Source organism: Garra rufa, chromosome 15, assembly GCF_049309525.1.
Source record: "Garra rufa chromosome 15, GarRuf1.0, whole genome shotgun sequence".
Lineage (NCBI taxonomy): Eukaryota > Metazoa > Chordata > Actinopteri > Cypriniformes > Cyprinidae > Garra > Garra rufa.
The window spans coordinates 7,804,052-7,948,230 of NC_133375.1; the positions used below are offsets into that span (position 1 = coordinate 7,804,052).

General features: G+C 36.9%; 1 protein-coding gene across 1 annotated transcript; it reads right to left on the reverse strand.

Annotated features, from left to right (window-relative positions):
- Positions 1 to 6,979: 6,979 nt before the first annotated feature.
- On the reverse strand, positions 6,980 to 92,469 carry plch2a (phospholipase C, eta 2a). Its single transcript, XM_073818739.1, has 22 exons — positions 92,059 to 92,469; positions 66,148 to 66,294; positions 61,045 to 61,288; positions 57,011 to 57,140; positions 46,108 to 46,278; positions 41,187 to 41,280; positions 39,848 to 40,051; positions 39,462 to 39,582; positions 36,883 to 37,054; positions 32,285 to 32,392; positions 30,217 to 30,369; positions 27,004 to 27,102; positions 24,890 to 24,990; positions 24,718 to 24,803; positions 24,323 to 24,508; positions 23,928 to 24,035; positions 22,834 to 22,958; positions 21,786 to 21,870; positions 20,424 to 20,570; positions 19,481 to 19,560; positions 15,400 to 15,730; positions 6,980 to 9,684 (listed from the first exon to the last, which is right to left on the reverse strand). Exons 1-22 carry the CDS (start codon positions 92,099 to 92,101, stop codon positions 8,072 to 8,074), a joined length of 4,548 nt encoding a protein of 1,515 aa, XP_073674840.1. The 5' UTR covers positions 92,102 to 92,469; the 3' UTR covers positions 6,980 to 8,071.
- Positions 92,470 to 144,179: the final 51,710 nt, after the last annotated feature.

Consider the following 144,179-nt stretch of genomic DNA (forward strand, 5'->3'; position numbering starts at 1 on the left):
GATGTTTTAATGTTTCATTTGATGTTAATCAAATGCATTGTGGAGATAAGTGGTATATTTAGTTGGGCTCTTTAACCTTGACTTAAGAATTATTTTTTTTTGATTACTATAACTTTGTCTTTAAGATGCTTTTATAATGACACAATTGTTATGACCGGGCACAACCATCACCATCAACTGGCCTGGTTCACTGATTTCTTTTTAAGTTTAATTGTATTAGTGCTCAGTGATTATGACAACCAAGTAACATCAGTGTTTATTCGAAAATATGAAAGATGCGCAAACAAATTATACTTAAAACATTTTGAACTGAAGCAAAGAGAGACATCAAGAATCAGCATTTGAATCTTAACAATGGTGACAATCAAAAGCTTCATGCTGCAACTTATCCATGATCCCCAGCATGCATTGTGGCATGGAAAAATGATGCAGTAGAATTGTTATTTTCTTTAATTCTTTTATTTTGCTTTTGTTTACGTGTTGAGTTTTAGTAGCATGTTTCGTGATTTTTTGAGATTCTTCAGAGTGATGTGTTTAACAGCTTTTTATAAGAAATTGTGCAGCATTGCTTGCTTTTTTCATGCTTTAGTTTCACTTCAGTGTAAAGTAAGAAACACTGGATGAAAACAGCTAAATAAGCATTACATAATGTCTATTTCATTATTATAACATAACCAACAATAGATGATTTTCTTTCCTTGGCTCTGTTTTGCCATAATAAAACATAATTTACCAGGGTGTCCGCAGGGTCTTAAAAAGTATTAAAAGTTGATAAATCAATTATGAGAAAATTAAGGCCCTTAAAAGGTATTAATACATTTTGTTCAAGCGTTGTCCAAAGTGTTTGACTCCAAAAAAGCATAAATATATTTATTTTCCTCCTAATAGACCTTTTTCACAGAAACCGGAAATACGCAATCGCAGGGTATGCAGACTTCCTGTGTAATGTCAACACAGCAGAAAGCCGGGTAATTTAAAACTAAAATGGAGAGCGTCTACACAACTTCCCTCGCTGGTTTGCCAAAGATAACTTTTGCCGACCTCATAAGAGTCGTGTAGGAAAACTCCGTCACAAAGAGGAACAAATTGGATAAAGGATATACATTTTTCCACTAAGAGTTTATCCGCGTTTATACACGCTTAACGTGGCTTAACGTACGTAAAAAACGACCAGGAAACCCCAAATTTCTGTCATACCTTACTTGGAACAAACACTAACTACTATCAAAAGAACGAGCCCTTATTCCACAGACAAAGTGCATAATATCACGTTAAGCGTTTTCTCCCCCATAGAAGCCCATTATAAGGAAACAGCTTGGTTTAACTTACCTTAACAGCGACCAGGGAAGACCAAACTTCTGTTAAATTTCACTTATAATAAACACTTTCTGCTGTCAAAAGAATGAGCTCTTATTGAGCATATAAAGTGAATAATATCACGCTTTTCTCCCTATAGAACTCCATTAAGGAAAAAGCTTAACATGGTTTGTTATAATGGACTTCTATGGGGGGCGATCACTTTATATGCTGAATGAGAGCTCGTTCTTTTGACAGCAGCAAGTATTTATTATAAGGGAAATTTAACATAAGTTTGGTTTTCCCTGGTCGCTGTTGAGGTACGTAAACCACGTTACGCTGTTTCCTTATAATGGGCTTCTATGGGGGAGAAAACGCTTAACGTGATATTATTCACTTTATCTGTGGAATAAGGGCTCGTTCTTTTGATAGTAGTTAATGTTTGTTCCACGTAAGGTTTGACAGAAACTTGGGGTTTCCTGGTCGTTTTTTACATACATTAAGCCACGATAAGCGTTTTTCACATTGTTTAACTGGTTACCGGCATACCGGGGCGGAAATAGGTTTACACAGCAATTACGTATTTCCGGCGCAAAATACGGAAGTTGTGAGAAAGGTCTATATAAACAACGGCGTGCTCGATCCACGTGATTGGTTCGGGCCGGGGCGTGTCCGGGTGATGTCACGTAATTTGCGACAAACGCGGGAAGGTGATGTGACACTCTCCACATGTAGCGAAACCATAGAGCGAAATAGACAGCAAAATGGGAAAATGTAAGTTTTCGTACTCCTGGTTGGAGAAAAACGAGTTTAAACAGTGGCTGAAGCCTGTCGCTGAAAACAACCGCGAGGCCTACTGTACGTATTGTAAAAAGAAAATTAGTATATCGTCGATGGGCATAAACGCTGTAAAGTCCCACATGCAGCGTGCTAGCCACAAGGCTGCAACATATACCTCTGTAATTCTCTATGAGATCTTCTGTAGATGTCTGACAGAAATAAAGTCAATTCAGCTAGTAATGTGAAGCTGGCAATTCTGTTTTAGAAGTTGTTTAATTAGATCTTGAGATATGTAATGTCTTCTTTTATTTCAGTTTATTCAATCTAAAGTTGTGGCTGGAAGTCAGTTGTAGTTCTTGTGTTTCTCTTCTCATTAACAGCAGGTGTTCATCACTAATGCACAATCACTTAATTAATCAAATAAGTATCTCATTAACTTCAGCACTGCTTTAGTGTTCATCTAACCCTGCTTCCCAATATGCATGCTATCCACCCCATTTGCCCTAAATAGTATTGAAAATGACTAGTAGAATGGTATGCACTTTGGGATGCAGGCTAACACTCTTGTGTGGACACATATGTGTTCATTTAAAAGTGAGATATTTGTTGTGGGTTTTAAAGATGTAAGCTAAAAATAACAGCATGAAACATGATGTAACAGTAATCTGTAATTAATTTACAGTTGTGCTGCCAGTAGATCACCGTTAATTCAAGAAAAACAGTAATATACTGTAAAACGTAACAGTCAGATTTGCCTTGTTATAGTCATTGACTGATTTATTTCACTAATTCCATTCAAGAAGTGAAACTAGTATAATGTATACATTCATTCCACACAGACTGATATATTTCAAGTGTTTATTTCTTTTAATTTTGATGATTATAACTGACAACTAATGAAAACCCCAATTCAGTATCTCAGAAAATTAGAATATTACTTAAGACCAATACAAAGAAAGGATTTTTAGAAATCTTGGCCAACTGAAAAGTATGAGCATGAAAAGTATGAGCATGTACAGCACTCAATACTTAGTTGGGGCTCCTTTTGCCTGAATTACTTCAGCAATGCGGCATGGCATGGAGTCGATCAGTCTGTGGCACTGTTCAGGTGTTATGATAGTGGCCTTCAGCTCTTCTGCATTGTTGGGTCTGGCATATCACATCTTCCTCTTCACAATACCCCATAGATTTTCTTCTTCTTGTGCAATGGTCGTCTTTTGGACAACTGTCAAATCAGCAGTCTTCCCCATGATTGTGTAGCCTACAGAACTAGACTGAGAGACAATTTAAAGTCCTTTGCAGGTGTTTTGAGTTAATTAGCTGATTAGAGTGTGGCACCAGGTGTCTTCAATACTGAACCTTTTCACAGTATTCTAATTTTCTGAGATACTGAATTGGGGTTTTCATTAGTTGTCAGTTATAATCATCAAAATTAAAAGAAATAAACACTTGAAATATATCAGTCTGTGTGGAATGAATGTATACATTATACAAGTTTCACTTCTTGAATGGAATTAGTGAAATAAATCAACTTTTTGAAGATATTCTAATTATATGACCAGCACCTGTATTAAAATGAACTGCATTCATGTGTTTTTGCACAAGAGATATCTGTTCATTTAATATAGTTTTGTGGGTTACCTCTCTGCTGTTAAGTAGAGCATGTGCTTCAGTCAACGAATAGCCACAAACACTGAAGTTCTGCTTTATTTAAAGACAATAACTGCAAATTAGGACAGCTGTAAATGAACAGCACAATGCTGGGAACCACAGCTGCCAGTAATTTATTGTTATTTTATAGCACATTTTTACAGTGGATCTAAAATAGCTAATTTATAACTGTTTTCATCAAATACATACAGTATGATAGGGTTGAGACAACAGTGACTAAAGGTAATGATTCCACACATTGCTCAGATTCAAAATATCATGCCACTTAAAAATCTGCAGGTAGCCTTGGGTCTGCAAGAAAACAAGCAAATGAGCAGTGCTGGTGTCCAGAAGATGAAATAAGTCACCATTATAACCAGCATGAGTGTGATGACTTTGTGCCTTCTCTGTGCTGTGATGTAATGTTAAGTAGTGGGGAGGAACCAAGCAAAACACCATTATAATCAGAGACTGACCTCCAAGCTAAACTTGGAAAATCATTTATTTTGTCTTATGGGTAAAAACACAATTAGGGGAAGATGGCAACAGTCTGAGCGAGAACGAGGATGAACTTTTTGTGAAACCTATTTGTCTATTTACTTACTGCATTGCCATTACAGTTTCAGTAAGAAATATATTAACAACTAGGCTAACAATGCAGTTTTAATTTCAATGATGGATCATTAATGCTGTAAGGAAATTAATAAAATAATTAGGATTAGAAATAATTAGAAAACATTACTTAAAATGTAGATTAACAATGAATGACAGTGTTTAGAAGTCACCTATACCAAACTTAGTCCCTCTGCTGTCATGTGTTTTGGTGTTTTCTATATCTTTGAGAAGTACTAAAATAATGGACTGCTCTTAACATACAAGCCTGGTCTGCTTTGCACTTCTTTTACAGGTTTGTAGTTGAATAAATATAGAAACTTTGATTAAAACATTATCCATACTTCCAACGTAAGTTTTATGTCTCTGAACTTAGTAGACCCTTGAAAACGACCCATAATTACTTAAAAGTAGCGACAACTGTAATGCAGATCTAAATACCTAGCAATGTCATAATGTAGACACTCATCAATGAGCTTGACTTCTGCTAGTTTTACTGCAATCTCTACCTCAATCACTACCTTAACGTGGCCCATGTCGGTCTCCAAGCAAAAGGAGATGCAGAAATGCCATCAGTTTTCAAAAACAACAAATTTTGCTGTAACTTGAAATCATCAATCATGCTCAGATACTGCAACTGTCAATTTTGACTGCGCTCATTAATTTAAAAAAAAAAAAGACCTGCTCTTATCATTCGATTGGGGTTGTATGTCTCTATTAGTGCTGCTGGATCTTAGCACTATGTTTGACACTATTGATCACAACATTCTTTTGAAAATTATGTTGGCATTAGTGGAAGTGCATCGTTGATATAAAAAAACTAGATGACGAGTAACTTCTTACTACTACATTCTGGACCTAAAACCTCCACATGTAATAACCTAAAACACCATCTAATACTCGATGGCTGCTCTGTCAATTCTTTGTCATCAGTTAGGAACCTAGGTGTCCTATTCAATAGCAATCTTACATTCAAAAGCCACATTTCTAGCATTTGCAAAACTGCATTTTTCCATCTTAAAAACATATAGAAATTACGACCTATGCTTTCGATGTCAAATGCAGAAACGTTAATCCATGCGTTCATGACCTCAAGGATAGATTATTGTAATGCTTTATTGGGTGGTTGTTCTGCACGCTTAATAAACAAACTCCAGCTGGTCCAAAATGCAGCAGCTAGAGTTCTTACTAGAACCAGAACTGTCAACACTGCACTGACTCCCTATTAAACATTGTGTAGATTTTAAAATCTTGCTAATTACTTATAAAGCCCTCAATTATTGAGAGGGTGCTCACTGCAGAGCCATATGGGAGTAGCTGGAGCTCCAGCTCCCCCTCGCTGGAGGTAATGGGTGGAGATAGACACCTAACCACACCCTAACCCTACCCCTTACCCTATCCCTAAACATAACTCCACCCATTTGTCCACACAGAGGTGGAGCTGGACATCCAGAGAGGTGGAGCTGGAGGCCATTTGGCTCTGCAGTGAGCAGTACTTGCAATTATTCAGCTCCTCAGTACTTGAGCGAGCTATTATAGTCCCTCACGTCCGCTGCGTTCTCAAAACTCTGGCAATTTGATAATACCTAGAATATCAAAATCAACTGCAGGCGGCAGATCATTTTCTTATTTAGCGCCTAAACTCAATCTACCTAACACTGTTCGGGAGGCAGACACACTCTCAGTTTAAATCTACATTAATGACCCATCTCTTTAACCTGGCCTACACTTAACACATTACCACATTTCTATCATCCAAATCCATTAAAGGATTGTTAGGCTGCATAATTAGGTCAACCGTACACCTGATGCACTTGTTGCATCGTAAGAAGAATGGCATCTACACTAATATTAGTCTGTTTTGTTCTTATTCCATGTCACCGTAGCCACCAGATCCAGTCTGTGTCCAGATCAGATGGTCACTGCAGTCCTCCGGATCCAGTCTGTACCCAACCCAGATGGTGGATCAGCACCTAGAGACGACCTCAACAGCCCTGAATGTCAGCGGAGACCATATTAAGATGAGCCCCAGAGACGGATCATCAGTAAAGAACTCCAGCGGAACCAGATGAGTCCTTTGCAAACCTGACTTTGCTGCAACATTTTAGTGTTTGCAACTTTTGCACTATTGCCACTATTGTCCTATTTGATACTGTTGCTTTGTTAAAAACACTGTATAAATAAAGGTGATTGATTGATTGATTGATTGACTGATTAAAATTAATAATTTTAGCTAATCTTGACACTATCGAATGAGGTCAAAGAGTAATTGACCTGAACTGAAAAAAAAGCTACATTATCTTTAGTAGAGCTGCTTTATACTTAATAAAAATAAAAATGACTGATTTCTGGAAATTTGAATACAATAAAGCGCTATATATACTTGAAACTTGAATTTGATAGGGTGATTGTAAAGTCATGATTACCTTTGATATATCCAGTCATCCATAGAATTATGACCATATAAGCAGCTGACATTTGACCATACAGTCTCAAAGATAAAGCTGTTAACAGACTTATAATAGGCAAATAAGCTAACAAATAGAAGAATAGTAAGAAAAGTGATATATCGTCACTACTTGAAAAGTGAAACTTTTGTTTGTTAACTTCAGATACAAGAATACAGTAAAAAAGAAGAATGTAATTGGTAAAAATTTATTTCCCTGTTACTGAGTAGCATTCTTTAAAAAAAGTAATAAATGTTTTAGTGTACTTAGGACAATGACATTGAATAACACCTACATAACTGCATACCTAGACTCTAATAGACTGTACACTTTTAAATCATAAAATCTTTGAAACATAAAAATACAGTAGACCATTGGAGAAATAATAAAATCAAGTGACATACAATAAAATTTCAAAAGGTAAACTACTGTACATAAAGTGAAGATATGCAATTTTTATATGAATTACTGTATTTTTTGAGCTACACTTCATTAGTAACTAACTCAACTAAAGAACATACTGTAAGTTATAATTTTGCTAAATTAAAAACTAGAACAACAGAATATAGCAGTCATAATATCACCACATCTAAAACTATTTTAAAAATAGTTTCAAGGGACAATAAATTATTGTGACAAATACATCCCATGCTTGGTTACAAAATTTGTTCTCATACCATTAACAACAACACAAACAAATGCATTTGATTTTGGCTGCAGACTAATAAACATCTGAATCCAGGGAATAATTGTGGTGAATCAGTAGTGCTTACATTATCTATTGCTGCACTAAGCTGCATTAAAAAAAATACAGTACCACAGATGCCACAGGCATAATCTAATTTTAGAATGTTTGTAATAATTTTTTATATGCAATCTTATATATTTGTATATACCATTTTTAAAAAAATCCTCTGGTTTTGCACCTTTGGCTTTTTTTCAACACATGCATGCACATTTACAAATAATTTGTACAAACTAGCAAACCATTGCATCCAATTTAAAGTTTAAAGCTTAGCATCTCATCCCATTTAACGGCTCATTATTCAGGGCTAGGAGTAGGTCAACAGTGGACATTAAATTAAAAAAAAAAAGATTGTGTGCTTTTCAACTTTTTTCATCAAGCCAAAATGTAAGGTGTATTACAGTAGGTGCACATAAGAAATGTTTGACTGCTCAACATGTTCTTAATGTATCTTAATGAGTGATAGGTGGTGGTCAGCCACCTTGTGTCCATTTGCTTCCCACAAAAAGAAAAAAAAAAATTAAAAAACACTCTCGTCCTTTTACAGCCTGAGCATAAAGAAGACCTCATTGTCCGGGCTCAGAGGGTTTTGTTGGGGCGGTCCTGGTGGAAGCTGGCTCAAGAGATCCAAGCTAGCACAGGGACTGTGGGGTACACTACAAGCTCCTTCAGGATTGCCACGCTCTTCGATGGGGCTCCCAGACGTCCTAGTCAAGCTTTGTAGCCGCTGCCTCTCTTGGGCCTGCCTGGCACGGTTAGCGATGTATCTCACCCTGCTCTGGCTGCGTGAAGAAGTCCTCCTCAAAGTAGGCGTCTCCTCCTCTTCCTGTCCCGCTTCGGAATCGTTCCTGCACTGAGCGAAGTCTTTGCTAGTGAGGGGTTCCACATCAGTGAGCCTCTTGAGCTGCTCCGTTAGGTCATTCTGGGGTTTTCTGAAAGCTCTGCCTTGTTGGCGGCTTGGCCTCACGATGAAACTGCGGCTAATGCTGCGATACTTGCTCTCAAAATTACAAGCGATGTCGTCGGAAGTGAGATCTCCAAGACTCTTGGATTTCGAGCTGCTGTCCATGTCTTTTGCTGAGGGGGTGGTTGGCCTTCTGGAGCCAGCAGAAGCAGCGAGTGTGGATGACTGCTTCAAGCCCTCCATGTACAACCTGCTCCACGTGTGGCGCCTCTGCATGGGCCGGACGGGGTCTTTCTCGGCCACCAGAGGCCTGGGCTGTAACTCGTCCTCTGGCTCGCACATCTCACCGTCCCGCAGGTTGGGATTTGACTTGCTCTTGCTGACGAGCGAGACGTTGCACGCGGAAGCAGTCGACCGAGGCTGGCTGGTCCGGTTGGCCAACGATACTTGGTTGTCCGAGTAGTCCCGGGCAGCACTAAGACAGGTAAGGCTTTTTCTGGAAAGGTTGGGCAAGGACAAATCAATCACAGTGTCATTGGACGAAATGCTGGAAGACGATGACACGCTGTCCCGGTGGCTGCCGGGGTCGAGTTTGCTCCAAAGCCTGTCGTTTAAAGTGGCGTCAGTAGAGACTTCGGGGACCACTGATGGGCCGTCTGCTTTTATCGCTGCCTTCATTTGTCCTTCACTTTTGGTCCTTCTGACAGGGGTCCTCAGTCCAGTTTGCATGCTTCGTCCAATGTCTCTGTCAAACACCACCTTTAACGCCTGAATCCTTTGAGAGCCCTGAATGGTGGTTGTTTCCTTTATGGCGTCTATCTCTAGAGTCTGTCCTGTTTTTATTTCAGCGATATTGGGATCAGTAACTGCTTTTTGCACAACCTCGCCATCTTTCTGGTCTGGCAATGGGGGCGTATCACATCCAATGTCAAGGTAATTGGTGGAAAGTGAAGAGTTGATGTGGCTGTTCCCAGAATCCTTGCCACTGGTGCTATATGGGCCGATACACTGGGTTAGTGCAAATGATTTCAGGATGTCCTCATTAATTTTCACAGGGCTGAGACTTTCCCCATTGGAAGATGTTGTTATTGCTGTGGATGGTGAAGACAGTGCAGTGGAGGGACAATGTGGTGAGGTATCCACAGGACTTTGTGTGGAGGTCAAAGGACTGTTCTCCTGAAATTCCTCAGTAATGGATTCCAGACATGAGGCGTTCAGAGATGGAGTTGGACTCTGCACTTCAGAATTTTCTGGAAGCACATGGAAAGCAGAAGAAAACAGGTGTAAATAGGGAGCAATACAATCAAGTATAGTATAATGACAATTAAAATGCTGTTAGAGATAACAAAACACACACATGCACAATGAGACATAAAATGTATCATGAATGCCAAAAATATATGAAGTCCATGAATGCATGCACATGAATGAAATAATGCATTTTTGCATAGCAAAAAAATGAAAAATGGTGAAGGTGAAGTGTATATTTTATGTACCGCTTGTGTCGCTAATTATTGGTAAGCACATTAAAACCATCCCTCAGACTCTAAATAATATTTTGTCATGGTATTCAAACTTTTGGGGGAAATCAACCTACAAATATCGGATAGTTTTATGATGAAAAAACACACACTTCAGCTTTAAGCGCAATGCAACAAAACCAAATATTTAAACACAAATGTATTGCAAACATCCAACATGCTTTGTTTAAATATTAACAAAATATAATACAGTTATATACAAAGAACAGACAAAACAATACATGAATAAATGAAAGATATTAATTATATATGGTATACACAGTATGATCCATCAAACTGCATGGTGCAAAAGTAAATGCAAAAGTAAACAAAACATAATGTGAACACATAGGCTGGGGATTCAGGAAAATTATGTTCGTATCTTTTCAAAATTACATTTTTGCGGTTCTTATATTACTTACACCGTTCTGCTGTTCTGTACGGTGCGTTGTGTAAACTGAAATGGTTTAAGGCTTTATATTAAGCCTTTTTTCTTGTCATAAAAATCCCTCTCTCATTGATAAAAGATTACTGTTTGAGCATAATACAATGAAATTCAAATGCAAACACACACACACACACACACACACACACACACACACACACACACACACACACACACACACACACACACATATATATATAGGGTGCAACGGGGCTAAAGGCACACCTTCATAAAAAAATGGAGCACAAATTTTCGTGTGAAAATAAATAATACAAGTTGTTTATTTTGTTTAAAAATCTGGCAAGTGGGGTCTTTTTCCCCACACACAGGGTAAAAGGCTCACCAACATAGGGTAAAAGGCACACAGTATTGATACGAATACTTTAGCAAAAATAATGTTTTTTTTATTTTTTATTAATACTTAATACTCAAAACAGTCACTTTGGCAAAGCTTGTACTCTTTTCTGCTTATTTTGATAAAAAAAAATAATAAATTTTTGGTCAATATACTGTCATTAAAATATGTTAAAATAAACATATACTTTAAAACACAGAAAAATATATAAGACTTAATATAGATTTACAGTAGTCACAACAAATTATAGTTTATTATATAATATGATTAATAGCATGTTTTTAAATATGATGGTTTCATTCTAAACACTGTGATTATCTTTAGCATAACATATGCTATTTACCATCTGAATCTAACAATGTCATGTCAACAAATGGAAAAGTCAGTCTTTTATTAATTATCATGTTAATTATTGTGCCTTTTAGCCCCAAAAGCAGGGGTGTTTTTTACCCCAAATACCATACGCTTTAATTCTCTTAAACAAAACTGAAAATCAGGAAGACCTTTGTCTTATATTCATATATTCAAAAAGTTTTTTAAGTAGAAATATTCATTTGCTACTTAAATCTACAATATTTTTCAAAACATCAAATATTAGATCAAGTCAGCACAGAGTTGAGTTTGTGCTGCTGTCCGTGATCGCGTCAAACATCAGCCAAAATTGCATGTGTATCTTAAAAAGCGGATGTTTTGGAAAATGCTACGGCACATCTACTGGTTTAGAGGAAAATAATATCAAAGGCGCCTTTATCCCCAACATACTCTTTATATATTCTGCCAAACAAATATCGCAAGTCAGACAATAACATGCCTTTCCTCAAGCAGCAAGATTTGATCATGTCAATAGTGTAAACGGTCAAACTTTAGTTTTTGCACCTATTCTCAATTTGAACTATTAACAATGATAGCTGCCTCAATAAAAAAAACGAATTTGCTGCTTATTAACAGTTAGTAAGGTAATATGTGCTTTATATGTACTAATAAACAGCCAATATGCTAGTAATATGCATGCTAATAAGCAACTAGTTAATAGTGGAAACTGGTCCCCAGACTAAAGTGTTACCAAAGCAATAGAAATATTGATGCTTTAGACCAACAAATGCTGTTTCTTTGCACATTTTTTTAGTAAAGTGTATGATGTTGAATATTACACACACCATGATGAAAAAGTGTAAATAATTTCAAAGAATAAGAAAAGACAAACTTGCTTAAAATTAAATGGTGAAAAATATTTTTACCTGGAAATTGGTCAGCCCCTCAGTTTTGCACTAAGGATAGAAAGCATGCAAGAAGGAAGGAACAAATAGGCATTTTAACAGGATGAGTGCAGAGTGAAACAGAAGGACAGTGTAAAAAGGAGGGAGACTGGGACACCAGGAAATTGCTCTGACAAAACATATTTGCTTTGTTCCAACATGGACTTAGAGATACACAATAAAACAGTGGGCATGGGAAGGTTAATGTTTAGAGGTCTAAATAGTTGTGAGTACTAAAAGGGTTTAGCATCACGAGGAGCTGAGAACCGACGATATGGATGGTACCTTTAGGAATAGGAAAATGCAGCTGCATACATTCATAAGTCATGCGATAATCCCCCAACCCCCACATTAACATGCAAGAGCATAGTTAGCCAATATTCCCTATGCAGAAAACCCGTGATTTTCAGACCTGCCCCAGTGGTAAAAACCAAGCATCTGGTTTGTGTTTGCTCAAGTGCGTGGGACAGAAATACATCCTCACTCCTTACACAAGAGTCTTGTGACTCTCACAGTCTTGTGACAGCACTAAATCAGTTACATTGCTGTATTAAAACATATAAAAACATGCATAGTTGTGCTAGGAGTGGCCCCACACCCACAGTTGACGTCAAAAGTTTATGCACAATTTGCATAATCTGCAAAATGTTAATTATTTTACCAAAATAAGAGGGATCATACAAAATGCATTGTGTTTTTTTAATTTAGTACTGACCTGAATAAGATGTTTACATATTGTACACAGGAGAAAATAATAGTTATATAAAAATTTATAAAAATCACCCCGTTCAAAAGTTTACATCCTCTTGATTCCCCCTACTGTGTTGTTAAGTGAATGATCCACAGCTGTGTTTTTTGTTTAGTGATAGTTGTTTATGCAGTTAAACTGCACGCTGTTCTTCAGAAAAATCCTTTAGATAAAACAAATTCTTTGTTTTTTTCAGCATTTTCGTGTATTTGAACTTTTTCCAACAATGGCTGTATGATTTTGAGATCCATCTTTTCAAACTGAGGACAACTGAGGGACTCACATGCAACTATTACAGAAGATTCAAACACTTGCACTGATACCTCAGAAGGAAACTCAATACATTTGGAACTTTTTGAATTTCATGGTAAATCAGGGTAAATCTAACTTATTTTGTCTTCTGGGAAACATTTTCAGTAATAATTTTCTGTTGCTTCTGAAGGGCAGAACTAAATGAAAAACATATTTAGGCAAAATAAGAAAAATGTACAAATTCTGTTTAAAAGCTTTTGAACCTTCTGTAATAGTTGCATAGTTGCCTCAGTTGTCCTCAGTGTGAAAAGATGGATTTTAAAATCATACAGTCATTGTTGGAAAGGGTTGAACACACAAAACTACACAAAAATGCTGGAAAAGAATTTGTGGGATCTGAAGGATTTTTCTGAAGAACAGAGGGCAGTTTAACTGTTCAGGACAAACAAGGGACTCATAAACAACTATCACAAAAAAAAAAAAGGTGTATGTAAACTTTTTACAATCGTGAATAAATTTGTATATTATGTACATTTTATTTTATTTTATTTTCCATGACTTCTCCATGCCTTGAAATTACAATTTTACAATCCTGGAAACCCAGTAATATTTCCAGTCATTTACCTATCAAAGTATCTTCAAATCTCAAATGTTTCTCCTATTCTATCTGACTTCAGACTTCAGTCAGATCTTGATAAATATCTGCACAGCAATTTGAGAAATTTTGTAATCTCCAACAGTAATTGCTCTCCATTTAAGAGACAAACATTTCTTTCTAATGGAAGGATGTTTTTCTTCAGCACTCTTAAAAGTTTCTGTAAGGAAATTACAGATCATTTATCATAGTAAATTATATAAGTGTTGGCAAAACCTCCCTCTACAATCATTTCCCAAACCAATTACTTCAAAATCACAAAGAAACATTGATAGAATGCCCTCATTGTGTCAGCTACTGATGCCCCTGCTGTCACCATGCAGCTACATTTGCATTTAAATCCGGTTTCAGGATATTGATATAAGGACACAGAAACTGAGGAAATGGTGGGGAAATGCACATTAAAACCAGTCAATATCCAACAGTAATTTTTAATATTTAGTATCCTTGTTACTGTGACAAGATATAATTGATGACATCCCTGTTGAAAAAACTGCATATGCTGGTTAGGAATGTTTTGAAGCATAGTAGCTGGTTTGAGCTGGTGTAAGATGACCCTTAGCTGGTAAAGAGCTGGGTTAAGTTGATCCTTAGCTGGTTATTAGCTGAATATGAGCTGGTCCTAAGCAACTAGCTCCTGCTCAGGACCAATTTAAACCAGCTCATGACCAACTAAGGACCAGCTTAAACCAGCTCAAACCAGCTGCAATGCTTCAAAACATATCTAACCAACATATGCTTTTATTTTCAAAAGGGATTGCCCAGTTTTAGCAGGGATCAGCTTTCATTGAGATCCACAAGGTCTTTGGTGGGTATTTGTAGGGTTTCATCACAACCTACTGAAATCTATCCTACTGAGGCTCTGGGACGTACTAACAACTGACATCCATCTAACTACAAACACCTTACCAGTGAAGAACAAGGGGGATTTACTGCGGATCTCCTCCATTTTCTGAGCAAACAGAGCATTCATCTCACGCTGCAGTGTCCCTGCGGCCCGCTTTCGGTTCTCCATTCCCCGTGTCGGGAATATGGTGGGTAGATCAATACTGGACAGACTGTCACAACTGCTAGAGTCGCTGTCAGACAATCTTTTGACATCATTCACAGATCTAGTCTCATTGCAGTTGCTGCCATAGTTGGGTGGGGCAGGGCATTGCCGACAAAGGCTAGTTCTGCTGTCTGGAATTGGAGGAGGTGGGGTGGATGGGGACTGAAAGAGTCGGCGTGGTACGCTACATGAGCGATCATTTCTGATAGTGGGGTCCTCAGCGGGGTTAACGGGTTGTGCAGCCAGTGTTTGTCGGACATTTGCCCTCGATCTAGGTAAGGGTACAGGCTTGGGTATAGCCTGAGGGTCTGATTTTAGCTTTAAGTCAGTTTGGGCCAAGGCTTGTGGTTTGAGAATGGGCTCTGGCTGAACTTGTCTGGAAAGCGTCGGAGACCGAGACACCCTTTCAGGTCTGAGGGGAGCAGGTGTGCGCTGAGTAAAGGTGCTTGTAACCTTCCTCTCCATGATTGGACTCTCCTTGGAGCCAATTACACACTTTATGCAATTGGAAGTTATCCCAACTCGCCCAGAGCTGTTAATAGCAACACGGGCAAATACACCCGGCTTCTCATCCAGTGGATCCTGGAGTCGCAGCTTGTTGGCTCGCTTCAGCGGTTCGCTCATTGCGCCCCTGTTTCGAGAAGGTTTAGCACCGTGCTCGGGATAAAAGAAAGCACTCTTACCTTTACTGTCATCAGGGTGAAGTTGCCCATTGGTGCCATGACCCCATGATTTTGCAGACGCAGTATCTCCATTGTGGTGGACAGGTGGCCCCTCTTCTGATTCCCGCTCCTCACTGGCGCCCTCCGAGCTGCAATCTTTTGTGTCAATGGAGATCTCAGGGAAGCCCCTTTTGACTTTGGGTTGGCCCTTAGTGGGGGCACTGGCTGTACGACGCAGAAGGTGAGCCCCGAAGGTGCTCTTACGGTTGAGCAGAGCAGCAGCATGGCTGTCGAGAGATGCCTGCTTTGGGTTTCTGTGAAAGAGTCCTTTTATACCACTGACCGCTCGAACCTGCAATGGGAAATCAGAAAAAGTGGTAGGCAATATGGCAAAGAGATGACTTATCGAATCATCTAAACAAAATGTTGTATAGAAGCCTAACTAATAACTAGGCTGTCACTGACATGTTTACAATTTCAGTCTTTAGAAGAGCTACTCATTCCTTCTTTCCTTCATGATTAATGATGTTACATTCTCTTTAAATTAGTAACTAGGGCTGCCCTCAACTAAAGATTTTTCTGGTTGACTAGTAGTCGTTCATTTTAAGCATTAGTCAACTATTAGTCGCACATTTATTAATAAACCAATAATGAGCATTTAATTGCCTACATAGCCCAATAAGCGTTCAAGCGCACGCAAAAAAAGCTTGCCACAGTGCACCAGCAGATATAATAATAATGAATGTGTCAGGGAATTCATTATGAATTTTAATGATTTATTAAACTAGTGCTTTCTTTGTTTTTAGCTTATTAGATGAAGTCGGTGACCTGTATGCATGTTTCATTCGGATTACATAATCTGAGAATAAACTGGTTCATTTGAAAGTAGACATGTCAGTAAGACAAGTATACACAGAGTTTCGGAGTTTTGCTCAAGTTCACAGAGACCGAAATGGCAGAAATAGCATCCTATTTGGTTTCATTATTTTACAAAAGCACAACGTTTTGTTGTTATTCTAAGTGCACACAAATAAATGTAGAGTCTTCACAGATTCGAAAGATCTATTACATTTATGACAGAGTATTTGAAGAGCAAGGGACCGCACCAGCGCCTCCATCTGTCATGCAGTGAGTGTGCTACTGTTCAGATTCCACACTCCACACAAACACTTCAATAGCGCACATTTTCTAGGTTAACATTAGATTGAGCGGCCATGTAAAGTTGCTACTACATACATCTTTCAAATGAAAAGCCATATTTGAGGTTGATGAATTATAGGTGAGTGTTTAGATGTCCTGCCCGATGCACTGTATTACCAGAAAGACCAGCCGTTAACCATCTGTCTATCATGGACTATGTGACTTTGCCAATTCCTGGGGAATTTTTTTTTTCTGCGACTAATACAATTTTGGTCGACTAACAGTTAGGGGGCAGCCCTACTAATAACCAAACAAAAACTGCTGACGAAACCATTCTGATAACTTATGCCCATCTGGAAATAATAACTCTTAAAGTGTCCCTGTAAAATCTAGCCCAGCCTGACAAGTGGAAACAAGAACTTTGTTTCAATACCAAAGGTATTGTAAGCCAGTGACTTATACAATCTATAAAACCTTATGATGCTTTTGGAAAATACAGCTAAGCTTAGTGGCCAACGAATCACCCTGGGCTGGTTTAAGATTTTCAGCATAGTATAAAGACAACTTAACATTTGTTCTTTCATACCAGCTAGAAGATCGACATGATTTGAAGAGAACTCTATTATGATCATTTGCCAAGTAGTATTTATACACAAACACTTGTTACCATTCGAAAACAGTGACATTTTAAATAACAAATGTTATCACAGATGTAGCAGAGTTAAAAATCAACAGACAAAATGTGGGTGATCAACACAGACCTTTAACATGAAGATGCAGACAATGTTGGGAATTGGTGGTGGTGGTGTTAAAAATGTGAAATGTGAATGAATGTCAAGTGAAAGGTGACAGGACATTCATGTTCAACCATCTCTGATTTAAAAAATGACACTGGGTTATTCATTTTAATTCATGCCAAAACAATATAGGGAATGCCTAGCTTTGAAATGGAGAAGAAATGTATTGAAATCTTAACTATGCAATTTAGTAATAAATATATTTAAGGCATATTTACGCAAATAAATTAACAGCATTTTTTTTTTTTTGCTGTTTCTCTGCACAACACCAGTGTCATTTCATGAACCATGTTCAAGTAGATCCATGTGAGACTTCAAAGTGCTGTCAGCCATCTGATCTCCTCATTAATTATGAGTCAAATAAGTTCATGCATTTGTTTGTAATACTAAAGCATTTATGCCAATCTCAATAACATAAGACATTTCATTTGGCTCAAAAGAGGATGTAAAAAGTACCTGCTAAACCCCAGCTCTCATAGTAGACCCTCATAATCATTGATAGGAATAGAGAGGACGTAACACACTTCACAAAATAAGATCAACGCTTCTCTCTCACGGACTGTACGGCTTGAGTGCTGTGTTACTGTGAACAAAGCAGCCAAAACCCTATCATGGCCCTTAAATGCCCTGAGTTAAGTGAAATAGGAGTGAACGCTGTCGCCTGCTATTGGGACATTGACACTGGATCTGCTTTAGGGGTCAATGAGAATGCAGCCAAGGAAGGAAGTCACAATTATGTCACAACTCATTTTGTATGAGTTGGCATGGTGAAGGCTAGCAAATGAATCAGGGCTTAGCCGTTCACTGTAGGGGGAGGGCGGGGTTTGCGGGGAGCATGCAGGGTGCTGATTGGGTCTCACTACACCTGAGTTTTGAACGAGGATCCTAACAATTTCCTGCCTCTATAGACAGCTTTTGGACTAAGATGGGTGCACTGAAATCACAAACATAAGAGAAAGAGAAGTAAGAAAAAAGAGAAAGAGGGAGAAGGGGAAAAACAGACTACACAAATAACATTTGTTGTTGACGCCGAATGTTTTGGGCACAAATTATGGATAAAAGCATGACATAATTAAGCAGCGAGCATGTGGCACTTTGTACAAGCGCGGTACAAAATGTACTATTACTTTTTTTATAGCATTAGTGGCACAAATAAAAAAAATGTTTTTATTAGATATTTTAGAAAAATTGATAACACAAAACTAAAGTAGCTTGAAAAATAGGTAGATGCAGGTCTTTATCACTTCCATTAAAATGTTTAAAAATGAATATGATTATTAACAATTACAATCATACATAAAAAACATAATTATGTTTGATTTATATTTTTACTACAACTAAATTAAAATGATTACACATATTTTAAGGGGGCAAGAAAACAACCTTTTTATGCAAATTTATGGAAAATAGACATTTACAAAACAAATTTAGTCCCAAATTAGCCAGCTCCTACACTGCAAAAAATGCTTTTCTTACTTAGACTTTTTGTCTTGTTTCCAGTCAAAATGTCTAAAAATTCTTAAATCAAGAAGTATTTTCTAGACAAGTTAAAATTATTTTCTTGTTTTCAGAAAAAAAAAAAAAGTCAAAATTAAGTGCATTTTTGCTAGAAACAAGCAAAATAATCTGCCAATGGGTTAATAAAAATAATCTTGTTTTCTGTTTGAAATAAGATTTTGGCTGGAAAGAAGACAAAAAATCTAAGTAAGAAAATCATGTTTTGCAGTGTATTGACTGAAATCAAAACTTCGTTTGAATCTTATTTACCTTTCGAAATGTATCTTTTAAGTTTTACACATTTAAAAGTTTGATGTATGTGCCGTTTATTTAATATTCAATGCTAAAACAGAATAAAATCATATAAATCAGGATTTTATGCAGACCTGTATCAAATTTGAGTTACAGAATTGCAAACTACTACTATCTTCATATACAATATCATTTAAGAGCCTACTGTGACAGTTTACAACAAATAAACATCATGTCTTTTACTGTAAGCAGTGTAATGCCTAATTGCTAGAATATCAGGAATTTCAAGACTTTTTTCCTACAGTCTTTTAACACTTTCTTTTTGACTTGAAGATAACCAATGCTCTCATGGATACAGCTCTCAGCACACAATAGCACCAACCGTTTTTTGTCTGTAATCCACATGAAGTGCTCACCTTACTGGTGATGTCATTCACAGCAACATGAACAAAGATGGAAGCTTCTTCCATGCCTTCCAAATACACATGCCGATAACCTGACAATCAAATATAGACAGATATTGATTAAAGATGCACTCAATTTTGGCAAACACACAGTGGTGGCCAAAATTATTAGAACACTAGTATTTTCACCAGCTAAAAAATGGTTTTAAGTGAGTTATTTCCATCTTTTGCTGTACTTCTGTTATAGTGTGTGAGTAGGAAATATCAGTTTGCATTTCCAAACATTCATTTTGCCATTAATTGCAATAATACAGTTAGATTTTTCGTCAGAATCCAGACGAACTGTGGCAATGTCTCCAAGATGCTTCAAGAAACCTACCTGAAAAGCTACAGTACTGTAAAACGTTTTAGGCATTTTGTAAAAATGCTGTAAAATGAGGATGCTTTCAAAAATAATGTCATAAATAGATTTTCTTTATCAATGAACTTCTATTAACTAAATTAAATCAACATTTGGTGTGGCCATCCTTTGCGTTTAAAGCAGTTTTTGCCCTAAGTGCACATAGTTTCTGAGTTAGCTTTACAGGTAGGTCTCTTGTAACATCTTGGAGATGTTGCCACAGTTCTCCTGGATTTAGTCTGTCTCAGTTTGTTCTGCTTCTTCATGTCATTCCAGAAAAACTGGATGATGATGAGATCAGATCTCTGTGTGGAGCACTGGCTGTTGTCAGACTCCTTGTGCAAATAAAAATCTCACCGACATTACAATTAATAGCAAAATGATGTTTGGAAATGTAAACTGATATTTCCTTCTGAGACACTACAGCAAAAGATAGAAATAACAGACTAGAAATAACCATTTTAGCTTGTGAAAATACTAGTGTTCTAATAATTTTAGTCACAAAATACTTTTGTTATATAAAGAAGAGTGTGATATGTAAATGAAAGTTGGTACCAGGAATCATGCTGTTAAAGGCAATGGTCCTCTGGCCAATAAAATCTTGGCCAATCGGGTCATGGTCCCAAACCAGGAAGCGTATAAGAGCAATCTCCGGCATGTGAAGAGTGAAGACGAGTGTCTCCTCCCACATAGGATTGAATCCTGAGAGAGAAAGATAGAAGAGGTGGAATACAAAATAGTGCAAATTTATGCAGAAATAGTAGAAAGGACTGAAGGTGTCAAAATGTCCATGTCCACCTGCCTTTTTCACTCCAACAAAATTGACCCTCACAAATGAGACAAAATAGGCCACTTAACTGAAATTGCTTGCCTCAGAGTGACTGAATTACTTAAACCTGCCAGAGCACCTTTACACTCAAATAATATTCCCTTGGACTTGTCCACTGTGTTTGACAGCTAGCAGAGTCTATCTTGGACATGTAAGTTGAGAAAGATCCGTTTCAATATCCTGTACTCCTTAGCAAATGAGATCCCACAGGACTCTGTCCTTGGGCCAAAGCTGTTCTCTTTTCAGCTGGTGTCATTATGAAATCAACCCATACAAGAGTGAGCGTTCCTCACAAATTCTCAAATCTATCGCCATTACAGCCACTTCATGTTTCTAAACATACAGAAAATGAGCCCATTTCCAAACCTCTACACTCTTAAAAATAAAGGTGCTTTTAAAAGCGCTTCCATAGAAGATCAATTTTTGGATCTTTAAAAAATCATCTCTTTCTTACCTTATAATCTGAAGAACCTTCTTTCGCCACAAAGAACCTTTTGTGAAACAGAAAGGTTCTTCAGATGTCAAAGGTTCTTTATGGAACCATTTAGACAAAAAAGGTACTTCTATGGCATTGTGCAGCACATTTATTTTTAAGAGTCATTTTCTCAGGGTTATCTCTACGACATTGCATCTACACATTCCTCAATAGTCTGCATTTGACAGTATCCAACAATGATGGTACCCTAAATGTTTCCTACACTTTTGAAATACATTTGATGACACTTCAAATCTCAATGTCACTTTCTTTCTTTTAATCTTTAGTTATCTCAATCCCACACCTGTGAGTTGCTTTAGTAAGAAAATGTCTGCAAAGAAAATAAATGCAAATGCAAATCGAGTTCATGAATTATTGAATTGCTTAGTGGTTTGGAGATGCAGGTTGAGATTAGATCTGGTGGAAGTACCATGCATAAATTTACTGCACCACTTCCAAACAAACACACATGACAGTGAACGCTCCAAATAATGGACTCAGAGTTTAATGATACTTTAATGACCAATCCCCCAACAATTACAGGTTAAATGGCAAGCCTTGTTGCTGTTTGTGTGTGTAATATAAAATCTGTCATGGGATATTGCTCTCTCACCATTGTCATCAACCACCCTGGTTTGCTCTTTGCAGCAATCCACCGGTAGACCGATAATCTCCACTTCCACAAACGGGTCGATTATCTAAAGGAAAAAAAAAAAACAGCTTTAAAAAGCATTTCAGATCAATCTATGCTGGCCACAATACATGTTTCAACATCTCAAGATAATATTCCTGAAAGGAATGCAATGCTTCATTTATAATTAAGATGTATAATTTAAAGTGTAAGGGACTGTTACAAAAACTTTTCATAGGTAGTGATTTGAATGCTGTTATTACTTTGGTATTATTCTGATTTGCAATGGTTCAATTATAGTAGAATTTTCAGGAAATTATTTCATGCTTATTATAAGAATCTGAAAAGGTCTGATTACATACAGGCTGCTTAAAAATTCACTGCATTTATTTTCTTAATAAATGTCACTAGTCTGTGTATGAATCATCAGGTCACATTATTCTAATGAGAAAAAAAGACAAGCTTTAATCAAAACTTTTTTGGATAGCATAGCTTACTTTTCAAAATCAAACCCTAAAATAAAATGAATACAATTTATAAAGTGAAGTCAGCCTCATTATTCCTCACTGAATATTCAGCTTCACTCAGAAATACTTCACATTATGGAAGTTAAATGCAATTTAGCTAATCACAAATAATTCCATTGTGTGCGTGATTTGCAGGGATGAATCAAAGACATTTAAATTTGCCCTATCAGTAAAATAGCCCTAGTCATAATGAGAAAAGTTTAAGGAATCTGATGCTTTAGAACTAAAATGAAAGGCAGCGTGATACAGAATTATTCTGGATTTGAGACGTGTTTCTCGCTTGCAATGTAGATAGATGTGTTAGATTGAAATTGTGGTGGAAATCCACAATTTCCAGTGGAATGCAGGCTGATCTGATCCACAGGCTCAATGAAATCCCATGTGAACCCGCAGTGTGTGACAGCTTTAGTGATTATAATGGGATCAGAAATGTTGTACTATTGTCATGCTGCTCATTTTCGATGTACACTTTGAAAACCAGTTTTGCTGTTGCTTTGATTTACCTCTCCTCGGTCACCCAGCATGGAGTCTTTAGGCTTGGGTAATTGCTGGCCGCTGATGATTTTAAGAACCAATTGTTTTTTCAACCTGCCTGGTAAAGGATCCTCAGCCACTGGATTAAAGGAACCTGCAAGAACAAAGAACTCTGTACTTAAAATCCATTATCGTATCTTAACATCATAACATCAACAACTCTTTTGCGGAATTCCTAGCTTGGCTCACTAATTCTTATATTTACAGACATTGACTTTGATTTTGATTTATTCTATTAATTGTTCTAGAAATTCATTGTTGTCTGTATTTTGTTTTAATATACACTACCAGACAAAAATTTTTGAACAGTAAGATTTTTTATTTTTTTCTTCTCTGCTAACCAAGTCTGCATTTACTTGATCCGAAGTACAGCAAAAACAGATTTTTTTTTTTTTTTTTTTTTTTTACTATTTAAAATAACTTCAATAAAGAATATTTTCAGGTTTCTTTGATGAATAAAACGTTTAGAAGAACAACATTTATCTGAAATATATGAAAGTTTATTCCTAACAAACAAAACTAAAATGAAATGAAATGCATAAAAAGATCAAATAATAAATCAAACTCTTAAAATGGCTTCTCAAATGAGAAATCAAATGCTCAAATGTGATTTCATTTCCTCATTTGGGAAGCATAAACTGTATCAAAAATCTAATTAAAAATCTTTTGTATTTTATATTAAATTTTCATTATCAACCCAGTACAAACCAGTATAATTCTATATTTCAGTGCTCAAAAGACTGGAGTAATGATGCTAAGCTTTGATTTAGCTTTAATCACAGGAATAAATCAAATTAAAAAAATATACACAGCCATAGAACACAGTTATTTTAAATAGTAAAACTATTTCAAAATTTTTGCTGTACTTTGGATCAAATAAATCCAGGCTTGGTGAGCAGAAGAGACCCATTTAAAAAAATATTAAAAATCTTACTGTTCAAAAACTTTTGACTGGTAGTGTATATTGTTAATTTCTTTGATAAATTGCATTGTTTTGTACTGGAATTTCTATTATAATGCATGTGACATTAACATAGAAAAAAATAGCAATGTAGATACGTACCTTCACACATACAGCCAGGTTTCAGGATGTAACCACAATTGCCGTTGCAATAAAACTTGGCTTTGTTGAGCTGCAGCACTCTGCCCTCTGTCTGGTAGTTTAAAGCCACTGCATAAAAAAGCCATCAAAATTCAATGACCATTATGATTACATTTTACAAGAATATCTCTGGTGTTAGGGCCCATTTCAGCAATTGAAATCATAACAAAAAGTACCCTTTTTATTAGTAGTAATTCCTGTAAATCCAGTAGGGTCTTTCAAGAATTGAACCATTTTCATATTAAATTAAAATAGTGCAGCAGTAAGCAGCAGGTTCCCAGTATGTTTCAGACATACTGTTTATTCTTGGTTTCTCCGTTAAACATAAATATTTGTTTGTGGGTGGACTGGCATACCCAGATGGCAGCCGGTATTCCAGAAGGGCTGTGGGTTGAAGTTGCTGGAGTCGACGCGGTAAGGGGAGGGGTAGATACGCGAGAGCTGGCGCTGGTTGAATCGCATGAAATGCACCGGCTTCTGCTGCATTAACTGATGGGCCTTGGTCTCGCTCATCGATGAAACCTGCCAACTGCTGCTGCCCACTGAAATGCAACCCAACACACATGCATCAGATGTGATAACATACACTGACATACAGTATATTCACTAGACTGCAACTATTTGAACTGATCAGAATGGATCAGTTAGAGCCATATAGAAGATGACTGCCATTTAAAAAACAATGAAGGAATCGTATAACAGTTTTCCAGGAATTACTCTGCATGCATTTTTTTTTTTCTGTTCTTCTCACCTTGTGCCTCAAAGTCTGGCATGCCAACAGACTTTGTGTATACCAGATCTGAAAGTGCTCTTGACAACTTCATCGTTTTTTTCTTTCTGTTAAAACAGATTGCAGTTACAGACATGAAATACTTATCCACATTAATTACTTTATATTAACACCACAGAAATTCTAATAGTACCTGCTGTGATGCACTGGTGCTTTAGACGCCCCGCTCGAACTTTCCTGATCAGTGTCTGTATCCTCAAAACTAGAGGACTTCCTCACTTTGCTCGTCTTTTTCTAGAGTTAACAGATGGAGTTGAGGTGATGCAGTGTTAATAAAGTCAGCATGCAACATATCCCTTACCAAAAAGAAGTATACTTCAAGTTTATTTTGTTAAGTATACTTAAGTAAAGTTTAAGTCTATTTTTAAGTATACTTTATGTAGTAAGCATACTAATATCAGTGTACTATTAGTATACTTTTAAGTGTACTATTTCAATACTCATTGGGACTAAACTGGCTGACTTTCTAGTATATAAAAGTATACTTTTAAGTATACTTTAAGTATAACAGTAGTAAACTTTGAGTACACAACTAGTTTACATCTATGTTTTCAGTTTTTACTGCAAGTGAACTAATAGGTGTACTGAAAGTTTACTAATTAAATACTTTTTTATGCATTTTTAGTGCACTTTGAAGTATAGTCACAGTAAACTACTAGTTTAGTAGTTTTATACTGCAAGTATACTCATAAGATTTTTTTAAGTGAACTTTACATCATACTTTAAGTATACTACTATGTCCCTATTTAGGTATAAATTTGATTTGGTTATATAAGAAAGAACAGGGTATCTCCTTGTAAACAAAAAACATTTTATTCTAGCTTCATGCATTCTTTTTTATATAAACACTTGAATGTGGGTTCGTTTCATAAATAAATAAATAAATAAACAACATTTTGAACAAAAAGCTAAAAAAAAAAAAAAAAAAAACACTATTCATGATAATCAAAACATAGATAGAGTTGATTAACACCCAAAAGCTTGACAGCCACTATTACCTTTTCATGGGTCGACATTTTATTTCATAACGCTGCGCAGTTTTTATGTCTGACGATTGTGTTTTATTTACATTACATGTGGAAGCATCTGATGTTTCGGTTTCTTCTTCACTTGTGTTTTGGAAATTCTGTACAGAAGATGAACAATAGCGCCCCTACCGTATAATAATGAAAACACAAATACTCAGAGCACAAGTATAGCTCAAATATACTTAGACTTTTAAGTATACTTAAATGTCATTCAGTGTTGTTTTTGACAACCATCTTAGATTTAGTCTTAGTCTTAGTCTTTTGGACTAAAATGCTTCTTAGTTTTAGTCAAATTTTAGTCACTTCTATATGTGATAGTTTTAGTCCAATTTTAGTCGACGAAAAGTCAAAAAGGTTTTAGTCTAGTTTTAGTCAAAAAAAAGGGAAAAAAGTAGTCTTTTAACAAATTAATGTAGGTCAGTAAGTATTTTGCTGTTGGGTAGTGTCACTTATAAGTTCTGAAAATAGCAGATCTATAGTTCAACACAATGTGAGCTTCCGGATCGACTATTTTCACCAATAATTACAATAATGAAGGAATGTTTTAGAACATAAAAGACAAACAAGGATAGAATGCTAAAACGGCTTGCCATAGCGTCAGATACTTTTTAAGTTTTAATTGGCATGCACAATAAGCGGAAATGTCATGCATTTTAAACGTCTGACGGATTACCCACTAACATTTTCGTCTATTCTCGTCTCGTCAACGAAAACTCACACACGTCTCGTCATGTTTTAGTCATCAACGAGCCATTTTTATCTCGTCATCGTCTCGTTATCGTCATGAAAAAAAGTGGCGTCAACGAAATGATTTTGTCATCGTCATCGTTGACGAAAACAACACTGATGTCATTTTAAGTATATTCTGAGAAGAATATAAAGCACATTTCTGAAAAGTACATAAAAATTAGTCTGAAAGTATACATTCCTATTTTTTAGTTTAAAAGACGTACACTAATAGCACACTTGAATAAACTTCTTTTTCGTAAGGGATAACATACAGTCAGTCGGTCGTTATCAGAAAATAAACCTAAATAGAATTCCAGAGAGCTGTATACACATTTTATTATTTCTATTAATCATTCATTCAGTATGAATAATTGATGTATGCAGAAGACAGATGTATTTTTCATTGTGTGTGTGCAGTATGTTGTTATGGAGGAAATGTTGTTTTGTTGAGTATGGGTGCGTATGCACAATAATCTATATGTAAAACTACCTTGCGTTTGGAGAAGCTCCCCATGAACGATCTTCCCAGACGTTTGTTGCCACCAACGTTGGCCTCATCTCCGGTGTCAGTGCTGTCTTCTGCTTTTCCCTGAATTAAAAAAAAAAGGCACTGCATGAAAATAGGAACAGGAGTATGTACATGAAATATAACAAATTGTTATGTCTGGCTTTTATGGCTCATATTAGCAGAATATGGAGCCCAAACTGAAAAAATATGCAATTTCACTGCAAAAAAAAAAAAAAAAAAGGCTTATCCTACTTAGTATTTATATCTAAAAACTCTTAAATTAAGATGCATTTACTAGATAATCAAAATGACCTCAGATATTTAGTCTTGTTTCCAAGAGAGAGAAAAAAAACTAATTTAAGTGCATTTTGCTTAAAACAAGTCAAATTATCTAAGTAAAAATACTTCTGTTTTAAGAATATTTTACTTACTCCACTGGCAGATAATTTTATATGTTTTAAGAAAAATGTACTTACTTTAGTTTAATTTCCCCTGGAAACAAGACTTAATATCTTACATTATTTTGCTTATCTAGTAAACGCATCTCAATGTAAGAATTGTTAGATATTTTGATTAGAAACAAGAAAAAAATACAAAAGTAAGACAAGCCTATTTTTTGCAGTGTTGGTGCAGATGATGATACACTGCAAAAAATGCTTTTCTTATTTAGATTTTTTGTCTTGTTTCCAGCCAAAATATCAAACAAAATTTAAACCAAGAAGGATTTTCTAGACGAGTAAAAATAATTTTCTTGTTTTCCGAAAAAGCAAGTCAAAGTTAAGTTAATTTTTTCTTAGAAAAAGAAAAATAATCTGCCAGTGGGGTAAGAAAAAAAATCTTATTTCAAACAGAAAACAAGCAAAAACACACTTAATTTTGACTTTTTTTTTTTTTTTTTTTTCTGAAAACAAGGCAATAATTTTTACTCATCTAAAAATCCTTCTTTTTACATATTTTGGCTGGAAACAAGACAAAATATCTAAGTAAGAAAAGCATTTTTTGCAGTAAAATTCTGAATTCTGAATTTATTCTGAATTTATAACAGTATAACTAGTATAACTACTTACATAACATGGGCACAAATAATAAATAATCTCTAAATAATAAAGTACATCTAGTAAGATGATATACAAAGCTCTGTAGTTTTTATTGTGGTGTAATGCCATGCAATGCAATCATAATAGAGAGATCATCAAAAGCTTGGTGTATCATATTTTCATATTTATTTATCCATACATGTATTTATTTATTTAAATTATGTATGTATAATCAAGTAAAAAAAAGTCAGTAAATGTTTAGTCCAGTAAATGTTTCTTTTGAAATATTACTAACAATATAAAAGTTTATCTTACATCTACTTCAGTAATCAGTAAAGATTTCACATAAGAAAGACACATGATTTATGACTTTAAGGACATTTTTGAAATTATACTAAAAGATTTTACTTGTTAAAAAAAGTATAACCTATCAATCAGATGACAGTGCAACTGGTTTTCAGCAAAGTTTTGAACACGTTGATAATATAACCTTTAGAAACATGCGTATCAAACATGACACAGTAGATTTTACAGATACAGCTGTGCTGCAAAAAAATGCTTTTCTTGCTTAGATTTTTTTAATCATGTTTCCAGCCAAAATATCAAAAAAATCCTAAATCAAGAAGGATTTTCTAGACAAGTAAAATTATCATTTTGTTTAAATTTTTTTTTAATTAAACTGAGTTTTTGCTTAGAGCAAGCAAAATAATCAGCCAATGGAGTAAGCAAAAAAAAAAAATAAAAAAAAAATCTTATTTCAAACAGAAAACAATATTTTTTTTTGCTTACCCCATTGGCAGATTGTTTTGCTTTCAAGCAAAAATGCAATTAATTTTGACTTTGAATTTTTTTGATATTTTGCTGGAAACCACAAACAATTTAAGTGAGAAAAGCATTTTGTCAGCAGATGGACAACAGGCTTATTCTTTGACATAACGATCACTAGGTGGCGGTAGCAGCCTATTCATACAAACTACTTGGAAATGGGATTTATGGAGAATAGGATATTTCTATCTGGAATTAAGATTAGCTATAACATGGACCATTTAGATTGAGAAGTTTTAAAGGTACATTAAAAAGACTAATTCTAGGTGTCAAGGAGAGGGTGGACTTCAGGGGGGAAATGCTATAAATGTATGGCATATGGCCCCTTTAAGCATGTTCGCCTGTTTCTCTGTGGGCCGTCAAGGACGGCGGTGTGGCACCTGCTGCGAAAATAATGTGCGCAGTTCTGTGTCTTATTTGAATAAGCCTCGAGTCAGTCCTTAAATAAGCACACAACACACATCTGTACAAGGACAAAGCTAACCTAATTAGAGCACTCGCTGAACAGTTGAAACAGTGAAATGTAGACTGTTTTGTACTATGATTATCATGGTAAATTACTGTGAAGATTAGTGTAAAAAATCATAAGCTTGTTAAAGGTCTATTTAGGTTTTGATCACTTTCTGTCTGTCTATCTAAATAATAAGTGTATAAAATAGTGATTAATTCAACAGTAAACAAAGTACAATGATCTAAATTCTTTAAGGGGGGACACTGTTTTTTCATGCACCTGTCAAGTTTGAGATGTTGGGCCTTTTGGTTTTTCATAAAGTGTTTTTTCAGACTAGTGGAAAGAAAACATCCAAAAAACACTGTTAAGTGTCTTTTTTTATAGCACTTTATCTATTTGTGTCAATAGTTTTAAATTACAGTACATATTTTTAAAGGCTGTTTTCTCAAAAGGAGTTTCTTTTCTTACACTGAGCCATATTGACTCTAATGTGTCAAAAATATTAAACAAGAATTTTGAAAACTGACTTCATCTAGTGTGATTTTTGTACTAGAAATGTATGCAAATTAGCGCATATTTCATTAAACAATGCCTAATTTGCGTATTTAAACCTAACATTTTAGAAAACTTGTAATACAAAAAATGTTTGCAATTATTAATGTAATCAATCAACTGGGGTTAGTAAATTGATAACTATTAGTTTTTTTTTTTTACCCTATTCACCTGCAGTGTCTCGCCTTAACATAGAAGAGAAACTAGAACCCAATGCAAGCAAAAGTGAATGTTGTAAATTTGTCTGTAAATGTGGGAACATTTAATCCTCTGGAAAGGAAGGAGTGACACGTATGTACATGCACTGTGGGTGAAGTACAGCATATTAACCTTCAGCGGTGATTTGTCATGTTTTCCCGTGGGTGGCAGAGCTGCGATGGTAAAACTGTCTGGATCTTCCCGGTCACGAATCTTTGACTCCTTCATGAGGTTATCTAATTTCTTCTTTGCAACATTTTCAGCCTGCTTTCTGTTCATAGATGTCTGGAAAGGGAGACAGAGGGCAAAGTGAATTCGAATGCATCTCATGGGTGGACTTATGGTCTTAAAATTAGCATTGTAATAGCATCTGCAGAGAACATGAAGGTCGAAACCATTCATCAAAATATCTAGGTTAGTTCAATTTAAGTCCTTGACCTAATTTTACACGCAGAGAAAAAATCCTGACAAATATTCACTTGCCAAAATGACATCTTTTATTTTCACATTAAAGCACTTAAGAGAGAGGAGCTTTCATCCAAAATGCATGAGTCTTTGAGGTTTCACTAAGAGCCTTGTGCATACAGTACAACTGAAAAGTGCTGCTAAAAGAACATGACAGATGTAGAACGACTTGAAGAATTGAATATTAAGGATCTCATTAAACTTTCAATAACACGGCCAGGTGATATTTCAGCCACAAATTAAAAAAAGAAAAGAAAAAGTAAACAACAACAATAAAACAATATATGTTGCATTAAGAAAATGAAGACCATTAAGGTATTTGCATTACAACATTATTTTCATAACAATTCAATTGATTAAATCTCTCCTCCATTAACAGTTTGAGCTGTTCAGTATACTAGTGTGATGGATTATCTTGCCAACATGTGCAGTATACAACAGAACGGACTGTATGTAATAGTGTATCCCATAATGCAATGCACTCAATTTCATCTTTTATTCATCAACTCTTATGAATTGCTTTTTTATTTTTTTATGCAAAACCAATGATCAATGTCATATTAATGGCTATAACTGATTATCGCCTATAACTGATTATTGGCATGTAGATGTGTTTAGGCCAGCACTTTTATCAAACATATGAAGTTTGGTGCAGATTGAACTTGGTATGTTCAGGCCAGGACTCTTACCAAACCTGTGAAGTTCGTTACAAATCAAACACTGCATGTTTAAGTTAGCGTAAAACAAGTCATTTCATGTTGCCAGCAGGTGGCACTGTAATAATGAGAGAATATTGGCCTTCAGATGTGTTCAGGTAAGGGCTCTTATCGAACATGTGAAGTTTGAAGCAGATCGGACATTTTATGGCATTTTATGGCTGAGTTATATCTTCTATTTCCATGGCGAAACATCAAACATTGTCACGGCGCCACAGACGCGCCCTTTAACGAAAATTCGAGATCTTCGCAATTTAACATCGCAAAGGCCTTTAGATTAGACTGACTAAATATACTGTTGATATCATTAAATCTCTAGGAGGAGTTTGTTACAGCGTAAAACATGTCACCTCCTGTTGCCTGCAGGTGGCGCTATGACTATAACTGAATATGGGCATGTAGATGTCTTCAGGTCAGGAGTGTTATCAAACATGTGAAGTTTGGGGCAGATCAGACATTGTATGCCTGAGTTATAACAGCTTCCTGTTTCATGGCGAAACATCGAAATCTGTCAGGCCGCCACGGACCAACCTCCAACGAAAACTCTAGATCTTCGCAATTTAACGTCACATGGGCCTTTAGATTAGACAAATTTGGTGTTGATCTGAATAAATCTCTAGGAGGAGTTCGTTCAAGTACGATGCCTGAAAATGGCAAAAATGACACAAAATTTGCTGAGAAAATTAAAAATAACTGACTCCCTGTTGGGTTTTGGATTTTGCTCCAAGAGACTTTTTTGTAGGTATTGGTGTGTTACATGTGTGTACCAATTTTCGTGCAGGTATGTGAAGCGTTGCTCAAACCGCACTCCGCTGAACGTGTATAGGTGGCTCTATTGAGCCATTTTGCCACACCCAATTCTGAAACCCATATCAGACGTAATTTTTTTTTTTTTGAGCATGTTTAAGCCCACAAATATGTGATACATTTTGGATAATAATAATAATAATTATTTTTATTATAACCACCGGTTCTTGGACCCTATTGATAAATGCACCACACCATCTAACAATACTTACATCTCCATTCATCAGCTTACAGTCGTCCTCCATCTCATCAGCACTGTCTTCATCAGACACGTCCCCCTCTTCTGCATTCTCGTCTATATTTGGGGGCAGTTTTTTACCCTATGAACAAACATACACAAAACATGTCAATGAAGATTTGTGTTATGTGTTTTCATTTATATTCAACACTAGTACAGTGTTAACACTGTTTTTGCTTGTAACTATAAATTATATTCATAGCATTGCTTGTTCAATGATCTCAACCAGCCCCATTCAGCAACACGGTTTAACCAGTTGCACGAGTTTGGGAAGGGAAGATCTGTTTTTCATACCAGTGGCAGATGGAGCAGTGTTTTTGAGAAAATCTGTTTGGAAAAAGTCTACAAGTATGTTCAACTGAGGTGAGCTTTAACATTCAGCAAGGGAGGAGTTGAAAACAGAGCTGTCAAGTCAAACACTTTCGGCTGCCAGTAGTAATGCTTGAACAGTGTTTGCTTTCTTTATCGCAGTTGATTAAATGCAATATTTGTAAAATAAGATGATATTTTCTTGAAGCAACAGAAACTCTTTTTAGTCACACTTTATTTTAAGGTCCAATTCTCACTATTAACTATTAACTATGGATTTTGCCTCAGTAAACTCCTAATTTGCAGTTTTTTAATAGTTAATAAGGTTGTTAAGCATTAACAAAGCATTAATATGTGCTTTATAAACAGCTAATATGCTAGTGATATGCATGCTACTTAATAGTGAGAATTGGGTCTTAAAATAAAATGTTATTATTAATACTATTCAAATAACAATACAGTAAGGTATATATTTTGATATATATATTATCTTTGGTTCTTTTTTTAAATGAGCAATCACTTATTACTAATCATAAACTATAATATGATGACACAAACAAAACTACTTTGTCCTAACAGTGAAAGAACTGGATTTCTCTCCATGTACTTCTATGGTCCCCCGAGTTTGAACGTCCAAAATGCAGTTTAAATTCCGCTTCAAAGGGCTTTAAATGATCCCAGCCGAGGAAGAAGGGTCTTATCTAGCAAAACGATTTATTTTAAACGGTTATTTTCTAGAAAAATGTACAATTTATATACTTTTTAACCTCAAATGCTGTGTATTCCTGTTCAAGACAGTTAGAGTATGTCAAAAAAACTCCCATCACATTTTCTCCTCCAACTTCAAAATCGCTGTGCATCGCTGCAGAAGTACCGACCCAGTGTTTACAAAGTGAACGTTTAAAGAAGATCAAACAACCTCTACAAAAAAAGGTAAAACTGCGATGTAGGACGATTTTGAAGTTGGAGAAAATGAAAATGAGATGGGAGTTTACCCAATTTTCTTTTTCAGGTCAACTACTGTCACACCAAAACAACAGTTTCAAAAAAATCTTGCTGAGCAAGTTAGTTTATATAAACATATGGCAGCTACCTGAACAAGAACATGTCTGATCTACTGGCATAGACATTTGAATTAAACTTTATCATGTCCAAAACTACTAAGATTTCCTACTGCCAAAATGCTCAATGCATCTGTGTCTGTATTTGCATACTTGAATAGAGAAGATTTCTTGCCAAAGGGTCTTCTAGTTGTAACAACATCTTACAAGACAATTACAACCCAGGGGACTCATTGCCTCTTAAGCTGCTTTATCAGTAAATGCGATGATTGACTGGCATAGAACAGCACTCTACTGCCAACACAAATACAGCACTGATATTGACAGGGACATTATTAACAGAAAGAGGCCAGCTATAGATGACAGAAATGGGTTAATCAATAGCGGCTAATCAATCAAACAATGTCTAACCCTAAAGAGTAATTTGTTTTAGCATGTGCATGTTGTTTTCTGTCATTACTGGCTTTGATATTGCACATGCCTTACTGTAAAAAGACAACTTTCTAACAAATTGTTTTTGGTTTTTGAGTTTCTTTATCTGTGATTAAAATCTAAGTATTTTAAAAAGTATATAGAACCTGCAACGACAGGTTTTTTGTTTAGGTAAACAAAAAATTTAAGACAGAAATAAAACTTAAGCTTTCAGATTTGTGACCCTGGACCACAAAACCAGTCCTAAGGGTCAAATTTAGTGATTTATACCTGAAAGCTGAAAAAAGCTTTCCATTGATGTATGGTTTGTGCATACTAATTACTACTAAAAATGCAGTTTTGATATTTACGGTAGGAAATTTACAAAATATCTTCATGGAACATTATCTTTAATTAATATCCTATTGATTTTGTCATAAAAGAAAAATGTATCATTTTGACCCAGAGTATTTTACCCATAGTACCAAGTATTTTTGGCTATTGCTATACCCGTGCTACTTTTTAGTGAGGAATTATAGTCTTGTTCAATGGTAACAAAGCAACATTCCAGTCAAATTCAGAGATTGAGCTGTTTTTTTCAAACACACGTCTGTTCGTTGGGCTCCCGGAAGCCACGTGCTCCATGATCCACAGCCAGTGCCGAGCAATTTGTCAATACCACCGGCTGGCCCAGTTTGCAGTTCAGGATTCACTCTCTGGTGGGAACGCCAGTCTGTCTTCCAATTATAGCGCCAACTCGCTTGCAGAGCTGCTCCATCTACGGCCCAATTTTCAACCCTCACACTTTATTAAAAGCATAGGAGATGGCTGCACTTCAGCAAATAGATTTTATATCATTAAGACTCTACTGTTTTGTGGCTCTAAAAGGTTTTCTGATTGAAAAAAAAAACAGCAACTGTGCAAAAAAAGTACAAAACTCAAAATGTGACATTACTAAATCATCAACAAATTGCACGCATTATGATATTATTAATAAAATATTTTGCAAGGTTAATCTTATTACAAGATGTCCTAATAATTTGTGTTTTTCGCATGTTCAGTTGGATCCTCATTAGTGCATTTCACTCACCTTTTGTTAAAAGTTAAAAATTACACAATTCTTTCAGAGAAAAATTCAAATCAATGAAATAAAACTACAACCAAACCAAAAACAAAACTAATTTCTAATTTAATAAACTAAAAGCATATATATATATAAAAATCTGTTCTTGTAGTTTATCAATGTTTTTAGTTAATTAGTATGTTTATAATTAAATGTATAATTACAAGGATCCCAGCATACAATTTTATATTATAGAAACGCTCCTGTAATGTTCTTGTGAAAACGTTATTTTTGAATGTTCTCTGAACTCTGAACAGTTTTTTAGACGTTGTATTAACGTTCTTGGTTGGTTATAAGAATGTTATTCAAAGCGTTTTTAGAAAGTTTCAGTCTCTTGTTATATTAATGTTCATAATTTAAAATTCCACTCCCTATTATATTAATGTTCTAAAATGTTCTAAGAATGTTTCTAATGTTCTCAGTAAGTTATAAAAACATTATTGTTGAAGGTTCTTAGAACATTTAAAACGTCCAGTTTTTTATGCGTTGTATTAACATTCTTGTTTGGTTATAAGAACTTTATTCAAAACATTTTTAGAACGTTTCAGTCTCTTGTTATATTAATGTTCTAAGAACATTATTTAAAACATTATTAGAACATTCCACTCCCTATTATATTAATGTTCTAAGAACGTTTCCCTAATGTTCCGAGTAAGTTGTAAAAATGTTACTGCTGAAGGTTCTTAGAACATTCAAAACATGCAGTTTTTTATACGTACTATTAACATTCTTGTTTGGTTATAAAAACGCTATTCAAAACGTTTTTAGATTGTTTCAGTCTCTTGTTAAATTAATGTTATGAGAATGTTATTTAAAATGTTATTAGAACGTTCCACTCCCCATTATAACGTTCCCAGTAAGTTATAAAAACTTTATTGTTTAAAGTTCTTAGAACGTTCAAAACTTTTTTTTTTTTTTGTATTAACTCTCTCGTTTGGCTATAAGAATGTTATTCGAAATATTTTTAGAACGTTTTAGTCTCTTGTTATATTAATGTTCTAAGAACATTAATTATAATGTGACATAACATGTGAATGTTATTTAAAATGTTATTATAATGTTCCACTCCCAATTCTATTAAAGTTCTAAGAACGTTTTTTTTATGTTGTTTTTTTACGTCTTGACGTTGTATTAATGTTTTTGTTTGGTTATAAGAATGTTATTCAAAACATTTTTAGAATGTTTCAGTCTCTCACTATATTAATGTTCTAAGAACGTAATTTAAGTATTTTTTTCCTTATTCTATTAATGTTCTAAGGAAATTCCCCTAATGTTAGTTTTTGGTTCCTGTTTGGTTATTGTTTTGGTAACTAAATATTAATGATATTAATGTTAAGGAAATGTTTGAAGAATGTTAGAATAACGTTCTACAAACTAAGGGAATGTAAAGAAAACATTCCTGGCTAACCAGACTTTGCATTCCAGTGTATTTTCTCTTTAATGTTATTGCATTTTAAAACATTCCACTAACAATGAAAAAAAAAAAAAATGTTAGGGAATGTTAGGAGAACGTTTTCTGTTAGCTGGGATAAATTTAGCCCAAATCTTAATGTACAATTTACATCAGGCAAGTAAATTAATTCATAAGTCATAAGTGTGTCTGCCATTCATCAACTGAAAATGACAACGGATTTGCTGGTGTTCATGTAAAGATGTTTAGACAGTTACCTTGATCAGTATTTTGCCTTTTAGGACTTCAGGTGAAGGCAGAACTCCAGCCGGGTCGGTAGGGATGGAGGACACGTCCAGTTTATCTCCCAGCACTTCAGTCAGATACTGAGCCATTTTCTTCTGCTGAGGGACACTGCAGTGATTCTCAATGGACAGAATCAGTGGATACCTGAGGAAAAGTCAAAAAGATGCTTTTACAGATCTTTGATAATTGTGAGTCTGAAACACCTGTTAAAATGCCATTAAATTGTGAGACAGACAGAAAATTGCAGCTTGTTCAAAAATCATTAGCATTCTATCTAATATAAAATAAAACAACCCATATTATATTTAGATGTTCCCTGTCTGAGGTGGGCAAACCATATTTTTCAAGGTTACGGCATAATTATATTCAGTGATTTGAGGTCTTATTTCGTACTCTATCTGTGGAAAGTACAGACTATTTTTGGTACAAGAAACCTTGATACATAATCCATCAGTGAAAACAAATCGCTCCGGATACTGACAGATACTGCTGTAAATGTGCACTTTTGCTGTCACTGCAGTTTATAAACCTAAACAAGCTGAAGTGGCAAGCCAAACAGACATGATAGACATATATCACATCCTTTGTGTGAGATATCATCTAAAAATAGTTTTTTTGTTTACTGCGACCCTCACAAACCCTTGACAGCGTGCAGCTTTATTGGTTTATCACCTTTAGCAACAACAACACCTGAAAGTCATAGCAATGGAGGAAATCATGTGGAAACATGCTGTCAGTGTGAAATGTTCATGCGGACACAAATGTTCACACACTCCTGGACCTCAACTGCTCAACAGTGCTGTCTTCAAGCTCAGAGAATTAGGTATGTGACGGTGGGCTAGAATTGACTGTCCTTCACTGCCAGCAGTCAGACACATAAACCTTCAGGACTGAAACTTGAAGAAATGCTCAGATAGACTGCTGAGTAATACATGTCTTTAAAAGACTACTCAAAAAAAAAGAAAAGAAAAAAAAAAAGAAATAAACTTTAAATTACTATGACATTTCATGTATGATTCTCTGTAATATCATACTATCCATTGATATAGATCAATTTGAAAATTATATCTTAAAAGCATGGTGTCAAAGCTTAATATAATGTCATATAGTGGAGAAATTCACTAAAAAAGTGTCAATATATTGTGTTAGCATCATTGTTATCTGGCACTGCCTTAATCATCCTGGACATGGAATTGACCAGAGCTGCACAGGGTTCAGGTCTGGAGACATACTTGGCCACCCCATCAACTTCAGCTTCAGCTTCCTCAGCAAGGCAGTTGTCATCTTAGTGATGTGTTTGGGATCATTATCATGTTGGAAAACTGCTGTTCGGAATAGTTTCTGGAGGGAAGGCATCATGTTTTGCTTCAGAATGTACAGTACATAATAGAATCCATATTTCCCTCAATGAACTGCAGCTCCCAGAACCAGCAGCACTCATGCAGCCCCAGACCATGAGCTACCACTACCATGCTTGACTGTAGGCAAGACAATTTTCTTGGTACTCCTCGGTAGAGCATCGCCACACGTGCTGGACACCATCTGAGCCAAACAAGTTTATCTCATAGTCTCATCAGACCACAGGACATGGTTCCAGTAATTCATGCTCTTAGACAGGTTGTCTTCAGCAAACTGTTTTCAGGCTTTCTTGTGAGCCAGCTTCAGATGAAGCTTCCTTCTAGGATGATGCCTATGCAAACTGACTTGTTGCAGTGTGCCGCATATGGTCTGAGCACTGACAAGCTGACCTTCTACTTATGTAACCTTTAAAGCAATGCTGACAGCACTCAAGCATTTGTTTTTTGAAGCCAGGTTCTACTTCGATTCTTGCTAGGCCTGTTCTGAATGGAACCCATCTGGGAAACCTCTGTCTGACCCTGATCAATGTAGTGTAACTTGGTTTCAGGGTGTTACTGAACCTCTAATAGCCTTGGCCATCTTTGTGGAGAGCAACAATTCTAATTCTCAAATCCTCAGAGAGTTCTTTGTCATGAGATGCCATGTTGAACATCCAGTGGTCAGTATGAGAGAATTGTACTTAAAGCACCTTATTTTAACTGCTCTAATACAAGATACACAACTTTCTATGGTCATGTCAAGCAGACAAAAACATAAACATAATGAACAGGACTTTATGAAATGTGGCTTTGTATGGTTAAACAACATACTGGTGTTATCACTTAGGGTGTACTCACTTTTGTTGCCAGCTATTTTGACAATAATGGCTGTATGTTGAGTTATTTTCAGAGGACAGTAAATCTGTACTGCTATACAAGCTGCACACTGACTAATCTAAAACATATCCAAGTTTACTTTCTATAGTATTGTCCCTTGAGAAGATATACTAAAATGGTTGCTGAAATGTGAGGGGTGTACTCATTTTTTGAGATACTATACATATAGTGCAGATTGATAGCCTCTTCTTGAGCTTGAAAAAAGTCAGACGTCTGGCTTGTGACACTCATTAGCTGTTTATATCTCAGTCGATCAATATGTACTGTCTAATAACCTTGTAAATCGTTTAGTATCCAATACAGCCAATGTCTCTTACTGGTTTTTGATGAATGCATATTTGTTGATGGTCTCGATAACATCTTTGAAGAGGATTTTGGAAGTCAGGGTGTAGCCATGATGTACGATTGGTTCTCCATCCTGTCCATCCCAGCAGTCCACTGAAAAATAATAATAAAGAGAAAAAGTTTCTTTTTAAAAATCATGCAAACAACTTTTTTCATTAATTATTTGGAATGTGGAAATCCACACACACACACACACACACACACACACACACACACACACACACACACACACGCACATACACACGCACACACGCACGCACGCACGCACGCGCACGCACGCACGCACGCACACACACACACACTGATTCACTTATAGGAAGAAGCACTAAAAGGCACTAGAAAATTGGGTCAATCTCACCTTCCACACATCTGCAGCCGGCCTGCAGCACCCAGGCGTACATGTCCACGCGAGACTGGGACATGAGCTGGTCACCCATTAGGTAGGTGTTGTGGGAGGAAGCAATGAAGTAGTTACTGAGGGGCTGCGTCATGTCCTGGTTCACCTCGTAATGCTCAGGGTTGAAGATGTCACCAGCAGGACTGCGCATGTAATTTGTAAAACCTGTGTGATACAGTTAAAGGTTATTGTGAATTTCTGTCATAGATATTTCCCAGAATTTGATTATCACTTCGCTGATATTAGGATTATAATAGGAATTGGACCCTGCCTATATCTATGCACATTTTACAGCTCCATATTATAACTTAGTAACACCTTTACAAAGAGGTTCCATCAGTTAACGTTTGTTCATTTTTTAACTAACATAAACAAACAATGAACAATACATTTATTACAGCATTTATTGATCTTTGTCAATGTTAATTAATAAAAATACAGTTGTTTATTGTTTGTTCATGTTAGTTCACAAAGTTTTAACTAATGCACAACAAGCACAGCTTTTGATTTTGAGAATGCATTAGTAAATATTGAGAGTAGCATGAACTAAGATTAATAAATGCTATAGAAGTATTGTTCATTCTTAATTCATGTTAAGGTATAGAGGTGCAGTGCATTCAATGAATTGTACTGTTGTTAACAAGATACTGATCCTGAAAAAAAAGAAAACATTCAATAGACAAGAACTCCATAAAACAGTTTTGAGAGTTAAGAGTGATCTAGGACCTTTATACAGTACATGACATTGTAAAGTCTGTAATTCTAGTCCTTACAGCCTCATTTTCTTCTTTGTTCAATTCAATAAGCCATCTAACTTAACTAAGGTCTATTCTCGATGGATCTTTTTCACATTTCTCAGAAGCGGAAGTCATCATAATTGGGTAAACTTCTATAGTGGTGAACGAAAACTACAACAAATATTATTTTTGTGTTCCCATTTGCTCTAATAGCAAAATAAAAAATCCATAATAGTGAAAAAATCCCTGACGTTGGTCAGAGGAGAGAAAAATATCAAATTTTCAGTCACTCCCTCAGCTATTGTATTAGAAACACTCACGCAGTGTTAACAAGTTTTCTGTCGCACAATGCCAAGGTAATAAAAAACAATATATAGCGTTATAAATGTGCATTAATGATTTAAAAACTAGATTTACAATGTTAATATCTGTGGAAATACACCATCACAGACTGTAAACAGGTCAGCTGCATGCATTTCTATTGAAAGGACTGGTAGTTCATGCAATTGCACCTTGAAAAGTATCCTTTCTGCAATTAAATTTCAGAAATAAAAAGTGCGTACCATCAATACCCAGGACACCCAGTGTCTGGTTTTCTGGACAAGGCTCAAACTTGGACACAATTTCGAGGCAGTGCTCTTTTGAGACATTTGTCATCTGAAAAACAAACAAACAGAAAAGAAAGATTAACACGTGAGCAATTTAATTCTTACAATGCATTTAAAACAGCTACTATACAGCCATCTAATGAAATCAAAGTTACATTTTTGTTCATATTACATGTGAAATACGTGATAAATAAGCCCACAGGGAGCCCTGCTCACACAACTAACCCATCTCCGCTCTGGAGTCCGATTGTGACGCCCGACAGCTGGCATTTAAATGGACTGATTAGTCAATGAGATTCCCATCCACGCCAATCAGTGTCAGATCTTTCCTCCAGCTAATGCAGCGGGGGATGACGGGATCCTGCCAGCTGCGGATACCGAACCGCAGTAAACCACGCAGTACATCAACACTCTTGTTGATGATTAGCTGCTGGTGGAACTTAAATGCATTGGTCTACTTTGTTCTCGCCTCTATTTTTCTCTGTCCATAAAGAACTAATGATGCCGTTTGATGAGGGACACTTTTTTCTGCTTTTAACTACTTGAGACAAATGAGACTGAAGTGTTATTCTTAAGAAAAGGTCACTCTGAGTGGTACCATTTACTTGAAATGCTAATTTTCTCATTCTACATAATTCATGGTGGGCTTTTTGTGTTTTTAATTTCAATTTGACTGCATCCTAGTGCTTTATAATGCAGTACGTGAGTGCATTTAAACTTTTAAAAGGGGGATCCAATGCTGTTTCATGCACGTTAAGTTATTTACACTGTTAAAAAGTTGGATTCTCATGCTAAACATGGTCAAAGTTTAAAAAAAACTATTTGGACGTATATTAGAGTATTTCTGTGCCGAACACACACTTCCGGGTTTCTTACAAGTTTCAGCAAGTTTTTTTGATCATGGCTCTTTATGACATCCTAAAAGGTGGAACTCCTTGTATGGGCATTTCTCCCAAAAGAGCGTGCCCATCCATCTGTACTTACTTGGGAAGAATGTCTCTAAAGAATTGTGGTTTTGATTGAAGGCAAAGATAACCTTACTTCACCTTATGTGAACAGTGGATGATGCAGTTTGTTTTTTTCCGGGGCGGAAACTGAGTTTTGCAAGTGTATTTGTTTCAGAATTGCATGATATAATCTTGTAATTTTGAGTTATAAAGTCAGAATTCCCTAATTCTGAGAAATTAAGTCAGAATTTGTGATATAAACTTGTACTTGTGAGTTATCATGTTAGAATTGCATGATATAAACTTGAAATTGTAAGTTATAAAGTTCAAATTAGGGAATTCGAACTTTATAACTTACAATTTCGAGTCCGCATTCCCTAATTCTGAGAAATTAATTCAGAATTGTGTGGTATCAACTCGTGATTGTGAGTTATAAAGTCCGAATTCCCTAATTCTGGGAACATTTTATAAACAAGGCCCAGTTCCACGCTGGATTTGCACATCGTTTGATACTGAAATATATAAAAGATACTGGTCATGACTCAGAACTGCAAATGTCTGTGTGTTTTGTTGGCAATCGGCGAGCAAATAGCTGTAACTTTCTTTTGGAAATATGATAAAACTAAAGACTTTTTGGAGATACAAAAGATGCAGTACTACTCTATAGGTACTTAAGATTAACATGAGATTGGGTGAAACTGTGTGTTATGCCCCCTTTAATGAGATTTTAATGATTGCCTGAAACATTATATTAGCGTTCTGACTTGAAACACCACTTTAATCAAACATCATGTGGATTTTTGATTTGCCAGTCGAAAGTAATATGATAATTTACCACTAGAGGTGATTTTGCAAATGAGGTTACATAGGTTAACGAGCATCAGAATAACACTCATACTTGTTAACATATCATTTCACTTGAGACGACTGTAAGTTCTATGCGATTTCATTTTAAATCACAAATCAGATCAGTCCAGAGGCATCTTTAAAAATATGTGCATATGATTATAATGAATGTCAACATACAATAATTTCCTGAATGTTTTCATAAATAAATTTATAAAATTTAAAAATGTAAATGGGTAGTTGATGGATAGCATTTCATGGATTGTGGTGTGAATTTCTAAAAGTACAAATTTTCCAATGTAGTGTCTCAATGTCAACAAATATGGAGGAGCTGAGAACGAATATGAAGCATGCAGTATGTGAAAAAAAAATTACTCATGCATATTGTGTGGTTGGTGAGGTAAACTCTTTTCTCATTAACCAGTGTGTATATATATATATATATATATATATATATATATATATATATATATATATATTGTGGCGAGGCGTCTGCCCGCCCCCCTGGTTTTCATCACCACCCCGTCCCGTATTCGCCGCCCTTCTCCAGGCTCCCGACGGGAGTGGGTGTGTAGGGGAGAGGAGGGGCGTGTAATCGGCTCGGGCTGGCGGCGTGTGATGGGGACACCTGATGTAAATGAAGCCTCATCACCGCCGCTGTTTAAATCCCGAGCGCGCCTCTCCTCGGGAGACCGGTCTCTTTCCCCCGTGCATGCACGCTGGTGTCCTCGCGGGTCCAGGAGGGGGTGAAGAGGGAATCCCGCGCCACAAGAGTTTGGAGAGCCGCCGGACCCGCGGTCCGGTTGAGGCCGCCAGAAGCCGCCGCCCCAGCGCCGGACAGCTCGAGAGGGATGAGCCTGCCGGAGATGCCGCCACCCTAGCACCCCGGCGCTAGTATGGAAAGCGCCCGCGGCCGCCGGACTCCGCCCCTCTCCTGGACCCTTCCCCTCTGAACACTTCCCTTCCGTCACGGCGTCTCAGCACCCGAGGACACCAGATCCCCCTTTTATTTTGGACACTGTTTTCCTTTATGGACACTTTTTCCCTTATTTTCTGTTTAATAAAAGCCTCTCCGAGGCCTGACGCCACACCCACTGTGTCTGTCGTGTGCCCCTCCCGCCACAGTGGTGGAGAATGCGGGCAAGGCGGGGCTTAGACAGCGCAGTGGGCAACACCTGATGACGTCATCCCCTCTCGCTCGCCAAAGCTCGTGAAGACCCGGACGGGGACGGAGAACGACGGAGACGGCCTCCCAACCGCAAAAGGGGTAAGTGAGGTTTCTTTTAGTCACTTATCCTGCGGTTGGTTGAGGCTGTCGACTAATACCGGTTTTTCTGTCCCTGTTCCGGTGCGCGGCGAGAGGGAGCGTTGCCTTGGAGAGGAATCCCCGCCCACTCCGACCGCTGGAGCCTGGATGAGGAAGGTAGCACTCCTGCGTGGGCGGCGACCTTAGGACGGGGATGTCGCTTGGGGGGGGGAATGTGGCGAGGCGTCTGCCCGCCCCCCTGGTTTTCATCACCACCCCGTCCCGTATTCGCCGCCCTTCTCCAGGCTCCCGACGGGAGTGGGTGTGTAGGGGAGAGGAGGGGCGTGTAATCGGCTCGGGCTGGCGGCGTGTGATGGGGACACCTGATGTAAATGAAGCCTCATCACCGCCGCTGTTTAAATCCCGAGCGCGCCTCTCCTCGGGAGACCGGTCTCTTTCCCCCGTGCATGCACGCTGGTGTCCTCGCGGGTCCAGGAGGGGGTGAAGAGGGAATCCCGCGCCACAAGAGTTTGGAGAGCCGCCGGACCCGCGGTCCGGTTGAGGCCGCCAGAAGCCGCCGCCCCAGCGCCGGACAGCTCGAGAGGGATGAGCCTGCCGGAGATGCCGCCGCCCTAGCACCCCGGCGCTAGTATGGAAAGCGCCCGCGGCCGCCGGACTCCGCCCCTCTCCTGGACCCTTCCCCTCTGAACACTTCCCTTCCGTCACGGCGTCTCAGCACCCGAGGACACCAGATCCCCCTTTTATTTTGGACACTGTTTTCCTTTATGGACACTTTTTCCCTTATTTTCTGTTTAATAAAAGCCTCTCCGAGGCCTGACGCCACACCCACTGTGTCTGTCGTGTGCCCCTCCCGCCACAATATATATATATATATATATATATATATGAACCTGGACCACAAAACCAGTCATAAGGTTAAATTTGACAAAACTGAGATGTATACATCATATGAAAGTTCAATAAATAAGCTTTCTATTGATGTATGGTTTGTTAGGATAGGACAATATTTGACTGAGATACATCTATTTGAAATCAGAAATCTGAGGATGCAAAAAAATCAAAAAGACTGAGAAAATCACCTTTAAAGTTGTCCAAATTAAGTTCTTAACAATGCATATTACTAATCAAAAATTACATTTTGATATGTTTACAGTAGGAATTTTACAAAAAATCTTCATGGAACATGAACTTTACTTAATTTCTTAATGATTTTTGGCATAAAAGAAAAATCAAAAATTTTGACCCATGCAATGTATTTTTGGCTATTGCTACAAATATACCCCAGCGACTTAAGACTGGTTTTGTGGTACAGGGTCACATATCATATCACCATTTTATAATCAATTGATTCCTCAGTTGACAACAGGTAGATGCACACCATTTCCTGAAGGTTCCATTTTCCCTCGTGTCTAAATATTTATGTGTAAACAAGGTCACTCATATGTGAAATTCATATCAACTGCAAGTGTATATTTTATTTTTCAGTGTGAATGACCAGTTAATGTAGTCGTAGTGTTTCAGGCAACTAATAAAAATTCATATAAAGCTCAAGCCGCCGCCCTTAGCAAAGCTTTAAGGGCGAATTCTGTTCTTCAAGACCATGAAAGAGGAGATCTGAGAGTGTGTGAGGACAGTCTTACCGAAAACGTTGAGGAAAGCGCCTATGGTCACATTAACATGAAAAAGACACATTGTATCTTCATCAAGTTTATCAAATTATGTGCCCGAGTTAAAAAGCGGGACATGAAAACAACAGATGCTTTACCTGCTGCCTCTTTTACCTTATCACGTATTTAACCCACCAACCTCGCCTCACCTTTTGTTCAGTCTCGAGGAAGCGTTTGAGGTCATCTGCGTCCAGGTGGTCTTTATGGTTGCTGTAGGTGAGCATCAGCAGGTACAGATCGCGTCGAGTTGACATCATCTTATAGAAAGAGCAGAACTCCTCAAATCCCAAAGTGCCCTGGTTGTCATCAGTGTCTGCCTCCTAAAAATCAGTGATGGAGAAAGACTTAGATTGAGATCAGTGAGACGGAAAAGAATGTTATTAAGTCCTTGAATTGCCAATTAAGAATTTAAGGAAAATTAAGGTGAAGCAAATGGTTTGCCTTTATATGAAAGTTTGGACTGGGATATTACACTTTTCATTAATAAGGTGATGTGGTATTGTTTTATTGTAAGGTAAGCGGGTCAAGGCCTTTTCTATTATGGAAGACACAAAATGAGAAGTTTAGTAGAATGTTCCTGCTGCTCTTTTCTATACAACAAAAGCATAAAGAGTCCAGGAGCTGGTAGTTACAAAAAACACGTAAAATCACCAAAAAGAAACCATAAAAGTAGTCGATATGACTGTGATATGTGTAATATTCAGATAATCCACAGTCCATATGCTATGAGGAGTTTGGGTGAGGAAGATTCACAGCTGTCCTTTCTCATTCACTTTCACATATATTCAAATATTAAGATTTTTTATGTTATTGATGCCAAACGGGCAGCTTTTGCATGCTTTGTAACTCTGGTAAAGGGGAAGATTTTCAGGTAATAAGGACTAAAAATTATGGTTTGTTTCTGACATAAAGCTATTGTAAAACTTAAGAAGATTCAGGATTTAGTTCAAAAGTTGAACTGCATTTCTGAACCACTATTATGGTGCCATTTTGTCCTTTTTCACTGTAAGAATCCTAATTTACTTTCACTATGGAAAAGAGCAATGTAATAAAAGAAACACAATTTTTGGATGAAAATCCCCTAGTTTCTCCAGGGGATTACTGTAAACATTGGTCTATGATATGTACGATATACTTTGGATGACTATTTTAGTTAGATTTGAAATATTTACAGTAGTGGCCAAAATTATTATAATACTAGTATTTTCACCAGTTATAATGGTTTTAAGTCAGTTATTTCTATCTTTTGCTGTAGTGTGTCAGTAGAAAATGTCAGTTTTAATTTGCAAACATTCATTTTGCTATTAATTGTAATAATCCAGTGTGATTTTTGTTTGCACAAGGAGTCTGACAACAGATGTTGTCAAAAATAATGTCATAAATAGATTTTCTTAATCAGTTAACTTCTATTAAAGGGGTGGTCCAGTGCTGTTTCATGCATGTTATTTACAGTACACTGTTAAAGAGTTGGATTCTCATGCTAAACATGGCCAAAGTTTCAAAAAACGAGAATAACAGAGTATTCATGTGCCACACACACTTTCGGGTTTCTTGCAAGTTTCAGCAAGTTTTTTTTTTGATCATGGCTCTTCATGACATCCTGAAGAGTGGAATTCCTTGTATGGGCATTTCTCCCGGAAGGCGCGCCCATCAACGTGCTTTATTCGGCTGCACTGCTGCATGGGACTCACTTGGGAAAAATGTCTCTAAAGAAGTGTGGTTTTGGTTGTAAGGCAAAGATAAACTTACTCAGCTTCCTGAAGAACCCAGCGTAACATGAATAGTGTATGCAATTTGTTTTTTCTGGTGCAGAAACTGACAAGTGTGTTTGTTGACGAACGTTTCATGAACAAGGCCTAGTTCAACGCAGGATTTGCACATCAATTGATACTGAAAGATGGAGCGATCCCTGCCATAAAAGATCCCGGTCATGACTCAGAACTGCAGATGTTAAGGGAAACGCCATCAAATGTCTGTGTTTTGTCGCTAATCGGCGCGCGAGTGCTCGTCAATCTTTAGCTCCACCCATGGTGCACCTCCAGGAGCTCAGCTGTTTTCGGAGATAATCGTAAAGCTGTATATTTCTTTTGTAAATATGTTAAAACTAAAGACTTTTTAAATATATGAAGGATGTAGTACTACTCTATATGTACTTAAGATTAACATAAGATTGGGTGAAACAGTGTGTGTTATGCCCCCTTTAACTAAATTAAATCAACATTTAGCGTGACCATCCTTTGCGTTCAAAGCAGCATTTGCTCTAGGTGCATTTACGCATTGTTTCTCAGGTAGCTTTACAGGTAGGTCTCTTGAAGCATCTTGCAGACGTTGCCACAGTTCTTCTGGATTTAATCTGTCTCATTTTGTTCTGTTTCTTCATGTCATTTCAGACAGACTGGATGATGGTTAGATTAGATCTCTGTTTGGAGAACTGTGTGGTTGTCAGACTCCTTTACCAAACAAAAACCTCACTGGATTATTACAACTAATGCACTGAAAAAAAAAAACTATTTGTTGAATCAACTTAAAATAATTTGTTACCTGCCTAAAAACTCAAAAAAGTTTAGTCAACTTAAAATGTTAAGTTGTACTAAGTTTAAAATGTTGATGCAGTCAGGTAACTTACCCAGCTTTTAAGTTTAACAAACCAAATTTTTTGTTAAGTCAACACAAATATCTAAGTTGTCTCTTAGTACAACGTACCATTTCAAGTTGACTAAACTTATTTGAGTTGACTGAACTTAAAATGTAAGGTTACTCAACAAATTGTGTTCTTTTTTTTTTTTTTTTTACAATGTGGCACAATGAATGTTTGGAAATGTAAACTGATATTTTTTTTTCCTGAAACACTACAGCAAAAGATAGAAATAACTGACTTAACCCCTTAATTGTCGCCCCCCATTTTTTAAAATAGGCATGAAAGTGCACTATCCAAACTTCAATTGTTGTAATTCATGAACACTTTGAAATAAAGATCTAAGGTTGATCTCTTTTTAAAGAAGACAATCAGCAGATTATTGCAGAAGTGAAAAACATAAAGTGTTAACAAATTATAGAAGTTTAAATTTACTGTAAATAAAATGCACTGTACACTTTTTATTATATTTTATACAAAATACATATTTTACATAACAGGTTTTATCCTAAATTTGATATCAAATTGAAGCCTCACATCTAAATAAGTTATGTTCCAAATTTGAAGTTGATATGAAAAAAAATAAGGTTCCTGTGAAAGTTTGTTTAGGGCGTTATACCACAAACAGCCACCGGGTGCCATCCAAATGCCATACTGTATATATTTTTTATGCATTTTTCTGTCACAAAAGTCTAAATTGTCACAATATAACCACCAAATATGAAATCCTGAGACCTTTCCAATGATATGTCTTTTGTCAAGATTGTAAAAAGTTGTGATTCTAAAAGACCGTAATGCATTTTGTAATATGACACCGCTAAGGGGGAGGAGACCGCCAAACGATTTTAAAGTACCATTTCCATGAAAATTTCAAAATGGTTTTCACAGGATGATTCTTGAGCTTCTAAGCTTTCAAATGGTATATAATTTATGTTGGTTACTAAAAAAATTGATAGAGAAAAAGGACAGCAGAAAAAAGAGTGCCAAGCAGCCCACAGGTGGGATGGTGACAGTTCCATTTTACTTGTGTTCTGATAATTTTGGCCACCACTGAAGTTGAACTTCTGTAAAACAGCAATGCACAGTTGTGGGTAGATTTGCTTGTTAATGTCTGACTTCAGTCGCTGATTATTGGTTATGATGGAGGATAAACCACCAGCTCTTGAATCAACTGGAGAAACAACTCATTCAACAGCAGCAGCCCACTGTCACAATTAAACCCCCGCCACGCCGAGAACAACAGCGCCTCCACATCTCCAACAGCTCTCAGCTCATAAGAGCCCAAAAGTGTTTTCTCAGCTCAGTGAATCCCAGGCTCAGACGCCAGTGCTGATCCAGAGAGCTGCTGAGTCAAACGCACACATAAAGGCTTGCGGTGAGCCGAGGCGTGGAGGATGTAATAAACCCTGAGCTAAGCGCCTGAGAATTTCTGCTTTATGGAGAGAAGCATGAAAACAGGTCACATACACTGAAGATGCTCAGAAGAGCAGCATTCACACCGCTCCCTCCGAAGAGCTGATATCACTTCCTCTGAGTGGAACTGGACTGAGGTATCTAAATTATACTCCTTTTAATTATATGTAATCAAATACATAACAAAATCAAAAATGTATTTGTAATAATAAAAAAAGGTGCTGTTGGTGGATCAGGTCAGGGTTTTGCCAAGTCCAGTTGTTTTAAAATAGTCAGCACTTTACATTAACAGCACAAACTCTGCGGGTAATACGCAGGGTTAGGGATTTGTTCAAATCACTATACATGAATAAAATAATTGCAATACCTGACTTTGTTAGTAATCAGAGCTGGGTAGTAAATGATTGTTCAAATGTAATTTGAACTACATAATCAGATTCCAAAAATTAAGTACTTTTAATTACATTAAATTACATTTTAAAATACTCGTAATCAGACTACAGTTATTTTTATTTGATCATGATTACATATTATTTCAACAATAGCAATAAATCATTCCTAATTTATGCATTCTCCCTAATTTCTCTTTTTCATCTTTAAATGCTTTTCTAAAATAGCCTACTGCTTATATACACTCTGAAAGTCTTCCAGTTTTGTGGACATACAAAGACCAAGTGTTTAATATTACATCAACTACACATGAATGCATTAATTTTAATTTTAATTATCACACTATATTACACTGTATCTGATCTGTACATACTTGGTTATTTTACCATGTATTTCTGTCTTTAGAATGATTTTTGTATTTTAAAATGTACAAATTCACAAACATTTTTGTCACCTGATCCTCTTTCATCTAATATATTTACTTGGTCACGTGACATGGGGATAAACAAATAAAATATTTCATTTCTTTTAGTAAGTGTTTTATTTTGACAGATTTTATATTTACATGTTTTAACATTTTTATGATTTAATTAACTATTAGCTTTTTTTTATTAAACTCATAAACCCCTTGCAGTTCATTCACAAACCCTAGTTTAAAGGAACACTCCACTTTTTTTTTTTTTAAATAGGCTCATTCTCCAACTCCCCCCGAGTTAATATGTTGAGTTTTACCGTTTTCAAATCCATTCAGCCGTTCTCCTGTTCTGGCGAAATCACTTTTAGCATAGCTTAGCATAGATCATTGAATCCTATTAGACCAATAGCATCGCATTCAAAAATGACCAACGAGTTTCGATAATTGTCCTATTTAAAACTTGATTCTTCTGTAGTCTGTACTCCACGTGCTTCGTCCATATTACGGCAGCAAACTTCCTTGACTATTATGCCGCAATGGGAGTGTAGTTCCTAATCTTATCAGCCTAGAAAATCGCAGCTTTAAATTTCCGCCGGTATTAGTACACGATATAACTACAGAGTCAAGTTTTTTATTGGTCTAATAGGATTCAATGATCTATGCTAAGCTATGCTAAAAGTGATATCGACAGAACAGGAAAACGGCTGAATGGATTTCAAAACGGTAAAACTTAATTTTTTAATTCGGGGGGAGTTGGAGAATGAGCCTATTTCCAAAAAAAGTGGAGTGTTCCTTTAACGTAATATAATGTTTAATGCACTTCATGTTATTACAAATTAATGGAATATATTTTCTTTTTAGTAATCTTATATCAATATGGTACAAGATTATCCTCTTTAACTCAATACAATAAATGAGATCAAAAGCTCAAAAGTAATCTAAAAGTAGTCTGATTATATTACCTCAAATGTGTAATGTAATGGATTACAACTGTTGTCATTTAATTTGGAATCAGTAACAGATTACAATTTGTAATTAATCTACCCAGCTCTGTAAAACTACTATTACTAAAATTAAAATTAATTTTTGAAATAAAATTATTTAATTACAAATATAGTAAAAACACTAATATTGTGAAATATTATTACAATTAATTACTGAAACTTTTGATAAATTTAATGCATCCTTATACTGAGTACAAGTATATTGTATTCTTCAAAAAAAGTTTGACTTTTAGTGACAAAATTAATAAACGCTATGGTGTTGTTTAAAAATACTAAAGAATAATAAAAAAAAAAAACTTGAAACAATAAAAATACTATATTTTTTAAATAAAGTCTTTCATAGGTATTAAGAAACAAAGAAAATTCCAGTGCACAGTGTGCTGACAATCACACAGGTTGTTTGTGAGGTTAAGCCAAAGAAATCAGGGCCAAAGTCTTCAGGTGAAAATCACACTCACATCACACTCAGTTGTTGGATAGCAGAGCCAGATTGCCCCCCTGTGGTTTACTGTGTCTTACACTAAAGGCCATCTGTGTCCATTTACAGCAGATGGGGTGGACGCTGATGAAGTGTGAAGCTTAGTGACCTGCAAACAGCTGATGTGAGGTCTCAACCACATACTCACACACACTAATCCAGACGGCCTGGAAAAATGGAGCACAGTGGAGCCATAGACACTATCAGAAGGCCATGATTTGGCCCAGAAAAGAAAGGGGAAAAAAACCCCCACAATGCTGACCAATCACCTGGTCAAACAGAAGTATATTCATATTCAAAATAGAATAATTGTAGATGATGCAGGACAACTGTCTAATGCACAGGGATGGGCAGTATTTTAAATAAATGTATTTAAAATACGTATTTGAAATACAAAATACTATTTTGTATTTTTTATTTTAAAGCCTTTGGGAAAAATCTAATGTAATTTGTATTTAAATACATTTAAGACGAGTATTTTGTATTTTCAAAATACATAAAATACTTTGTGCCAATCAACCTCTTTATCAGGGTGCTGATTTAGTTCAGACCTATGGTTCAGACACACCCCTCCCCCAACCTTAACACTCATGCATGTGAGCTGCCTGCAGCAGAGTCAGCTTTGGATCAGCCACTTTTCTCAGTTTTCTGCATTAAGGCAAGGGTGTCATCATAATCAATTCATTGTTGATTAAAGTTAAATTGGTGCATCATTCAGATTTGCCTTCAGTAAACATGAAATAATAAACAAGCACCGACACGTGTAGGAGAAAAATAGCGTTAGCTGCCTGTTAGCCAATCAGTTTTGATTGTTGTTTTTTTTAATGTATCAACTAGCTAGACAAATGTGTTTAAAACATTACTGCATGTTAAGGCTGGGTGAAATGACAGAACTTTATATATCTTCAGGCAGCGATGCTATAAAGTGTGAATCTATTCAACTTTTCAAAATCGTTTACATTTAGTTTTGCATTCAGAATATGTCTAGATATATTTCAGCCTAAAGGGATAGTTCACCCAAAAATGAAAATTTGATGTTTATCTGGTTACCCCCAGGGCATCCAAGATGTAGGCGACTTTATTTCTTCAGCAGAACACAAACGAAGATTTTTAACAAAAAACAGTGCAGTCTGCCAGCCATAAAATGGCAATGGATGGGGACCAGACCTTTAAAAGTAAACAAAAACATGCACAGACAAATCCAAATTACACCCTGCGGCTCGTGATGATACACTGATGTCCTAAGACACGAAACTGAACTGTATTTATATAATTTTTTACCCTTGATACACAGCCACGTCCAACTGTCCTGAGAACAAGCTTTTCCTCCGGCAAATTACATGTGTACGCGCTCTGGCGTATTTTACGCAAACGCCAGAAGCGATCTGTCGCGTGTGTGTATACGACACTCATTTGTTCACACAGTGCACAGAGATTGTGTGTATAGCGGCTATTCAAAACGGTAATTACTTGCTATATCCTGATTCAAACCGATTGAAAGCTAAAAGATTACGTTTGCTTGCGCAAACTCATCTGGAACTTTTACAGATTTTCCCTTCTGGCGTTTGCGTACACATCTAACGTGCCAGATGAAAAGCTCGTGCTCATGATAGATGGATATGGCTGTGTATCAAAGGTAAAAAATTATATAAATACTGTACCCTGGAAATCCAGAGGTCTTGCGAGAGCACAACTTAAATTGTCTCTGCAAGACTCTCTGGCATCGAGCAATGATGCATGTTACTGCATTACGTAAGCAGTTGTGGGAACCAATCGAATCGGTGTATCTGATGTAGGCGGGCCAGAAGGGAGCTAAGCTGATGACGACAACGCTGCAACGTCCGGAATCATTTCACAAGTTCACACTTACATATAATAAACTGGGAATGGGTTATGCGTATTTGGCGAGCTGTCCGATGGAAGGGCTCCGAGCTCGGAATTTTGGCCCGAACTCAGAATACCTCCGTTAGGACAGAAAATAGTTGTAAGTGTGGAGTAGGGGTGGAGGAGGGATGCTAAAAATCTGTCAAGGAACAGAGGTGAGGTTGTGGTATAAATACACGTCTGTTAATTAGGTTGATTACTAATTGCGCTCCTCATGATCATCGTTAATTTTCTGAACATGCTCCTCCCGAACTTTGTTAATAAAACATCATTTAGTAAACATTGAATGATGGCTACAGATGAACACCAGTTGTTTGAAACGGCTTTGGCTGCTACAGTGAACGAGTTAGACTTGGCTTTTCATATAAAAGAGGAACAGAAAACCACGCTCGAATCGTTCCTTTGCAAGAAGGACGTTTTTGCTGTTTTGCCGACTGGATACGGCAAGAGTTTAATTTATCAGTTAGCTCCGCTGGTAGTTAAGCGTATGGTGCGACCACGAAGAGGAACAGATCCGAAGCGGGCAATGCCAGATAGCATTCGGCAGTCCCGAGTCCTGGCTGATAAAAAAGAAGTGGCGATAAATGTTATCGAACAAGGTCTACCAGGAAACCTGATTGTGGTGGATGAGGTCCATCTCATTTACAAATGGTAAGAGTCACTTGGTAAACTTACTGTAACGAAAAACTGAACTATTCAATAGTAATACAGTAGCCTAACTTGAACAGGACGATATGTCTTGCTGCTGAATGAAACGCTAGCATCCATCCACATATTAGTTGATAGTTAATGAATAGTTTGATGGGCCCTAATTTTTTATGAGGTTGTCGTAATTAATAGTTATTAATCTTGTCACATTGTTTATGTTATAACATTGAAATCCAGTCGCTCAGGATATGTCACATCGTGTATTGTTGTGATTGGTCTTGGCGTTATCCAATTGTGTGCAGTGAGAGTTTCAAATTCATCGGCCATCGAGTTAGGCCCTTTTCATTGCTCGATGCCAGACCCTTAATCTTAATAGATTAGGGTCTGGATTTTTCCAGGCTATAAATACTGTTCAGTTTCTTGCAAGAACCGATCGTTTCTTGTCTTAGGACATTAATGTATTGTCACGAGCCGCAGGGTGTAATTTGGATTTGTCTGTGCATGTTTTTTGGCTGGCAGACTGCGCTGGTTTTTGTTAAAAATCTTTGTTTGTGTTCTACTGAGGAAACAAAGTCACCTACATATTGGATGCCCTGGGGGTAAGCAGATAAACAAATTTTCATTTTTGGGTAAACTATCCCTTAAAGGGATGCCTGCACTTGATGGCCAATTTCACATGTATTTTGTGTATTTTAAAAATACAAAATACTGTATTTGTATTTTAAATAAATTTTTTACACAGTATTTTGTATTTGTATTTAAATACATTTTCCCACTCAGTATTTTGTATTTTTATTTTAAATACATTTCAATGTATTTATGCCCATCTCTGCTCATGCATATGCATGCAAAAAGGGCTTTTTAAAAATGCCAAGCTCTAATCGGATTACAGGTGTTAGGATGCATAGGTTGTTAATGGTTCTGGTGAAGAGAAGGGGTCTGATACCCTGGAAATCCAGAGGTCTCGCGAGAGCACAATTTGAATTGTCTCTGCAAGACACTCTGGCATCGAGCAATGATGCAGGTTACTGCAATACGCAAGCAATTGTGGGAACCAATCAAATCGGTGTATCTGATGTAGGCGGGCCAGAGGCGAGCTAAGCTAATGATGACAGCACTGCGACGTTCAAATCATATAGTAAACTTTGAAAGATCGCTGTCGCTACGGATGAACAACAAGTTTTTTGAAACGGATTTGGTCGCTACAATGAACGAGGTAGACTTGGCTTTCCATATAAAAGAGGAACAGAAAACCAAAAACTCGAATCGTTCCTCTGCAAGAAGGACGTTTTTGCTGTTTTGCCGACTGGATACGGCAAGAGTTTAATCTATCAGTTCACGAGTTCACGCTTACAAATAATTAGCCGGAGAATAGTAGTGCATGTTTGGCGTGCTGTCCGGTGAAGGGCTCCGAGCTCGGGAATGGCCCGAACCCAGAGTACCCCCCAATAGGAGTAGCGAGAACTCGGAGTGATGAGATGGTTTGGTGGAGGTTTACTGATAAACCATCGAGTGAATTGAGGTGAGTCAGCTGTATTTAAACCTATGGCGCTGATTGACTTGTGATGTTTACGCTAAGCATCTGACGCGCTTCTCCCGAACTTTGTTAATGAAACATCATTTAGCTCTGCTGGTAGCTAAGCGTGTATTGTTGTGATTGGTCGTGGCGTTATCCAATTGCGTGCAGTTAGAGTTTCAAATGCATGCTTGGTGCCGCCCCTCGAGTTAGGCAGTTTTAATTGCTCGATCCCAGACCCTTAATCTTAATAGATTAGGGTCTGTATTTTTCCAGGCTAGGGGTCTGATATTCTTGGTGTTACACGTGGTACACAGTTTTGGTGTAGTCCGGGTCAAATATTTCAGGATCAAACCTTTCTGCTGTATGTGACAGGATCTAACAACGTAAAAAGTAAACTGGTTGGTCATTTTGCATGTCAGTCACACTAAGTGGGCAGTTTTTGACCAGAACAAGCCACAATGTGACCAGTCTTTTGTCGAAAGTCTAGGAAAAGTCACAAAATATACTGACGGTTCAAGCGTGTATAAGGTAAAAACACTCTTTAAGCTGTCAGTCATCAAATAGCTTGTGGAAACTTTCCAATTTCCAACATTTTGAAGTTGATTTGGCAATATTTATCAGCCAATACCAATGTTCCTGAGACAGCAGCTTATCAAAATGGCTCACCTTAAACATCTGTTTGACTTTCTGTCTGGGCAGGTTGACATTGAGCTTGTGCAGGAGCTGTAGGACTTCACTGATACTGAGGCAGCCGTCTCCATTCTTATCAGCCTCCGCGAAGGTGTGCTTCAGCCATGTGATGGGTAGAGTTAAGGGTCTGAGAGCACAGCTAACAACTAACATATCAGATATCACCATGACAAGCATTTAAACTGTGAAGTGAAGTTGCAAGTTTGCTAAAAACTAAGTATATAAAAAGCCAGTTATATCGTAAATGACTACTGTGTAACTACAAGCAAGTAGCTTTTTGTTTAGCAATTTTAAAGTAGGTTCCCAAACAGGAAATTGGGGGTGTGCAATATTTATTTTCTATGATAATATCACTAATGTTGTTTTAATTATATGCGACCTGACATTATCAAGTGCATCACTCCGTTTGCAAAAAACAAACAAAAACATGTCCAAAAGCATTCAATTGGGGATGAAGCCTATTAGAATAGAATGTTGTTAGAATGCCACTATAATTTCATGCAATTCCATGTTGGGGGTAACGCATTAAAAGTAATGCAAGTTACGTAATCAGATTACTTTTTTCAAGTAACACATTACTTTTTGATTTACATGAAAATATCTGAGTTACTTTTTCAAATAAGTAATGGCTAACTTTTTCCCATTTATTGACTAAAGTCTTCTGGCCACATTTTCAGAGAAAACTGAAGTACAGAGGCATTGTAGTTCTAGACTAAATGTGAACATGCATTACTTTATCCCACAGATTCAGTATTTCTCAAAATGAATAAAAACAGTATCATGCAAGCTCGGAATATGACACAAATCTGCATGTTAAATAATAAATATTCTTTACATATTTAACCGCATTTTTTAACGTCTTTGCTGCTGACCTTTGATCCGGTTCAACCATATAATAAGCAAAAATGACTTTAGATAAACTAACATTTGTGCTTCATTGTTTTTTTATTGCTGAAGAGTGTTGAGTCTCCTGCATTCTACTGTATTTACTGAATTTACTTTTTCTTCATCCTGAGGCTTATTCATTTCACTTTTTGGTATAAAGGGCTTTTACATTTGCTAAAAACAGAACTTTTTATATATATATACTTTTTATATTTTCAGAATAAAAAGTAACACGAAAGGTAACACAAAAGTAATGTAACACATTACTTTCCATTAAAAGTAACTAAGTAATGTAATTAGTTACCTTTTTAGGGAGTTACGCAATATTGTAATGCATTACTTTTAAAAGTAACTTTCCCCAACACTGATTCCAGCTATGAAAAAATATCCCTGTATGGGTTTTAGTTTTTTTATATTCAAAAGATATCATAAAGTTAAGTAATATCACACAAGAAGGCTGTTTCCTGAATATTATCCTGTGAGAGAATGTGATATTAGTTTTATACAACCATTCAAAAAACATACATTTAAAATCGAGTGACTTCCATTTTAGACAAAATATTGTGTTTTTTCTGTTTTGTCAATAAAAATAGCTCCAAATAAAGACAGAGCAGAACATTAGTATTTTGTTTCTGAATGAATCTGTTTTTGAATTAATCATTTGATTCCATGATTTAATAATCCATTCATAAACACCCTTTTGAACAAATCATTTGAATGAATGATACAATGAGTCACTCATAAAGACAGGAACTTGCTGCCACCTACTAGCAGTTTTAGTGTCACATTTATTTATCCATGACAGGCCTAAACCACCCAAGGTACTGGCATAAAAACACACTAAGTAAAATATTGTTTAATTATTGATCATTTTTTTTATTTGATTCCTCAGTGTTTGCTAAATGTTCTGTAATTTATTTGTCGGTATAGAATACAGCATGCCTCATATTGTTTGTTTTTGTTAATAAATGTTATGTAAGTGTAGGATTTCAGCGCGAATCAGACAATTCAGGAGATTCGATTAGAAGTAAAAACACTTCTACAGCCTCAAACTCCACAAATTCCAGCAACTCCAGCATGACCAGCATGTCGTAAAATTTGTCATTTGACACCTTGGCTCAAGCCAGTCTGAAGCAAACCTAACTAACTAAGAACTCGCGACATTAAAACAAAAGGACCCTTGTTGATAATCCCAAATTTGGGGCAAGTAACCAAGATTAATTGTCAAAGAGATGCACATCTTGAACATCACATGACGATCATTAGAGTTTGGTTGGTGGACTCCCCCACCCGGAGGACAAAAGACTGAGATCCTTTCCCTAAACTTTTGACCTCCCAGCTTAGAGAACAGACCCTCACATTCCCAGAAAACTGCCCATTGATATATATATATGCACCTAAAATTATGCTAAAAGAACTTATGAGCAACTCGTCATTTCTATGCAGAACTTATGTTTTAATCACTTATTGTGTATGTCCCTTTTGATAACTATTGAATAGTTTAATGGTTTATATTGGTGTTTGATATGCACGGTCTTGAAATTGCATTCTTGAAATGTTTCTATAATTCAATCCTTTGTAAAATGTATTTTAGTCTTGTTATCGAAATCATGTCCAAATTTAACTTTGCCAAGAGCGGGAAAATGGGGACCATGGGACGGATCACATGACATTGTGATTTATGGTTGGGGAGGAGAAACTAACTGTACCCCGACTTAGGACATTGTTCTAATTGGTCAAGACATCATTTGGGATGTGTCCAAAAGCTGACTTTAAATACTCAGGACACCATTCAAATCGCTCTCTTACGCTCCTCTCTTACACCTCTCTTACTCCTACTCCACGTTCCGATGCTGTTAGCGTTCTTCTTGAACGCTCCCTGGCCTGCATGCCAGCATGCCAAGTGCTCCTCTAAAGGAAACATGAGGAGATCATTACACTTCTGTCTTTTACTTTAATTCTTTTATTTCTTTCCGTTGAGAGTTTCGTGTCCTAGTTAAGTTTTGTGCAAGCCGCGACCGACCCAAACGTCTTCGCTGACCTGAACTGTAACAGCGCACAACACGCATCCTCAAGCCAACGCCCAAGACTTCACGTCCAACGACCACCGAACTCCCATCCAATCAGCAACCCTGGGAAACCCCCTTTTGGAACGACGCACAAAAGGAATCCCCTCGATACAAAGGCAACGCAAGTACAACCTCCAGATTCTCACTGAACTGGTGCATTTGATATAAAGTCTAATAACCTCTTTGAGAGACTCAATACGTTAATTAAGTGATTGATGGTTGTTCAGGTCTAAGCAATTACACATATTGCTATAAACTTGGGACTTCATATTTTCATTCCTTTAAACTCATTCTTTCCTCACTTTCTCTTTTTGCAACCTGTGTGAATGCGTGTGTTTATGTTAGATTAGTTTGTATGTGTTAGGTTTATCCAATAAAATCATATTTTTATTAGAAAAGATAAGTATCTTGTGTTTTGTGCTTACAAGTTAATGTCTTAAACTGCCGATTTTGCTACTGTGCTAATATATAGTGTTTTCACTATATTCTGGATATTAATATCCATTGCAGAGTTACGTTGTACGGCTAGTTCAATGAATCGCGGGTCGACTCTGAACAGCCGTAAAACAGCGACTCTGTTCAAATTCCCTATTGAATCATTCGATTCCCTTTGAGCTAAAAATTAAATGTATTTAATCCCTTACATAAGCTAGTTTGTCATTAGGCTACTGTTTTATTGTTGTTGTGCTTTTAAATAAAAAATAACAATGAATCCATCTTTTAAGCATTTGTTTTGGTCTAAAATTCATCAGCATGCATTAATTAATCCCATGTTTTAGCAAAAAAAAAAACAAAAAAACAATTGCGACCAAATTATGAGCCCCCATGACTAACTGAGATAGTTTGTCACAAAAGAGCAACCAGTGGGTGGAATGAGTCTAGAGCCCTGTTGAACTATAATTTTTTTTGTCAATATTGCACACCCCTGCAGACATTCTCTTTTGGCAATCCCAATGTGCTCATGTTTCCTAATCTACTAAAAATCTGAATAATAGTAAGACACATTGCGTCAACTTTATTGAGTTTCCAGAATGGGAGCTCCATCAGGAAGGATATTGGTCACGAGTGCGCTGTCGTTTGGCCAGACTGTCTTCATCGCTGATGCCAGCCATAAGGTACTTAAGGCCAGTAATCCAGGTGCGTGCTTCTTCTCCTGTACCGGACACCAGGTCAAGGGACTCCATGTGCTCGCCATAGTAGATGCTGAAGCAGCAGTTGGGATCAAAGCTGCCGTCGGCATACCGCTGGAAGATCTCTGACTGCTTGCCCTCACACACCTCCCGAATGGAGTCGATTGAGACTGTGAGGAAAAGAAAAAAAGAAAAACAAAACAAAACATTGCAATAGTGACTGAGAAGTTAAAGAAAGAGTTGACATTTACACTGTAATCCTGAGGTGTTCATTAACATTCTGCTTTCCTCCAAGCTGCAGAATTCTTAAAGAAACATCATCTTGCATCAACATCCTAATGCTACGAATGTGTGTAATGAAGTCTCTCAAGAACATATTATGCAAATGAGAAGAGCAGATGGCTACCTCAAATTTAAACAATCTCAATTGCCAATGTAGACCATCTAGAAACATTTAATTCATCAATTTGGGCTCATTTTAACCCGTCTGCCAAGAGTAGCCACACCTGAACAGCCCGCTATTGTAACACTTTCCTCAAAGAAAAAACAAGAAATCCAAATAACTACTGGAGTGACATCTGATTCAACACATGCATGTTGTCTAACACCCATTGTTGAAATGTATCACCACATCAAGATGGGATTTTAAACAAATAAACACAACATATCTGTTAATTACTCTCTATAATACTTGATTCTGATTGGTCTATTGTGCTATTGTACTGCACTAAACTGTACTATACAAATAGTCAACAATGCAGTTAGAAAAGAAAGATCAACAAGAAAGTTTATTTAAGAAAGATAAATTAGAAGAACTACCCTATGGAATCATTATATAAGCATAGATTTTTGTGTTCACATATTTCCTTTTGAAACAGGAAGTTGAAGCAGGACAAGCTGGTGCTTTTTAAAAGTAACCAAAAGCTTTTAGTATACATGGCCACAAGGAAAAAACACACTTGAGAGCTTGTGGGTAATCTATTGTTGACATTACATTTTTCAGTGGCGTTTTTTTTATTACCAAAATATTAAATGCTGCTGCTCATTAGTTTGTATATTGTTACGCAGCTATTTTTCAAAAATATAGCTTGATTGTGGTTTAAACACCTTAATTTAAAGCAATACTATTCTATCTATATTGCAGCAGGTTAACACATGAATACAAAAAGCATAAAAATTGCCATCTGCATGCGATTTTCAGTAGGAGACCTCTAGGCTGCTAAATAATGCAGATCGAGGAGGCAGCAAACACTCTTAAGATGATCTTATTGTTGCACGCTGTCAACAATTTGGAGTCTCTATGAATCCTTATAGACTCAAAGTTCTCTAATGAATCTCACATGCAGTTTTTCAAGCACGAATCAACTGGTGCATGCGTGCACTCAATGAGGCGACTGCAATCTTTCCGGTTAAGGCTGGTGAATAATTGAGTCAACTTAAGAAGCTGATTAATTCCCTGGGCTGCATTGGAATGTCGGGACTCTGAACTTTATCCCTCCTCACGAGAGACAATGAGCGCTGTCATTTAGACATGAATCATCGGCTGTGCTACTGAAGTAACGTTCCCCTGTGAGGCGTGATGTCAATAACTCATGCGAGTTGAGGACACCCTTAGGAAATAGAAAAAGCAAGTGAGGCAGGTCAAGATACAGACGCTGTAATCTATTCTAGTCATGCATGACAGTTTGAGCCATCAAATTACATTTAAACAACAACTAAAACAGACATAAATATGAACGATGAACAGTCTTCCTTTTTTGAATGCTCCTACTATGCTCAGCTTATATCACCTCTGCACTCATTGGGGATCTCAAACAGTTCTGATTCAATTAAAGCTGGCACTTAAATGAGATATGACGGATATTTGCTTTATTTTAGCATTGATGAAGGCATTAGTGGTTCTTTGAAAATAGGTGTCTAATCCTGCTCCAGGAAGGCCACTTTCCAGCAGGTTAGAGTTTATTACCAACCCCAAATTAAACACACTGATCACTAGAAACTTCCAGGCAGATGTGTTTGAGCTAAACTCTGCAAAAAAAGATGTCCCTCCAGGAGCAGAAGTTGATACGCCTGTCTTACACTCTCAAAAATAAAGGTTCATTAGTGGCATGTGGTTCCATGGATAAACTTTACTATCTATGGAAACTTTCCATTGCACAAAATGTTCTTTATATTGTTCTTCACATTATTAAAATGTTCTTCACATCATAAAAAAAAAAGTTATTTTAAGCAGTGGTTCTCAAAACTGTCCTGGGGACCCTACACCACTACACATTTTCATTTTCTCCCTAATCTAAAAGGTTCTTTGGGGAACCCAAAACTGTTCTTTTATACCTTATTGAAAAAAACAGCGTACGTTTTAAAGCATGGCAGCTGGTTCAAGATGGTACTGAGTTGGTTATGGGCCAGCATTTATCCATCTTAAACCATCTTATAACTAGCCCAGGACAAGCTTAAACCAGATCAAACCAGCTGTCATGCTTCATAACATACCAAACCAGCATATGCATATGTCTTTTCAACAGGGTAGCAGGGCTGGACAACTTCTAATCAAACTAAGCAAACACACCTGCCAGTAGCTTTCCAGTGATCTTGAAGACATTGGCTGTATCTGAAATCGCCCCCTATACCCTTAAATACGGCACTATTTGAGGGGACAGCCATTTTAAGTGGTGTCCGAAACCATTGTTGACGTACTTGCGTGCACTCATTCAATCCCACAATGCACCGCAAAAACGAGTGTATAACCGGTGTACATGGCTACAGATAACCCATAATGCACTGTGATAGTCGCGCCTAACCCTAACCCTGATCAAACACACCTGAACCAACTAATTAGGATCTGAGCACTTGATAATTACAGACAGGTGTGTTTGATCAGGGTTGGAACTAAACTCCGCAGGAAGGTAGATCTCCAGGAACAGGGTCGGGCACCCCTGCTTTATAGCATCACTGCAAGAACATCCTATTGGAACCTTTATTTTCAAAAGTGTACAAAAAAGGCTGGACTACACTACACAACTTTTAAAATCAGACTGCAACACTAGGCATCATACACTTTGTAATAGTTATAAAGGAAAAACTGGCCATCAAATTTCCAATCCTGGTCCTGGAGAACCCCCAAGACTGCACATTTTAGATGTCTCTCTAATCAAACACACCTGATTCAACTCATTATTAAAGACTCCAAGACGGGCATTCAAACTTGTTCCTGGAAAGCCACTGTCCTGCAAAGTTTGGCTCCAACCCTAATTAAACACACCTGAATCAACTGATCAAGACTCACTAGAAACTTCCAGCAAATCCATTAGAAGGCAAGCCTGCAACCTTTAGCCAAAAAAGCTTAACAGCTAAAGCTAACATTGTGGTGCAGGGAAGGAGACTAGACGTTGTTTTTTAAATGGCTGTCAATGGAGGAGAGGCTTCACTACGCAGAATAAACAACTTTTTTGAGGAAATAGTTTAATTCAATATCATTTATTGAATTGACAGCCAACTGGACAATCTTCAACATGTTTTACAATAAACAATATTTTTGGATTTAACTATTTACGAGTTTACACCGAAAAAAACAATGGTTTTATAGGAGAAGTCAAGGACCTTTTGTGACAGGAATTCAGCTAATGGCTCATTCTTATGGTATCCGTAAACGGCACAACTCTGATTGAAATTCAATGACGTCAAATTCAATGACGTTATATTTTTAACCCAAATGCTGGTTTGAGCCTTTTGGGTAGTTTTTGTGTTACCCAGCTCCTAGGTCGCAACCCAGCGGTTGAGTTATTTATCGTGGGGATTTTGCGTTGAGAGAGCAGTTCTAAGTGCCATCGAATTGATGCATTTCTTCGGTAAAACGGGTTTGTGTACATTTTATTTTATATATAAAATAATTACTGTGCTGTATATCATTCCATTTCATGCAGAGCAACAGGCACACGGTTTAAATCGCCTAAACGTAAAATAAAGGAAAATAAAAAGAAAGTTATCATGCAAACCAGTGGTTGTGTGACGTTTACAACAAAAGTTTAGATGACTAAAGTCCATTTGTAAACATTATTTCATGTATAAAGTAAAAACAAATAAGCTATATTATAATAAAAAACAACAACCTGTTAGCTGAGTTAAATAACCCAATTTGCTAGATAAAATTAACCCCAAATGTGTTCTGCCCTATATTTACCCAACCCTTGGGTTAAAAACAACCCAAATTGGTCACACATGATCCAAGTCGACCGTTATGCTTTATCCAATAGTAATACAGACCCTCTTATCTCCCAATAATAAGACAATCTCTGTTTCCATGCTAGTGTATTGGAGCTGGTTGAGGCTAAACTCTTCTGGACACTGGCCCTCCAGAAGCTGCACTGGACACCCCTGCTCCAAGATCTTAAATGTATGTGTCAGATAAAAGAAACATCAAAAATGTGCATTGTTGGGGGTTCTCCAGGATCAGGATTGGGAACCATTTACATCATTTACACCACAGGTGTCAAACTCCTGGAGGGCCGCAGCCCTGCCGAGTTTAGCTTCAATTTAAATTGAACACACCTGATCCAACTTATCAAGTCCTTCAGGCTTATTTGAAAACTACATGATTTGTGTGTTAGAGCAGGTGTGCCTTTCAAGTTGTTCCAACCACAACAAACTTGAAAAGTGCATCGTGTTGCTAGGAGATACGTGACAAATTAAAACAATAGGTGTTCTAAAATCGACTCAAAGTATCAAAGGTGTTTGATATCTTCTGACTGGATGGAATCAAAGTCTGAAACTAAAAGATCAGAGTCTGTGACAATGATAAACTGCTTGATTTTCTATTTATCTGTCAACTCAAATCTGCAGACTGACTTTCTAAATTTCAGCAACTAGTGTCAATTTGTCCTGACAGTAGGCTAAATTATGTAGTGTATTCCAGCCTTAACCCCTCATAAAAGCGCAACATTTAAGAAATGTGGTTTCCATCAAGGTCAGAATAAATCGTGGTCAGTAGTGACAGAGAAAGTTAATAAAAACAGGACAATATGACACTTACTTTTGGCTTTCTCATTCTTCCTAGAGGGCCGCCAGCGGATACAGGACTTGTGCTCGTCCAAGTAGAAAAAGCGCACCAGGCCTTTGGATCCTCCACGCAGTTTCACCATCTGAGTGCCCGTCTGCATGGAGCTCATGCATTTCTCCACTAAAAGAACAGAGACACAAATTATCAGAAGGCTGAATATCACACACACTCTCCACACCAAATTATAAATAAAACATGATAATGCTCTATTATTTGTTGTGTGCCTAGTTCCAACTCTCACTGAGAGCGAAAATACCCCAGTTAAAAATACACAATACACAAGTTATTTTTATCATTTCAGATAGCCAAGGTTAAGTTGTCTGCTCCATTTGTCACGATTCTGACTCCGCAGAACACTAGAAAAAGACCCAAACGCAGAATGAGCGGAAATGGAACATTTATTGAATGGACAGGAGTGCAAACAGGGAGGTGATGATCGTGGACGTTCTTGACTGTGAGGCGGGACAGATGACAGGGGAGACAGGTGACAGCAGAGACGGACCCAGGCAAGGCAGGGCAGCAGGGTCAGGGAGATGGAGCATCACAGATAGGGCCTGGTCCAGAGCTGTAGCCACCAGTCCAGTAAGCCAGGTCCAAAGAGCTGCCGCCAGAGGGAAAAGACAAGACACTGAACAGGACAAACACAAAGACTTTGAACAAGACCACAAGAAGAACACACAGGGAAAAAACTAAAACTGTAAAAACAAAGTAAAAGAAAAGAAACCAAGAGAATAGAACCGAAAAGAGAACAAAAAGCTAGAAACAAAAACCCAAAAAACTAGACTGACTAATCTAAATAAAACAACTAAACTAAATGCTTGAAAAAGCTAAAACAAAATAAAGGCGGTCACAAGATGGGATCAAATAAAAAACAAAAGAAAATCCAATATGCTACAAAAGAACTAAATGAAAAACTAGACTGACAAGGAGGGAAAAAAAATGAAGATACTATTAATACAACTAGGAGAAGACTTTTAAAGAAGCTTGTGCGCAGAGAGCAAACGTAACGAACCAGCAGTGACAATAGAGAAGACAGCACAATATAAAGGAACAGGACACATGAGGATCAGGTGCAGACAATCAAGACCAACGAGGACCAGACAAGGAAAACAGGTGAAGACACTCCGGCAATGAGGGCTAAACAAGGGGGCGTGGTGACAGAAAACGAGGAGGCAGGACAAGGGGAGCACATGGCCAACATAAACAAAGACACAGCCATGTGCTCAGGCACAAGACAAACATGGAGACATAAAACAATGACAACCCAGACAGGGCTGTCAGGGCAGAACCCTGACACCATTATTGGTAAACCCCACTCAGGTATTTTTCGACATTTTTCTGTGTTTGTGTGCATTACCCAAAGGACTAACCATCCATCAAAATATCTGACATGCTCCTGAATCAGCCCTGAGCTCAAAGCGGCCAGCGATCATTACTCTGACCTTTATGAACCTGATCGAAATCCAATATGTTTCATTTTCAAACGTCCCTCTCCCCTCACAACACAACTATTGTTTGGCAAGATTGAGTGTTTCTCTGTTCACACTGTATTTATGAAAGCAAATGCTTGTCAAAAACAATCATAGATTTTAAATAACTGGCACATTCACTCTTAAATTTCCTCCAAATGGTTCAATTGACATGTAGTTGTAAAATGTCGAACCTGTCCAGACTAATGTTTCAACACTTAGAGGAAAATGACTATGAAAATGGAATTATCTAAATTTATCAAGCAATGTTCTAACATTAACAACATTTTACTCTTTTAAAAAAGACTGTAGCAAGAGCATGGCATGTGATGCTTTGATATATGCATGGCATTACCGAGGTAAACATCCAGAAACATGGCACTTTAAGTGTCATAACAGTGCACGGACAAAAACAAATAACAAGAACAAAATCCCAGCAGACTTTACTCCACCAAATTGCCTGCAAGATTTTGGTTTTTCATTATTCATGCACTTATGAACACAAAGAGGGTGAAGTAACACATAAGAAAACAGTGGCTTTGGTAAAGAAGTTTCTTCGGAGAACAGACCGCTGTTACATAAACAGCAGATGAGCTGAGAGACAATTATATAATAATCAGTGATGAGTTCACAATAGTGTGCCATTGCTCTGCGTCCTCCGTTTCCATCTCTTAGCATTAATGTGGTATTAATATTGGCAGAGCTCATCTGAGGTGGCTCTTTATTTGATAATTATGCAGGGAGCATCGACAGACAGGATGTAATATAAGAAGATTTTAGCGGATCACTAAATCCAGGTTTGAGTGATTGGTGTATACTGTATGCTTATGTGTTATTCAAAATGACAGCACACTGATTGCATGACTAAAGTACCTCATTCAAGGCCAAGCGGTGATGGAATAGTGATCCCAGGATCATCAGTACTTGTAAATTCTAAAAATACACCATTTAAAGTTCCAGTTACAACCAAAAAGGAGTTTACAGTTCTAGTCTTGTAGAAGACCATCTATGTACAGATGATTGTTCAACCTCCTAAAATTTTCTTCTGTGTTCCAAAGACAAAAATGCATACAAGTATGGAACAACATGGAGGTGAGACATGATAATGACAGACATTTTGGGGTAGTTATGTCTTTATATGTTTTTTTTTTATTTTTAAGTCCAAGGTATTTTCTTTTCAATTTCCTGAGACTTTGAAGTAAGTATCACAGAAAACAAGCAGTTTGGAAAATGGATAGATAAAATGGCATGTTCAGCCCATTTTACTTTGTAATGACATGTTTCTGAGTAAAAAAGGATATTTATAAAGCAAAAATAAAGAGTGAGACTTGTTTTTTTTCCCGTTTGGGGATACTGGATTATGAAAAGTGTGCATTCCATACCTGAACTGACCTTAATGCATTTTAGTTAAACTAAAACTATAAAAAAAATATATATAAAAATAAAAATAAATACTTTCACGCTACTGAAAAAAAAAACAACAAAAAAAACCCCGAATGTATAAAAAAGGCCGCACAAATGACTTCACTACTTAAAATAAAATAAAATGAAAGTTAACTGAAATGCAATAACATGTACAAAAAATGTCAAAAAGCCTATTTTTCATTTTCATTTAGTTTAAGATGAAGCACTACAATAATTTAAAATAAACTAAAATATAAAAAAAATCTAAACTAATTATTAAAACTTTAATTAAAAATTTAAATCGAACACAGTTAACAAAAGTTATAATAGTATATTACAGTACTATACAATAATATTACTATATTCAACAATACTAAAATAATAGCCTGTTGCCATTTGCATTAATGTTAACCTGCTGTGTTGAGCAAGTTATTACATTTTGATGAAAGATTACAAAGACAAAATTTCTTTCCTTTGTAATATCGTGCACTGATTTATCATAAAATTAAGACCAGGTATGTACATTAAGAATGTGAATGTGGTCAGTTTGGATTTCATGTTGACTTTAAAGCACTCCCTACACCATAATGGCAAAGCAAACAATAGGTTTTTATCATTTGTACAAATTTATAAAAAATAAAAAACTGAAAAGATCCCGTTGCATAAGTATTCATACCCTTTTCTGGGACACTCGAAATTTAGCTCAGGAGCATTCATATTACTTCTAGATGTTACTACACTTCGAGTGGAGTTAAACTGCGGCAAATTCATTTGAATAAGTATGATTTAGAAAGGCACACACCTCTCAGAAAAGGTTGAACAGCTGAAAATGCATATCAGAGCAAAAGCCAAGTCCTGAGGTCAAGATAACTGCCTGTAGAGCTCAGTGACAGACTTGCGTTTAGACAATGATCTAGGGAAGAGTTCAGAAAAAAAATCTCCCGCTTTGAAGGTTCACAGAAGCATTATCCATAATGGAAGAAGATTGGAACAACTAGGACTCTACAAAATGTCTGCCCACCCCCATCCAAGCTGACAGAGCTTGAGCGGTGAAAAGGTGAGGCAAAGAATGGCAGATAATTGCCAAATGCAGATGTGCAAAGCTTGTCACAACATACACAAAAAGACTTTAAAGGCTGTAAAGGTTCTTCAACTATGTACTGAGTTAAGGGTATGAATACTTATGCAATGTACTTATTTCAGTGTTTTATTTTAAATAAATCTGTAAAATTTGCAAATCTGGTTTTTGCTTTGTCATTATTATGGTGTATGGAGTGTAAATTGATGTGGGGAAAAACTAATTTAAAGCAGTAATGCTGCAACAAAACAAAATGTGAAAAAAATCAAGGGGTATGAATACTTTTGCAAGGCACTGTACGCTCAAGAAAAGCAGAAAGTATTTCTTGATATGAAGAGAACATAAGTTGCTGAACATAAGTTTGCTGAACATAAGTTGATACAAAGAACTGCTGAAAACATTTATCTTAAGAATATGGAATGGAACTTGCGACCTTTGTTCTTGATTTGCCAGTCAAACCTTTAAACAGAATGTAGCCGGGTTTAACAAAAGTTCTGCATCCCAAAGAAAGTGCCAGCTTAATGCGCCGTATATTCAGCCAGCATTTTTCCCTTGATATGCTCGCAAGAGCAGTGGTCTTTTAAATTGATCTGATCCCTATTGCTGAATGCACAGCAGGACGTTCAGAATCAATAGGGGTTAAGCCAAACCGCTTTTTGATTGCTTGAACAGTAGATGCCAAAAAAAGAATGCTTTAGTGAATGTGTCCCATGTTGTGCAAAAGCAGTCTAACGCAAGCGTTTCCCATGTGGTACCTCATCAAAAACACTCGTCTAGTGGGTCTGAAACGGTTGCTATGGAAACCAGGTTTATGGTTGAAGCATTCGAGAAACCTGAATGGAAATCTAAAAACAAAATGACTAGTCGTGTTGCTCATTGACCAGCTTGAATACTCGCATAATCTAGTTGGCTCAAGAGCGTTGTTGACAACAAGATGCTACAACTGTTATCAGTTAATCAGGTCAACGTCACTGAAGAGTCAAAAGGAGCTGCAGCGATTGGTGGCGTTTAAGCCTGTTTAACAGAGGTGATCTTCTAACGCTGCCACATAGCAGGTCAAAGGGGCTCGTCTGCAGGATGTGTGCCAGATAGAAGTAAGGTAAACCTCTCACGCAGCATCCATCAGGGAATTAAAGCTTAAAGGGATTGCCCATATGTCAGCTCTTGTACAAACAGGTGCCTTTCAACCATGACAAACAAAAGACGTCTTGACGTCTCAATGCATTGATGAAGCCAAATGTCACACCGGTATGCTGTAAACAGCAGTTCTTAACAGCGAGTAAAAATATATACTGAGTAAATATTTTATGACAGCAATGACATTATTGTCAAGCATCTGTCAATTTTACAAGCCTCACAGTTGACTTATACTGTAGATTTGGAGACTGCATGGTGTTTAACACAAATTATGTAAAGCTTTATTTTATTTTGTGGTGTGCTGGTTTATTGGGTGCAACAAGCAATGTAACATGACAAAACCTACAGATGTACTTCATTACACTGTATGTTAAAACTGGCTAGTCTGGCAGGAGAACATTTGATTAAGCAAGGACACACAGGTACAAATTTTAACCTAATATAACATATTACATTTAATTGAAAATGTTTACAGATCATTACTTTATTGTGTTCAGAAGAAACTAGAAAATACTCAGGTAAGTTTTTTAACAAAATGAGGATGCTTCTGTGAAATGTGTGACTCCATCAGACTGATCCAATTTAGACATGAATGGGTAATTTTAGATGAAAACTCAAATGGGCCTGTCCCAATACTAGGGGCTCAACAGTTTGTAGTTGGTCTGATCCATGTTTCGGCACGCATGCGATTTTGTTTAACTGTTATAGACTGATGCTCGTGTTATGTCTAAGTCTTGCCAAAATTAAATATTCAAGGCAAAATAAAACTTAATCAAAACTTTTGCACAGAGAGCCACATTTCAGAAAGCATGCAAACACAGAATTCTCTTTCGCTTCACCTTGCACTTGAATGAACACATGAACAGTTATTTTAAAATACCTGTTTTGTCAATTTCTCTCATAAACATATTCAACTATATCTTAAGTGAAGTAAATTTAAACAGAAAGAAATAGTGATAGTAGCCAATAAATACCTGTTGCCCTCAGGATTATTTTACACCAAATTATTACATTTCTGTGATAATTATAAATAATCTGTAGACCTTATTTTATTTTAAACTTTGATCTTTTTTATTTACTTATGCTTGCATTTTGTTTTTAAACTTATAATATTGATCTAAAAAGTGATCAAATCATGACTCAGAATTCTGAACCATGAGTGTTGTGATCTATCTAACCCCTACCCAACACCCATATTATAGTCTTACATAGTATATCATAGTCTTGGTTACGTGAGAGCAAGTACACGAGACAGGTATTAAGTGTGCAAGACTCATTCAAGCACAATACGATGCAAAATAAAACTTAATCAAAACTTTTGCACAGAGAGCCACGTTTCAGAAAGCATGCAAATGCAGAATTCTCTTTCGCTTCTCCTTGCACTTGAATGGACACATGAACAGTTATTTTAAAATACCTGTTTTGTCAATTTCTCTCATAAACACATTCGACTATGTCTTAAGTGAAATAAATTTAAACAGAAAGAAATTGTGTATCATTATAATGGATCCATGCATTTGGTCATTAGCCAATAAATACCTGCTACTGTCTGAGTCATTTATTATTTTACACCTAATTATTACATTTCTGTTTATAATTATGAAAATTTCTGTAGACTGTAGATTTACAGTTTATTAAGTGAAGCAAAATTAAAATCTTGCGAAATACGCTCTTAAAAATAAAGGTGCGTAAAGGGTTCTTCACATCTCTTTCTCACCTTTTTATAATCTGAAGAACCTTCTTTCACCACAAAGAACCTTTTGTGAAACAGAAAGGTTCTTTAGATGTTAAAGGTTCTTTATGGAACCATTTAGACAAAAAAAGATTCTTCTATGGAATCGTAAAGCACCTTTATTTTTAAGAGTGTACTCTCTGGAATCTTTCAAAGACATGCCAATTTTCTAAATGACCTCGCAGTCCACTAAAATGAAATTATTCAATAAGTTTATTTAAAAACAAAGATGGTAAGAATGAATAGATTTATCCAGATTTTTACTCTTACCAAATAAGCCTAGCTTCCATTTGGATCCGTACACGGAACTATCCCCTGTCCAGAAGAATCCCGCCATGAGTCGTGACAGGGTCAGCTTGTGAAGAGCTTTAGAGTAGGCAGCTGCCACCACTGGGGTCGGTACTCGGGCTGGAGGTGTTGCTTGCTTAGTAGCAGGCACAGGCTTCATTTGAGGCGCTAACGTTGGGGGCATCACGACAGAAGTCACCGAACTGGCAGGCAGGACGGCGGCACACATTGCTCTGTTGTTGCCGACTTGATTTATTTCTTGCACTTTGCTTCCTGTGATTCCTCCTTTCTATCCTTACAATCGCTCTGTCAAACAAAGCTCTAGGCAAACTTCCTTCCAACAACGTTTCACGAGAAAATCTAACAACAATACAATACGTCCAAACCCGCAGGATTTGAAGGATAGACTTGCAGACATCAGAACAGTTTTAGCATCTTCAGTCCAGGCTGGAGCTGTCTTTCTGATGGCATGCTGTGAGACGCCGTACTAGTAAAGATGCTAACTTATTGACTGTGTAACACCTGTCAAGCCGACACTTAAATCCCCTCAGAACTGTAATCCAGGTCTGGGGATTTAGGTAGCTTATTGTGTACAGAACCACAGCACAGACACAGAGAAAGAGAGAGAGTGAATTCATTCCATTTATCAGCTCTTCCTATAATCATAAAAGCATCTACATTATTGTTTTCTAACTGCTCGACTTCAAAGTAATGGTGTAATGCAATTGCATTTGCTCATACACAGGAATATCATTCAGGTTTTTAGTGTCTCTCTCTAAAGCAAGCATCACTATTACTATTACTCATACTATATAAATACATTTTTAACCCTTACTATTAAGATTTGATGTGCAACTCTTCCTGCACTACTTGCGCCACAGGCATGAGTGATACATCAAATAATACAGCCTTTCGAGGAGAGGTGTGCTACTACCTTTCAAAGGGATCTGACTAAGGGAGGATAAAACAGGCACAAAAACTGTGTATGTGAATGAAAAAATGATTATTAAAAACAATCAATACAATTGTTTTAACCCCCTGGGGTCGACAAACGCGTATACGCGTTTTGTGGCAGTTTCCCAAAAGGAACTTCAATTACTCTGTCATTTCTGATTGTACAGATAAAAGCAGTACATCAATCGAATCTGTAAAGGGTCTACTTTTATTTGTATATACTCACAAAAAAAAAAAAAAAAAAAACATTGTGATTTTCCAAAATAAAGAAAACAAAAAGGGTGTGCTGTCTGCCGCGTTGATCTCCGTGATCTTCATTCAGAAACGCGTCATTAAAATAGACTATAACTCAGCCAACATACGACACAGAGACATGAGCAATATGTCTAGAGAAAGCTTGATATGAATGCTTTTAAACGAAGTAAGTTTTATCGAAAACAAATATTCTGTGATAAAGTAATCTATATAAAACCAACACAATGTCCAGTCTCTCCTGTCTGCTTCATTATTTTATAATTAGATCACGCCCACGAGCTATTCGCGTTTCATATTAAAATCGTCCACGTTAGGGCGCCGCGCCAAAAGTAGACGCCCACATCACGGTAAACAGAGGAGAAAGACGTTTCTTTCAAGTTCATCCAGGCTACTTATGCTGCGTTCCAGGCAGGTTTTTTAGCTGGTAAATCACGACTTCAAATCACGACTCACGACTTTGTAGCGTTCCAGGCAAGTCACCCCAAACTGCCTGAGCGCATTTATTATTATTACATTATTATTCATTTGTTTGCAACGTTATATTGTCCTAAAGGCTATTTTTTCAGTGTGTACCACTTGCATAAACACCGCACCCGTAGGTGCTGACAGAGTGGTTTCGCGGGCTATGTCACGTCAGAACTCGGAACTGGAAGTACATCGATCTAGTACGACAACACCCTCAGACCCCAGAGGGTTAAAGTTTACATTAAAAGTGCATTTGTGACCCTGGACCACAAAACCAGTCTTAAGTCGCGAGGGTATATTTGTAGCGATAGCCAACAATACATTGTATGGGTCAAAATTATAGATTTTTCTTTTATGCCAAAAATCATTAGGATATTAAGTAAAGAACATGTTCCATGAAGATATTTGGAAAAAATTTCTATCATAAATATATCAAAAGTTAAACTTTGATTCATAATATGCATTGCTAAGAACTTTATTTAGACAACTTTAAATGCAATTTTCTCAGTATATTGATTTTTTACACCCTCGGATTCCAGATTGTTGTATCTCAAATATTGTCCTATCATAACAAACCATATATTAATGAAAAGCTTATTTATTTAGCTTTCAGATTATGTATAAATCTTATGACTTGTTTTGTGGTCCAGGGTCACATAATTTACAATTTAGATCATTAATTTCAGCAGTCACGCTTTATTTTAAGGTCCAATTCTCACTATTAACTAACTTTTAACTACTTTTTGTCCCAGTAAACTCATAATTTGCTGCCTGTTAATTGTTAGGGGAGTTGTTAAGTTTCAGTGTTTGATTAGAGGATCTAAAATAATGTCAAAGTACAATATTATTAAGCATGTGTCAGTGAGGTGTTGACATAAAGACCATGCGTTGATACCAATAGAGTAAACTACCTTCTAAAGTGAGTGATAGACAACAAAGAATAAATTTTGCCATAACCTGTAACCTTGTAGCTGCATTACATCAAATTTATACTAAAATTGTTTAGGGTAAATGAGCTGTAGCATGTTGTTGTTGTTGTTGTTGTTCATTATATATTCAGTCTGCTTTTAAAGGATAACTTTAATATCTATTTAATGTCTTTTTGTGATATATGTGATGCATGAATCTGTAATAAAGTGATAAATAATAACAGTACCAACTGTATGTGTCGACGTACCGTCCCATACTGATCCTAATGGAAAGTGCTCAAGCTGAGTGCTGTTGCTATGGTTACCTCCTCAGTCTAACACAACTTTACATCACAAGCATTGATTTAGAGCCAGGTAGTGTAGGTAGCTCAGGTAACGCTTGTGTTAGCGAGATGGGTTGTTTTGTTTTTCCTGGCTCCGTGTTTGGAACAACAGTACAGGATGCAAGTGTGCTCCATCACCTAAAGGTTAATTAGTGTCTTTGTTTTTTTTTTAAAGGATCTGCACTTTTTGACTACAATGAAAGCACAGGACACATTAAGGAAACAACCTACAGTAGGCTTCTCTTGATGCTAAAAGGTCTTACTGTCCAAAAAATTTCCTCAGGCGAAGGAAATTATACCGGAGCACTGATTGTTTTGTACTTGAAAAAAAAAAAAAAAAAGCTTGAAAGAAAATTATTTGAATTCATTATGTGTGCCAGGGCAAATGCTAAAAGATAATTAGAAAATATATTTTAGGATGAAAATTGCTTGTTGAAAAGTCACTGCATAATGACTAAATGGTCATGCATGTACAAATGTTCTTTGACAGGTTGCTGGCCAAAGGAAAGGCAGAGGTCATGCTGAGAAAGCAAATGCCCAGTGTAAAGTACAGTGTCAGTGCTCTGTCTGCCTGAATTTCCTGCTATGTGTTAAAAGTTCGGCCCCAGACTGCACCTGAGAAACCTTTACACCCACGAGCAAGCGGCTGCCTACTGCGGTCAATATGAAGGGCAGGATGGGGTCAGCAGAAGCACTGTTTCTATAAAAGCAAGACTTCAGAATTCATTGTTTGTACTTGAACACACTTCCACCAGACCACTTTTTATGCTTTAGTTATTCAAAAAAAAAAAAAAAAATCTTAAACCCCAAAAAAAGTACAAACATTCAACATTTACGAATATATGCTGAAACTTGCTAGCAGTATAAGTTTTGTTGATAAATAATTTTAGTCATAGTCTCGTTGACATTTTTTTTTCACATATCTGAATAAAACCAGACATGAATGACAAAAAGTATGGTGAAAATCTATTGACCTTTTTATAAATGAATTAAAACAAGACTAAAATGTTAAGGAATGATTATTTGGTTCTAAAGAGATCTAATCAGAACAAATCTCCTGCATGGTAGAAAGGTTAAATACACAATCTAGACCAGACTAATCAATTCAGACTCAGTTTTACAGCTAAATATGTTGTTTTATTATTTATTAATTTTGCAACATTAACATTATTTTCTGGTTTATTACTGTAAAGCTGCTTTGAAACTGTATTGTATTAAGTGTTACATTAATAAATGTGGCCCTGGATCAAAACCAGTCTTAATCAGCATGGTTTCTTTCTAGCAATAGCCAAAAATACATTGTATGGGGCAAAATTACAATTTTTTCTTTTATGCCAAAAATCATCAGGATATTAAGTAAAGATCATGTTCCATAAAGATATTTTGTAAATTTCCTATCATAAATATATACAAACTTAGATTAGTAATATAATTAATAATTAATCATTTGATTAGTAATATGCATTGCTAAGAACTACATTTGAACAACTTTAAAATGCGATTTTCTCAATGTGTCTGTGGAGATTCATTCATCCAGGTAGAAGTTTCTTCTAAAAAAAAGTTTTATTTAAAAATCACTGGACTTACAAACATACTTAAAAACACAAGACGTTTCAGTGTTCATCCAAACACCTTCATCAGTTGTTTGGTGCGCAGGAAGTAGCTCGGGCAATTGTAGACACAAAGGAGTCACATGATCTAGATCACATGACAGGTGTTAGTCCAATTGTGTGCCAGAGAGGAACTGATGCACCAAACAACTGATGAAGGTGTTTGGATGAACACTGAAACATCTTGTGTTTTTAAATAAAACTTTTTTTAGAAGATTTTCTCAATATTTAGATTTTTTTGCACCATCAGATTCCAGATTTTCAAATGTTTATATCTCGTCTAAATATGGTCCTATCCTAATAAACCATGCATCAATGGAAAGCTTATTTAGTCAGATTATGTATAAATCTCAATAAAAAAGACCCTTATGGCATGGTTTTGTGGTCCAGGGTCACAAATGTGACTTGAAAGGACTTAAACTGCTAGTTTCATCTGGCCAGAGGAGAACAGGCCCCCCGACTGAGCCTGGGTTCTCCCAAGGTTTTTTTCTCCATTTCTGTCACAGATGAGGTTTGGTTCCTTGCCGCTGTCACCTCTGGCTTGCTTAGTTGGGGACACTTAATCAATATTGCATAGTATTTAAATTGAACTAAGCTGGATAATGATATCACTGAATTTAATGATGAATTGCCTTAAATTCGCCTAAATTTGCCTTAATACTGCAAAGTTGCTTTGACACACCTGTATTGTTAAAAGCGCTATATAAATAAAGATGACTTGACTTGACAACCTTTACCTTAGAATGTTTTTATGATGTCTTAAATAACAGGGGCTTTCATCAGTGATTTTTCAAAGGCACTTAAGGAGTTTTAACATGTCAGTCCTGCTTTTTACAGTAGTCTAAACAAGTGGCTCAACATAGACCTCTGATAGCTACGGTAGCTTAAGCAATCTACTGAACTGCTGTTAGGTAGCTTTAGCTGACCTGTCTCCCATGGTTGGGCTTTTGTATCCTTTCTGCAGAATCCCCAATGTGAATGCCACGCTTCATTGGATGCATCTATCCAACATCCCTTTTAGCAAAGTTGCTTTTAAATTCCATCAGGAGATCCCACAACTCAATCCTTGATCCAACTTTCCAGTTCCTTTGCTAGATTTTCCTGTCCCCCAATGAGAAGAGAAGTTTCTTGCTGACATGTACACAGGTACTTGATTTTGAACAGGTTGTCATTCAACATGTAAGGGACGTTCAACACAGAGGTGGTGTGGTGTAGTGGTAAAGCCCAGGGCTGGTAGCCTTGAGGTTCCTTGTTTGATTCCACAAGAAGGAAGCTATGAGCCAGCTCCAGCAAAACACTCAACTCTAGGAAGCTTCAGGGGATTTTTACCCTAATACAAGTCTGTCATTCTGTGGTGACAACTCGTGAAAGTTGTGGAAACAAGTTCTTCTAACAAAAAGAAAATGTTTAGCTATGAAACTGAGACTGACAGAGCTGAGAGGTTAGAGGAGTAGCTCAAATGCCTCTGCAGATTTGAACTTTTGAATCAGGAAGGTGAACAGATGTGAAGGGGCAATGGTGACAGCAAGGCCACCCTCATAGAAGCATGCTGGCCATATGAGCTCAATGGAAAGTCCAGACTCAGAATACGGGGTTCTGCAGGATTATTGAAAGAATTCGTTTTTTTGGAAGCTCACCTTCAACAAATTGGGCATATGGCTGTCTGGTTAAACAATCAGTGTTGTTTGCCAACATATGCCGTGGCTAGTGCCATGCCGCCTTCGCCCATTACTCTATTCTGAGTGTAAGATCCAACTGCACACATTGTCTAAAATGAACAAGACTAAAGTGTGAAAAAGAGAAGAAAGCCCTCATCAGCGACCATCTGGCTTAGGTGGGTCTTGTATTCTTCACCAGCAATATTCACTCACCAGCAAGCTAATTAGACATTGTGTCAGCTTCTGTCTTATCCCTTTGAGTCATCCTGAGAGAAACTATTAAGTTTAGAAATAGTAATTACAAAGTGAGGTGTTTGTAAGGGTTCGGTAACAGTTAGGGGTAAAGTGCTACAAATATGAATTAAATGCAAGTACCTTAAATGTACCGTAATCACAATGTACCAACATGTATAAGTGAATGGTATCATATAGTTACATACAGTTAAGACCGCCTAATATAACGTGTGAACAGAATCACACACAATATGTATTTTATTCTTGTTGTACCACCAGAAATTGATGGAAACTCTTGGCATGCAACAGTACAAAAAAATAATCCAAACTATTCCTATCACATACTGTATAAATATTATGGCATGAATCTCTAATCGGCACATTCCCAATTTAAACAGTTGCCGCTTGTAAACAATTCTGTTTTTCCCACTGGTTATTATGACATTGTGGTTTATGTGACATTTACATGCATTCATCTCATAAATGTGACCGTTCTGACATGACTTTATTTTTATCATTGCGTGTTTTAGTGCAGTATTTCACAATCCTGCTCCAGGGTCCCCCCGCAGCACAGCACATCCCTGTCTCACACACCTATTTCAACTCATGAGCTCATTAGAGTTTTTAATGGCCTGAATGGGCCATGTCAGATTAGTAAAACACCTCAAATGAGCAGTGCTGAGACACCCCCAGGAGCAGAATTGAGAAACACTGTTCTATGGCTCAGACGGAGGACTTTTATTAGCCTACCCAACTGAGCAACTTTCTTTTTATTGTCAAATGTTGGATATTAACACAAGATGTGGGACAGGTTAGGGTAAGGGTTTCTGAATATGTGGTTACAATCTTTGGCAAATGTATAACCAGGGGTGTGCATGTCTGCTCCTGGAGGGCCACTGTCCTGCAGAGTTTCTAGCCAACTCCAACCAGCTCCAAAAAACTTGTCTGAAAGTTTCTGGTGACTCTGAAGACCTTAATTATCTGGTTCAGGTGTGGTTAATAAGGGTTGGAGCTAAACTCTGCAGGACAGTGGCCCTTCAGGAGCAGTATTGGACACCCTTGATATAACCATTACCCATGCCAAATAAAGTCACTAGAGATGCCAAAGTTGCACACTGCCCTAGAAACTCTTAAGCACCAAATTGTGAGTGTCTTATTTACATACAAATAACTTTATCATTGTTGCACTGAAATGAATCACTTAGGTCATTCTGTATTATAGTCATTCTGTTTACTTTAAATGAAATATGGATAACATTGTGAATCCATTGACAGTCTATTAAATTGCTTCAGACTTGGAATATAGTACAAGTCTACCTTGAGCTACTTTTATGATTCATTCATTGTACTTTTTGGTGATATTTTGTCCTTTGACAGACGTGATCACAATTAACTATTGTTGCATGAAAGAGCTGCATGAAGATTCTTCCAAAATGCTATTAATAACATAATTTCCTTTTTTTTGGGAGCATTAACCCTTTAAGTTTATTGTGCATGCTTTTATTTTACAATAACCTACTGAGATCAGGAATAGTAGCAGTTTATCGATACAAACTTTATAATGATGACACAACTAGCAACTGAATAAACCATTAGTAGTCATCTTAATATCACACAGTAAATCCATACAGCCATTCATCTTACTTGTGGTCTCAAGACAACTAATTAGCTTTTGTCTAGAACTTCTTACTTAAACATAATGATTCAAAATCTCTTAATGATGAAATAATCAAATGGTAGTGTCAATCATAATGTGTTCAGCAATTACAACTATGTTGACGATTTACTCGCCTGAATTAGCCACCGAGACGCTGGATAATTGCTCTGTGTTGATTATGTTGTTAACAAGCTACTGGAAACAACATTTTTAAGTTTTTTTTTTTTTAATTAATTAATTCACGTAAAAGTTTAAGGGATAGTTCACTCAAAAAATTTACTTTTTGGCTTTAATTATGCACCCTCATGTCATTCCAAACCTGTAAGACCTTTGTTGATCTTTGGAACACAAATTAAGATATTTTTGATGAAATCTGAGAGCTTTCTGAGCTCTCTGGGCAAAAAATTGGAAACTGTAATGTGATATTCTAAGTCTTTGAGCTTTTATCATGGCTCGTGTTTCATGGAAATCATATCCAAGCACTCCTCAACAAAGTGCAATGCTGTAACGGGTGTGCTACAGAGCAAATTTACCATGTCAGGAAAGCTATACATGTGGAGCTGGCTATGTGATGCAAACATCAAAATGTATTTGTTTACAAATCATGCACCATAATACAAGTGTTTTGAGTTCATAACATAGTATTATGCTTGTATAATATAAAATAATTCCTAAAAAAAAAAAAAAAATTGTGTATGTATCGGTAAAACGGTAGGTAAATATAGGTACGTTTTTGGAACTTTGCAAAAATGTATGTCAAGGCACCTTTTTCCAATGAGTCTATGTTGAATAGACTCTCTCTAGAGTAATGAAACAGTGTGTGATGCCCAGGAAATTGATTTCTTGAGTACTTGAGTTTTGGAAAGAAAGCCCATTGCTAATGGATTACATAATTACCCATTACCAGCCATGCACATTTGAACAATGTAATTCACATACATTAAAGTTTCATAATATTGAAACACAAATGTTTCTATATCAGGTTGAAATACAGCGTCAACATCTATAGAATCTAAGTTGTTGTTCAACTTCCCTGTGTGACAATTAGCCCCGGTTTTCTTAATATATATATGTGCTTTGTTAAAAGATTAACTCTTCTTTAATTTGCAAAAGCAAGCAGGCCTGTTTTGATTATCACTAATTGTATCTCAGATGAAAGTGTAATCACATAGCTCTTCCCCTTACACACACACACTCACACACCCCTCACAGGAAACGCTCCTGTTGGATCACAAGCGTCAAAAGCGGTGCAGAGAGGGCAGCCTCCAGTGTGGAGAGAAAGGGAGTCTGAATGAACAGATGGCGACACAGGGGAAAGGATACGGTGCCCTGCTGGTAAACTTTCCCCAGGCGAAGGCTTGGGTAGGGAGGGGGCTCAAATGTTCTGGCTTAGCTAATCCTGTGCCTATGGACGACACTGACTGCTCTTACTCAAATGAAGATCTAACCCTGTCATTTGTATTTTGTGTTTACCGCTAACCCCTGTTGCATTTATTCTGCTTATGAACAGAACAGGACAGGTTTGTTGTTAGAGGTAGCAAATATGAGCTAAACATACATATATAAGCATAAGCATAGAATCAATCTTTAAACTATAACCTATATGTTGGTTTGGTACAGTGAAGGATGACCATGATTTTGCCAAGTGTCTGTGTCCAAAAACTAACCTTGCTATTAAAACAAATTGGGCTGAAAGAATGTTATACTAATAGACATTATTCAGGGTAGAGCCATATTTATTTTTTGACAGAAATGAATTCTGCATTTAAAACTAAAATGTAAATAAATAAATAAATGCACAAACATTTCCCTAGAGAACTCTGGTTAAGTCCCATGACTCAACATGTGCCATGACTCACTCTCACCCATTAAAGTGCCCCTATTATGCCATTTTAAAGGTAGTTAATATTGTTGTAATAGTCTCTTAAAACAGGTTTACATGTATGCAAGTTCAAAAAACACTTTAGTTTTCTCCAAAATTAGATTTATTTTTACCCCGTTTCTAAATGATTCGTAAACGACTCGTTTGAAGCAGTTTGAAGAATCAGTCTCTCTAAACCCCTCCTTTCAGTGAGCCCTCACTGCTGTGATTGGTCAGATGGTGCAGTCATTTTGGATTGGTCTACCGCTACAGCGCAAAACGAAACGCCCATTGGCATAACTGAATGACAGCTGCGGAGACCTGTTAATGCATAGAAAAGATAGCCTCGATTTTACCCTATCAATTCGAGCCGGAGTCTGACGATGAAACTGTTGAAGTGTCACAGTCACATCCACAAGAAACTGTATTGCAAGCAAGACTGGAGCAGGACGTTTCTCAGTGGGTGTAATATGTTAACTGTGGAAAGTGCTTGCAATTTGCTTTTGAAAGCGAACCGGACACACCTCTACGTTGTGAACTTCAACACTGTACAATCCATAACACTGCGTTAAGCCATCGTTTATCATTATCATTACTTAAACTAATAAGGCAGACAGACAGTCAAGCTGCATCAATCACAAGACTTTTTAGACTACATTGCACTCACAGCTGAACAACAGAACTACAGAAACGCAAGTTCGCCGGTTACCAAGACATGTGCGGGGTTGTTACACACCATAACGTACACAAAGACGTATTTTGAACGATCGCTAGAAAATACAATTATTAATCATACTTACAGGTAGAAGTTCAGAGAAGCAAGCCGGTCCAAATAAACTGGGCACTGATCCATTTTTTAAAACCAAGCGTTTGGTGAATCCCGCGTTGTAACGTTACTCCCCAAGATTGGAAAAGCAGTCATCAGTAAAATGACGCGAACACAACACAAGATTGGCATTGGACTGCTGAGGCGTTGAAAAAATTAATGTTAACCACTCATTCTTGATAGTTTCTCTCAGGCTGTCACAGCACAGGGCGTCTTCTTGACATGATGTAATCCACGTGAAAATGGTAGGCCTACTGTTTGTGGGCGGGCAAGTTTGTTCGCGAAATTGAACGTGGGCGGACATTACGCAAATGTGTAGCTCGTGACGTGTGGCCGTTACAGAAAAAAGATTCGAATTGCTGACGACTCGTTTAGGCGAATGTGAGCCGACTCTTTTTTTTGTTAGACAAAAACTTTATTTATAGTGCACTGTCGGCGTCACAACTTTGCAGATAGTTTATGTTCACATACAGCTACATGACACACTACATGAAATATCATATTTGAAAAGGCATAATAGGGGCACTTTAAGCAGCTCTGGGATTTGATGTGTAATCTATGAATGGTATCATTCTAGGTAAATAATAATAAATGTATTATTTCCTAAAGAACTTGCAGTATGAAATTTGGAAGGACTATTTAAGTAGAACATTCATGTCCTGTCTGGCAAATTTATGATTGGCTTTCTTTAGAGGTCTCTTTAGGGAAGAAAAAAAAATGCTAAACTTCAGAGAACAAACAAAAACCCACACATGATGGCTTAGCTATTTTAAACACATCCCTGTAGTTAATTATATATGCTGGTATGGCCCATGAAGAAAAGCAGGCAAATATTAAGTTATTACATCTCAGGGAACAATACTGAATGCATAGGCATCTCATCGCAATGCTCACTTTCATATAGATATTTGGACAATGAATTCAGTCTATATAGCTCCTGATCTTCCTGAAGGTGTGCAGGCCTGTGTTTGTGAGAGTGTGAGTTTGGGTTGTCACATTAAACCAAGATGCCACGCTTTACATGTCTACCTGTGACTACAGCTCACAGTACTAACACAGTAAAAAACACGTACAAACACCAGCATGTTTCACTGTCTTCAACATAAAAGCACACCTCCCACATACAGCTAGCTTTGTCTCTGCAAGAGCAATCTTTTCTGCCATATTTTAGAAAAAGCACAAATCGAATCTTACCATATCAACACAGTACAAAAACCTTTTAGTATTCATTATGAGCCAAAATTTCATACTGTTATTTCAACATATAATACGGGGCTACATTTCTCTTCAAATCTCTTGTATGATTTCATGTATCTTTGTTTCAAAGACACCTAGTGGCACCTGCGATATTGCTATATTTGTGACCCCAGACCGCAAAACCAGTCATAAGGGTCAAATTTCTTTAATTGAGATTTATAACAGAAAGCTGAATAAATAAACCTTTGTTAGGATGGGACAGTATTTGGGTGAGATACACCTATTTGGAAATCTGGATCAAAAATCAGGGAGCAAAAAATAAATAAATTAATTAATTAAAAAAAAAATATTGAGAAAATCGCCTTTAAAGTCATCCAGAAATGAAGTTCTTAGCAATGGCTATTACTAATCAAAAAATATCTATTTATTATCAAAAGAGCTTCATGGAACATGATCTTTACTTAATATCCTATTGATTTTTGGCATGAAAGAACAATCTATCATTTTGACCCATACAGTGTGTTTTTTGGCCATTGCTACAAATATACCCATGCGTCTTAAAGGAACACTCCACTTTTTTTGGAAATAGGCTCATTCTCCAACTCCCCCTGAGTTAATAAGTTGATTTTTACCATTTTGAAATCCATTTAACTGTTCTCCTGTTCTGGCGATATTACTTTTAGCATAGCTTAGCATAGATCATTGAATCCTATGAGACCAATAGCATCACGTTCAAAAATGACCAATGAGTTTCCATATTTGTCCTATTTAAAACTCGATTCTTCTTCTAGTTATATCGTGTACTAATACCGGCGGAAAATGTTAAGATGCGATTTTCTAGTCCGATAAGATTAGGAACTACATTCCTATTCCGGCGTAATAGTCAAGGAAGTTTGCTGCTGTAATATGACCGAACCAGACGCAGTAATATCACGCAGCACATGTGGAAAAGCTGGGAACTAATTTCAGGCGCTGTGTGATATTACTGCGCCTGCTGCGGCCATATTACAGCAGCAAACTTCCTTGACTATTACGCCGGAATAGGAATGTAGTTCCTAATCTTATCGGACTAGAAAATCGCATCTTTACATTTTCCACCGGTCTTAGTACACGATGTAACTGCAGAAGAGTCAAGTTTTAAATAGAACAAATATGTAAACTCGTTGGTCATTTTTGAATGCAATGCTATTGGTCTAATAGGATTCAATGATCTATGCTAAGCTATGCTAAAAGTGATATCGCCAGAACAGGAGAACGGCTGAATAGATTTCAAAACAGTAAAACTCAACTTATTAACTCGGGCGGAGTTGGAGAATGAGCCTATTTCCAAAAAAAGTGGAGTGTTCCTTTAACACTGGTTTTGTGGTCCAGGGTCACATTTAAAACAACTAATGAATACACATTTCAAGGTGAACTTAAGTTTGAGCTGAGGAATCACATAGCCTTTCAAATAAAATAACAGAACCTCTACATTTTGAAATAATAATTATAATAACAAAATTAACAATAATAGCAGCCCAGGAGCTTCAAATACAATTGAAGAAGATGAACTTTTTCGTTGACTATAAAACATTCAAAAGAATTTGAAGGCCTCTGTTCTCTACTGTCAAATTTAATGACACCATTGCTCAGGTACAAAACAGCCCCTTCTTCATCTTCACTACCAGAGAGAGACGTCATGTTAGGCAGGATACACTGAATAGAGCTTGATCTCCTCAAAGCACAACAGAAGAGGCAGTTCAGCGTGAAGTAATCAAGGAAAAGGCTCAAAGTACCATCGAAGAAAGTGCTAGAGTTCTCAAAAGTTGAGCAATCTTTTGGTTAAGTGATGCCTCTCACCTCTAACATCTTTTCAGCTGGGTATTTGCAGTCTATAGAATGCCTGAAGTGGGATACATATGCCAGTGCTTGACATCCTCTCCACTGAGGAATTTCTCTCAGAGACATTCTAATGAAATACTTGTGTGAGGTCTTCAAAAGCTGTGTCTCAGGATAGGCAAACAAACAAATGGAAGCAACATGCTTTGTCAGAGTTGTGTCTAGACTAAATGTGTGGAAGCAGCTCTGGATCTAATTTAAACCTTGTTGTCATCATGGTTTTGACTTTGGATTTGACTTTGACCTTTTACATATTTGCTCCAATCCTATTTGTTCCAGCCTTGCTCCAACACAGCTGTCTGTAATTATCAAAAAAAATAACAGGGTTGGGCACCCCTGCACTAAGGAATACACAATATTAGGTGTGGGCTCAATCTCTATAGCCAAATTTAACCAAAATGATATTTAACTGCTGACAAAAACTGTTAAATTAACTTTTAGTAGAAGAACCACATCTGTCATCTCTACAATTTCCGTTGTAGACATTAGGTCTATAATTTTGAGCATAGAGTATTTCTTCACAGTGTCCTATCCTTGTACATGCTAAATCATTCATGTTACAGCTCTGTTAGTCTTTCTTAGGCAGACTCTGGGTAAAAACCTTGTCTACACAGCTAACTCTAGCCAAGACCTTTCCACTTTGACAGCAACACTTAAGGGAAAGTATAAAGAAGTGTGTCCAAAGAAAGCTTGTTTACCTACTATTACAGTAAGTGTCCCAAACAAAACTATTGGACATCTTTCAGAGATTCAACACCATGGACTTATTATTGCAAAAAATGGCAAACACAGTGAAAAGTTCTTATTCAGAAGCAGCCGTGAAACGTGAAAATACAACTTTGTATCCTGGCAAGCTGATAAAAACATTTCAAGTTTGATCCTTAAATTGTGATAGGCCACCCAATCAAGTTTTATCTTGCCACCTAGAAAATGTATTTGCCATTTTTGAGTGCAGTATGCATCAGGCAGTCTGTAGATGGTCCGTGGGCGAACCGTAGAAATGGCATCTAAAGCTGAGACTAGTACCCTTGAGAGATGAAAGTTAAGCATCACAGTTTTTTTATCGAACCTCAAAATTAAATACAGTGCCCAAATGATTCTCACGGTGATGATACTCTCAACAAGTGAGACAATACATCAACAATTACTCATAAGTATCATCTCACAATATGTCTAATGAGCGATAAGACTAATATCAATATTACCTCTGGATATTTAAAAAAATAATTATCGGTAACACTTTATAATAACTATCCATTATAACTAGTTAATAGATCATCAATAAACTGTTAGTTAATGAGTTATAAATGACTTGTTAAATAACAGTTTATAGTTTGTTATATATTTATAACTGTGCCTTATAGATAGCCAATAGATAACTTACAAACTGTTCGTTAACAAGTTATAAATGACTAGTTAAGTTTAATAGTTAATAGTTAATAGTTTATATATGTTATTGGTACGTTATTCTAAAGTTGCAACTATTCTTCATTTATTAATTGTTAGTAAATGAGGAATAGTTGCAACTTTAGAATAACGTCCCACTAACATACATAAGCTAATAACTAACACTTAACTAAAATATTAACTCACACTTTACAGATCAGTTGTTCATAGTTTCACCATCTACTAATACCAGTGAAACTTTGTAGAACAGCAAATGGATGGAACAAGTTCAAGCTACAGAACTTTGATGTGATATTTAAAATATAAAATTTTTGTACCTCAACCTTGTTCCACCCATAGGCTTTTCTGTGTACTGTATTTTACCAAAGAAGTACCTGGATTTATCTCAGTATTTTGCACATCACTGCTGGTTCACTCAGTATAGAGGGTCCAAGGTGTGATAAAACATGTTCATATCAATAATACCAATGGCTAGATTTTTATTTATTTTGTTTTCATGTTTAGCACAAAAAAGTGCCCAAACCTCATGGGTTTGTATTCTGTTGTATACTGCTGTTCTGCCATGTGATGGCTCAGTATGTGTGTTTCTATTCATGAAACACAATGTTCAACATTTAATCTGTGGAGTTTCTTTGGTGTTAGTTATTAGCTTATCTATGTTATTGGGATGTTATTCTAAAGTTGCAACTATTCCTCATTTACTAACAGTTAATAAATTAAGAATAGTTGCAACTTTAGAATAACGTCCCAATAACATATATAAACTATTAACTGATACTTAACAAGTCTTTAGTAAGTAATTTACTAACAGCTTGTTCATGATCTATTAATATTTTATTAGGTATAGTTATAAATCATTAAAATACAGTTAACAAGTCAGTTATAACTTGTTAACTAACAGCTTGTAAGTTATCTATTGGCTATCTATAAGGCACAGTTATAAATAATTAGCAAACTATAAACTGTTATTTGACAAGTCATTTATAACTCATTAACTAACAGTTTATTAATGGTTTATTAACTAGTTATAACAGATAGTTATAAATCATTAACAAACTATTAACTGTTATTTAACAAGTCATTTATAACCCATTAACTAACAGTTTATTAATGATCTATTAACTAGTTATAACGGATAGTTATTATAAAGTGTTACCTAATTATCTTTAGGGGATACAAAGTATTAACGTGTGATATCAGTTTAGAGAAAAGGAAGATTTTAATGAGATATGTTCAATTGCTTGGTTTGAACTCAAGTTCAATTCCACCCACTGAACCTCACAAACCTTAACACACCCTGACTTGCACTTGTTTTCTGTGGATTCAGGAATCAAGCTGCTCTCTAAAGGTAGTTTCTGCTTAGACAAGCAACAAAGAAAAACATATTATATTAAAACAGACAAAATGTATGTCATCAGTAGAAGTTAACTTCTGCTTGCTAGGTTACATTACTTTTGCACCAATAGAGAACTGCGAAAAGTGTCCGTGTGAAAGCACAATCTTTCCAAGGAGAAAATGATTCCATGGAAATGATTCAGTGGTGCTTAACCAAGTTTCAAAAACAGCTTTCACATCAACCAGCTTTCACACCAACCAAACGAACCACGCTTTGACATCAAACTGACCCGGGTGTGCAACAAAAGCTATAGTGTGGAAACACCATGACAGTCCTATAATCCCATGTGATCAATTATTTGAAAAAAGATGTCTACAGATTTCAAATGAAAACATAAATGCAAGAAAGTGAATACTGCATGTGCTGCCACAGTGAGATGTACTTTAAATGATCTCTACAGCAAGTTTTGCATGTCAAAGTTTTATGTTTTACAGTTTGAAAAGCTGTAAGTGATGAAAGCATAATCAGAGAAACCTGGAGACCATAAGCAGCTTCTGTTTTTCGGACTGGAGTCACGCCATGACCACAGTGTGCAGATGCAGCTGACAGGAAGCTGGCAAGGGCCGCAGGTACACGCTAAGGAATCTTGAGAAAGCGTGACAGGAGGATATGAAGCAGTGGGTATGCGCTGACAAGATGAAGGGTGCTCAAAACTTCAGGATGTCAGAGAAATTCTATTTTGGATTGGTTTTGTGGAAAGCGATGATGCTTGCAGTATTCTTTAAGCTAGTGTTCATAGCGTGCACCATTAGAGCATCACAGGTAGGCACCCATGAAACACCGCAATCGCAAGTGCAGTAAAAACAAGACAAATCCAATAGTATCAAGATTTTACTCAATTTGGCTAGTTCTTTCTGCAGTTTTCTCACATTGGTCCTGAAAGTAGTTTGTTCTTAAGGTAACTTACAACAGAAGAGGTCTAATTATTTAAGTTATAATTACATTTATGGTTGCACTACATTGATTAATTCAGATAATTTTGTATAGTTACATTTTATTACACAATTACACTGATTACTTTAATAAGTATTACGTTTTTTTACTAAGTTTTTACTATGATGTTAACAATTACACTTACAATTTCTGTTACTATTACACTAGTTATTACAGTAACAATTACACTTAGATTTACGGTTATTTCAATTCTGTCCATTCTTATTATATTTGCAATTATGCTTTTGATTAGTATTATGTTAATAATTTCGCTTACGCTTATAATTGCTATTATGTTTATGACGACACTATTCAATTATACTCTAATTATGTTTCCAATTAACAATCAAGACCTCATAGAGCCTGCTGAGGTGTCATTAGGTGACCATTGTTGCAAACAGATGTCTGTGACATAACTGCAAATTCAGCTTGTCTATGAAACTGCATGCTTTGTTAAACTTATCTCCGAAAAGCCCTGAATAAATCAGTTCCTTTATTTCTCCCAAACTGATTTTTCCTTGCTTTGCAGATGCTTTTGTATTTCATATTCCTACAGTGTTGTAATTAAACTGATATTGCAGCACGCTTTGCACTCACATCTTTTGGCAAAAGCAACACATCTCATTCTTTAACCAGTCATCAGATCTCTAGCCAATATAAAACCACTTTCATTCAGATAAAGTAACTTTGGGAGTTGGGAGAAAATTACATAATCTCAGACACTGGTGCTGTAAATAAGGTTTTTTCAGTTGACCTAGAAATGTGCTTTATGTGGTAATATCTAACTGGTTTATTTCACGTCAGAAATATTTAATATGCCTTCAATCAAGTTTCAATAATACAAGCATTTAAAGGGCCACATCAGGTGAAAATGGCTCTTTAAGGGCTTTTTACAAGATTGAGAACTACAAAATGTTATTTTTCTGTTTTTGGCAATTAAATAGTACAAATAAAATCACACACACAAAGTTATATCATATTTACAGAGGCTTAATGGTGTGAACCACAGGGACATCATGAGATAAAAAGAGAAACTACACTGAAAACAGAAATCCTCCCATGAGAAAGAGAGTGGTGTACACAAGAACTCCTACTTAAAAACATCCACCATTTTTTATTTAAAATCTTTTGCCTTATTTAATTAAAATTGCTCTTTTTGTTTTCAGAAGAAATGACAGAGTGTGAAAGCTTACCTTTCTCCGGACTAAGACTCCTAATATTGCTAGAATCCTCCATAATTCAAACTGAGAAGCCTCCATGTGCTAACAATAGGTGGCGAGATGTGTGTCGCTCTTCAGGAGAACAATCCCATGAGCTGCTTTTCCAGATGAGAATGGCTGAATACTCAGATTCTTGTGTTTCATCCTAAAGATGGGGAACCAAAGCACCTGCTCCTGTCTCTCTGCTTTGATTCTTTTCTTTGCTTCTCCCTCCCTTCCTTTATCTCTCCCTGCCTCCTCCTCCCTCTCATCCAGCGCTCTTTCCCTCCACTCGCGGCTGAGAGTACGAGAAGAGCCCGCTCAGAGAGCAGAGCCACGTGTGTGGCCGCTTCAGTGGTGCCTTATCACCTTAAAAAAGGATGCTAGGAAACAAGTGAGTAATTTAAGATAGAAGACCAAGGAAGGGCCAGTAAACTTAAATGGCAATGAAAAGAAAGACAAAGAGAGACGGAGTAGCATGAGGTGATGGTGATTTGCAGAAGCGGAGCGTCTCTGTCTTCATCTCATGTTTTATTCAGCAGTACTCTGCTCAGGGAGAGTGAATGGGTGCGTCTGCGAAGCAAAGAAAGCTTCGGAAACACTGAGGTGAAGGGAAACCAGGGACACGGAAGAATGTGAAGAGCGAGGGAAGACGGGAAGGGAATTTTAGGACAATTCTGTTATTATTAGCTTATCTACATGTTGTTGTTTTTTCTGTTGAACACAAAACAGGGCTATCATAGTTTGCTAAAACTAAAATTTCATAAAACCATTTTTGTTACTTGCAATAAATAAAACATTGACTAAAATAAAAAGTACTCTGATATCTCAAGCTAAATTCGGGTGCACCAGTTTAGAAAGATTATCAGTGAAAAACAATTTAAATTTCATATGGATTCAAAAGTCTTGGAATTTAGTGCTACTTTGATACTTTTACTGGAACCTGACAGACACGGAGAACTGTCATAGGAAAAAAAAAGAAGTGCAAACAGTTATACAGGTTTAAAATGACAAGTACCTCATGACAGAATAATAATTTTTGCTTTAAGTAATGAAACACAACTGCTTACAAACTAGGTAAAAGTACATGGAATGATAAAAGTGTGTAAAGAAAGAGTTCCTTAAAGCACATCAAAGAAGTTTTCCCTGAATGGCATGACAATGAGACTCATTGCCACTTAAGAACTTTAGGAGTTGATAATGCTTTTTGTCTGCTAAACATGGACTGGAAGCAACATATAAAAGCTTTCCAGACAATGGAGAAAAAACTCACTTTCAGAATTTGAAACATCAGTGCACTCATGATGCAAAGATGTGTGATATGCAAGGCACCAAGAAACAAATCACTTGTACAGTTTTGCATAATCCATCACATTTGATTGAACAACACAATAAAAGCTGACAGTTGTTTGTCTCTCCCTTACAGAAGATGGAGACAAACTGATTTTTAATGCAACTGTATGTCATTATTAAAGTGGTTTAGAGCATGAATCTTTTTTGGGAGGTGACATTTATTGCATTGTATGTCATAAGCTTTTTTTAAATGTCAGAAACAAAAGTAGATCTGTATTCTGTATTTAAACTAACTTCTTAGTGGAACCATATTTTCTGCAGCTTAAAAGTTAAGAATGAATTAACGCTTTTTAAACACTTGAAGCATTTTAAATGCATTACAGAGAAATACACTCTATGCATTATGATGCATGTGTAATTCTTTATAAAACATATTATTAAGCTGTTAGTTACCTATTCATAATTATAAATTAATAATTATAAAACACACTATCAACACCAATTTAAAATTTGCAATAAATACAAATTCATTATGGGATATATTATGTGTTGGATGAATTTATCGGTGTACCCATGACTAGGTAAGCAGTATAATGCACTATAATTATGAATATAATTATTTCTGATTATATATTATATGCATTACAAAGTGCAGTTTAAGGCATATAGTTCTAGAATGCACTGTCTATACTGATATTAATTACAGTGTTGACAGATGTAGCTTTTGTTCTTTCCAATTATTGAATACAATTGTGTTTTTATAAAACATGTAATTATCTACATGCCATAGAAACATGGCATGACAGCAAAGAAATAGCACTGACACCTTTTGTCCTGTCATGACAACCATATAGTGAAAAAGACCTCCTAACAAACAGCACTTAGGTCTTGTCAAAGGCAATCGTTTTGCCTCTATCTGAGATGCTATCACCAAAGCTTTATCCACCATGAACCAGAAACAGATGACTGATCCCATATGTTACATGTATGGCTGGTTAACTAGAACAGGGCAGGACACAAAAAGGACTCATTGGCATTGGATGGTGTCAGGAAAAAGGCATTGACTCAGACGCTCCCAGGTTGCAATTAATCACAAGAACAGAAATAATGTACTTTTGACTGCTGCTACTTTTAAACGAACCCAGAATGCTTGGATGCGTTTACTCTAAAGATGGAAAGCAAAGCCCAGGAGAAGTGCAGTAAGAGCGTGTGGCTGCGTTTAGGAGCTGTCCGTGGTTCTGACAGCTCCAGCAGTCCGCCTATGGGAATCACCCTTAGCTCAAAGAAAGTAGGTCAGAAGAGACCAACAGAAAGAAACAGGCACGCTGTACTGAACTGGACCATCTGTGCTTTGAAGACACCACTTTGCATGGCTCTTAGTTAACTCAGCTGATGACAAACAGTTTCACACCGGATAAAATTCTTGTATTACACTTCATTTTCAATTACACATAATCTGAAAAGGCACTTGAAATACCCAGGCTCACTGAAAATACATGACTCTACTTACATTTCTGCAAAACTAAAAAAGGCAGTAAAACTACTCGGCCAGAGTTTCGATTAAGGAAGCCTAATTTCATACAATTTCCTGCACAATATTATGTTATGACTTCAGAACAATTTTAACATGCTGTGAGATTTGAAAACTGATACTTCTGAACACATCACATATACAGCTTTACAGTGAGGGAAAGAATCATTTGATCCCCTGCTAAATTTGTATGTTTGCCCACTGACAAAGAAATAATCAGTGTATAATTTGAATGGTAGGTTTCTTTGAACAGTGAGAGACAGAATAACAAAAAAAAAAAAAAAAAAAAAAAATCCAGAAAAATAAACTTCAGAAAAAGTTGTAGCTTTATTTGCATTTTAATGAGTGAAATAAGTATTTGGCCTCTACACAAAACATGATTTAGTACTTGGTGGCAAAACCCTTTCTGGCAATCACAGAGGTCAGACATTTCTTGTAGTTGGCCACCAGGTTTGCACACATCTCAGGAGGGATTTTGTCCCACTCCTCTTTGCAGATCCTCTCCAAGTCATTAAGGTTTCGAGGCTGACGTTTGGCAGCTTGAACCTTCAGCTCCCTCCACAGATTTTCTATGGGGTTAAGGTCTGGAGACTGGCTAGGCCACTCCAGGACCTTAATGTGCTTCTTTTTGAGCCACTCCTTTGTTGCCTTGGCCATGTGTTTTGGGTCATTGTCATGCTGGAATACCCATCCACGACTCATTTTCAGTGCCCTGGTTCTCACCCAAGATTTGATGGTACATGCCCCCGTCTATCGTCCCTTTGATGCGGTGCAGTTGTCCTGTCACCTTAGCAGAAAAACACCCCAAAGCATAATGTTTCCACCTCCATGTTTGACAGTGGGGATGGTGTTCTTGGGGTGATAGGCAGCATTCCTTCTCCTCTAAACACGGCGAGTTGAGTTGATGCCAAAGAGCTCGATGTTGGTCTCTTCTGACCACAACACTTTAACCCAGTTCTGGGAAATACCCATTCAGATATTCATTGGCAAACTTCCGAGGGGCATGTACATGTGTTTTCTTGAGCAGTGGGAGCTTGCGGGCACTGCAGGATTTCAGTCTTTCACGACGTAGTGTGTTACCAATTGTTTTCTTGGTGACTATGGTCCTAGCTGCCTTAAGATCATTGACAAGATCCTCCTGTGTAGTTCTGGGCTGATTCCCTTACCGTTCTCATGATCATTCAAACTCCACGAGGTGAGATCTTGCATTGAGCCCCAGACCGAGGAAGATTGACAGTTATTTTGTGTTTCTTCCATTTGCGAATAATCACACCAACTGTTGTCACCTTCTCACCAAGCTGCTTGGCGATGGTTTTGTAGCCCATTCCAGCCTTCAATCTTCAATCTTGTCCCTGACATCCTTGGACAGCTCATTGGTCTTGGCCATGGTGGAGAGTTTGCAATCTGATTGATTGCTTCTGTGGACAGGTGTCTTTTATACAGGTACAAACTGAGATTAGGAGCACTTTCTTAAAGGGAGTGCTCCTAATCTCAGCCTGTTACCTCTATAAAAGACACCTGGGAGTCAGAAATCTCGGTGGTTGATGGGGATCAAACACTTATTTCACTCATTAAACTGCAAATTAATTTATAACTTTTTTGAAATACATTTTTCTGGATTTTTTTGTTGTTCTGTCTCCTACTGTTAAAATAAACCTATCATTAAAATTATAGACTGATCATTTCTTTGTCAGTGGGCAAATGTACAAAATAAGACGGGGATCAAAAATAAATTGTACACTGTTTTTACATGGGTTTTTACATGATATGGTATTGCAGTTGTGTTGTGTGCTGTGTTGAAAAGAAGTGTGATATTACTTTTCCAAGTGATTGGACTTATTAAAAATATCCCATAGACTTAGGGCCACTGTGCAAACCCTTTACTGCCACAGTGACACACAGTGAAAAATTAGCAATGAAAACGCTTGGACACCGCTATTATTGCATATGTATTTAGAGGAGTTTCCCTTCCAGACACAAAATTTATGGGAGTAGATTATTTTAATGAATCACACAACAAGGTTTCGAATTTACTGGTATTTACGCCATTTGTAACACCCCAAAAAAGCATATTTTAACCCATTTTGCGTCTGTGTTGTAAGTAGATTACAAACACGTTTATCATCAGCTCTGCTTGTTTGCACCCCTACGCTAATTTGCACTGCTCTTGGTGAATTGCGTTGGCTATTATGGAAATAAGCTGACAGCGCCAGTGTTCTTTAATTTACGCATTGTCAGTAGATCAACCACAGAACTTTCCACTTCCACCGGTGTTTTTATGGGATTGCACTCTCACGCAAATTTGCTTAGTTTGGTAAATAAAAACATCATTGAGGCTTGGGGGTGAGATTAGATAGCATAAAAAATCTAGTTTCCTAAAATATTACCCATCAAAAAACTGTTCAAATGTTGTTAAGTTCCCTTAATCCTCATCTCATTTCAGAGGCCATTTCTAAATCCTTTGAATCTGAATTGGGTATTACCTCCTCCGTGCAGTTTGAATCAATCTATGATGGACCTGAGTGCGTGCTAAAGTCGTCACTGTTGGATCCTATGGGTCCACAGCCTCTGCTACAGGAAGATAAGGAATGAAGAAAAGTGAAAAGAACAGATGGAAAGAGAACAATGACGTCTTTCACCAGGTCGATTTTATCTTAAGCTTAGATTCAGTTTCTGTAAGAACGGGGTCAACCCATTTCTCATCCAGAACCACTAAAATGAGACACATTTGCTGACCTGTATTTCCCCCAATGCAGAAAAGCTGGGTGTTGTTTTTTCAAAGGTGCATTATCATATAATGAGCAGTTAAAGTGCCTCTGGCTGGCTATGTTGTAATATTTATAGGAGTTCCACGGAAGCTGATACAGCTGATAAACTACAGACGAAGACAAAATACGCTCACCGTTCGGGATAAATAAAAATGATCCAATATAACCCAGTCCTTATCCCCAGGCACTCGGGTTAAATTAAACTGGTTCTTTACATTCATATCCATCTCAATTCCTTTTATAAGCTTGTCATGCATATAGACTGCACAACAAAGGAAACAAGATATGAATAATGGATATATGAACCTGTTTAACAATTATTGATTTACTTCTCACTTCATTTTTATGTAGTCTTGGAGTCTTAGCAGTTGGAAAAATGCCTTTCGATTAATAGAAAACAACTTTAATGCACATAATTTACGTATTTAATATTATTTATTTATTCATTTATTTACATATTAATACTTACTTTAATAAATATAATACAATTCAGTTAATTCAATTAGATGCTATTTACACTAAGTAAAAATAGCTTTTTTAGCAAAAGACGCTGTTTACACTAAGTGCAAATAGTAATGGATGGAAGTTCTTAGCAATATGGTATTTACAATAAGTTTAAATAGCTATGGATTCTTACATTATGTTAAAATAACAGGATTTTCTGCTATTTATACTACTTTTTTAATTCAAATTAATAAACGGATACCACCTTATTGGGAAAATGTAAAGTGCTCCTACACCTCACCCTACCCGATATTTTATTTTCAAGGTTTTGATTATTTCCTTCATTTTTTATAAAAAAAAAAAAAAAAAAAAAAAAAAGCCTTTCCGATGTAATATGAGATTTGAAAAGGGAGAAAAAAAAGTTTGGTAAAAGCGAGATTCAAACCTAGGTTGATCGCGTCAAAAATGACTATGGCAAGCACTTTAGAGTTAGTGTCAATAGCCTACAAGGTGGACTGAAATAAATAAATAAAATAAAATAAAAATTGTAATTTCAATTTTAAATATTTTATATATGCATACATGAATACAAATGAACCCTATATAGAAAGATGGATAGATGGATGGATGCATGGATGGATGGATGATCAGAGAGGCCAGTCACACACTATGGGGCAAGGGTCTAGTCTTGTGACTGCATTACATGTAAGAAAATGAGGCTCGGCACTTCCTTTGATGGACAAGAGCTCAGAGAGAAATGTCCTCTGGGGCTTGAATAGTTACGGCCACAGAGCTGAGAACAGCTAGCAGACCTGTGAAGATCTCCACTGACAGAATAAGGTAATATTCCTGTGAGCAAAGGCCGAAAACAAGAAAGACGTGGAGGATCAAAAGAGGAAGATGGAAATATGGACAGAGAAAGATGAGAAAGTGAAACGGTGGAGATGAACGGGCATGACACTGGATGCATCTGAAATTTGAGCTATAGTCATAAATTAACTGGTTTCCCTGTTGCAACAATTTGTGATCCAATGGTGATTTCTAAGTCAAGCATCACTGTTATTATTGTCCATATAGGAATACTCTAGCAGCCGTATATAGCAATGTCCTGGCAATCATTCACAACACCCTACCAATGTGGCAATGGGTTTGGCATGGGCAAGCATTACTAAGATTCTCTTCATGAAATGTAATCTAGTTAAAATCTTATTTTTTTCACCTTCACACCACAGATGTGCAACAACTCTCTGTTGAGAATTGAGTATTCACAGCATTACAACATTAACACATCCAAGAGAGATCCACATAATAAGCCTCTTTAAAACATGAATAAATCAACAACAAAAAAATGTATGTATGTACTTGTCTGTAGACAGACTACATGGATGTCAAGGATATTGTTATCTCCAACATGATGTTAATATGTAATACTGAGCTGTTATGGGTTGTGCTGATAACTCATAGTCTCAAGTCATATTTGCTTGCATACAGCAGCCAGTTTGGTCTCGCCACCATCATCAGTTTTGTTAAACCCCTGGGTACCTGTTTCACCAATATTAATGCTAATTGGAACTCAGGGGAAAACCTGGGCAATTACAAAACACACACAAACACACAAGTGACACTGCCAGTGCAACAACACTTTTCAGGGGAGAAAGAAGATAGATGTAGAGAGAAGAAGATAGATAGAGAGAAGATATACTGTAGAAGAAGCAATGATTTTGTTCATAACCAGTGATAATTTCTGTGATCTCTACTTCAAAAAGCGTGTATGTTATACTGAAAAAAACCCTAAATTAATTAGAGCTGGGGTCAAAAATTTTTGCGTTTTCATGACCATTTTACGCCTTTTCTCTGATTTTAAAATGTGAAACAGTTTTTGCTACTGTATCTGTATGCATATTACCTCTGTTAAAATTGGTCACAATGTGCATTTCTATAATCATAGTTTTAGCGTTATAGTATATCTAGTATATCTCTTCTATAACAGTAGTCAATATAAATGCAAGAGAATCCTTAGGTTTTCTCGAAAAGAGCAATAACAATCCACCAACTTTAGAAAAAACTAAGGAGGTATAATCATTTAGTAAAAGCAGTGTGAACATTCGCCTAACATCTACTGTTGAGAAAAGATGGTTCATATTGTCACATGTCTCCTTATGTTTCTTGTCTTCTGCCTTGTGTTTGCACTGTTGTGATTTGGTTTCTCCCTCAGTCTTCCCCCGTCTGTTTGTATTCATTTGGTTTAGTCCTTGTTTAGTCATTATCTGTATCACCTGTGTGTCTTGATTAGTTTGCCTTTATAAGTCTGTCTTTGAGTTTCAGTCCTTTGTTGGTCATTTGATGTGTTACGTGGTTGGTAATCTCCTGTTTCTCCTTTTTGAAATTCACAATTAAAAGTATCTATTATTTGAATACGACTCCCGTCTCGTCGAACCAGCACTGGCCGTTACACATATTGGTTTGGGCAACTAGACTCATTAGAAATCTGTGACTCTGCCTGCATTTACTGCACTTCTCAGATGACAGATCCACAAGAGGCAATATCATTTTTTCCCAATTACAGATGCAGGGTTTATCATGAAAACACATGCCTGTGGATACAAAATGGTTGCAAAATGATATTGCATTGCTTGTAACAAACTTCTCTGTGGTTTTAAAATGAACTGTCCAGTGTCTGTTGCTAAAACAGTGTGTTTAATTTTCACCAAAATGTGATTTGACGATTTATTACTTTTAGATTGTTGTTTGTATCACATACTTCAGAAATGAAATATCCAGTGTGTGGCACTAAAAGGTTAATGCTTGCGTATAAAATTAATTTATCACGAACATTAAACATAGCCTAAACCTAACTGAGCATGTTAACATAAAGCAAATGTGAGATTACAATGTACAGTGCCTTGCGAAAGTATTCATACTCCTTTTTTTGGTAAGTTTTGTTATGTTGCAGCCTTATGTTAAACTGGTTTAAATTGCTTTTTTTTCCCCACATCAATCTACATCTCATATACAAAGCACAAAACAGGTTTGTAACAACTTGCAAATGTATTAGAAATAAAAAACTGAAAATATCCCATTGCATAAGTATTCATACCCTTTTCTGGGACACTCGAAATTTAGCTCAGGAGCATTCATATTGCTTCCAGATGTTACTGCACTTCGAGTGGAGTTAAACTGTGGCAAATTCATTTGCATGAGTCTGATTTAGTAAGGCACACACCTCTCAGAAAAGGTCTAACAGCTGAAAATGCATATCAGAGCAAAAACCAAGTCCTGAGGTCAAGATAACTGCCTGTAGAGCTCAGTGAAAGACTTGCGTTAAGGCAATGATCTAGGGAAGAGTTCAGAAAAAAATCTGCTGCATTGAAGGTTCACAGAAGCATGTAGCCTCCATTATCCAAAATGGAAGACTATTGGAACAACTAGGACTAGAAAATGTCTGCCAGCCCCCATCCAAGCTGACAGAGCTTGAGAGGTGAAAAGGTGAGTCAAAGAATGGCAGATAATTGCCAAATGCAGATGTGCAAAGCTTGTCACAACATACCCAAAAAGACTTGAGGCTGTAAAGGTGCTTCAACTATGTACTGAGTTAAGGGTATGAATACTTCATACCCTTTGCAAATCTGTTTTTTTCTTTGTCATTATTATGGTGTATGGAGTGTAAATTGATGTGGGGAAAAACAAATTTAAAGCAGTTTAACATTATGCTGCAACAAAACAAAATGTGAAAAATATGTCAACATTTTTTGAACATTAAGATTATTAATGTTTTTTTAAAGAAATCTCTACTGCTCACCAAGCCAGCATTTATTTGTTCCAAAGTACAGCAAAACAGTATTTTTTAAAAATAATTTTACTAATTCAAATAACTGTTTTCTATTTGAATATATTTTAATATTAATTTTAATGTAATTTATTCCTGTGATTTTAAAGCTGAATTTTTAGCATCATTACACAATCCTTCAGAATCTTTTTAATTAACATTATGTTGAAAAGAGCTGACTTTAATTTTTTCAGGTTTCTTTAATTAAATCAGAAGAACTGCATTTATCTTTTGTAACACTATACATGTCTTTATCATCACTTTTGTTAAATTTAAAGCATCCTTGCTAAATAAAAGTGTTAATTTCTATACGTTCTCCTCTACCCCTGTTACAAAAGCTTTTTTTTTCAGATAAATGCAGATTTTTGGATCTTTCTATTCATCAAAGAATCCTGAAAAAATGTACTCAGCTGTTTTAAATATTGATAATAATAATAATAATAATAATAGTAATAATAATGAATGTTTCTTAAACAGCAAATCAGCATCTTAGAATAATTTCTGAAGGATCATGTGATACTGAAGACTGGAGTAATTGCAGAAATAAATTAAATTTTAAAATATATTCAAATAGAAAACAGGTATTTTAAATAGTAAAAATATTTTACAATTTTACTGTTTTACTGTACTTTGGATCAAATAAGGCTTGGTGAGCAGAAGAGACTTCTTTAAAAAAAAACATTAAAAATCTTACTGTTCAAAAACTTTTGACTGGTAGTGTATATTTTGCAGCTTTTGAGAAATGTAGGCAGAGTAATGTATTTCACAACCTGACATTTTTTTCCAGCTACACACTCATTAAAAAGAGCAGTGTGACCTAGAAGCCGTCTCAATTCTCCATTTCAAGAGATTGTGATCTTAACCCTGAATCTGAACATGAGACAATGGTCCTGGTCTCATTTTTCACAGAAACAACATGTGTGCTCATTCTATTCCACATGGTGCACAAATACAAGAAATGGAACATGTTCTTCCTGCTTTAATTTAATCTGTGGCCTGTTTTCTCAGTGGAAACATGGAAGGAGGCAATAAAATAAGAGGAAGCGTTAGTCTAAGTGCCCCAAGAATCTATGTCTTTAACTATTAAAGACAAAATGAAATTTGAATCCTAATGCGCATTTCCGATCTCATTATGAATGATTCATTGATGCACATTTTTTCCAAGAAACAGTGTACGTCTTTATAGCCTTTAATCAAAATTTAACTTAACTTCCTTCATGATCCAATCAATTTCTGATGCATAAAATAAAGCTGTCCTTATATCATGTTAATGTAAAATAGACTAGGGGCTTTGCTGACCTGAGAGTAAGTGAGCCCATGGCTTTGGTCTTAATCGCTTTTAATATTTCCAGCCGTTTATCAGTAATGCTATTTACAGTGATGACAAGTGCAAATGCAAAGACTGGCTAGGTGAAGAGTGCAATAGTGCTTCAGGTTTGAATTGGGTCCCTTTGGCCTTCCTCTAGCGCAAGTCCTTTGGGTGTTTACTGTAATTGCTCGCTCTCAGAGAGAACAGGCTAATTTAGGATGGTGCCACACACAGCGAGTCTGTCAGGGTAATAGGGTTTGCACACATCCCCAGCGTGTGGATCAGCCTGCGGCTCCAGCGAGTCTCAAAGTGATGTGATGCTGTTATGTTCAGCAGATAAGAGCTCAATGCTCAATGCTACGGCTCATCAGATTGATTGTGTTCTGCCGAGTCGCAGTTTCATGCTCATTAGTTCTCTAATTCATATAATCAATATTATGGATTACAAAGACATTTAAGTGTTTGCTTGCCTGGTTGAACTAATTCGGTGAGGAACGGCAATAGCTTGACAGTGGCTCTATCACAGTCACTTAAGGTAAGTCAGTTACTCGACCAGAGATGAATTTACAGTGCCCAGAACAAAATTGTAGTCCCAACACCGTAAATAATGAAAAATAAAAATAGGATGATTTTTAAATAACATTTGTCAGATTTCACCTTTTTTTTTTTTTTCTTCATTTTTTGACTTGAGTATAGGCAGGGTGTGATTTGTGAAAGAAGCATAGGCGGAGGTTGACCAAAATGTTAGTGTAACCTGTTTACAACACACATTATATACCCATATTTTAAGGCAACTACCAGATAATGAGTGTCACGTCATGAACTGTTTTTAATATGACGGAAACTGTCTAATGTGTTCACAATTTAATCAAAACATTGTAAGTTAGGCCTAACAATTATAATGATTTCATTTTAAACAACAAATAAATGATATTAGAGAAAGTGAGCAAAGTATCAACGAATCAGTAAACCACTGCACTGCAAAATGATTCACTGTTTCGAGGCGCTCTAATTGCATTGCAAATCACTTGATTCAGAACGGGACTTCAATGTTTGTATGGTGAATCATTTGATTCAATACGGGACTTTAATGTGTGTATGGTGAATCATTTGATTCAATACGGGACTTCATTGTGCATATGGCGAATCATTTGATTTAGAACAGGACTTCAATGCGTGTATGGTGAATCATTTGATTCAATACGGGACTTCATTGTGCATATGGCGAATCATTTGATTCAGAACAGGACTTCAATGCGTGTATGGTGAATCATTTGATTCAATACGGGACTTCATTGTGCATATGGCGAATCATTTGATTCAGAACAGGACTTCAATGCGTGTATGGTGAATCATTTGATTCAATACGGGACTTCACTGTGCATATGGCGAATCATTTGATTCATAATGGGACTTCAATGCGCATGTGGCAAATCAGTTGATTCATTACGGGACTTCAATGTGCGTATGGCGAATCATTTGATTCAGAAAGGGACTTTAATGTGTATATGGTGAATCATTTGATTCAGAAAAGGACTTCAATGTGTGTATGGCGAATCATTTGATTCATTACGGGACTTCAATGCTTGTATGGCGAATCATTTAATTCATTACGGGACTTCAATGTGCGTATGGCGAATCATTTGATTCATTACGGGACTTCAATACTTGTATGGCGAATCATTTAATTCATTACGGGACTTCAATGTGCGTATGGCGAATCATTTGATTCATTATGGGACTTCAATGCTTGTATGGCGAATCATTTAATTCATTACGGGACTTCAATGTGCGTATGGTGAATCATTTGATTCATTACAGGACTTAAATGTGTGTATGGCGAATCATTTGATTCAGAACGGGACTTCAATGTGCGTATGGCGAATCTTTTGATTCAGAATGGGACTTCAATGCTTGTAAGGCCAATCATTTGATTCATTATGGGACTTCAATCCAAGTATGGCGAATCATTTGATTCAGAACGGGACTTCAATCCGAGCATGGCGAATCATTTGATTCAGAACGGGACTTCAATTCAAGTATGGCGAATCATTTGATTCAGAACGGGACTTCAATCCGAGCATGGCGAATCATTTGATTCAGAACGGGACTTCAATCCAAGTATGGCGAATCATAATCCAAGTATGGCAAATCATTTGATTCAGAACGGGACTTAAATCCAAGTATGGCGAATCATTTGATTTAGAACGGGACTTCAATCTAAGTATGGCGAATCATTTGATTCAGAATGGGACTTCAATCCGAGCATGGCGAATCATTTGATTCAGAACGGGACTTCAATCCAAGTATGGCGAATCATTTGATTCAGAACGGGACTTCAATCCGAGTATGGCGAATCATTTGATTCAGAACGGGACTTCAATCCGAGTATGGCGAATCATAATCCAAGTATGGCGAATCATTTGATTCAGAACGGGACATCAATCCAAGTATGGCGAATCATAATCCAAGTATGGCGAATCATTTGATTCAGAACGGGACTTAAATCCAAGTATGGCGAATCATTTGATTCAGAACGGGACTTCAATCTAAGTATGGCGAATCATTTGATTCAGAATGGGACTTCAATCTAAGTATGGCGAATCATTTGATTCAGAACGGGACTTCAATCTAAGTATGGCGAATCATTTGATTCAGAACGGGACTTCAATCCAAGTATGGCGAATCATTTGATTCAGAACGGGACTTCAATCCGAGTATGCCGAATCATTTGATTCAGAACGGGACTTTAATGTGTGTATATTGAATCATTTGATTCAATACGGGACTTCATTGTGCATATGGCGAATCATTTGATTCATTACAGGACTTAAATGTGCGTATGGCGAATCATTTGATTCAGAACGGGACTTCAATGCGCATATGGCGAATCATTTGATTCATTACAGGACTTCAATGTGCGTATGGCGAATCTTTTGATTCAGAATGGGACTTCAATACTTGTAAGGCCAATCATTTGATTCATTATGGGACTTCAATCCAAGTATGGCGAATCATTTGATTCAGAACGGGACTTCAATCCGAGCATGGCGAATAATTTGATTCAGAACGGGACTTCAATCCAAGTATGGCGAATCATAATCCAAGTATGGCGAATCATTTGATTCAGAACGGGACTTAAATCCAAGTATGGCGAATCATTTGATTTAGAACGGGACTTCAATCTAAGTATGGCGAATCATTTGATTCAGAATGGGACTTCAATCCGAGCATGGCGAATCATTTGATTCAGAACGGGACTTCAATCCAAGTATGGCGAATCATTTGATTCAGAACGGGACTTCAATCCGAGTATGGCGAATCATTTGATTCAGAACGGGACTTCAATCCGAGTATGGCGAATCATAATCCAAGTATGGCGAATCATTTGATTCAGAACGGGACTTCAATCCAAGTATGGCAAATCATAATCCAAGTATGGCGAATCATTTGATTCAAAACGGGACTTAAATCCAAGTATGGCGAATCATTTGATTCAGAACGGGACTTCAATCTAAGTATGGCGAATCATTTGATTCAGAATGGGACTTCAATCTAAGTATGGCGAATCATTTGATTCAGAACGGGACTTCAATCTAAGTATGGTGAATCATTTGATTCAGAACGGGACTTCAATCCAAGTATGGCGAATCATTTGATTCAGAACGGGACTTCAATCCGAGTATGGCGAATCATTTGATTCAGAACGGGACTTCAATCCGAGTATGGCGAATCATTTGATTCAGAATGGGACTTCAATCCAAGTATGGCGAATCATAATCCAAGTATGGCGAATCATTTGATTCAGAACGGGACTTCAATCCAAGTATGGCGAATCATTTGATTCAGAACGGGACTTCAATCCAAGTATGGTGAATCATAATCCAAGTATGGCGAATCATTTGATTCAGAACGGGACTTCAATCCGAGTATGGCGAATCATTTGATTCAGAACGGCACTCCAATCCAAGTATGGCGAATCATTTGATTCAGAACGGGACTTCAATCCGAGTATTGCGAATCATTTGATTCAGAACGGGACTTCAATCCAAGTATGGCGAATCATTTGATTCAGAACGGAACTTCAATCCGAGTATGGCGAATCATTTGATTCAGAACGGGACTCCAATCCAAGTATGGCGAATCATTTGATTCAGAACGGGACTCCAATCCAAGTATGGCGAATCATTTGATTCAGAACGGGACTCCAATCCAAGTATGGCGAATCATTTGATTCAGAACGGGACTCCAATCCAAGTATGGCGAATCATTTGATTCAGAACGGGACTCCAATCCAAGTATGGCGAATCATTTGATTCAGAACGGGACTCCAATCCAAGTATGGCGAATCATTTGATTCAGAACGGGACTTCAATCCAAGTATGGCGAATCATTTGATTCAGAACGGGACTTCAATCCAAGTATGGCGAATCATTTGATTCAGAACAGGACTTCAATGCGTGTATGGTGAATCATTTGATTCAATACGGGACTTCATTGTGCATATGGCGAATCATTTGATTCATTATGGGACTTCAATGCGCATGTGGCGAATAAGTTGATTCATTATGGGACTTCAATGTGCGTATGGCGAATCATTTGATTCAGAAAGGGACTTTAATGTGCACTTCAGTACGCGTATTCACTTGATTTAGATTCCCCACCGGGAATAAAAATAATTCAGTAGAGGCAGGGATGCATAGTACACCCTGAGTATAGGTAATATACACTCTTAAAAATATCAGTGGTTCCACAAAGAACCTTGAACATCCATGGAACCTTTCAAATGCAGAAAAGGTTCTATATAGTAAAATATTTCTTCAAAATGGTTCTGTTCACTGAAAGATTCTTTGAGGAACCAAAAATGGTTCTTCTATGGTATCACTGCAAAAACACCCCTTTGGAGCCTTTATTTTTTAAGAGTGTACTACAGTGACTGTAGCTGCACTAGCCATGCCAAGGTCACTGATTTGATTTTCCTGGAACTCACATGATAAAATATACCTTGGTTGTAGTTGCTTTGGAAGTGTCTGCAAAATCAATAAATGTAATTATCGCCTTTAAAAAGTATAGCACCTTCAGAGACATCTACAGAATCTACTCATTTATTGACTACTTATATTTATCACAGACCTTGAATCAAAAGCAAGGTATTTGTGAATTGTTTTCCCAGAATGGTAACAAAGATGTGGAGAATTTGAAACAATCTCTTGAAACAGCAGGATTCAGACTGTGTATTGAAAGGCCAGCAGTGACTATTCAAAGGCACACACATTTCAAGGCTATGAGTTTTGAGTTCATGTTGAATTCAGTATGAAAAAGCTTGCAGTCACATGGATGAGAAAATGACGTAGCTTGATTTACACGTTTCCTTGAATATCTTCAAAATCACAATCCCATTATGACTTCAATTTATCCTTCAATCACAACTTTTCCCTCTCTATGTGACCTTGATGGAGAATTTACTGGAGTTACTGCAGTCTATCCATTTAGTTTCAATATGAGGCGTAAATATTTGTTCTGACAACGATGTCATGCGATTATGATTGTGAACTCAATTATTTTTGAGTTTAAACTATGCAAAATATGAAAGAACTGCATAAAATGCATGGTCAATAATTTAATTTTGAAAATAATGGATATTTTATAGCAACACAGTGTGAGCAGACAAGAGTCCAGATACTATAAAACCCTCAAGGGCAAATCCCAAATCCCATAAACATCCACAAAATAAAGAAATAAATTAATAGAAATGAGAATTTGATATGAATAACAAGGTCAATTCTGTTATGCACTGTTCAGACTGTAAAACTAAAGCAAACTAAACTAAACTAAAATGTGTTGTAATTAAAGCAAAATAAATATGGTCTGGTCAAGTTCATTACAGCTGTTGCTTAAAAAAATGAACAGTTATGGTAACACTTTAGATTAGGAAACACCTATTTACTATTAACTATTAAGAATATTCCCTCAATAAACTTGCTGCTTATAAATAGTTAGTAAGGTAGTTGTTAAGTTTAGGTGTTGGATTGGGTTAAGAGATCTAAAATATGATCATGCAGAATAAGGCATTAATACGTGCCTAATAAGTACTAAAAACATTTGTGATTACCATCTTTCAAAAAATTGTGATTTTAATTTTTTTATCTAATACACGTATGTACAAGCATAACAGAATTGCAGTGTGAATATACTGAATATATTTAATAAAAACTAGCCCTCCTATTCCTATTCTTCTGATGTAATGCAGTTCTTAACACAGAGGATGTTTAGGGAACCCAGCTGTGTTCTGTTCAGCCATTATTCAGAATCACACTGTGTATGAGCATTTACATACAGCCGGAATAATAAAACAGCACAGAAAAGTGTCCAGCAATCATACAGAGTCATTATAGCCTTATTATATTCAACAAACACTGAAAGTAAGCAATAAAATAATGTTATTTTTATGCTATGCTATATTACCCTGCTTTTAATGCCCTCATTTTTAACAGTGACATTTCTGTAAGACATTTCATTTACAGTTGTATCGTGTATTTAGTATATATTATAAAGCATGTTATGCACTCAATTTTATGTAGAGAAATATTTGTTTATCTAGGTGACTTACTGCCCATTTATATTTTATTTTAGATTTGATCGACTCCATATGTTCGTGTAAATATGTTAGCATATGTGCACAGAAGCCGAACATCACATAAGAGTTAAAGAGAGTCTCATGGGTGTTCAGGCATAATAAAAGATGCACAAAATGCTGCCTGGCCAAGATGTACATTTGCATTAGTTAAGCTGGCATCCTGAACATTTCTACTCAATATACTGTAAACATTGCAGAAAAGCATCTGGACAATCACAAAATGTGAATAACCAAAACAAAACTAAATGTTGTGACTGGTAGGGTAAATAATGCTAGAAATGTGCTGTTTTTAATTTACACACACCTTGCAGGATATGCTAAAAATTAATAAGTTTAACAAAGTAAGAGGGATCATGAAAACTGTGTTATTTTTTATTTAGTACTGTCCTGAAAACACTATTTAATATAACAGATGTTTATATATATATATATATATATATATATATATATATATATATATATATACTCCACAAGACAAAATATTAACTGAATTTATATAAATAACCCCGTTCAAAAGTTTACATACCCTTGAATCTTAGTACTGTGTGTCATTTCCTGGATGATCCGAGACTGGATGATTTGTGATAGTTGTTCATGAGTCCGTTGTGATCCATCTTTCCACACTGAGAACAATTGAGGAACTCATACATAACTATTACGAAAGGTGAAAACATTTACTGATGCTTAAGAAGGCAACACAATGCATTAAGAGCCAGGGGGTGTAAACTTTTGAACAGGATGATGTGTACATTTTTGTTATTTTGCTTACAATGTTTTTTACTTTTTTATTTAGTATTGCACTTCGAAAGCTACATAAATATTACATGTCTCCCAGAAGACAGTATAAGTAGAATTTACCCTGATCATTCAATTCAAAAAGTTTACACCCCCCGGCTCTTAATGCATTGTGTTGCTTTCTTGAGCATCAGTGAATGTTTTTATTTTTTGTAATAGTTATTTATGAGTCCCTCAATTATCCTCAGTGTGAAAAGATGGATCTCCAAAATCAAACATTCACTTTTGGAAAGGGTTCAAATATGCATATGCTGCTTTAAAACTAAAAAATGTGCAGGAGCTGGAGGATTTTTCTGAAGAACAGCAGGCAGCTGAACTGTGCAGGACAAACAAAGGACTGATGAACAACTATCACTAAACATAAAAACAGTCATGGATCATCTAGGAAACAACACACAGTATTAAGATTCAAGGGTATGTAAACTTTTGAATGGAGTAATTTTTATAAATTCAGTTTTTATTTTGTCTTGTGGAGTATATATAAACCTCTGTTATGTGAAATAGCTTGTTCAGGACAGTACTAAATAAAAATAACATGCAATTTTCACAATCCCTCCTATACTGTTAAAATTATTAACATTTTGCATATTCTGCAAGGTACTGTAAAGCTGCTTTGACACAATCTGTAGTGTAAAAAGTGGTGTGTAAATAAATAAACAAACAAAAAGAAATCAATAAAAAAAGAATAACCTATTCACTATAGTGATTTTTTTAAGGTTACATTTTCATAATGGTTTCTTATTATCATACAGGCAACTGAAGAAATCAATAATTTGATAAATAATAAAATAAAAAAAAATAAAAATTGAATTACCAAATCCCATTCGCAAGCTGCACTATGGTGTCAAAAGGGCTAATTTTATTGGTGTTAAAGGTGTCTGCTGTGTAGAATACATCAACACCTCATTATCAGTCCTTTTTAACACATTGTCTTTCCTCAGCATGACAAGAAGGTTGTATCTCGAACAAATCCTCACGCTAGAGTCTATTTTAAAGCAGCAGTTCTCCAGGGAGAAGGATTCTTGTTTGCCCGCAGCCCATTAAGATGGCAGTGGATGATCTGAAGTACTGTGTTTCGTTTTACTTCAGAAAACATGCAGTCTATGTGGCGTGTGGATTGTATGTGCACATATTTCAAATGGCAAGAGTTTGCACGTCTGTGACCACATCATTAGACCAAGAAACCTTCAGTCCGGCTTGTCTATAAGAGGAAAGTTTGGAAAAATTACAGTCCAAAGGAACAGTGTTTTATAAAGCAATAAGCTAAAGTGCGCATAAAGGGCAAGCTGAGCGCTTGAAACTCTCTTTAATGTAAAATCACTGTATAGTATGTATTAAAATGGCAGTGATAGCCTACAGTATTCTTAATGCATCATAGTACAACTCATAATGCCAAATAATACAACATAATCAGTAGTGTGTTCTTGTAAATAATTGTAGGCCACATGCAGTGTTCACACAATGTATTGATTTGCACCTTTGAGAGTTTATTTACCAAACACATGCTGTTATAAACGTGTCTCTTGATAAATAAACGCTGTAGGTAATAGGGTAGAGGCTCGCTAGCTGCTTCTTAATTACATCCCTTCAGTACTGATCTGTACTATCCATGTTCAATAAGTATGATTCTGAACTGGATCAAGGTAACACTGGAGGAATTCCTTCTAGACAACAATCGCACAGTGATTTATGAATTTGATTTATTTTTCAACAGTGTTGAGGGAACATTGGCTTATTTTGAACTGGGAATATTGATATTATGCAGGGAAATCGCCATAAGGCGTTTAAGTGTTCATTTTTCATATTTATGGCCAGAGTACAGAGACAAATATACACTGTATAGCTTCTTCCATTTGCTTCAGTTCAATTCTAACTGTATGTTTATAAGCCTATTAAGCTGAGTAAATCATTCAAGTTGCTAATTCAGAAAAGATGATCAGTGAAGCATGGGACGTGGTGGGACATACTAATGTGACAGGCATTTAGCAGAACAGGATTGTGATAAAAATCCACGACAGGCACAAAATCAAACAATAATGAATGATGAATGATTATTCATTCAGTTTAACAATAATCCACACACATTTATGTAGCTAAATGGAGACAAACAATATTGTTTTCAAACTATTTATAATAGAACATAACCTAAACCCTAACCATCAAAGAAAGGTAAGACTTCTGGGTCTCAATATGCATATAAAAAAAACAAAGCTACAGACATTTATTTCATGTACTGTAACAAGACATCTAACTGCATCTGAGTGCTTTTGAAGCCACGTGATCACAACAGACTCTTTGATATACTCTAGCATGAGTAGTAACTTTTCAGTTTTATATGTGAGTAGGGTATTAACAGATTGTTATTTTGCATCTAGACTTTTGACTAGTGTACTGACTGTTGCTTATTATGCCAAGAAACGCCCACAACCAGAAAAAGCCTGACCGACTGAGATGTTCCAACAACCAATTTATTAAACAGCCCGTTTATTTTATTTTTATGTGCCATTTAGGGCCAAGTTATTATAGCACAATAATATACTGGCATGGATAGTTTGAATAGGGGCACGCTAAATGGTTACACTGAAAACACTGCAGCAATAGCCAAAAATGTAGCACCAAATATACACGCACTGGCTACTTTATTAAGTACACTTTGCTAATAACAGTTTGGATCCCCATTTTGCCTTCAGAACTTCTTTAATTCTTGGTGGCAGAGATTAAACAAGGTGCTGGAAACATTCCTCAGACATTTTGGTTCATATTGACATAAAAGCATCAAGCATTTGCTGGAGATTTGTCGGCTGCACACCTATGATGGGAAACTCCTGTTTCAACACATCCCAAAAGTGCTCTATTGGATTGATATCTGGAGACTGCGGAGGCCATTTTAATAAAGTGAACTCACTGAGCTTTGTGACACAATGTGTTATCAAGATGGAAGTATTCATCACAAGATGGGCACACTGTGGTCATAAAGGGATGGGCATGGTCAGCAACAGTACTCACGTAGGCTGTGGCATTTAAACAATGCTCAATTGGTGTCCCAAAGTGTGCCAAGAAAATATCCTCCACACCATTACACCACCAGCAGCCTGAACCCTTGACACAACTTGGGATGGATCCATGCCTTAACATTGTTTACAGCAAATTCTGACCCTACCATCCAAATGTCGCTGCAGAAATTGAGACTCATCAGACCAGACAACCTTTTCCCAATCTTGTCCAATTTTGGTGTGCCTGTGTGAACTGTAGCCTCAGTATCCTGATTTTAGCTGACAGGAGTGGCACCTGATGGTCTTCTGTTGCTGTAGCCTATCTGCTTCAAGGTTTAACACATTCATAGATGGGCTTCTGCAAACCGTAATCATAACGAGTGGTTATTTGAGTTGCTGTTGCTCTTCTATCAGCTCAAACCAGTCTGGCCATTCTCCTCTGACCTCTGGCATCAACAAGGCATTTTCTGTAAATTCTACAGATGGTTGTGCGTGGAAATCCCAGTAGATCAGCAGTTCCTAAAACACGCAGACTCACATACTGTAAATTACCTTTCTTCCCCATTCTGATGCTCTGTTTTATCTTCAGCAGATCATCTTGACCTTGTCTAAATTCTTAAATGCATTGAGTTGCTTCCATAACTGACTGATTAGATAACTGCGTTAACAAGCAGTTGAACAGCTATACCAAATAAAGTAGCCAGCGTGTGTATCCAGGTTATTTTATTTCTGTGAGAGCGGACGCAGCCATTTGTAAATGTTTTGGGTCTAGTTTCCGGTGTCATCCTGTCACAAACCCTGTTTATGGTCTTGCGTCGTTCTGCCACCAGAGGTTGCGTACCATTCCATGGACTCTCACACGACACAGACTGTTACATATCACCCCGGACTACACTTCCCATGCTCCACCTCACTCATTACACACACTGCTGTAGCCAATCATGACCCGTATACATATGAGGGCATTATGATAATTCATTGCCAAGTATTGTATTACGTTTAGCACTCTCTGTGTCTGCGCAACTCTATGGAGCCATTTCCTAGTTTCCTGATTCTAGTCAAATCTTTTACCTAGTCTAATCATTTGTGTATTGATTCCCTGCCTGGTTTCTCTCGTTGTGTCTGCGTCACTGCCTGCCCTGGATCTCTCGCCTGTTTTGGATTTACCTTTCGTCTTGCCATTTTTGACTCTGTTTGCCCCTCATTTGGACTGCGTGTGCATGACATATAACAGTCTGTGTAGTGTGAGAGTCAATGGAATAGTACGGCAAATGTGGTGTAAATATGTGGTGTAAATACGCGATTGCAAGCATGCCATTTTAGCTTGTTTTTCGATCTCTCTTCTTTCAGCCCTTTCATCACGAGTCATGATTTTTCATAGGATTTGTTCCTAAGGATTCAACATCCTTAGTCCAAGATACCGAGATACCGATACTGAGATACAGAGAAAGCTTGTTATGTCTGGAAAGCGAAACATATGGAACTGTAATCATTACTGTGTGTGCGAAAATTATTACAAGTGCTCGCTGTTTTACCGCCTCTAGTGGATATTTCTGTTGGAACCTGCAGTGCTATGTACTTATTGGTATATATTTCACATCTCGCAAAAACAGGTACATTTTATCTCAAAGCAGGTAGATCTTACCATCATTTTTTAAAGAGCAGGTTACATGGAATTTTAAAGTGTCCTAATATTGTATTGGAGTCAGATAACATTGTAATTTTCTCAGAATATACATTTAATATCAGAATTATTTTTCAATGATTTTGAAACAATTCATTCAACTAATTCTGAGCTTAAGGTATGTAAACCCCTCCAATAGCTTCAGAACATTGTGTCATTTTTGGTCACTATAAGGTTTCAATGTAAAGAAAAGATCAGTCTGAACATTTTCAAAACATCTCCTTTTAAAGAAAAAAGTCATACAGGTTGGGAATGACATGAAAGCGAGTGAATAATGAACAAATTATGACTTCTGGGTGAATTATTCCTTTCAAGTCTGACCCACAGAGCTGAATGAGGTTGTTTACTTAGAAGATTCTGATGGTTACAAGACCCATGTGATGTCTAAACAGCAGTTCTATTACTTTAGTAGCACTGCAATATGAATGCAACCATTTAAAGCTCATTAGTTAGAGCTCAATTACATTTTAAACACTTTAGGCATATATGACAATGCAATAAAGCTGACTTACTGTAAATGAGATTTCTGGGAAGGCTTTGGGGCTGCACATTCCCTTTTATTACCTGCATTCATCTAAAATGAACATTAATGAGGATTCCATTTTACAGGCAGCAGGTTAGAAACTAACAAACAGAAACATTAACTATGATCCAAAAGTGAGATGCCTACCTAGACGGTGTTTTGCACTTCAGAAAAAGATCTGTTGGCTAATTTAGATTTTTAAGGTTCATATAGCACCCTACTGAATCTTGTTTTAGTTTGAGGGTGTTTGGTTTTGTTCTCAGAGTTTTCATTATCCTCTGAATAGGCTGAAGTAGGTGTTGGGAGTGACACAGGAGGGAGTTAAAGTTTCGGTTAATTGACCAAGCGGGCATGGTTATTGAACCATGCAATAATCTCAAAATGGCCAATTTACAAAGATACACCGCTATATCACTATTACACAGCATGACAGCTCAGTAGGTTTTGGAACAGATCTTGTGTCAACAGTCAACTCATTACAGGAGAACTGATGGTGATTTGAGAAAGAGAGAAGCAGACATGAAAACACAGAAGAGACAGACTTCATCTGCTTCCTTTGCTTTTGTTGTTTCCTTTCTGTCTTCTCGCCTTGGGCCACTGCTATTCTCCGGAGAGAGGGGCCAATACAGAAAATTACATGGTCAGTGCAATTCCGAGCCTTATTTAGGGGAATGATTGTTTATCCTGAAGACATATGAAGAAAGTTAAAAATGTAGGTGGGCAGAGTGAGAAAGAGAGAGAGAGAGAGAGAGAGAGAGAGAGAAGCAAGAATGCCATTAAAACTAGACTTGTGTGGAGGTTTGTGAACACCAGCATCCTCTGGGGCTGAGCACATACGGAGTGAATGAGAACAGAGAGACGCTGCTCATTAGCTGACATCTCAGAAATGGCCATCTCAATAGCCGCTTTAATACGAGGTGATGAGCTGTCAGATCGGACATACTCCACTGTCCAGTAGCACTAATGGACTGTGAAACATCCCTACAGACCTCCGCCTGCTGAGAGAGAAACATACATCTGATATCTAATAACCCTGCGCAAATCACCAGAGCATGAGAAGGTTCCTTCAAATAACTGTCAGTTCTCTTTTTTCATGTCGTGTTTATGAAGAAAAGGTTTCAAGGAGGGCAAAAAGCCTTTGCGTATGATGAAACCAAGTGCATACAGTATGTGAAAATGTGTTACAAATGTTTTCACTGATGTGTTTTCCATGCAAAAAATGGCTCTGACTGGCAATCTTATCCAATGGCATCATGATGCACAGGTTTTAACCAAGTCAGAATTTGATGGTGGGACCAATATAGGTAGGATATGGGCTTGACATGGGTTTGTCCATGGGTTCCATGTCAGACCTATCTGATTTAGGCCACACTGCATGGAAACAACAAAGATTCAACATGCACACACTGTGCTGATGAAGACAATAATACCTTCTGTATAATGCAGTATCTCTGAAACTGTGTTCTACCATTTAGAAACCAATTTAACAGTGTAAATGGTCACAAGGTGCTGAGAAACCTTCCATCACCAGCCACAAAGTTGAAGAAACTTCGTTATTTTCCAGGTTTAAAGGGTTACACCACCCCAAAATGAAAATTTTGACATTAATTACTTACCCCCATGTCGTTCCAAACCCTGTAATTGTGTTCGTCTTCAGAACACAATTTAGGATATTTTGGATGAAAACCAGGAGGTTGTAAGCATGATTTGCCATACACGCTTTAAAATCCTGCTCTGAATCAAATGATTCACTATACGTGCTTTAAAATCCCGTTCTGAATCAAATTATTCACTATACGCGCTTTAAAGTCCCGTTCTAAATCAAATTATTTGCCATACACGCTTTAAAATCCCGTTCTGAATCAAATGATTCGCTATACGCACTTTATAGTCCCGTTTTGAATCAACTGATTCGTGGTACACGCTTTAAAGTTCCGTTCTGAATCAAATGATTTGCCATACACGCTTTAAAATCCTGTTCTGAATCAAATGATTCGTCATACGTGCTTTGAAGTCCCATTCTGAATCAAATGATTTGCCATACACGCTTTAAAATCCCGTTCTGAATCAAATGATTCTCTATACGCGCTTACAAGTCCCGTTTTGAATCAACTGATTCGTGGTACGCACTTTAAAGTTCCGTTCTGAATCAAATGATTCATCATACGCACTTTAAAGTTCCGTTCTGAATCAAATAAATCGCTATACACGCTTAGAAGTCCCATTTTGAATCAACTGATTTGTGATATGCACTTTAAAGTCCCGTTCTGAATCAAATGATTCGCTATACACACTTCAAAGTCCTGTTCTGAATCAAATGATTCGCTATACACACTTCAAAGTCCCGTTCTGAATCAAATGATTTACTATATGCGCTTAGAAGTCCCGTTTTGAATCAACTGATTCGTGGTACGCACTTTAAAGTTCCGTTCTGAATCAAATGATTCATCATACGCACTTTAAAGTTCCGTTCTGAATCAAATAAATCGCTATACACGCTTAGAAGTCCCATTTTGAATCAACTGATTTGTGATATGCACTTTAAAGTCCCGTTCTGAATCAAATGATTTGCTATACACACTTCAGAGTTCCATTCTGAATCAAATGATTCGCCATACGCACTTTAAAGTCCTGTTCTGAATCAAATGATTCACTATACATGCTTCAAAGTCCCATTCTGAATCAAATGATTCACCATACATGCTTTAAAGTCCCTGTTCTAAATCAATGGATTCACAATACGTGCTTTAAAGTCCCGTTCTGAATCAAATGATTTGCTATACACACTTCAGAGTTCCATTCTGAATCAAATGATTCGCCATACGCACTTTAAAGTCCTGTTCTGAATCAAATGATTCACTATACATGCTTCAAAGTCCCATTCTGAATCAAATGATTCACCATACATGCTTTAAAGTCCCTGTTCTAAATCAATGGATTCGCAATACGTGCTTTAAAGTCCCGTTCTGAATCAAATGATTTGCTATACACACTTCAGAGTTCCATGCTGAATCAAATGATTCACCATACGCACTTTAAAGTCCTGTTCTGAATCAAATGATTCACTATACACACTTCAAAGTCCCATTCTGAATCAAATGATTCACCATACATGCTTTAAAGTCCCTGTTCTAAATCAATGGATTCGCAATACGTGCTTTAAAGTCCGGTTCTGAATCAAATAATTTGTGAGCCGATTGGAGCGCTTCGAACAGTGAATCATTTTGCAACGCAGTGGTTTACTGATTCAGAGTTTCAAAAAGCTGCGTTGATACTGCGTTCTTTGCTTGCTTTCTCTATATAATTTATTAGTTGTTTGAAAAGAAATCATTGCAATTTATAGACCTAATTTACAATGTTTAATTGTGATCACATTAGACTTAGTATCTTAGTATTTTAATACGATGGAAACTATCTTAAATGGTGCTACGGTGACGCAGAGGAGACAAATTATTGAATAAAATCGTGATTTTTGTTTTCTTTGTGTACAAAAAAGTTTTGTCTTAGCTTCATTATGGTTGAACCACTGATGGCAAATGGACTATTTTGACGACGTCTTTCATACTTTTCTGGGCCTTGACATTGCTATTTACCTGGCAGTCAACAAGACAACCACAAAGCTCCCGGTTTTCATCCAAAATATCTTAAATTGTGTTTGTGAGACAAACTAAACTTTTACGGGTTTGGAACGACATGGGGGTAAGTGATTAATGTCAGAATTTTCATTTTGGGGTGGAGAATTCATGGATGACAGGACACATTCAGCTCTATAAATCCTCCTCAAGGATCCTTAGAAATAAGTGGCTGAAGTTTATTTTTAACAAGATCCCTGATGACTTCAGTCTCATCTTAACAATTTAGTGACAAGTGGTGGATATGACATCTGTCATGCTTTGCAAAGATGCTGTAGACCAAAGGTAACCGACCCTGCTCCTCAAGAGCTACCTTCCTGCAGACTTCAGCTCCAAACCTGCCTGTTGTTTTTATGATTAGTTGTTTCAGGTGTGTTTGATTGGGGTTGAAGCTAAACTCTACAAACCTGCGTGCTGTGTGTAAGTGTTAGTATTCATTTCACATGCAAAGTATTTAGCCAATCATAACAGTGTTTATTCATATATACACCGCATCCTAACCAGACACGACACCGCAACATGCAATAAAAGGCATCTTTTCTGTGTGAGATTTTGTGTTAACCAGCTGTGACACTTTTAGTTTCTGAGATGTTGTGGATGATAGCTCAGGTGATTGTGTTTTGTATAATTTGAAATTGGTTTTATTTGAGTTTGAATATAATTTTGTGTGACTTTAACAGCCATCATGTAGGAGACTATGAATAATTTACCTCAGATCTTTAAAGCAAACAAGAATGTTCAAACCCTTGTAAACAAAGTATATTCATGACAATTTTTGTACCAGTCAATAAGTGAAATGTATTTTCAACGCTGAATAATTTGAATTCACACATATACATTTAGTTGTTAGCACAATTTTGTTGTGTTTTGTAGTTTCAGGCAGAGTCATTGCTTGTTGCTGGAATCTTATCAAATTGTGTCTGGTTAGAGAGAGGTTGTAAAACGGTCCTGAATAACTAAATTAGCACTTTTTAGTGCAAGAGACCTTGATTAAAGTAGACATAAAGTAGGAATTTTAATTCAAGAATACTGAGTACACAATGTAAAGGCAAACATTCTGCAGCTCCTAAACATTTGCAAAGGCTTGACATCCAGCAACACATTACCGCTGCATTATGCCAAAACCACTACGCCAATGACCAGTGGAAACGAGAGGATGTCTCATTAGTGCTGTGGTGGGAGAACAGGGTTTCTAGAGAGAAGATATTTCTGTCAGGGTTGTATAATTCATCTGCAGTGCTGCTATGCGCCGTTATGCTGAATGAGAGCAATTAGCTGAAACTATAGAGTCTGTTACTCGTCACCCATATAACTAAAGACCTGACCAAAGACAGATGAGAGAATGTGGAATGAATGGCTCGTTTTCACTGTGTGTCTGTGAGCATGTCATTATATTGCAGAACTATACTGAATTTCCTCTTGCTTCTTTTTCTTGTTTAAAACTTCCTGCAATTAATTCAGCTCAATCTGCTTAACACACAGGCTTTTTTATGGGTAGACAATTTCAGCCTTAGGTTTGTAATTTATTTTAGTTTGTATAAATGTCTCCTTTAAAGCTGCAATATACAATTTCAAATGCTCTTTTTGGTATGAACATACATCATTTACTGTTATAAAGTGTTCAACAAGGGTGACACCATTGTAAAAACATTGATTGGTCCTAGCACTGGTGTGTCCTTCGGGAAATGTAAATATAGTACTGAATAGGTTTTTCTGGGACGACATTGCTTTGAAATACAGCGGCATACGAACGTTTGGGAACCCCTTGCAGAATCCGTAAAAATGTGAATAATTTTTTACAAAATAAGAGAGATCATACAAAATATATATAAATGTCCACAAGACAAAAAATAGCTGAAATTATTGACCCTTGGTTCTTAATACTGTGTGTGGTTACCTGGATGATCTAAGACTGTTTTTTTGTTTTGTGATAGTTATTCATGAGTCCCTTGTTTGTTCTGAACAGTTCAACTGAGCACTGTTCTTTAGAAAAATCCTTCAGGTCCTACAGATTCAAAGCATATTTTGCATGTTTAAACCCTTTCCAGGAGTGTCTGTATGATGTTGAGATCCATCTTTTCACACTGAGGACATTTGAGGGACTCAAACACGACTATTAAAAAAGTCCAAACATTCACTGATGCTCCAGATTGAAACACAATGCATTAAGAACCAGGGGGTAAAAACATTTGGAATTTGAAGATCAATGTAAATTGTACTTAATTTGTCTTTCAGGAAACATGCAAGTATCTTCTGTTGCTTCTGAAGGGCAGTATTAAATGGAAAACAAAATGATATTTCAACAAAATTAGAAAAATTGGGACAAAAATCTGGAAAAATCTTCATTCTGTTCAAAAGTTTTAACCCCCTGGCTTTTAATACATAGTTTTTTCTTTTTGGAGCATCAGTGAATGTTTGAACCTTTTTTAATAGTTGCATATGAGTCCCTCAGTTGTCCTCAGTGTGAAAAGATGGATCTCAAAATCATACAGTCACTGCTGGAAAGGGATCAAATATGCAAAAGATGCTGGAAAACTGAAGAATCTGTATTCTTGAAGTATTGTATTACCTGAAGTATTTTTTCTGAAGAACAGGGCTTAGTTTAACTGTTCAGAACAAACAAGGGACTTATGAACAACCATCACAAAAAAAAAAAAACAGTCGTAAATCATTTTGTGTTGTGGACTATAAGTAAACATCTTTTATGTAAAATATCTGACTGTACTAAATGAAACATAACATGCAATTTGTATGATCTCTCTTATTTTGTTAAAATTATTCTCATTTTCACACATTCTGCAAGGGGTTTACTAAGCTTTCGCATGCCACTGTATGTATTGTGCTATACAAATAAATTGCAATTGAGCACATGATCAAGATTCACATAAAGAACATGGCTCAGATTCTGGATAAGCCATCAATTGAAAAAAACAATACTATGGTATTTATTTATCAAAACTATGTATTCATGTTATTACATAGCTATTACATACTGTAGTTACTATCGATACATATCAGAAACAGTGTAAGTAGCTTTCTGTCTGTTTGTTTTTGATGAGAACATAATACAATGAATAATACAAAGTCGCCACCGTTTATCATGTAGTTGAAATATATTTTAACAATAGATGTTACAATGGACAGTTTGCCATAGATAGATAGATAGATAGATAGATAGATAGATAGATAGATAGATAGATAGATAGATAGATAGATAGATAGATAGATAGATAGATAGATGATCACTGCTTTGCATTGTTAATATGCATTAATAATGTAATCATGAATATTAATATTTAAACACTCATATGCTAATGGACTCTTGTAATCACAAAACGCATGTAGGAGTCAGTAGTAGGATTTGGACAAGATCCCTGTGTTAACACAACACTGGAGGGATTGACGTGTTCAAATCCCTGTATTGGCTAACCTTTCCATGCAGCTTTATTATTAATATCGTGCACATCTAATATTGTGCCACCAGAGGCCTTCCCCAGTTTGGCCCCTTATGAATATTGGGTGAGGGTGACTTTCAGGCCACGGCTCTGACAAATAAAAAAAATAAAAACATTTAATCTACAAATCAATACTACCTATTACTTAAACTAAGAAGTAAAGCAAAAGAATACGAATAGCCGTGGTTCAGCACTTAGAGGAAAAGTACTAATCAAAGCTGGCAGCTCTAGAAAATACACAGACTGATGCTGGGTGTGTGTGTGTTTGACTTTAGTTGAACATGTGTACGTACAATGTCAACATCTGCACCACAGAGCCTTCAGTCTTTTAGCATTTAATGCGAATGTGAATCATTTATGGAGCCCTGAAGTTCCGCTGGAGCTCTAATTTATTCATCAGCGATCCCCAAAATACACACTTCTTTTTGAATTTTCAAAGCGCTCTCTTGAGAGAGGACAGGCAAATGAAAAGAGGGGGCAGAGAGGGAGGTTTGGAGAGAACACTGCTTGTTGATACAGCACATCCTACACACACACACACACACACACACACACACACATACACAATAAAGACGGCACATATTTCAAGATAAAGCACCAAACATGTCAGCATACATCACCATAGTGGTGAGATGCAACACAACAGCCTTAAACGAACACATACAAACATACAGTTATTTTTTCCCACATTCCCTCCCTAGTGATCAAGCATAAGTGCATAATAAACACAAAATTAGGTTTTTATGCTAATATAACTGCAAAGTGAGGAAAACTAGATTTTGCACTAATGTGCTTTTTCTTGCAAAACTCACAACCAACGGTTGCCAGGGCATTGCTCTCTGGTTTCTAACTCTGGAGTTGCTAAGGTGGTTGCCATTACTGGGCCAAATCCTCAATTTTCTATGATTCTAGTCCCACCTATTTTATCATCTCTCAGGCGAAAATTTTGGTCAAAACACTTTCAGAGAAAATAATCATTGGCAATTTCTTGCAACCTGAATGTCAGCGATCGTTGCTGATGTGGAGGTATTCAGAAGTCATATTTCATGCAAATGAATGGTGCATTATGTACTGTTGTAATTTATATCAAACACCCCCAGTGTGTTATAGCGGCAAAAACTCTGATTCCAATTATTTTTAATTAGTATTTGGAATCAGATTACTTGTACCGTCAGTACATCTCATTAGTAAACATATTTTCAAAAGCTAAGGCCAATTACATAGCCCACCAATAACATTAGAGCATTAAGGCAAAGAAACGCCCATTGAACCAACAACACAGCCACTTGGCTTAGTGATGCTTGCCTGAGCAAACACTGTTAAATATCATAAGACCAGACAGAAGACCTCAGTTTCAGTTAATGTGGAATATCCATTGCAAATCAGCTATGCATCAGTAAACAAAATACAAAATACACTGACTTTAGGCGACGCAAATAAGCAAGCCATATTTCGGCTACATTTCCATCATTATAGGAAGGCGAATGTAATATACTTCTTTTTCAAGGACTTATTAGTGTTGCCACCGGGAGTCAATTTCAAATCCATTTCGCAGGCAGCTATGGCATCTTTAAAGGTGCCTTTCTCACCTCTCTACAAACCAGGCAGAGGCTTAATATATTACACAGCATGAGCTTTCACTTTAACCGGCAGAAATATCAACCTCAAATATAGCACCGCTGCAGAGAGCATGTGTTTGAACAGACAAAATTTGCAGAGAAACCTCCAACAAACATTAGCCTATTCTATTCATCTTCTAATCCACAGAGAGCACCTAATGCAATTCTCTTGAAGAGAATCTAGGACTAGGATTCAAAGATATCCTTCAGCACCAGAATATTTCACAGATGTATTATTTGTGACAGGAAGTGCATTAAATTTAATCTTTTCCAGTCTTCCCTGTTGACTATTTGCAGTCTGGAGGACATCAAAACACGGAGGTGTTCCTGAAATTTGTGCACAGCTAAGGTTATTTCCTCCAGTTCAGCTTTTTCAATAGGTCATCCCTTCAGACTCAATGAGATTATGAAAATATCAGAACATATTATGGCAGGATCTAGACATGGCCATATTGATTCCCAGCACAATATTCTTTGAGAGTGAGAATTCATGATAAGTTACTGTCTATTTTCAGAACTTCTGACATATTCCATAATGACAGACCAGTGATTGTGTTTTGTATACTACAAAACTGGATAATATAAAAGTTTGAGTATCATTTTGTGTGACTTCACTCTTAAAATAAAGGTGCTTCCTGATGCCATAGAAGAACCTTTTTTTTTTTTGTCTAAATGGTTCCATAAAGAACCTTTAACATCAGAAGAACCTTTCTGTTCCACAAAAGGTTCTTTGTGGCGAAAGAAGGTTCTTCAGATTATAAAAAGGTAAGAAAGAGATGGTTCTTTAAAGAACCTTTAACTGAATGGTTCGTTGTGGAACCAAAAATGGTTCTTCTATGGCATCACTGTGAAGAACCTTTTAAAACAGTGTATGAATATTTTACCTCACATCTTCAAAGCAAACAAGAATGTTCAAACTGTAAACCCCTTAGTAAACAAAGTATGGGCACCACGGGTGGATCTGCAGTTACACTTTTAAAAAATAAACGTTCTTTATTGGTTTTATGGTTCCATGAAGCACCTTTAACATCCACTGAACCTTTCCATTGCACAAACGGTTCTTTATAGTGGAAAAAATTTATATATTTTATGAACTGTTCACTGAAAGGTTCATTGGGGATCCAAAAAAATCATTCTTCTATGGCATTACTGTGAAAACTCCTTTTTGAAACCTTTATTTTTAAGAGAGAAGAGAATAACCCTTCTGCTGCAGATTGAAGCAATCAGAAATTCAAGCAATTGTGGAGTGTTAAGAGGCTCATATCTGACGATTTTTGGTGTTGCACCCATAAACATAACTCTGAAAAGACTTCAGGCTGAACTGAAGCAATCTGTGGTAAATATTTTGAAATGTTAAGGCTGGCTGAAGAACTTTGATAATATGAAATAATATCAACACTGAAGGCAATTTCAGGTAAGGACATACTACTGCCAGAAGCGCAGTGGAAGAGCGAACATCACAGCTCCAATCTCTCTGGATGATGTGTAGTGGTAATGTGTAAAATGTCTAACTTTCAAATTATGGAGTATTAGATTTTTTATCAGTTACTTCAGCTGAAGCATCTAGGTATCCAGGTATAAATCACTTTTTTATTACCTGTGTTTGAACAGCTTCTAGGAAAATTTAAAAAACAAGGACTTAGACTTCCTAGAATGTCTATGAAAGCCTGTAGGTGGATTTTTATGTGAAGGACTCAAGGTGAAGGACTCCACATCCATTGTATGACACATGAAATGAATGCTTACTGTATAATGTTCAGGAATAATTCTGAAAGAGCCATTCTGTACTGAAACATCAGTATGTCATGCAAAGAAAAGGGACTCATTCAAACTGTCTCACATAACCAGATTTATATTGTCTACAGTCTCAAATATCATTTATAATCAAACTATCATAACAGTGTAATTTTAATGACCTCATCTGTCCACACATCTACACTATGATCAGATGCTTTCTTAACTGCTATTTTCTCACCGCTATCAATTATTGAGATGAAAGCACACAGTACATATTTATATTTACATGTTCATCTAAACGTCACTCTCTGCAGTGTATATTACAAAAGTTTTTCTTTATTTCTAGGCAAAGAATGAAAAATGACTTCATTGTGAGTATATCGGGGCACTGAATCATTTTCAGTCTCTTGTAGGTTATGTGTTTATGAGTGCAAGGTTATTATTTTATGCTATTTGTGCAGCAGCAGTATGTCTTAAATACTCAGAGCACCGTATTGCCATATGTTTTGGCAGTAGCAAGTTCTGTACTTCCTTGCAGCAGCAGCAGCAGCAGCAGCAGCAATAATCTACAATTTTCAGAGTTCCTCTGAAACGTTCCCCAGCTCCACCTGTATAGATCTGCTATGGGTTATTTTATGCTATTTGTGCAGCAGCAGTATGTCTTAAATATTCACAGCATCGAATCGCCATATGCTTTGGCAGTAGCAAGTTCTGTAGTTGTTTGCAGCTGCAGAAATAATCTACAACTTTCAGAGTTCCTCTGAAACCCTCCACCTTCCCCAGCTCCACCTGTTTAGATCTGCTATGGGTTATTTTATGCTATTTGTGCAGCAGCAGTATGTCTTAAATACTCCCAGCACTGTATCGCCATACAGATCTGGCCATTAAAAATGCGTCTATTTTCACGCGGCAATTCGGCACGCGTGGCCAAGCGTCGGCCTGCAGGGGCTTTTTCAGATTTTTTTAAAACGTTGTTGCGCTTCATATAATATCCACCAGGTGGCGCAAGGAACAACATTTTGTGGCCAAACCCTGCACAAAGAGGGCTATTTGGACAGTATTTGTTATGTCTGTTGTTTCAATATCTGGCGCCATAATCGGTAATTCATTCTGTATGTAACGGCAAAGTATTTATAATTTCGTTTCCTTATTAAGTTAATTTAGAAAAAATTTTTTGGAGCATTTTTGTTCATTAAACGTAAGCTTTTTGTTTCTTAAAGACCAAGCGGCAGACAGTGAGTTGACCTACTCTGTGTTTCAATTTGCCTTCTCAAATCACGAATTGGCTAAAATAAAATCCATAGATGTAAAATAAAAGATATAAATAATAATAGATATAAATATGCGCTATTAGGTGCATATCCAATCGTTTGTGCGAGAGTGCAAAACACATTTTTAGGACATGAAGGCTCAAGCTAGATCAGTTACATTTTTTTCAGTGGAAAATATTTAACCGTTATTTTTTGTCAGACATGATAAATAAATATGTAGAAAGACTTAAATTACTACTCAACGAAAAAAACAAACAAATAGAAAACAAAAACTGTTTTTATTATGTAGCTAGTCCGTAGAGATGCATTTCTCTCTAAAGGCGCGCGTCCAACGAGGATATGAGGAGGACTGTTAACTGCATCATCACTGACTCAGAAAACAGTAGTTTCTAAATAAATAATTAAAATATCTCCTTACTATTAGACAGTCATGGTATTTACTTTTGCCAGTGTTTTGTGGTAAGCTTTAAACACGGAACCCTTCCAAGCTGTGCTGAACGTGCGCTCAATGCTGCTGACAGGACCGTCCGAGCCACTCTTGAAAGTCATGGTAGCCTGGTCTCGTTTTTCCCCCAGCGCTGCAATTTTTTTTTAAATCACCACTGAATGTCTAAAATATAATTTTAGCCTGCATTTGATCTTTGACGGACTAAAATGCAGGGCTATAATACGTCTTAAAAGTGGAACATGGAAATATAATGGATGTACTGCGAAAAAAGTTTTATACTCGACATTGTTTCCAAATGGTTAAATGTGAGATTCTGGAAATGAGAATTAAATTTAGCGTGAACGGTCGGGTCGGGAAGAAAATTATTCTAAGTGGGTATATATAGGCTATATATTCTAAGGGTGTATATATATAGTTAGTATATAGCGGGAGTGGGTGGAGGCGGAAGAAAATGGGAGCGGGACTAGAAAAGCACTTTGTTACAGCCTATAGACTATTCAGATACTTCAACATCAAATAAAAAGTTATTCATAAGCAGGATTAGTTTCATTATTGTTTTCTTTTCTTTTTTCCTGATGAACTTTTATTAGACTGCATTGTCCCCAACCGACAACCGATGTCGTTAAGTTATTATTAACCGACAAGATTGTGTTAAACGGGAGTTGAGAAAGTTGAAAGTGAGGGACAGACGCATCCTCCACTGGGCTGGCAGATCCAGCTATTTTAGGCTACTTTGAATTTAGAGTTAATAAGGTAGTAAGTTGCATTGTCCGATAAAAAAAAAAAATTATCAGAACTATCAGCACAGTATATAACACTAATCTATCAGCACAGTATATAACACTAATCTGGGGTGCGTTTCCCGTACAACGACATAACTCGCTGGTTAACCTCCATAGTACGATGCATCGTTGTGGAAACGAACTAGCTAGTCACGAGTGTTTCCCGAACATGGTCGCATCTCTGTCGTTTGAACCACATTAGTTCAACAACTTAGGGCCGTTGTTAATGACGTCACCGAGTAATAACTTCTGCTATTTAACTGATTAGGGTCTCTCAAAAATGCAGCTATATTGAACATGGCACCTAATGACTAATTTACTATTTTTGTTCCCTGTCATTTCGCTTTATTTGATGTTTGATTCATTGCGCGTTCCCTCAGGCATTTGTGCACATGCACACTATTCATAAACAACGCTTACAGTATAAAGGACGCACAAAAATACATAGAGTAAAACGCATTTATTTTTAGATAAAATTGAGGATATAGATTGTACTGCGTGTTAGCTTGCAAACTGTGACCAAGAACATAATTTATTTAGCCCACATGTCTTACTAAGAAGCAACAATGCTTCTAACCACAGGTCAAGAGCTGTAGTTCCAACCAAGTAAGTTTGTGACGCTGTTTGCGAATGTTCGTTTGAACTCTGGTGTTGGGAAACACCCATTCGTTGAACTATGTTGGTAACGACGGAACTTGCGACCATAGTTGGCTAACGATGCTTTTGGGAAACGCACCCCTGGTTGCACAATAGAAAGAAATATGCAAACACTAGCCATGAGCCGTGTCAATTTCAACACAAAAGTTTAAAGATCAGTCAGTTTTTTTTTGTTTTTTTTTTCCAGTTATCTTAAAAGTAGTAGTTAATGAGGCCATCAGGCAGTATAGGAGCGAAATGTTTATGAATAGCCGAATGGGGGTGGACCGGTCTTTCTTTGAAAACGCTATTGTAACAGAAACTGCTGCCCCATACATTAGGGAAAACATCGGAGCACATCACCGTTTTTTCCAGGACAATGACCCGAAGCACACTGCTGCAGGCAGACTCATTGAACAGGGTATAAACTGGGTTAAGACTCCCGCCGAATCCCACGACATGAATCCCATTGAATGGTGTGGAATGCTCTGATAGATTATATTCGAAAAGTAGCAAAACCAACTACAAAGTCTGACTTAATTGATGCCATAAATAAATTCTGGTTCGAGGAACTTACAGCAGTGGCATAAACATGAGTTTAATGCATAAACAAACTTACGTGACCATAGTAACCCAGGATTATCAGAGATAGGTTTATTAATATTTTATTTTGAGTTAAGAAATTATTATATTAATTGTTATAGAAATTAATACAATATTAAATAATTATATAGGCGATTCTGTATATGCCAATGCTGTCTGTGCGCGATTTAGACAGCATTCACAAGTGTATCATGAATAAATATTACATGTACTTCAAATTAAATAGCCCTACAAGAAACATTTCATGCATCCGACACAGTCTTGTCCTTTAACTTATCCTCTTTTTTTCCGGATTATTCGTTTATATTCGTTATATTCACCTTCATTTTGATCTCTTTACATAACATTCTGGGCTGCATTTCCCGATATCGATTAATCTTAGCGCTTAAGAGCATTTTCTACGAGTCATTTTGCGAACGTTCGTTATTGTTTCACGTGCGTTTCCCAAAAGTGCACTTAACACAATTGCAAATTGCAATTAATAGACAAATCATTGAAGAGTGAATTATTCACGTAGTTTCATTTGGAAATAATTTAATCTTCACATAAAATAGGCCTACATTCCTTCTATTAACTGAAAGTCTTTTTTCTGTGTTTGTATTAATATTATTATAATTATCATTATTATTACTATTACTAATATTATTATTATTAGCCTGTTATTTTTGTATATATTTTTATTTTCGTTTATATTCGTTTCCCCCCCCCTTAATTTGGCTCTCTTTACTTAACGTTCATGTAAATTATTCTGTAAATGCTTGACATATGCTATATGACTGATTTTTACTGGAATGTAGTTTAAAGGTTGAATTGAACATTTTATTTTGTTTCCTCTAATTAATAGACTAGACTATATAAATACTAAACTGTTTTACTGAGGAATGAATCATTCACGTAGTCTCATTTGTAAATGAAAACATGCTCATTTATCGTCACACACCGGAATAAATACAATCAAAAAGTCAAAACTTTATTGGCATAATTGTCAGGCGTTAAAAATAAATAGCCCTAACCAGTTATTGGAATAATAATAACCTAATAATAATAATAATAAATATTAAGTGATTTAGAGCTATCTACTTTTTTCTTTATTGTGAATCGCTTAACCTAAATAACTTTCTGTATATGTTATTTGCCATATATTTAGCAAATATTGTAAATGACAATTATGCCAATAAAGTTTTGACTTTATGATTGTATATATATATATATATATTAAATTCAACCTATAAACTGCATTCCAGTAAAAATCCCAGCCATATAGCATAATCAAAGCTTTAATGGCATGTCAGCATTTATCATTTAGATTCAGAATGTTAAGAGATCGAAATTAAGGGGGAAATAATGAATATAAACGAATAATAAATTTATTACAGAAAAAAAGAGGATCAATTAATGGATAAGACTTTAGGATGCATAAAATGTTTCTTGCAGGGCTATTTAATTTGAAGTACTTTATGTAATATTTATTCATGATAAACTTCAGCTCCATCTGTATAGATCTGCTATGGGTTATTTTATGCTATTTGTGCAGCAGCAGTATGTCTTAAATACTCACAGCACCGTATCGCCTTATGCTTTGGCAGTAGCAAGTTCTGTACTTGCTTGCTGCAGCAGCAGCAATAATCTACAGCAATAACCAACAGCAGCAGCAGTGTAGCAGATCTATTCTGTCAAGACCTAATACATTAACATTGTCATATCCGTTACCATGCTAAACTTTTCAGAGAGTTGTTATGACAAAATTATTCTTTCAGCAATTCCGAGGAAGTTTCCAACCCAACTTTGGATCTTAAATCTACAGTATTACTATTTCACACATTCAGACTTCTGTTGCATGTCTTTGCGTGTAACATCCTTGTTGAGGCTAACTCAAAGCGTTAACCTTCAAAGAGCTCACTGACCTTTCTTTAGCAGTACAGGCCTTGACCTTTCCGTACAGTGAGTGTGGGTTAACATCAGCACAAAGAGATGCAAACCAGCTCCGGCAGAAAGGCCAAAGGCCATGAAGATGCTCTCTAAAACCTTATTAACCTTAACTACATAAATACTTTATGGATAATGAATGCACAGACTCATCTGAGCTGGCTTTAATTGAATACAGTGCCGTCTGTACTGCAGTTCACATCAGTTCAGCTGAGAGCTGAGTAAAAACTGATGAGTAGGTTTGTGGTTTTATGTTATAAACAAGAGTGGGGGGCAAAGAGATTTCATTAACTATTAATGAAATGTAAGCTGACATTAACCTGCTTTTTACATGGCAGCTCACTAAATAAATTAATAAATGAACATACTATATTAATTTGAGTAGAATTTTTGTATTATGTGTAAAAACAGTGCAGATTGAACACAATGAAGCATTTCAAAGAGCTTGTCACGGGAGAGATAGAGGAGATCTGGGTCCAAAATGCAGGGAGTATATTTAATAACAATAAACACAAATAAACAGAACAAAACAAAACCAAAAGGCCAACATGGCACAACACAACTAGAACTGGGCAAGATACACAAAACAGGGAACACGATCAAGAGCAGGGATCCGGCACACAGAGACACACATACCAATACAGGAAAACAATGCAGACTCAACAGGGTGGTGGGCGAGTGGAGATTATAAAGACAATGGTGATTGTGAACAGCTGTGGATGTGATGAGTGCTGATGACAAGGACAGGTGATAACAATTAGGAAGTGCAGTGCAGGGAACAGCGACCTCAGGTGGCTGAGGGAAACCCCACAGCCCAGATCGTGACACTACCCCTCCCCTACGGAACGGCTCCCAGACGTTCCCTGAGGCCAAAAACAGTCTGGAGGGAGGAGGAACGGGGGAAGGTGAATCAGGGGGAGGGATGGCGGGCCAGGCCCGTGCAGTGGAGGAACGCGAGCCGGCCTAGCCGCCAGAGGAACGTGAGCTGGCATAGCCGCCAGAGGAACGCCAGCAGCCACCGCCGCGTCCGGCACAGAGAAAGCGGTCACCACCACGTCAGGAACAGAGAAAGCGGTCACCGCCGCGCCAGGAACAGAGAGAACGGTCACCGCCGCGTCAGGAGCAGAGAGAATGGTCACCGCCGCGTCCGGAACAGAGAGAACGGTCACCGCCGCGTCCGGAACAGAGAGAGCGGTCACCGCCGCGTCCGGAACAGAGAGAGCGGTCACCGCCGCGTCCGGAACAGAGAGAGCGGTCACCGCCGCGTCCGGAACAGAGAGAGCGGTCACCGCCGCGTCCGGAACAGAGAGAGCGGTCACCGCCGCATCCGGAACAGAGATAGCGGTCGCCGCCGCGTGAGGAACAGATATAGCGGTCGCCGCCACATCGGGAACAGAGATAGTGGTCGCCGCCGCATCAGGAACCAAGATAGCGGTCGCCACAGCGTCAGGAACAGAGATAGCGGTCCCCGCCGCTTTGGGAACAGAGATAGCGTTCACCGCCGCATCAGGAACGGAGATAGCGGTCGCCGCCGCTTCGGGAACAGAGTGGGCGGACGCCGCCGCATCGGGAACAGAGATAGTGGTCGCCGCCGCGTCAGGAACGGAGATAGCGGTCGCCGCCGCGTCAGGAACGGAGATAGCGGTCGACGCCGCGTCAGGAACGGAGATAGCAGACGCCGCCGCTTCAGGAACGGAGATAGCGGTCGCCACCGCTTCGGGAACAGAGTGGGCGGACGCCGCCGCATCGGGAACAGAGATAGCGGTCGCCGCCGCGTCAGGAATGGAGATAGCGGTCACCGCCGCATCAGGAACTGAGATAGCGGACGCCGCCGCCTTCCCGCGGAAGAGCGTCTCCGCCCCCATCGCAAAGTAGGGGCGCATCTGCGCAGCCTCGGCCCTATAGGCGTCCATCTCCGCCAGGCAGGCATAGATGTAATCGAAACGAGTGGCCGACGCCGCCTCGAAGGACATCCCCGCCGTCTCGGGAACAGAGCGGGTGGTCGCCGCCCCCAAGCGGGCGCACGCCGCCGCCAAACGGGGGGACGCCGCATCCCTGAAAAAATTCCTCCCCGCTGGACCCATCTTGGGAGTCTGCATTCTGTCACGGGAGAGATAGAGGAGATCTGGGTCCAAAATGCAGGGAGTATATTTAATAACAATAAACACAAATAAACAGAACAAAACAAAACCAAAAGGCCAACACGGCACAACACAACTAGAACTGGGCAAGATACACAAAACAGGGAACACGATCAAGAGCAGGGATCCGGCACACAGAGACACACATACCAATACAGGAAAACAATGCAGACTCAACAGGGTGGTGGGAGAGTGGAGATTATAAAGACAATGGTGATTGTGAACAGCTGTGGATGTGATGAGTGCTGATGACAAGGACAGGTGATAACAATTAGGAAGTGCAGTGCAGGGAACAGCGACCTCAGGTGGCTGAGGGAAACCCCACAGCCCAGATCGTGACAGAGCTGTAGTACTGTAAATGGATTATGTATAGCAATATATATATATATATATTGATTTTAGAGACATATCCATTTAACCAGCCTCCTGTAGTACCAACTAATATCCTTACACTGCCAAATATAGACAAAACCAAACCATATGCTGAGCGGGAATCTATAAACATCAATGTGATTTGATCAGAGTTGGATATATTTGAGTTTCTAAGAATTGAGTATCTCCATTCACATTTTGTACTGTTGAAATGAAATCTAAGAAGGTCACTATATAGTAAGGTATACATTTCATATGCTATAAAGCTATAAATACTAAACACAAATCCTATAATATGTATTACATCAGAATCTTAAACCATTGCTACGTTATACAAAATAGTATATTATTCTAGTATTTGAATATTTTATTATTTTTCTAATGCTAATAATATTTGTAATTATTTATCAATCATTGGTGTCTCTATTTTCTACTGCAGTAATTTCAGACAAAAGAAGACTGTAAGAAAGTGTGAATGCTAAACAAATGAGTAATGAATGGGAACAATTACAGTAGCACAACATTGCAATTCAAGTGGGAATGCTGTAACTAAGATGAATAGAGTGAAAGCATTATAGTCAGCACTGTTATTTATAGACTGATTACAGCTGCTGAATACATGAAAGACAAAAAAACACAAAGATGCTTTTGTACAGTAGAAGTTTAAAATAAAAGCAAGATATTGACTAGTCTAGTTTCTGATGCTGAGTCGTGAGAATATCGGTAATTACACACATGCCCTTAAGACCCTGACTCAAATAGAAGAAAATCCATCCAAAGCAAATAAAATTAAGAGATTAATCTACACAGTCAATTGTAATGTAATTTAAAATCCTTCCTCCTATTATCCCAGATTTTTTTTTTTTTTTTTTTTGTGAAATATCAAAAAAATATACACTTTAAGATTGTCTATGAAAATTAAGATCACTTAGAGAGAGATGTTTCTTCAGCAACAAGGGGAAACAGTCCCTGATTGATTTCTAAAGTTTGCTTAAGGTTTCTACAAAACTTTTCTTGTCTTATTACTTCTCGTTTGAGGTCAAAACCTGCTACAATCAATTTCATCAAAAGAATGAAACATCTTATCAATCCAGCACAGAAAACACCCCGAGGTACAAAAACATCTCTGTTTAATCAGCCAGCACCTGCGTTAAGAAAGGCAAGTCATGTTGTATCCTGTTTATGACATTTCTGAGAGAGAGAGAGATAAATAATTATTCTAATCTTGTTTTCTCCTTTGCAAGCACAAACACACATATATTAGATTATACTACTGCCAGAAACAGCTAAAACACATCATTTTATTACTATTAAACTTGGCTTTGGGTAAAATCCCAGTGTCTTCATGGCTGTGTGAGCTCAAAAAACATCTTCACTAAAAGGCTGTTTCAAGTGCAAAGGGAGTCTGACAGCACGCTTAATTTACTTCTCAATACTTGGAGGAAGCAATCCGGTTTTAAAGAGCTCTAAATTGAAACAATGACAGACGAGCCACTCTTGTGGAATCTTATCGTTTTAATTGCTTCTGCGTTTTAGGAGAATGTGATGATACTTTTAAACTTTTTTAATAACTGCTGCACCAGCGGAGATGGTTCCACTCTGCAACAGCAACTGTAAGCCATTTTTCTAATTAAATAAGTGGTGATTAAAGCATAAACAGAGAAAAGTCACACGCTATGTTGCAAGCTAGAGGTGTGCTATTAAATGATAGTATATATCTCTGAATAATAATGCGGTTCATGTGCTCTCATGCAAGATGGTAATTAAACACAGCTGCATGCTAAACATTTGACATGCTCATTTGAACATTAAGAGCACATTATGTATACCTGAGATACACCATGAGGAGCCAGCCAAATTCACAAAGGTTTTATATTTGGAGAAAGTGGACAGAAGGCAGATACAATGCAACAGATCTAATGTTAAAGACACATTATGTGCATTTTTAGAAGCACTGGGTTGAGATATAAATGCCCAAGGTGGGAAAATGTAATAGATTGACATCTCTCATATTTATTGACTGATTGATAACTTAATAACTGGAGCAGCAGAGCGGACACTTGTTACTGCCAGTACATGCACAGACACTCTGCTATGATCTGCATGCGCAAATAGCATATGGTACATTAAATTATCTATAGCATATCTAGACAGGTGGAGCTGGGGGAGGTGGAGGATTTCAGGGGAAATCTGATAGAGGAGGAATCTGATTATGGCAAACACTGAATTAGAGCTGCATCATTGTGCAAAAATATTACTCATCTTTTATTTATATTTGAACAAAAAGTGGCATGTCCAAAATTATTCATACGCTTCTCAATAATCAATAGAAAAGCTTTTTTTGGGCTATTACAGCAATCAAACGCTTCTTGTAATTGTTGACCAGCTTTTTGCATGTCTCCACTGGCATTTTTGCCCATTCATCTTTAGCGATGAGCTCTTTCAGGTTGGAGGGTCTCCTTGCCATCACCCTGATCTTCAGCTCCCTCCACAGATTCTCAATTGGATTTAAGTCAGGACTCTGGCTGGGCCACTGCAAAATGGTAATGTTTTTTTTTTCTACTAACCATTTCTTCATCACTTTTGCTGTTTTAGGTTGTTGTCGTGCTGAAATGTCCACTGGTGCCTAAGGCCAAGTTTCTCTGCAGACTGCCTGATGTTGTTGTTGAGAATTTTGATGTATTGCTCCTTTTTCATGGTGCCGTTTACTGTGATTAGGTTCCCTGGTCCACCAGCTAACCCATAGATATGGTCTTATAGCCATTTCCTGACTAGTGAGCAGCCACAATGCACAGCCACAGGTCCTCAGTGAGCTACTTTGTCTTAGCCATGACTGTCCACAAACCAACAACAGCAGAGAGCTTCTGTTTTTCACCTGTTGAGTTGATTAAAACAGCTGTTCCCAGTGAATCAGGGTAATTAGGATGCTTTAGAACAGCTTGGACTATTTTTTTTTTTGTCTTTCGCACATTTATGCCTCTTGTAGTCGTATTATCTCTTGGGAGAAGTCATTTCCGGTCAAAAACAACTTGCTGGTTGAATAAAACTAACTAAGTCAGAATTTGCCAAGGGTATGAATAATTTCAGGCTTGAAAACTTGCACCCACAATATTAGTGTTATATGTGGTTTACTGCACGGTTTGCTAGGGAGTTTTGTTGTTTTGTTGTGTTGCTTACTGGTCCAAATCAAAAGAGCACAAGTCTCTATGATATTCGAGTCTCTAGACATGGTTCAGTTCCTTTAACTTTAAATCTGGCATTTTTTTCTGGCCTTTTAAAGGTAAAAATGTCAAAGTTTGATCTCTTAGAAAAGCAATAGCAGAACTCCCCTCAACAAGCATGATTTGAAGTAGGTAAGAGCACAACCTAACACTTTTTGAATTTCATGGTTTATGTAAATCCACTTGGGGTTCAGAGTACAATTTTTATCCACATTATTTTCACACTTGTCTAGTACAAATATATCACTTTATATCACTTTGTTTCATATTTACAGTGAAACGTGACAACATGCCCCGTAGGTGGGGTACATTGTAACATCTGAGGGGCGCGTTGTAACACGACAATATGACAGCTTAAAATGTTATTTGATCGAATGAAAAAAATATACACAACAAACTAAAATATTTTGTTAGAAAAATACATGTGTTAACTTTTTCAAATTAAGTAATGACGTTTTTTTTTTTTTTTTTTTTTTAATAAAAATAATCTAATTTTGGAGTTTGACAATGAACACATCGCAGCAATGCTTTGAACGGCCCTGAACGCAACACACAGCTGTACAGAAGTTAAAAACAAGGTGGACAAATAGATGAAACACATTTAGACATTCAGAAAAACACTCTCCTCCCTCCACACACAGCTCTCATAGAACACCAGACACACATAAACCAGCCAAAATGCTTTACATTTCTTGAAATAATAACTTCTGAACATTAAACATTGATTGTAAGCCTTTATTCACCTGTTTCTTGTGGTTCTTGTTCTTATCAAAATCCTTAGAAGTAAATAGTGTAAATTGCATCGATAATGTCATGGAATAGCATAGTTTAATAACAGCGGGGCATATTGTCACACAGTGTTACAACGTTCCCCATCTGCGCGACTGGAGTTTAAAGCAGGTCAGTGTCTTCTGTTGGTTTGCATCTAAACTGATAAATAACAAATTGGAGATTAAAATAATAGCAGTTTCGTCTAATTTTAAATGAATACTAAAAACTGAAATGAAAAGTTTACTTCAGCCAGAAATGTACTTTTACTATGGTAAAATAAATATTCAGCAATATCTTCAAAATGCTTTTGAAATTTAGCACTCTTTTTTTCTCTGCAAAGTGTTGCTATGGCAACTGGTAAATACCGTAAATTTGGTTATGCTAGCATGTGTGCAAATATTTAAACCACGTGTGTTACAATTAACCCCGTGTTAGATTGTGCCCCGCTAACCCATATCACCCATAACCGCAGAGTTACATAGTGTAACTTAGTTTAACTTTGCATCTGTGCACTATGGCAAAATAAGTTTAAGGGCAAAGTTGAGGCAACAATTCAAAAAGATCATGTCAAGTTGTAAAATGTGCAAAGATGCACTCTGTGAATGGTTTTTTGATGTTAGGAGCTGTCCACACATTGGGTGCTGAAACAGCCCTGAAACAACAGAACACACAGTACTCGTCTTGCAAGAAGCACATTATATCCACAATGCTGCTAGAAGGAAGTCTATAAATGATCTAAAGATTTAACTGTGTTGTTCTATGCATAATCAGGCTACTTCGTACTGCATATTTTAGCATTTATAGCTTGTCATAAACACATAACACATTTTATATTCCTTCTGTATGAGACTTCAGTAGTAATTATGTTAACAGTGGACTGCAGAAAACCGTGTGCAGCTGTGAATTATTAATAATGCAAATGTTTGGCAGTGCAATAACAATAAAGCACTACAGCATCAAAAGCTTACTGTCAACACTCAAGCCTTTTGTATTAAGATAAATGCATGTAGGATTATTTGGCTACACAAGAAAAAGTTTTCATCGGAAACAATATTAGCATATTCTCTAGCTCATGGGCCTCTGCAGCTGCTGAAACAAAATTACATCACTTTACAAAAAGTGAAATTTGTGCAGTAAAGTCTTCAGTAGACATTTGTTTCATTTATTCATCCTCATGTCGCTGCAAATCTGAATGGCTTTCTTTCTTCAACGGAGCACAAAAGAAATGAAAGGAAGGAATGTTTTGCTATCAAAAAAAAAAAAAACATAGGTAGTCGTGTTGCAATATTTTAACCACATTAAATACAGCTTTTACTACATTAAATAAAAAATGCATCTTGATGTGGCAAGCTTCTATGTATGTGAATGGAAAGAAATCTGAGAGACATCAAAGAGGAAGATTTTCAGTCAATAACAACTTTTTTTTGTCTGTTACTAAGACAAAGCTATTACATCAGAAAACCTGGGGTATAATACTGTTATAAAGCCTTTGTTACTTTGTAAATGTATTTTAAGGAAAGGAGCAGCTCAGACATTGTGCATAATTTCCATAAAAAAGCCACATGAGTTTTAAATAAGCCTAAGCAGTATGACAATATACCATGTGATTGTAAAAATGTCATTAGAGATACTCTTTATATTGCATGAATGAATAAATAAATACATGTAATGAATAATAACAAAAAAAATAATACATGAAAAAACTACAGAAATTTTTAATTAAAATAAATAAAATAATAATACAAAATTAAATAAAAACAGACACCATGCAAATTATGACTCTGCAGACTGCGTCAGATGGGCGCTTTAAGTGTAGATGGCTGTAGCAGGATTTCTGATGAACTGTATGGTCACAGGTGTTTGAACGTGGCTCATCCAAGCACATTTATAATGAATTACAGCCTTAAATGTTTCATTTTTAACACAAATGTTATATAATGTATAACACTGTACAACAGAACTGATGTCAGAATAATGAATTTGTTATGCATCTTATATTCTCATCAAGTTAATCTTTATGTGCCCTTTTCATTTCAAGTGCAACAATTAAATAAGATCAAGTATCTTTCAGCTGTAAAATAAGTATAATTCACTTGATTAGTGAACTTGATAAGTTACATTTGCTTGATTAGTAATCAAGTTAACACTATATAGAATATATTCATACTGTCCACACCTAACGAACAACATGGGGGTGAGTATTTTCATTTTTGACTGAATTACTCCATTATCAGTGGATGAATTCATTTGCACAGTCATCAGGCTAAGCTCATTTATGTAACACATCCCTCTTGCTCTATTTAAATCAATTCTAGCATAAAATGAGCACAATGTGATTATAACTGACACAGGTAAAAAGAGAAAAAAAAAATGCACATATGGCTGAATCACTGAAACGTAGCATAGCTCCATAGGACAGATGCGCCGATATTGTTTCTACTTCTCCCTGTTCCTCATAAAGACAAACAAATCTGTGGCCACTGGGGCTTGTTAGTGGGTATTAAAACCACCATCATTACACTGTAATTACATCTGAAACACTTTTGTGTTTTGCGCCTTTGTGTGAACATAAATCTAAATTCTCTGTAATCTCTGCGTCTCAAAGATCTGACAGCATTTTGATCCAAAAGCGGTTTTGATACCGAGCTCAAAGATAAATGTTCCATGGTAAATCTTTGATTTTCTTAATACCTCAGCAGCCATCATTCCTTATCCAAGTCTGACTTCAATCAAACTTACATTCCCTGCCTTATCTGTTTCAGCTATTAGGAATAATGGGAAAACATCCTTCAATTCTCCACACTGCAAAGAAATTGTTCTGTCAGGCAATCTAAGAAATGTGCTTCATGTATTATTATCTAAATTTACCTGGTTAAAGTCAGGAATTGACTCTAAAATCACTAAATCAATGAGATTATGATAGATTACACTGGTGAAAGTCATTTGAAAGATCAGATCAGGTAGAAATCAATCCTTAAGATAACAACTGCATATGCAACGGTCTATATATTTATTATAAATTGATAATCATAATGCTGATCATTAACAATCTGATGCACGCATCTTAATGTTTAATAGTATTAAATATTCCAGGGCTGAAACACCCTTTTTTCACTAATCCAGATATCACTTGTGCAATATGATGATCATGCACTGAGAGAGCTCATTTATAGCAGACTAAAACTTTACCGCAGGTCATATGTCTCATATAGTCATTTACAGACTTGTGATTTTTCTCACAATGATGTCAAGCATGCAGAGAAATGCCAGAAGCAACAGTTCCACAAGGGATTCAAAAGCAAAACCAGGAATGCATTAATTAAAAAGTACAGAGACATCAGGAGAATACGATCCAACATACACTGAAAGAGCAATTAGAAGATGAGATAAAACGAGACATTGTTCATTGTACGTACTGTGTTTCTGAGGCTGCGCTCCAATGTTCTCCATGCTCTTCTGTGAGTTCAGTGCACGTGTGTGAGTGAATGAATGAGAGATAAAGAGAGAGAAGGAGAGAGAGAGACCTTCCCCTTTCTGTGTGCTGTAATGTTCACACCAATAGTGACGGTGTGGCAACAAGGGGAAGGGGGTTATGATGTTACAAGATAGAGCGAGGGAAAGAGAGAGAGAGAGAGAGAGAGAGCAGGAGAGATAAGCAGAGAAAAGGTGGGAGAGGGGAAATATATTACGGCATTAAACAAGAAAGCAAGAGCAGATACACAGAAAAATCAATGCCGGGGTGCTGAGATCAAGAGGAGAGGTTGATATCCAGAGACGGTGAAATTGCGGAGAAATTGTGTAATCACAACTTTAAAAAGAAAATATGAAAATATTGCGAAGTCCTAGGAAATCCACCTTCCATATTTAATGGGAATATGCAAGACCATATTTCTTTCTCACACCTTCTTGCCTTTATTATCAAGTGCACACCCCACCTTACAATAGATTCTAAAGATTTCATTGGTCGTCTCAATCCCAGGGTTGACTTTAACCATATAGCTTTGATAGCACTAAATCTGATAGATTGCATTACTGCTGGTCATGATCAGATCACTCCATGATATTACTCACTTATTAACTGAATCTAGGAAGTCTGAACTTGAGCCTGAGCTAAAGAAAGAAATAGGCTGTGGATGAGATTTGTACTTAACTGGTTTGGGAAAAAAGATCATGCTTATCAAACATAGGTTCTTCAATGCAAGCATTTTCTCAACCTCATGTCATTTTTCTGCTGCATTTTTACGTGTTTCATTCGATTTGTTGTCAGCAATGTTTTTGGTAATTAGACATGCAAGAACCTGTGCTGTTTGAACAATGATATCGAAATCTGTATCACAGCTGCAGGGGAAAATTGTTAATCAACGATGACATAGTTTGGTCGGTTTATCACAATGAGTCTAAAAAATCCTCTTGTTTGCTTTCATGTTGCTTTGTTGTTTCATGGGGTTGGGTGTTTTGGTACTTGACAGACATTAAGCCCTATCATACACCCAGCACAAGTGGTGTTTTTTTTTTTTTTTTGCTAGTTTCAGCCCAAAATAGTTATCATTTTCGCATCCAACACCAAGTCAAAAAAAAAAAAAAAAAAAAAAATGGCCAATGGCGCACTTTGTTTTCTATTTATTTACAGGATGCTTTGGTAATGAGACTCTGGGTGTACTCACACTAGGCAGGTTGAACCGTGCCCGAGTGCGTTTGACCACCAAAGCGCGGTTCGTTTGACTAGTGTGAGCGCTAACCGTGCTGAAGCACGGAATAGGACACATGACGTCGCGTTTTTGCGAGGTAATCAACGTTTTTATAGTCCTTAATCAAAGCTGCAAAGTCCTTGCTGCACTTCAGCTGGTACCTTGCAAATCTCCTCATACGAGCAGCATGATTGCGCGAAAATTTTCGTGCCATAAAGGCGATAGACCTGTTTAACAATAGGCTGTGGACCACCGTGGAACAAAAGACTCAAAATTACTATCCACGAAGTAAAAACAGCGATGGAATAAATTGCGTTCAGCGACAGCGCTGCTCTTCCCGTTTATCCTGAAACCGTCACACCATAATGACGTAAGCGTGCTCCGGCACGAATGCTGAAACCCTATGTGAGTGCAGGCCAGAGGGGGAGTGGGGAGGGGGGGACAATCGTACTCGGGCTCGGTTCATGGCAACCGTGCCTAGTGTGAGTACACCCTCTGATTGGTTTATTGCATGTTATGCCCAAAACACACCCATGACTCATTAAAAGAATAAGTACAACCGTTTTGGACCATGCGTCTGGCACGTTGACCATTTTTTTCGTTGTTAAAGGTATAGAGGGTTGAAACACATGCGGAGCCGCAGCCGATGTAAACACAAGCATTGACTGTAGAGACGGTCATCGGTTGCCGTGTCGGTGCCGTTTCTCTCCATCAGTCCAAAACAAGTCGATCCATAAAAAAAGTGCCTAACATGGCTCTGGAGGGGTCAGTAAAGCCTCCTTTAGCGATCCAATGTGTTTTTGTGAAAAAAGTATCCATATTTAAAACGTAAGAATCACTTTAATCTAGTTTGCTCAGTTTTACACAGAACTTGCTGCTTTGTGAAGGGGCGTGGCAGGACTGAAACGCTGTCTAAGCTCTTCGCCAATTGCAACACAGTAGGACTGCTAACCAATCACAACACAATTCATTTTTCGGAAGGCGGACCTTTATCAAACCCTGAACCAATA

Excerpts from the sequence above, each read along its gene's own strand:
- plch2a (XM_073818739.1), bottom strand. The coding sequence starts at position 92,101 with ATGGAGGATTCTAGCAATATTAGGAGTCTTAGTCCGGAGAAAG. Across the intron at positions 24,991-27,003 it reads GGAGCTTCTCCAAACGCAAG|AAAAAGACGAGCAAAGTGAG; the intron begins GTAGTTTTACAT and ends TGTTAACTCTAG. Across the intron at positions 24,804-24,889 it reads GCACCAGTGCATCACAGCAG|AAAGAAAAAAACGATGAAGT; the intron begins GTACTATTAGAA and ends CTGTTTTAACAG.